Source organism: Crotalus tigris, unplaced genomic scaffold (assembly GCF_016545835.1).
Source record: "Crotalus tigris isolate CLP2741 ecotype Arizona unplaced genomic scaffold, ASM1654583v1 scf7180000024319.607755, whole genome shotgun sequence".
NCBI lineage: Eukaryota > Metazoa > Chordata > Lepidosauria > Squamata > Viperidae > Crotalus > Crotalus tigris.
The window spans coordinates 468,140-607,755 of NW_024100491.1; the positions used below are offsets into that span (position 1 = coordinate 468,140).

Below are 139,616 nucleotides of genomic sequence, written 5' to 3' on the forward strand. Positions count from 1 at the left end.
CCAAGGCTCGATGTTAATGCTTTATTCTACTGCAACCGGGGAAGTCGGAAGTCAATCTCTTTTTTTCTTTTTCCTCCCTTTCCCTTCCTTTCTTCTCCCTTTTCCCACCCGATTGTGTCCTACTATTTGCTTTGTATTTTACTTTACATCTTAATAAAATGTTAATTAAAAAAAACTAAATAGGGGCTCAATGGTTCCCCACTGATTTTGCTTGTTAAGAGGGTCACACAAATTGATCATATGACTCTGGGACACTACAACCATCCTAAATATGAGCCAGTTAGTTGCCAAGCATCCAAATTTTGATCGCTTGACATGGGGATGCTGCAACAGTTATGAGTGTGAAAAACAGTCATAAATCACTTTTTCAGAGCTGCTGTTACTTTGAACTATCACTAAACAAATGGTTGTAAATCAAGGACTAACTGTACCAATAATTTAATTTTAAGATTCTAAGTGCACCCATTAATAAAATAAAGTTGAAAACTCCTGAGAAAACTATTTCAAATTCTTGGGAAAATAATAATTTCTTTAGCACTGAAAATGATATCATAGATACATAAATGGAAACAGTCCACATCTATACTGATACTAATTTATTATAGATGTTGCTATATTTGAGGTGATGACAGCACATCAAAAACTGGTTAAACCTCTCTGACTACAGAAGACAAGGAAGGACAATATGTACCCTAAAAAATTATACCTATGTGAAATGTATCTTTACTTATGTAAGTTTAATGTGTCTTTCTTGTTCATTCTTCAGTAGAAGTATCATTCTCTATGTTAATCTTTATTGTGCAGAAGCAGCATTTCCTCAGAAATCAAATCGAAAACTTCTTATATAGTAGTTTAAAAGTGTGATATTTGGACATACACACTCTACTGTTAGTATGAAAGTATTCTGTGTTATGATATGAATGTCCAGAGTAATTGCTTAAGTATTGCTAGAAACATTATCAAAATATTCTCCCCTCCTAGGTCTCTGTCATATTTGCTTGGTTGTTTAAAGCATTTATATTTAATTTTTGCTTTCTGGTATCTGATAGTATGAGTGCTAGTTTGATATAGTGGTTAGACTAAGACCAGGAGACCGTATGTTTTAGGCATAAAACCAGCTGGATGACCTTGGGCCAGTCACATTCTCTCAGCACTAAGAAGGAGGCAATGCAAACCACTTCTGAAAAAGAATTTATCAAGAAAGCTGCAAGAACTTGTCCAGGCAATTTCTGAGAATTGTACATGATTGAATAGAAGAAAAAAAAATCTGACATTGAAAGTTCTGTGATCCATGGCATCAGATATATTCATGAACTGAATGTACTATACTTACAAGCACTCCTCAAGTTATGACCACTCATTCACCAACCATTTGAAGTTATGATGCTGCTGATGAATGGTACTTATGATGAGTCCTTAAAAGTTCTGGTTGTCTTGGTACCCCAAGCCATGTGATTACAATTTAGGAACTTGGCAACTGACTTGCACTTATAATGGTTGTTCACAGCATTTCATGGTCATGTGATTGCCATTTGAAAACTTCCTTGCCAGCTTCCAACAAACAAAGACAATAGGGAAGGACACAAGTTGCACCTATAAATCATTCCCAGTTTCCTGCACATTCTCCTGCATTCCAGAGCACTTACCAGCGCTCAGCCTCTCACAAGGGTGTGGTAGCAACCCTCCCTCCAGCACACCTATCCAAGACCTGGATGCAGCAATCATTTACCTACCTGCCAGTCTGTTTGAGATCCACCTGGGACATAAGACTTCTTCCTGTCTTCCCCATTGACTTTGTTTGTGAGAAGCTGGCAGGAAATTGCAAGGAAATCCTTGCTTAACAATAGCATTGACATTATTAAATGATGCAATCACATGTTGCAGACACATTGCTTACTGATTGAAAATCTGATTCCAACCACTGTCGTTAAGTGAGGACAAGTTGTATTTGAAACCAAAATAATTCAAGTGTTTTATGTTGCAGCAGTCTGGAGGATGTGAGCAGTTTTTCTCCCATTTAGAAGAATCCCTGCTTCTTCTTAAGTAAGTATTATAAGAGGAAAGGGCCTTAGACAATTTTTTTATCTCCCACATAGGCACTCCTGGGATAGTTTGGCAAATTGTCAAATACACACTGTGTGAAATGAAGACATAGACTGGGGTATGTGCAAAAGATATATTTGTTTTCCTTTAGTATAAATTGGGGCAGGACAAGGGCAATGATTTTTACTTTTTGTTTTGAGTTTCAAGATGACTGTGAATCTTCTTCAAACCACATTTGAAGCATTGGGAAGTGGAAAAAGCAGTAGTATGGAAATGCCCTGATATTCTTGGTGATACTAAAGCAGAAGCATTTCAGTAGTCTTCTAACGTTGGCAATAGGCATCCCAGCCTTTTGGAAAATTGATAAATCTGATATGAGAGGGGAAGGGGGATGTTGTGAGTACTCAAAATGATTGCCAAAGAGGTCTTGCCTATTCACAAAATAGCAAAAATTTCTTCCATAATAGATGTACTAACTTTTATTGTAACCAGACTTTGGCTGCACTCAGGTGACCCATCAATGGAATAAAACATACAGAACATTTTAACTCCAGATTTTTGCAGGCCTGATTCAGTTACCCTAGGATGTGTCCACTTAAAATCACAAAATTAAGAGAAATAAAATTGATGTTGCTCTTCTCTAGTACTTCAAAAATGGTCCATATTAAAGCAACATCTTCATTCTTTTTTTTTTCTGGACAGATGGGACACATTTACAGAATAAAGCCCCCAAATTAGCATGCTTATTGTCTTTGAAAGTATGCCAGCCTATATGGAATCCAAAGCATACTTGGAAAATAAAGTAACTGCCAAACATAGTGATATTTCCTTTTTCCTCATATTTCACTGCTTTTCTATCTCTCATCAGATTTTTTGCAACTATAGGTAGCTCTCAACATGACTATTCATTTAAAAATGATTCAAAGTTACAATAAGAAAAAAAGATTTATGACCTATCATTGCACTTAAAACAACACATCACCCTCATGATCACAATTGCAATTTGAGACCTTGGCAACCAGCTCACCTTTATGAATCGTTTGTCCACAGTCAAACGATTGCCATCTGGGATCTGCCCAGCCAGTTTTAGCAAAAAAAAAGTTAATTGGGAAGGCTGGATTTACTTAATGACCATGTGATTTGCTGTATGACCACCTTAAAAGTGGTAGGGAAATCTGATCCATTCATATGATGATTTGACATATGACTACGCTGACTTACGACAGATAATTCTGATCTCAATTGTGGTTATAGGTTGAGGAGTAGCTGTATAGTAAATTACTGGATTAGGTTTTATCACTTAAACAAACAATAACACAACACCAATTATATTCATATGACTGTTATGTTGTATTTATCGCAGGCCTTTTTTCTTTTTGTGCTCATAAGCGAATAGTCTCTAAGGAAGTTCATGTCTATCAGATACAAATCTCTCTTTCCCCAGGCTTAAATTTTTAGTGAAAGATTTTCTTTTCTTCTCTGGCCTAATAAGGAAATATGGGGGAGGAAGCCAATCTTTTATTCACAAAATCAAATCTGGAATAGTAGGCAACTAAAATGATTCTATTTCCTTCCACCTGAATATTAAAGCAGTGATGGGAACTCAGAGATTCTGTCAAAAAAAAAAAAAAAAAAACTGTTACCAACCCAGCCACCAGGACCAACTAAAACAGTGGTTCTCAACCTTTTTAATGCCGCCACCCCCAACCGGTCATACGTTGAGGACTACCCAACCAGTCATAAGTCGAGGACTTTCCCTGCCTGGGAGCGCCGCCCATGCGTGGCCCCCTGCGCCGGCCGAGGCATAGCTGGCAAGCAGCAGAGACGGTGCAGGCCAACCACCGGCTGGGCCACCAGCTGGCCCAGCCCAAGGGAGGTAAGGCACCCGCTGGGCCCCACGCGTGCCAGCAACCCTCCCTGCACCCGCCGGCCTCTCACCTCCCACCCCTGGCCCTCTTTTACTTACATTTTTAGTAGTTGCTCAGCAGGGAGAGGTGGAAACTTCCAGACAGCTCGCCTTCGCTGCAGACAACTTGCAGCACCATTTGCAGAATGGGACTTTTGGAGGGTTCAGCAGGGCAGAGACAGCCTGGACAATTCCTATTGGCTTTTGAAAGCCAATAGAATTAGACTCTATTCAAGAGAGTCTATTCTATTATATTCTATTATGCAAAAGGGAGTAGCACAGATAAGGAAAAGGGGGGGAAATGGCAGACTGTGTTGTTTGGCGACCCCCGTGAAATGGTCGTTCGACCCAAAATGGGGTCCCGACCCACAGGTTGAGAACCACTGAACTAAAAGAAAGGTTGGGAGTGCTATCAACTTTGGGTGTTCCTCAGGTGCTTAAGCCTAGTATTCATAGTGTCATATACTTAAATGTATATAAGCCTAGTATTCATAGTGTCATATACTTAAATGTAGTCTAGATTCACATTTTGCACAAAATCATGCTTGTTTCTTTTTAGTTGCATTTGTGATCTAAGATACCATAGTTTAGTATTTAGTTCATTATGTGACACCGGACTAAAGGGCTTATTTTTACAGAAAAAGCTATTTTCTTAAACAATATTTCTTTTCCCTGAGTTTTCCAGTATTTTGGAGATTTCCAACCAATCTGTGATCATGGCTGTTTCTCTTCCCCAGCCTCTTCCCTTTTCCATCTCCAGCAGAGAGAGGTAGAGGAGTATGCCTCTGCATAGTATGTGATCCTAAGCCATGCTTCATTCAAGGAGCTGTCCATTCTGTTTTAAGGAAAGTCTTTTCTTCTCATGAGGATGGGAGTTTATTGCCCAGCATGAGATGCTGGCAGGCAGGGGACATTCACAACAATAATCATAACATCTAAGCCAGATAACAAATAGGATTTTAAATATTGTGTTTTTTCTTTTACAAACAAATGCACATGCCGCTTAAGTAATTGTTTATTAAAAATTGTGCGGAATTGTTTTTAATGTAATCTCATTTGTTCATTTTTCAGCTTTTTCTTTTCCCATGGGCTTTCTCAATTGTCAGCAAGATATATGGGCACTTACAATATTTTCTTCTTACCCATCATTCCTTTTTCTGTTTACCCCACTGACTGATTTTGAAGCAAGCCACAACCTCCTTTGCGTAGGGAGCCATTTGGCTTTTTTCAAATGATTCTACATTTCTGAGGTGGTGTGTAATGATCAACTGTAATTTTATGGGTTTCATCCAAATTGGGCTTGCTTCCGCTTCCCTTGTTTCTTATGGTTTTGAAAGTGACGTACAGTACACTCTATCCTCACTATTGTACTGTAGGTAAACCAGACTCTTCCATTGCCACTTTAAAAAAAAACGTATACAGAAGAATGCTAGCATTAGGACCTGCGCGGAGTCTTTGAATCAAGAGGTCTCTTGATTCATTCAATCTCTCTTAGACATTCACACACATACACACAAACTGCAACAAGAGGAGGAAAGTCGGCCAAAAGGGCTTTAAACATTTCAAAGTTTCCATTTGCAGAAGCAATGGGGAAACGTGGCAGGCCAAGAAAAGAACTCAAATGTGAAGGTGATGCTGGGGAAGCTGTTCTAGGGCAGCAGCAACTGCCAGTGATAGATAATATGTCCAGGTGCCCGTTCAGTGATATTTTCAACACCAGCAGTGAGGACTCCATGGAGAAGATCAACACTTTCCTACAGAATGTGCAGATTTTGCTGGAAGCAGCCAGCTACCTGGAGCAAATCGAGAAAGAAAACAAAAGTAAGTGGAGTTTTGATTTTCATTGGCTCCTTCTGCTGCTTCTTTACACGCAAACATATATTAAAACTAGGCATGTACAACAACAGAAAATAAAGAAAATGTTTATGAAGATGCAACAAGACAGAGCTGAACCTGCCAGATGAGACTGTTTCAATTTTTTAACCCTTTCCTAAGTCCAGTGGAATTTATGTGTGTCCCAAGGGATTTCATTAGAAAATATTCTTAGTTTGTTTTTGTTTGGTTTTCTTAGAAAAAAACAAAAACATCACCACCACATATTAGTTATGAAGTGATCCAGAACAATGCTGGCATATTAGAAGTATATTTTGATGTATGGATATGTGTGTTTGTGAAGTGTCGTGTCCCTATAAAAGGCTCTTAATGTGTCAAAAGCGGGGGCGGGGGTGTCGAAAACTGACCAAACTAGGAGATGGGGGAGGGGAGGCCATGCAAAACAAACTTTATGACCGTAGACTAACAGAAAACACTTTCAGGATTTTAGAAGGAATGGGAGGAAAAAGCCTTGTTTATCATTTTCAACTCTCGTTTCCTTCTCCTCCCCCCTCCCTGCAAACCCAAGAGATTGTGATTCTCTTCTCCTTAAAGAAAACCTCGCCGAGTATTCTGTGAAAAGAACAAAAGGGGAAATAAAAATAAACACACACACACGCACATCCCCCCCTTGTGGAAAAGGATTTCCCAACATCCCTCCCCCTTCTTGCTAATGTTGCCGTCAGCAAAAAAGAATAATCCGTACAGAAACGCTCGTTTGCAGCGTCTTTTGAGCAGCCTCCCGGATAGAACAATAACAAGCCAGGAACTATTTTAACCAGCAGGGCTGGTGTTTGATCTAGTTTAACAACAGCGAAGGTCAGGAGGAAGAAAAGGAAAGCAAGCATTGCATCGCGTCAACCCCTGCAGTGGAAAGGGGGGGGGGAGGAGAGAACCTAACTCTCCTTTGGCTTTGAGTATATTATTTGTATGTGTCAACCTCTTCCTCCCCCCCCCCGCGCGATTCTTTGCCTTACAAATCGGCCGTACAAATATGGGTGTCCCCCCCCCCGCTGTCACCCCCTCTCCGGAGTGTAAATTTCCACTGCAGTTCAACTAGCTTAGCCTTTGTTGACCGCCCTATCTTTCTCCCCTTGCTCTTCCCCATCTTTTTCATGAATAAGTGGATATATGGGTATTGTTTCCGGGAGGACTGGGTAATGCGAAGACTTCACAAAGCCTTCCCCCCCCACCTCCTCCTTCCACTTTTGCAATGGCTAATGCTCGCTGTCATCAATGGGAGTGTTTTTAACCAGCGCCTTTGGCTTTCTGGTCAATCCGGTTCTTTCCGCGGCACCCTGACTTTAGGATTGAGGTGCAGGGCCTTGGCTTCCGTGCAACGCCATCGCTCAAGGAAGACGGGCTGCCAAGTTAATGGAGGTATCCGTCCGCCCACCCTCCCCTCCCTTGGGAAGTCACGTAGGCAAAGAGCAAACTAGCCAGGTAGCCAAGCCAAGGGGGCGGAGAGGTGGCGTCCAGTAGTCCTCTAGCAACTCGGCCGAAGTGGCACTAATCAGTTTATACTGGCCATCTCTTTTCATTAGAACTGGAGATGGTGCGGGTAGAACTAGGTCAGCTTTGCCTCCGTTGTTTTCTCCGCTCCCCGAAGACAGACGTGCACAAAAGCATCTCTCCCCCCCACCAGGAGAGCTTAGTTGGAGTTTTAGGCGTTTTCCCTTTTTTCTGACTTCGCCAAGCTGCCCCGTTTTGCTGCTGCGGAAAACAAAGAGACAGAAAAACAAACGTGCGCGCGGTGTTCGCGATCCCTCACTTCAAGCCAAGCCACAAAACTACGGCACAGCTCCTTCCCTACTTTAGGTAGGAAACTCAGCCCCTAATTATTTGAACACAGGTTGCGAGGCGGGTGATGGGTGAACTCAGTAGTAACTGTTTCCAAGAACATGTGTTTTGTTACTTCCAGGTGTTAAATGTTTAAAAATCAGAATATTCAAGACACTGGTCTCCTCCGTAGCCATTTATCTGAATTCACTAATTGTCCCCTACAGAAATATTTCTACCCTATAGAAATCTATATCCTGATGAACGCCAATGTCATTTAGGATCTGTAATTTTGGGGTGCTCATTTGAATAAAATGGGAGCGAGGATGTGCCCAGTCTTGGTTTCAGCAATAGCATCTCGGTGGAAAACACAACTCCGTTGGGCTGCTAACGTGTGTCTTTCAATGTCCGTGACTCTTCTCCCGATCGAGGAACAACACTCGCGGATTCTGCATGTTTTGCAAATCAGCAGGCCGATATTGCTCCCCCTCTGTGCATTTCAGCGTTGCAGTGACTTAGGTTGAGGGCAACCCACGCGTTTGAATTTTCCTTAAAACTTTTTTTTCCGTGGGAGCGGCCAGTGCAAGTCTTTTTAAAAACGTAAACAAGACATGCACATTTAACAGCCTCTCGAAATCCCAACCCCCACATCCTTCTTAAAGTTCCACCGAAGCAAAAACAAACGACGCTGCCTCGGCTGCACTCTGATCCGCCTGGCTAGCTTACAGTATAATCAGTCTCAGCTCCTCCTCCTTTTTAGAACCACATGGTTTCCACATGGAGACAAACTCCTCTCTTTCTATTGGCCCTACTCTAACTTGGGGGGCGTGGTTATTTCAAGCCATTCCGCCAATGGGCCGCTCTCTTATCCCTATGATGTCACGCGTTGCTGAGCCTGAAGATCAATGGGAGGAGTCTGGAATGGAGCGGAGTGTCCTTGTTGGGAGTTGTGGTCAGATGATGTCATAGTTTCAGGCTTAAAGCGACAATGTTCTGCTTTGCACTCATAGCTTTTCCAAGTTGGAGATTCACAATAACAATAAGGGCCTGAACGGGTTCCACGAATTCCGATCCTTTCTTGCATGGGCAGCAATATGGGCAGTGGCAGATTCGTACGAGATTGCAAAACGAGGGATTAAGCGTCTTTCATTTAGCCTGTATCGGCGACGTTGTTCCTAAAATGTTTGCCCGATACGTGTTTATGCCTATACAGGAAGAGGCATTTGTGCTTTGTTAGGGAATATAAGTTATTTATGTTTGAAATGTGTGGGGTGTTGTTGTTTTCCTTTTGTATTTACTTTTCCTGAAGCAGGATTTATATCCTTCAAGTTATATTATCAGAAACGAATATGGCTCGCTAAAAGTTTCCAGGATGCTTGCAGTCTTACAGTACGCTTTTCTTTTAATTTACTGCAATGTCAAGGGCTTACGAGTCCAGGCCAATATTGTAACTGCTAGTATGGAAAAGACAGGCTAACTTGCAGTCGCCTCTTGTTTACCAGTTGCACGTTTAGTATCGTTTTTCCTATACCGAATGAAAACAGGGTAGACCTGGAGTTTTAAGGGAAACCTGCAACTCTTTTATGTTGCTTATTGTTTGCTTTAGTGTAAATTGGATTACCGGGCATGCAGCTGTTTGTTGGGTATTACATCTCTGTTAACAGCAAAACCTTTCATTTGAGCAAAATTCTGTGCAAAAAAGGCAAGAGGGAAAAAATAGCAATATCAGTCTATTATTCTGTTACTTGCTTTCAAGCACCTAAGCTTATAAACCCCAAATGTAACAATTACAGGCATAATCACAGCTTCATAAAACCATTTGACAATCAGTTTAATATTAAACATTTGTGCCGATTGAAATTGTATTTCACTTTTTTCTTGTGTGTTTTAAATAAAGCAATTTCATTTGCAACATAGTTCTACTTAGTATAACTTTAATTTTTCTAAGAGCTTCTGTGTTTGTATATCCAAAGAGATGGGTGAAGGAGATTTCTATATTCAGCAAAGAAAAAGGCTATATCGGCTACAGTAAAAATCAGGAAAAATGTCTCTGGATTCATTAAGGAAAAATAATATTTTTAATTGTGCAAAAATGATTTGTTTCGTAGGATCTATGTAAGAATAATTATTTTCTCTTGACATCACTAATCAGTATGCCCAAAGCTATCTATAAAAGCTTTTAGTTGCTCATTTGGGAGGTTATAAAGAGAATCATAACATGTTTTTAACAATGATTTCTAAATATGTGACACAGGCTACTGCAACTGTGTACGTGATGCACCAGGACTACACTTCAAATTTTGGGACATCCATGATTGGTTAAGAGAGGTGAATTTTAGCAATTGAATTTCCAGTTGTTCTGGGAGAGGGGGGGCAGCAGATTGGAAAGACTGATTGAAAATAATGCAGCAAATGACTTCATGAACTTTATGGTATTACAGCTCTAAAATTGCCTAATTTATTATTAACATTAATACTGTAATTGGCTTTCCATACCATTGACAATATTGCATTTTTTCTGATATATACTGATAAACTCATTAATAAGGTATTTTATATATTAAAGTGTACATGTGTGTAATGAAACAACATAATGCACTACTATTAAATTTTGTACTCCATTCCTGCAATTACAATGAGTTGTAAAATATCAAACATTTAAAACATGGTTTTATAAGTGCTACTTGGCTCTTCTATTAAAATATATAAATGAAAAGTATTTGAGTTCTTCTTAAATACTGATTTTGCAAACTGGCATGATACAAGTTTTGTAATAAATGTTAAACTGTTGATTTTTTAAAATCATTGTCAAAATCTCAATTTGTAGCTTGAGGCATTTGTAGCTATGACATCGAATGACTTTTCTTTAAAAGTTGTTCTTTTTGAAGTCTGAGGAAAAAGACAGAAGAATGAGGAAAAAAACACAGGGTAACAATAATTAGGTGGCACTAGCAAATGAATGCCCCATAAAAATGGAAGGAATGAAACAGCAAACCCACATTAAATTTCTACTATGGAAATGCTACAAATGAACAAAACCCAAAACAATTGTGAAATTAATCATCCCTTTAACAAATGCTTAAAAATGAGAAAAACTACTATATAAAAACTTGGTTATCAATATGGTTCTGCAATGATTTTGAATTTAAGATAGAGTGTTCAGAATATGGGTAGGTATGCACAAAGCAATCTGTATTCAATTCTTTCAAATCCTTCCCCAGGATTATGCTGCAGCTGTCTGACTGAAGCTGCAGTGTAGCCTCAACATTCTGTGGAAAAACACTGCTTTTTCTGTGGGATTTTGTGTGAGAATTCCTGCATGCTATGAAACTTTTTTTTATCTTAGAACATGAAATGTTTGCAGAGCCATATTCACTTCATGTAGAAATCTGCTACATGAATATAAAGTTTTAACGTCCTCCTCTTTGAAAGCGTGACAGGTGAAATGGCCCTGAGGAAAGAATTGCAAAGGATTGTTTCTGAAGAGTGCTCAGCTACTGGCAGGGATGTCCACAGGAGTCAACATGGAGGCCATGACCAAATGATCCAAGCCCCAGCCCTTTTTTACATGTATCCAGTGAGTACATGAAAGAGGAGATGATTCAGTTGTTCAGTCCAGTCCAAAATGCCACCATTTTGATGCTCTTTACTTTCCCTCCTGATTTCTTGGTAATTGACATAAAAACTATTATAAACTTCATGACTTTTATTTTTATGAAAATGCATTGCGTGGATTCAACTTTTTGCAGAAAACAGGGATGTTTTAATATTACTCAGTTTGCAGCCATCAAATTTTTTCTGGGCCACTAGCAATTTTTATACAGTTTAGAGGTTTGTACAAAGAATGGCATTGTTTATCTTCAAGTAGAAGCATTTCACTAATAAAGAGATTGTCCAGAAGGGATAACAAAATGATTTGTGGCTTCGATTACAGTGCTAGCCATGAAGGGTAACCTTACTTGCTTTTTTCATATGCCATTGATATATAAAGAATTTCTTATTTACAAGACAATAATAACAAGTTTATTCGGAATAAAAGAGATGCTCTTGCTTGTAAACCTTTGAATTTTAGCACCTGGATAACTAGGAAGGAAACTTGCTATTATCCCCAATGCATCAGGAAAAGAATTAACATTTAGTTAATGTACTTTATTGTTTATATATGCTTTGATATTGTTGAATTAAAATAGAAGATTGTAGCTTAAGTTCTTTCTTCTTTTCTTAATTCATAGGCTAAAATTTTGTAGTTTTTGTTGAAGTTGATTGTAGCGTAGCCTAAAAGCAAAGAAACTGGGTGGTAATAGTAATTATTTGTTTATTTACTTATTTGTTTATTTATTTAGGAGGCAGAGCTAGCAGGAGCAAAATTATTAAATTACTGGAAATTGTATGTCAATCTGAAATTGCATCTGGTATGGAATAAACCTGATGCTTGCAAGGGTGTGATGCATTCTTTGAACTATTTTGAAGAATAAAATAGTATTCTGTAGGGAATGAAAATACTTGATTAGATCATATCTGTGATAATCATTGGCAGCAAGTCCATTGTAATGTTTTTTCAAATTATGCTTTATATCTTATGTTTCATTTTCTTCCTCTATAATCCCAATAGCCTGCCAAGTAATGTTTTTGGATATTGCTGAGGAACAAAAATGTGGATGAGGTATCCAAAGGAAAAAGTATTAGTTAAAATTATATTTGATCGGTAATTATTGCTGAATTTGGAAGTGAAATATTGTTTACTTATGCTAACCTATAAGAATTTCAGTAGAGTTAATGCTCTTTGTGCTGCCACTAACAGTAGCTTTGGAAGATCCCTCAAAGAACTTTCCCAGGATTTCTTTCTAGGCTTTTGATTTGCTTTCTCTGAGAAGCTATGGAACATCACAAGCTACAGTTGTATAAACAAAGAAATTAATATAGGCTAACCTGTGGATTGTGAAGTAGCAAGTTTGCATAACACTAGATGGCACTAATTGAGTTTTCTGTATCTCTTTGCTGCTGTCTAGGACAGTGGTTCTCAACCTTTTTAATGCTACGACCCCAACCGGTCGTAAGTCGAGGACTACTCAACTGGTGCAGCACCGTTTGCAGAATGGGAATTTTGGCGGGCTCAGCAGGGCAGAGACAGCCTGGACAATTCCTATTGGCTTTTGAAAGCCAATAGAATTAGACTCTATTCAAGAGAGTCTATTCTATTGGCTTTCAAAAGCCAATAGAATAAAAGGGAGTAGCACAGCTAAGGAAAAGGGGGAAAAAAATGGCGGACTGCGTTGTTTGGTGACCCCCGTGAAATGGTCGTTCGACCCCAAATGGGGTCCCGACCCACAGGTTGAGAACCACTGGTCTAGGAGTTGTCTGGCTGTTTGCAGTCCAGATTTGATAGTGCCAGAAATCTCACTCAGTTAGCTTTACTATTAAATTGACATGGATAGGATTTCAATATAAATAAACCTATTGACTTACTACTATATATTATTATTATATCAGATTGAGTATAACCACTGAATAGTTTCTCAGAATTGTTGGAGATTCTGGTGAGATTTTTGGGGTTGGATGTTGGATTGTCATTGCTAATCATGAGCTCTAATAAAGTGATATTCCCTGTAGAATGACCTTCCCTGGGTCAATAGCCTTCTAGCTCTATTGCACTACAATTCTTATTCTCGCCAACCAACATCTATCATATGCTGTCTATCAGGTTAGATCCATGTAATCTGAATCCATATCTTTTGGATGAAACTCCTATGGGAATATTTATTATTATAAAGTGAGATACTGAAGTGCAGGCAGGCAAAAAAAAAATCTTAAGACTTCTGTGACTACATTAAATAAGAATTATTCAGAAAACTAATTAAGAGTGATATCATGTGGTCTGATCAGTTTTGGAAATATAATAGCAATAAGAACTTATTTTAAAGGATAATGTCATTCTCTTTCATAAACCTTTTATGATTTATAGAGAAAATCTTTTATGTATTCCTATGAAATCCTAGAACCAAATGACCTACCATATCATGATGAAACATGCCTATGCAAAAATCTTTAAACCACTAAGTAATATGACTTAATTTGGGTTCCATTGACTTTATGCATAAGGTGCTTCCAGACAGCTAGTAGAACTATCAATCAAAAGCTACATGTAACTGTTTTTTAACTAAATACAGTACTGCACTTTGGAAAGAAAAACAATGGAGAGGTTGATGTGAAAAGACAGATTAAGTGGAGTGTGCCTCAGGATCCTTTTTACAAGTCAATGAATAAGGCTGAATGATTATGTGAAAGCTCCATCTAGAACAGGGGTGTCAAACGGTTTCATCATACCAAAGCTATGCCCACCCCATTGCCAGCAATGCAAAGAGTCGCGATACGTCGTGGCACGTCACATGATATGGCGAGTTTGACACCTGTGATTATGGAATTATGGAACCTCATATTATGGAACCTCATATTATGGAACCTCATAAAAATAATGTTCAAATTTACCAAGATTGTGTAAAAATAATCACATTTTGTTTACTTAGGATTCTGTCTTAACAATAATTGTGGAAATAGATCTGAATGTACCTTTGAGTAGTCTTCGCTTCTGGTGACTTACAAGTGCCCACTACATTTTTGGAAGTGGCTACCATTGCCTTTTTCCAAGGGCTGAGACAGAGTGACTACACCAAATTATTCAGCTGGCTTCATGCCTAATGCAGGACTGGAAGTCATGACTTTGTAGTTTCTAGCCCAGTACTGTAACTACTCACCCTCTTACATATAACTCCCTTATGACCCTGTAATCCCTTAATTTGGGATAGAGTTGGGGCGACTAGTTGGAGATGAGCATTTGCTGGCTGGAAGGGTATATAAAAGCTCGTATATATAAACTTTGAAAATTATTAGCAAGAAATGTTTTGGATCTCAAGCAAATGCTACATATTACCTCTCTGCTATTCATTTAAACTGCTCCAGGTTTTTTCTAGTTTTGAGATAAACCTGAAAAACCACTGTTTTAAAGATTATATTAATTTTAATGAATGGATAGTTTTAACCAGTAGCACTTTTTAAAAGGCTCCTATGGAAATCTGAAAAAAGTCAGAGTGCTCTAATAGAAAGAAGCTGCTATGTTGTACATCTACAAGTCTGAAGCACTTCTGAGTTATTTTCATATGTGCTTAATATGGATGTGTGTTTACTTATTTATTTCAGGAATAAAAATTATGTTGCTTTACAATGATTCTTGTTGAAACAATATAACACTGTTTTCTTGCTAAGTTAAAAACTGAACATAGGAGGCTCTGTTTGGTATCTGCAAAATACTTTCTGTATTCAATTATAAAATATTACAAAGTACTCAATTCGGCTTTTCATTCTGACCAGTTTGCACATCATTTTCTTCCAACTTTTTGTATTTGTCTGTTTTTCAATTAAAATTCAGTTTGCCTAGCAATTTTAGTTTCAATTAAAATTCATTTTCCCTACACATGGGGATACATTTATTTTTTTGTAAATTCTATTTTTTTCTAGTTTAAAGTATGATTCTATTAGTGATTTGAAGGATATTCATATATTATTTGTTTTTAGGACCAAAAATAATCACATCACAGGACCTGTTCATTCCAGTATTATATATACATACATATATTTGAGAAAAGGGAATGTTTTAGACATAGGCTTCATTCCATAGGATGTATCCTATAAGGCTCTAAAACAGAATTAATTATTTATGCTGTCTGTAACAGTAATAAAGATTTGATCTGAAGTAACCATTATTTCACATTAAAACTCTTATCCAATGTGTAATTTTAATTAAATTTGATGGAATTTAAGTTTCAAGCAAACATGTTTTCAGTGGCAAACTTACTTTAATTTCTATAAGATGATTTGATTATAAATTGTATTTTAAAAGTTTCTTGAAATAATTGCAGAGGTAAAACAAAACAGGCTTGTAGAACCTGTTATATGATGGATTTATTATGGCAGATTATAATAATTAAAATGCAGTTTTGTGGTACCTTTGTCACTTGACAACTTAAAACCGTGCAAATGGAGCAACAAATCGTTTTCAGTGAAACTTGTTTCCGAGTAGTTTATGCAATTAATGGTTTGAAGCTTAACAAATCCCAAAACTAATTATTTAGAGGGGAAGGCGCAAGACAAGCTGTCCATTTATCCTGGAGTTCTGTTTATTTTATTATTAGATCAACCTTCATGGGTTATTTTACGTAAACAAGGAAGGGATTTCCCCATCTTATATCCGTGTTCATAGCCACACCGAGGGAAGGGCTGCGTAAGCTTTCTTCTGTCCGGGCAACATGTGTAACGTGGAAAAAACGAAGCTTCCCATAATGCAAACGTGCACACGCGCCGCACTTGCATGGAGAGGAAGCCGAGAACTACATTTCCCAAATGGCATTGGGGCTGAAAGTCTCATGTGCGTCCCCTCCCCCTCCATGATTTCTAAGCGGAGGTAAACAAACTGTGAAAGAGGCAGGGACGTACAATATCTGCTGCAGAAGGCGGAGAAAGCGATAGATCTTTGGGGAGAGGGCTTGCACGATGGATGCAGGGGCAGCATCGAGATAGAGGAGGCGAAAAGTGTGGGTCCACGGAGGAAAAGGGCAATAGGGGGCAGAATGCAGGACTAGATTTAGAAGAGGTTAGAGGACAGAATAAATGTTTGGGGCACTGAGAAAAGGGTATGAAGCTGGGTCGGGCGCAGTGCTAGAGATTTAAAGGAGAAGAAGACGAATAGCCAAGACCAAAGGGGATACAGTCGGGACCAGGAGTTGTGGGAAAGGTCTGTGTTAGTGCCTAGAGGTAAAGGAAAGAGATCTTTTTGAAGTAGGATGTGGCCATGAGTCAGGGTAACTGCTGCAGTAGTTGTTCAATTCTTCTTTACGCCTCACTGATTAACTTCGTAGAAGCAGGACGAGAGGCACCCTTTCTCCAAGTTACTCGTTTCCTACCTTATTCTTTTTCTCTATTGGAAAAATCAGAGAACTAAGGTCTATTTCACCCATAGTGCCAGGGCAAGGCAGCAAAGTCCCCTTCACAATTGTTCGGGGGAAAGGTCTCATCCATCCCAAGGGCTATGGAGCGTGTAGAGATGATCAACATCCAGCGCCTTTTGGAGGCAGCCGAATACCTGGATCGCAGAGACCAAGGTAACACTTTTTGAGGAAGGGGCAGGAATTGAGGTGGCCCACCTTCCTGGAAATAGGTCCAATTTAACTTGTTTTGAAAGAAGCAGTTGCTTGGGGAGAGGGGAAAAAACAGGGCCAAAGAGATTCACATGTAATAGATGGAGAAATGTGAGCAGAGTGGCATGTGCTCTGGATTTGATCAAGAAGTTTTGATACAGACATTAAAGTTGTCTTGGAAATACTTTGGAGAACCGATTTGGGGTAGTGCTTAATGTAACTAGTATACAAACTGGGAGACTAACTTCTAGTGCTGCCTTGGGCATGAAATTTTTTTGTCACTTTGCTGACTTTGGGCCATTCACTCTTTCTCAGCCTTAGAAAGAAGGCAATGGGAAACCACTTCTGAAAAAGAGAGAAAACTGCATGCAGTCGCCAGGACTGACTGAAAGGGATTTGGACTCTAAGCTAATCAGCCTTATATGAACAGGTGCATTGCCTGTGGTTTTTATGTCTGAGTGTTCTCACATTTGTTTAAAGCTGAGAGTGTTCCCTGAGAAGTTATTCAGGGCTCTGCTGGTGTTGTCTTTGGAAAATACTGTTTCTTACTCACTGTTCCTTCTGTTTCCATTTGATCATAATTTATGCAGAGTGTGAACATGGGTATGCCTCAGCCTTCCCTTCCATGACAAGTCTTGGGCTGCAGGACCCAAAGCCACTGCAGAGACTGAGCCGGTCACGAAAGCATAGCAGCGGAGGCAACAGCACAGGCACCACAAACAGGTAACAGTCTGAAAGTCACTTGAAAAGGGGAGGTTGTTAGAATATATAGGCACAATATTTCATGCATCCATCAGAGAGAATAGATTATATTTTATTTTTCCCTTTTGCTGGAGTTCCCCTTTCTTCATTATCTTGCTTCCCCAGCCCTTGATGATCTGCAAGTTTGTGGCTTTTAATAGAGGAATTGACCAGTGTGGTATTGTGTTAGCTGCCTCTTTAAATCTTACAGAACCAGCTTGTTAGATGAGTAAGTAATGCCTTGTTCCTGCAGGTTCCCCATACTCATTTTATGTAACTTGCATCATCATTGAAAGCTTTCCCGAGTAGCTGATTTTACTCTAGAGAGACTAATATTAATCTAGGGGAAAATCCTTTGCATTTTTATTCTGAAATGTATCCCACTGTATTCAGTGGAGGTATGGGGATTCCCCACCCCTTTGTTCAGGTATGTATGCTAAGTCTGTAGTTTATAAATATTTTCACGTAGCAAAAAGAGACTTGGAGTTTTAGATCAAGTCATATTCGCTTGAACACCATTTGAAGATGTTGTTTTACAATGTATTTTTTTTGTGCAGACTTTTTCATTTTTGGCATAATTTATAATCTGATGGATTATGAAACCTCACATTGAATAGTGTATTAGTCTGATAATAGAATCTTCTTTTCTATCCCTCATGTGGCATGTTCTATGTATGTAATAATATCAGGTTAACAAACCAATTGATGGAAAGTATGAGCAAAATAATTGCAATAAAATAGAGTTGTGTTCCAGGAGAGAAATATATTTTGTAGATTTGCAGACTGTTTTATGCCAAAAGCTCACCTACTTGATTACAGCAACAATATTTTCCAAAGATATAATCTTTCTAGTGCTCTCGATGATATATGAGCCATTTTAATCAAATATGACTCCACCTTCTGAACAAAAGGCACTTGTTTACTTATTTAAATGTAATTTAGAGAATTTACTAAAAATCATTGTTGCATAAACACAATAATATTAAAACTAAATGATGCCTTCAAAATTAGTCATCTCTAATACTGCAGTGCCATACTTGTAATATCTGTAGTGATGACATTTTAACTGCATGCCATGTCAAATGAAACAAAAACAAAAAGTCACACAGCTTCATGTACTTCCACAGATAGGGTTTTACTCTTTTCTTTTTTTGTGTGCATGTCTTACAGTGACTGTTTTAATGTTATTGTAACAATAAACAAGTATTGTAAATAAACAAATGTGGATAGAAGAAGCAACATTTGAAATTCCATCTATAAAGCCAATTAATTTTTATTTATTTATTAAAACATTTTTATACTGGCTATATCACCAGACTCAAGGTAGTGTGCAAAAGCAAAATATCATTAAAACATATAGAGCCTGACACAATATAATGTGACATCCCCCCAAAAAGAACATATAGAAATATGTAAAAGCATGTAACAATAATAATGGCAGCCAAGTCGCCACTCATCAAACCTTTTCCTGCCTTGTGAAATGTAGAGAAGGAGACCAGGCCTCTTTAGCCCAGGAGCTATACTGTTTTAAAATCATTAGGGCTGTTATAGAGAAAGTCATCTTTCTGCTCCACAACTTTTGTACCTCCCTTGCAGGGAGGCAGGAGTTTAAGGAGGCCCTGACATAACAGGCTGAATCATTTGGGAAAAGAAGGACCCTGATATAGTTCAAAGCCATTCTGTAAAAGGTCTTACAGGTAAAAAGTAGCATTATTGGAAGTCTATTGGTAACCAGTGTAGCCTCAAAAGTTGGTATTATGTTGTAATAGTAAGTTTCATTTGCCACTAGCTTGCTTGTTGCATTCTGAACCACTGGTAATTTCTGAGTTGTCTTCAAAAGCTACCCCATCTAGAGCTTACTGCATAGTCATGCCATGTGATCATGCTAGCATGGGTTACTTCTGTCAGCGCTTCCTGGTCTCTTTTACAACCAGAGTTACAACTAGTGCATCAGCTTAGGCTGAGTGAAGCTTTAAATAAATACTCCTATTAATTGGATAGTATAACTGCTACATTATTTATTTTGTGTAAATGTATATAAATAGTATTCATTCTTTAGTCAAAAAGTCTCACAGGGGAGTTTATGTGGATCAGTATTACATATGTAACAGTTCTGATATTTAAGTGTTTTAAAAGCAAGACACAAAGAAGCATATATAGAGCAAACGAAAGAAAAACTGGGACTGTTCTCAAAAATGCTTATAACAATCACCCAAGAGAAATATTTCAGGTAACTTGGTAGAATTGCTATCCTTGGCACAACTTTGGTTTGTACCTTAGCAGGAAATAAAATTTTACAGAGTCCATTTATAACAGATGTGTGTTCCTGCCATTCATGATGACCCATGAAAGTCTTCTTTCTGTATATTTTTCCACTGTCTGGTCTGCTGGTGCTAGGTTTATTGGTGAGACAATACGTGGTCTGTACATTTTGGTTGCAAAATATATGCTTCAAAGAATTTGATATACAATTGTGTTAATTTTGACTAAGTTTAGAATAAAAGTAACAGAACCCAGTGGGAACAGCTGAATTCTGGGACTAGAGGCACTAACCCATATTTATTTTTTATTTTATTTTAAAAAAATTATCCCTCAATAGCAGCAGCTTTTAATTATATGTAATAATACACTATTATAGTAAATAGAAGCAAACAATAAAACAATTAAAAGAATCAACAACTAAAACAGTGGTGATAAACTTGTTAAAGTATCACAAAACAACCAAGGAAAATTCAGAACTTCATAAAGTCATTTAGATATGACAAGAATATATTTTATCATTTCTGTTAAATCTTGTTTTTTTGATAGGGAAGACAACAACAAATGGTGAAATAATAATTTGCAGTTCTGGAATTAAAAGCTATAGTTACCTTATTTGCTCTTTTCCTGTTTGGCTTACTTACTATGACGACATGAGTTGAGAAGGGAGAATTTTTTTCAGAAATTCTTTTGTCTTTCTATCATAATTTGCACATTGCTGAGGGCAGTTGAAATTTACTATTCTTATTTTGATTTTTTTTATCCTAAATCACCAAGTAGTTTCCCACTAGCTAGTCTCTGATACTAAAACTGAATACAGTATACATAGGGGCCAGTTTTTGAAGTGATATAAAATAGGCAGGGGGCATACAAGATCTTTTTAGCTAGTTAGAGTAAAGCACCATAATCTCCTTTTCTTGCTCAATTTTTAATGGCTTCAATTGGATTTATATGGAGTAAAGGCTGGTAGATTGCAGTCTCAGTAGCTCTTCCATAGCCAAAGAATTGTTGCATCGCAGGAAATAAAAAAACTCCACATGTATGCAAACTGATGCTTTTCCAATGTATAATCAGGGTTAATAAAATTTAAATGGGCTGTTGTGTAATCCAACAATTTAACTGGGTTCAGAAAAGGACACAACAAATTGAGGATAAGAACACTGACAGCTATTAGAAGAAACAGGAGGTACAACCTCATGCCCAGATATATGCAAAAAATGGAAGCATGCAACTCAGAGTGAATTGCACTCGGCAAATCTGGGATAGTTGTAAAGTTCCTTCAAAACTTTGCAATAATGAAGTGCTAAATCAATGTAGCATTACAATATTTGAAGTAATAATTTTGACTAATCATGTTCTAAATGTATTTTGTTTTATTTTTTTTTCTAATAATTTATAGTGGTTGAATCCATAGATGTTTTTCAAGAATGGCAAAAAAAAAGTCTGGATAATGAATTGAAGGGTTTTTGTATGGGGGGGGGTATATGCATGTGTGTATGTCTTAATTCTTAATGTTACTGTTTCTAATATTCAAAGCACCTTGAAATTTTAGTTTTAGTTCTTTTATTTATGCATTTCTTATTTGCCTTTCAAAATCATAGTCTTAAAGCAAATGACAATATAAAATTGTAACATTTAGAAATTATAACTATACCTTAAAATGTATAATATTTAACAATAAACAAATAAAAAATAAAACCATAGAATCTATTCAATTAAAAACCAAAAAGAATAAATATGCGTATATAAAAATAAGTCCACTTTTAACTAATAGCATTTCTTTTGAATTTAAGATTAATGATAATTTCAAACACGGTTCCCTCTCTAATTGGTGGACCAATAAGTAGATCCTTTAGTTGGTCTGGGAGAGGTAGTTGGTCTGCGGAAGAGGAAATAGAAGTAGAAAAGGAAGAGCTGCTAGTGATATAGGAGGAGTTAAAAACAAAGAAGGCAAAGAGCCATTAATAACAAAAAAGGTTTTCCACCTCTTAGCAGAGGGAGAGAAAGGCAAGTTCTTTCATTACTCCTTTCCTCCCAGCAAAAGGGGTCAAAATTGCTCTAATGGCACCAAAAATTGGAGTGATTTTCTCTTCTTTGTGGTGGTGAGGATGCATGCTTATGGCTCTCTTTTCTGCCTGAAAAAAGGGTCAAAACTATATTTGGTTGCCGTTAGTGAAAATAGAGCAATTTTGAGTATGAGGGAGGTATTTGTACACGGGGTGCATGAGATAGGGATGTGTGTGTGTGTGTGTGTGTGTGTGTGGAGAGAGAGAGAGAGAGAGAGAGAGAGAGGGAGAGAGAGAGAGATTGGCAGCCATTTTGTGCTCAAGTCTTTCACATTTCATCAAAATCTAGATATGCCCATAAATCTGAACGTTGAATGCCCTGGATTTCAATGTAAACATCAGCTTTGAATTCCAGATTGCTTTTGGGGATTAAAGGTAATTTGGGAAAGGGACAACTTCTCCTTTATTATCTAGCAAGGCTGTGACACCTTTTGCCAGCCCAGGACTAGCAAATATTTTTAAAGAATAGAGGTGGAAATGATACTTATAATGTTAAATATACCTACGTAGATGTAGCATTGTAAAGTAGAACATTTAATCCTGTTAACTGATTTCATTCCTTACCCGGATGTAAGATCTACTGAAATCAGAAAAAAATTATTATTATATATTAGAATGTTAGAAATGATGTCCTTTACAAAAATAAATACAATATATTACATGTATAACCAATTTTATTATAACATACAACATATTAAGAGGGACATTAAGACAGTAAATGGCTCTGCTATAGAAAGCAGACTCAGAATATGACTACACCCAAGATTAGAGCTGATATATTACTGCAAATACATATCAGAATATGGAAAGACTTGTATGAATATGTATGACAAAGATTGCTGAGGAATAAGTGTGGTTGCATGATTTCAAAGACAAGTTCTATCAACATGGAGGAGGAACATTATTACACTGACAAATATAATTGGCCTCTGAGGCTATTCTACTTTCCCAAATAATATCCCCAAATTGATGTATTAGATATTTTGTTGTTGTTACTCATAGTGAAGATTTCTATGTCTGGTATTTATAAATTCCATTTGTTTCCAGGCATATAAAATGGGTACTTGACAAACTGTTATCAAGCTTAATAAGTAGCAATAGGCCAAAATGTCATGAAATGTACTTGCCTTTAAAAATTTTTTGATGTTTCTTATGAGCAAGGTATGGATTTTTTTATTAGACAGTAAGTATTGATGTAAAAGAAGATACTTATCTTTATTGCAACCCCCCCAAACAAATTAATGCTTCTTGCTCCAGTTCATCTGCCGTAATAGTAATCAATGGCTGAAATATAGGCCTGGAATGGTGGTAAGTAGAACTTACTCAAATACATTTACTTGCATATTTGAAATAGAACTTAATGGAAATTTTGGTGGCACAGTAGTTTCAAAAGTTCTACTTCCTTTTGTTGGAAAGAGGCTAGAGACACCTGGCATATAAATTTAATACATTATTATAGTTCGTTGCAGTCAGCCAGATGTTTAGACTGGAATTGGCATTTTTATCCACCTATTGAGTCCTTCCCAAGAACCTGGGATATGCAGATATTGTTAAGTATCGTCATAGGATGTAAGCTTTTCCAAATTAAACTACCTTTTGCAATTGACAGTGATTTTGTCAAGTGTTGGTCCAGATGTTGTTAATAATCATGAAATGTTTAAAAATCCAGATCAAATCAGAAATACCCTTTTGGTGATGAGTCTTTCTTAATCTTTGTTCTGTGGAATAAGGTGTTCCATGAAGTTTAATAGTGTTCTACGAATTTGGTCCAAGAGAAGTTTTACTCTGGGGCTTAGATCCATTTAGTGGGCTAAGAAATAGCTTATCTATGAATGAAGAGGAGGTGTTGTTTTCATTCAACATATCTTAGCTTTATGATTTTCTTTAATAAATCTCATTCTGGATATTGATGAAATGTGCCATTGAATTCAAATTAATTCATCTAAGTTGTATAATCAGCGTCTTGTATCTAAGAGAGAATAAATACCATTATTGATACATATATTTTGTTTCAATAATTATTTTGTTACTTTTTCCTCATAAAAGAAAAGCATAGCTGTTTTTTTTTTTAAAAAGTTTAAAGTTTTAGCACTTGATTTTTTGGTAACCCTTTGATTTCATCAAGTTCTTGAAACATGTTGAGAACTCTTTTCTTAGCCTGGTATTAGTAAAACAACAACAACAACAACTCCAGAGTTTAAATAAATAGCTGTCTGACTTAATTTCCCTGCAATAAACAGATAATATGTCCTTTCTACTTGCCACTTACCACTTCTAGGTATAAATCAGAGAAGCCTTTTTCGCAGTTGATGACATTGCAAATATATTTTGCATTTTTTTGAACATAGGTAATTTGTACCTCTAAAAAGCAAAATATGGATGACTACATGGACATCTCTGCAGTTATGCTCAACACTTGATGCAGTCCTTTCTCACTCAGCATGCCATTTGTTCATTACAAGTGGATTGTTCTATATCAGAACACAAAGATAGTTATTGGTTTTAAGTTGTAAACAACCCTCTGATGTCAGATGTAGTGTAAGTTACAGATAATTCTGCTCAGGATTGTTCCTGAATATAAAAATGTCCACTGACCCTTACTGTTTCTGCTGGTTTAGACTTATGCTAAATTAAGGGCGGTATCAGCTTCTTAAATCTTTACACTTACACAGTTTGCAACCCACAAACTATATGGATAATGTGTGGAGTTTACAAATATTCAGGGAGTTTGGTTCTGAGCCCTAAACGTGCCAAATTAAAGCTACCTTTTTCTATTTCAATTTTTATTCCAGATACCTGTGACAAAGAGAAACATTTAAATGGGCAATATTTTTCATAGAACTAGACTGCTTGAGCTACTAACTTCTGTATGTATATTTTTCTTTCCGTTGGCCAAAAAATAGGAATGATATATATTTTAGAGATATATTTTGGCTCCTTTAGCTTGTTTTCTAATCCAAGTGAAAACCAGCTTTAAGTGCTCAACTTTTGGTTGTTGTCTTACCAAACAGAATGAATATTTTGGTTGGGCAGCAAAAATTACTTGACCTTCCTGTTATTCCAATGCTGTGAGTTTAGTGACTGGTTTTAATCCAGGGAGTTTTGGAAAACAGTTCAGTATTGCTAACTTGCAGAAGATAATTTGATATATAATCCACCCTTGGGGGTGGGTAGAACAGATGCATTCATGCGCTATTGAAAATAAGGAACCCATCAAACATCATCTACCTGCTTACCCAAAAATTAGGTGACTAGTTTTTAGCCTCTACAATTTCACAGTTCTGTTGGGAAGGTAGAAAACTGAAAAAGGAATACCTTGTTTAAATAAGTGCCAGGTTAAGCAAGAATGGCAGGTTATGATGCAGTCTGTTGTAATGACCTCCATTGGAGGTTGGATAATTGCAGACAGCATAGCTTTTTTGAACATCTGTGGACAACCTGATAATTCCTATCAGGATACTCATACAAAACCAGCTGCAGTAACCACCCTTTATTATCACAAATAGACTGCTTCTGAGTCTTAGAATGTGAATGCTGCTATTGCTAGATTTCAAGACAGAAGTAGTAAGATGGCTAGGTTGACATTTTCTGTCTTATTTTTTCCATGGGAACTATCTATAATTGCTAAAATATTAGTATCCTTGTCTAATGGGGATATAGCCAAGTACTATATCCTTTCCTATATAGAAAGAATACTATACTAGAGCATATACTGTAGAAGGTATACTATACCAGATCATTAAAGCTGAAAAACCTAATTTGTAATGAAATAGGGAACCTTGTTATACCTAAGGAAAATCCAGAAATAAGGCATGACAAACAGAACTCTTTTGAACCCAGAAAGCTTTTATATAAAACTCAGGTGATATACAAAACAATGTACTGAATTCTAAATTTGTTGCTGCTATCCCTCATATTCAAACCTTTCCATTTGATACATATAGCTCACATAGTACTGTATATGTCAAGGCCTAAATATGTTTACATATGTCTTAGACCTTCAATCCCTCATTCTCATGATATTTTTCAGTGAGTTTTGCTCAGAGCTTTAAAAATGTATCTATTAGTATTATTTTAATATCCTCAGAACTATAACTGTCTGTATCAATAATGAAAATGAAATACAATACAGAAGCTCAAAGTTTGCTTTCAACCACTAGATCAGATGTGTTACATATCTGCTATTTGATTCTTTGCTTATTGCTGAGATACTTGAAGGTATTCTTTGCTCTCTTTTTTTAGGACTATCTTATAAATAATATCTTAGCTTGGGTTTGCCTTCCATTTCCTGACAAGAAGATCTCAGAAAGAGTCCTCTAAGCTATTGTGCTATAGAGATAAACTAGAAATTATTGGAAGTGCTTTTGAATATAAATATGTCCCTGGCATACGAGTAGAAGGATTTTTAACCACTAAAGATGAGGAATTTATAGAATTCTTTTTTATTTTTTTTATTTTTTAAATCAACAAAACAAGACAAAACAAAACATAACACAACACACATACACACACAGTGTGTGCTCCTCCTTTTTTTAACAGCAATTTCGTAACAGTAATCTATTATTTACATTTCCCCCCATTATTCTTCTTTAGATATATTTGTCCTTGTTGTCCCGTTGTTTCTTGTTTGCATTTTTCTTCCTTCATACTATACTTCATACTAAAAATAATAGGAATTTATATAATTCTTATTCTACCCAAAGCTTTCTTCTGTAGGTTCTTTTTCCTCATTTGAAGAGGTTCCTATAGAGAAGCTGCTGGGAAGTAAATGGCTGAAACAGTAAAAATTTTTAAACAAGAAAGAAAGGAATTAAAATCTCCCCAACTACTTTCTTTGCCACTCCAATTTTTAGATTAATTTCAGTTTTACCAGATTATCTGGAGCAGTTCAGTGAATTTCAGGATAATTAAGAAGATTCCCTATGACTTACAACCACTTGACAGAATTGTTTACTTATTCACCAAGCATTACTTTCCAAGCTTCTGTAGGAGTTAACTTTGATATTCATGAACCTGTGTCTCTAAAGGTCATTTTTCCATCCCTAGAAACAAACATATTTTATTTAAATAAGAAACTGGGTTAAATATATGTATTATTTACATTATCTTGCTTATGCTGAAAATCATAATGTTTCAATAATATGTTGTTAACAGAAATATAAGTTGACACAACTGTTCAAGAAATCCTAATAATTCTTATGACCAACTGAGTGATGTACTGCAGTCAGTCTATAGGGATATATTATACATATTGTGTTGCATTTTATTTGTGTCTGGTATTATATCTTCAGGATTTAGAATTCCAAACTTCCTAATTCTCTTTAAATTAGAGATTTCCAACCTTTTGGGCACCAGGGACCGGTTCTGTGGAGAGAGGTTTTTTCGTTGACCAGAGGGGGCGTGGTTTCATGTACGGTCTGCATTCCGCAGATGGGGCTTTGCTTGTTTGCATGGAACGGTTTCTGGCATGCTGCAGCCCAATGCAGGTCCACGGACTGGGGGTTGAGGACCCCTGCTTTAAATGACATTACTTCACTGAACCTAAGTATGGTGGTAGGACAAGAATTTTTCTGACATTGATAATTACTTCACATGTGCCAAGAATAAAACTTTATTCACCGTTCTGAGTGCTAAATATGGGAAGAGAGGAAAAGTTAAATTAATTTTAATTTCTTTGACAAATATTTTTCTGTCAACTATCTGATATGCAAAAATATTAAGCTGCTTGCCACTTTTAAAAGAGAAACCTTAGTAGAAGGAATATTGACCACTACTAAGCAAAATTACCTGTATTTTCAAAGCAAAATGAAATATATTTCTCTCCATTGAGGGATAGTTTTTAGTGCATAGTTGAATGATTGTAACAAGTTCAGTGCTTTGAATGTCATATTCACCAAAATGACAAAGTGTTAGTATGCTTGTGGGAACTATTGATATTTCTAGAATTATTAAAAATATATATTTAGCAAAAGAGGTTAGTGGGGTTATTCAAAAACTCAGACAGATAACTGATTGGACATGCTGGAAACTGACTCTCAGCATAACACATTTGTCATTCAATCGCAAAAAAAGATTCAGTTTAAATTATAAACAACCTACAGATTTCAGATAAAGGAACATCTTTTATTTCATTAGATCTATTGTACTCTTCAGCTAAGTCAACAACTGTCTTTCCATTAGCCAAAAAGTACTTTTAGGGGATCTAAGACACAACACTGTATATGTGATCTTGAGCACCTAAAAGAAAAGTAGGTTATAAATCTACCAGACAAAAATTGGACTAGTACTGGGCTGTAGCATGCTAGCAACCGGATCGCACAAACAAGCAAAGCCCCATCTGCGGAATGCAGGCAGCACACAAAACCACGCACTGTCCAGTCCAAAAACCTTTCTCCATGGACCTGGTCCCTAGTGTCCAAAAGGTTGGGAATCTCTGACATAGAACATAGTAATCTTTGGCTATAGCAGAACTTTGGATGTTGTTATTATTTATTTCATAGAGCAATCCATAGATTAATAGTTTACTTAAACTATATTTATTTTCTTACAGATAATTCCTGTTGATTCAGATATGCTTTTTTTGGTGCTGTCTAATGCTCCCAGCATATTCATTTGAATTCCATCTTTAACATGAAGCATGTTAGTATTACGCCCAAAGATTAGGAATCTTATTTTCAGGGAGTGGCTTACTTGAAAGATCTCTTTGATGGCTATTAAACAACTTACTTAACGAAGCTTTGCTTTTGAGTTTGTAGCTGCTTAGTATAAAACAGGAAGGAATTGTAATGACAACACTGAAGTTTGGTGTGGCTGGTGAAATGGAAACATTGATTGTCTGCTTGGAATATAATACAGTTTACAAGTGAATTATTGTTTTCTTGCACATTACAAGCTGGCACCCATGAGGGTGCTGGACTTCCATCTTCAACTGACATGGCCTATTATGAGAAGATTAGACCATCATTAGGTTAGAGATGGTGGGTGTAATTTCTTGAGAAGAAGAGACTATTCTGTTTAATGATTATTAATCAGACAACTTTGTAAGATTGTTGACTTCTAATTTTAGTTTTAGTTAGAAATGTATTATGAAGATGCATGAGACAAAAACAGCATATTTTCTGAGGAGAATACATTGGTTATCTTTTGAGTTACCAAGGAGAACACTACATGTATTTCAAAATGTTTTCTATTTTAAGGATTGTTCCTTGTAGTAGTCTGACAGGATATATTTAGCAGCTGCAGAAGTTTTTCTTTTTCACTCCTCCTACGTGGGAAAGTTCATACTATTTTATTTTATGTTAGTATGGTTTTAAATCACAGTATAAATTAATAAACTTCATGACAAGATGGCATCCCTCCTCATTTATGGCGTTTTGATGGAAGGAAGATAAGTAACAGAATCTCCCATATGTAAGAAGTAAAGGAGAGCCTGCTGTTCTAATTTTGTTCCCAGTGGTAGGCCGAACTTTGTTCTTTCAGCTCCAGCCTTGGTGACTGGTTTGATTATAATCTAGGAATTCAGTCCTTTGCCTAGAATTTGTAGCCCTTAATGGAATCTCTAGAAAGAGGAGATGTTTCCTGCAAGAATGAAGAGTAAATAAAATTATTAATACATAGTTGTGATTTATATATAGCTTGATTCCACTGCACATGGTTGTAATGCTGAAGATTTTTCTTGTCTTTAAATACTATCATTTGATGCATTATTCAAAAGAATTTCATTTAAATTTATCAGATATAAAAAAATCACTGCTTCAAAACATTTAAAAATCCAAATGCATAAAATGTACACATGCATGATAAAGAATACAATAAATGGTCATGCTTTATTAAGTTTACAGTGTTACTGTTGTTTCCTAGCAGTTGAACAAAATATGTGTAATATTGTGGTAATTAATGGGCCTCAAGAATTTTAGGTCAGAACTAGAACTAAATAGGAACGTTACTGTGACAGGCCAATAAATTGAGAAAGATATTTCTGAGATTGATCAGTCTAACTCAGGGGTAGGCAACCTTGGCTCTTTTATGACTCGTGGACTTCAACTGAGCCAGGAATTCTGGGAGTTGAAGTCCACGAGTCATAAAAGAGCCAAGGTTGCCTATCCCTGGACTAACCCAACAAAGAGAAATGCTCTTTTTCTCCTTGCTATTCCCTTGGTGACATAATATCTTGTCCCTTCTGCTTATATTTTTAAATTGCTGCTTGCTGTTGTGATGGACGGATAATTGTGTTTAAAATCTGATTTTTTCTCTTAGTAAGGAATATGTATATATATTTAAAGAATAAAATCAGAATATTAGTTATTCCACTTCAAAACCACAGTTTCTAAATTCCTCCATCTTACCCAAATTGCTTTGAAAGATGAGAATTACCTTCATGGTGAGATTAAAATAATTCTGACTAATTTTTGAAGTTTCTTTTTGGTTTTTTTTAAACTTCTCTTAGCATTCCTTCATCACTTTTTTTACTGCCGTTTTTAGAAGTTATTGATTCACAGAAAATTCTCATTGAGCCTGGAATTCTTCATTAACAGTATAGCTTTTTTAAAGCAGGAAAATATTTTTAATTCTAGTACTTTATAATTGATGCTTGGCAAATTCTACATACTTTACGTTATGTTGTTATACACTATGTTACTATAAAAAAGTAAAATCTGCAAATGTATTTGGAAACCTGCAGATTGCTTGCAAAGTTGAGTAAATCGGCTTAAACAAAATCATGATTTTTTAAATTTTTTTTCATGATCTATCAACATGATTACATATAGTAGTTAAATGTAAGAAAATACGTTGGATAATGAGAGGCTTTCTCATTTATTTGTATTTCTTTATTGTTTAATTATTTTAAACAGTATCATATTTATACAATGATTTGGACAGGACTGCTTCATACTAGAGAATAATAGTGACTGAAGCAATAAGCAAATTGTTATTGAGCTGAAGATAAATTGTAAAGCTTAGAATCTTGCAGTAAGATATACAGTTGTAAATATTAAACTACTTACAAGCAGTATGGTTGGCTTCGTTTTTGAATATGAATTGGGAATTAAAAACTGCTCAAGGTTTATGACAGCCATCATTCAATTTGGTCTTACCCAAATTGCTTTGAAAGATGAGAATTACCTGCTAATATATCTGCGTGACACTAGAATAAAGAAAGGTATTAATGAGAATGGGCTTATGAGTTAGACTAGAGGTATCTAATGATTTCTTTTTCTTGCTTTATCTTTCAGGTCTACGCACAATGAACTAGAAAAGAATCGGTAAGTCATTAATGAACAGATTTCATGAACTGCAAACCTCATTAATATTTTAATTGTTAAAACATCTAAGTCATCCTATGGTGGTTTCAGGATACTTAATCTAATGTTTGCTAGGTAGATTGGACTATGATTATCAACATTCACATGACCAACTGGTTAGGGAAGATGCAAATTATTGTTCCAAATACCTCCAAGTCAGTTATTGAAAAATATTGTTTTATAAGTTTTGGTAGCCTGAAAATGCTATATCCCACTACATGATTGTTTAAAATACAGACCTTAAAATGTTGAACTGGTATCCATCCTCCTTAAAATGCAAAGAAGTGACCTATTTTTAAAGCTAATCTGTATTCAGAGAAAATACTGTTTCTCTTTGTGCAAGCTGAAATCTGATTGAGTCAGTGTCCATACAGAAGGTTGCTAGGGTATCAGATTTCCAAATACTGGTACATATTAGCTAAAGAGCTTGTGTGTTTGTTTTTGTCTTGCATTCTCTTCTCTTCTGCCTCTCAAACCTGTCATAATATCTGCCTCACTGCAGAAAACTTTCATTGACCAATGGACTCTAGTTTCCTGCTGTTTTGAGAAACAGTATTCTGGTAACATGTTTTAGGACATCCTTGAGCCACACTGTCATAACACCTGCATTTTTGTTGCTTCACTAATTCTACCCTATGATTCATCACCTTTGCAACAGAATGGAAATATTGTTGGGAGAACAGGGAGTTAGTTCACACACATATCAGGTTAAAGCATTGCTTTCAGGATGCTATCATTGTATCAGAATCCTATTTATGCATTTATCTTCAAGACTGGAGAGGAGACAGTTTGGTTAAATCAATAGTCTCAGACTCATTACTGATTCTATGGAAAAGGAAATGAAGAACATAGAAGAACAGATTATTTGAATTTTATTTAGAAGAGAACACTGCAGGATTATCTTGATTTAGCATGGCAGATAAAGCCAGTCTGGAACAGGAGAAGTTACATATCTGCATTCAGTCAAAAGGCCAGAATCCCCATAGTGCTTTTGTTTGTTACTGATTTGCTGTTTGACAAAGTGTGTACTTTGTATATTTCCTGTATATGTTTACTTCCTTTTTGCAGTTCTGTGGGCTGGGTGAGCTGTTCTTTTAACTCAGCCTTAAGATTTATATTGTTTTAGGTCTAGTTGTGTATAATATTAGCGTGATTTTCAGAAGAAACAGAATTTTGGGAAAAATTGGGATACCTTTGAAAGGCAAAGAAGGCAAAGTACTATAAGGCTCTGTAAAAACAGGCGAAAGGAAATTATGGGTCAAAAATTACTGGTGACAAAAAGTGGGTCTTGAATAGAGAGCAAAAATGGTGCTAATGGTTGCCAGTGAGTAAAAAACATCACAAGAAAGACGTGAGTGAATACTCCATATCTGCACACTGATATCATGTGAAGAAATTCAGGAAATTGAAACAAGACTTTTTTGTGATTTAAGTGGTAGAATGTATTCATATTAGATATTAGAAAAATATGAGCAAGTAAGATTAGCAAAATGATCTTTAGCAAATGATCTAAGATAGCTTTCTCCAATCTAGTGCCCTCTTGATGTGTTGGATTTCACCGTATATAATTACCTACCAACATTACCATGAGCTATATTATAGGTAGTGTGCAGCACAATTCCTATCATGGGGAAGTTATTACATTGTAAAACAGCATGGGTGAAAAAAGAGAAGTGGCAGAAATAAATTATGTGGAGTGCAAAATTTGTAGCCCTTAATATTAGTGAAGCTGTCGTACTAGCACAGCTATAAAGCTACAAAGATTAGCATGATTCCATTCTGTGTTTTAACTATTGACTAGAGATGGGAAAAACTTTTAAGATCAACACTTTTTAGAGGAGCATCAGTTTTGATTTTGGCTATATTTCCTCCATGCCCCTCAATCAGTAGCTGATTTGAACATTTCTAAGCTATGGCTTGTTGTAACTATTGAAGTGTTAAACAAAGCAAAATGTTTCACATAATGTTAAATAATCAAAATGAAGGTTATATATTTTTTCTGCTCTATAGTATTTTGAGTATAGTGAATGTGTAAACTCAGACTAACTGGTTCACACATCAAGGTAAGGTGTAATAGTTTGCTGAGTAAATTATAATGCTGGGTTCGTAATTGGCTTCGAAATCAGATAATATGGTCTAGGCTGAGGAGTGAATTAGTATGTATATGTAGTAGAGCAAGAACAGTTGGAATGTTTTTCTTTGGTGTGGCCCCATTTCTCTTTGAATATTGAAATCATGTAAATAGGGATAACCTCTTCCTACATATTTCCAAACCCTTAAGTTGTCTCCTAACAAGTAGTTTATTAGCCATAAGTACGCTTTTGTTCTGTCCCCTTTCCCCTTTTTTCTGACGTTTCTTACAGAAATTTGTATGTTTGTTTATAGAACTCTCATTTGGAATTTCAGCTTCCTAATAATTTATTCGTGACTGCAGCTCGTCAAATTTGGATTCAAATGTCCTCTCTAAAATTTAGAATGATCTTTCCTCATCTCACATTTTATTTTTGTTGAATATCTCCTTCTCCATGCTCGGTTTATTCAAAGCTTTCAAAATGATAATCAATTCATTTGCTACGTTCTGCCCACTTTGATCGTAAGAGTAATGGCAAAAATGGTCAGTTTACTAATGCCTAAACTTAGAGCAAAGTTTACTGCATATTTTCTCAACCCATCTACCTTTTAACTTCAAGAATTTTCAGCAGTCTGTATATGTGGTAGAATAAGATCAGTTGCTTGGCTGGAAATTCTGGGAGTTGAATCTGGTGGAAGATGGTGGAAAGAATTTTGCTACTTCTAAAAAAGCTTTACTTTTATATATTAAATATTTTTAGAGGATACAATAAGATGTTACAGAAACTGGCAAAGACTCAGCACTTGTGCATCATTCCTCTGACACTTGTTGCAGTGGAATAAAGCATATAAGCAGTGACGTGTTGAGAGGGAGTGGCAGGTATCTAGTCTTTTTCCTTGGCCCATTCTCCATCCATTTCTGAGAATAACATTTTATAGATACTTCAGCTTACAAGCCAAATAATTAACATAGTTTCTTGAGAATCTATTGGTACATATTTACAGGTTCATTTAGTGACTGTTCAAAGTTACAACAGCATTAAAAAAGTGACTTATGATCATTTTTCACACTTATGACCATTGCTGCATTCTGATAGTCACATGATCAAAATTCAGATGCTTGGCAATTGACTCATATTTATGATGGTTGCAGTATCTCAGAGTCATGTGACCACTTTTTGCAAACTTCTGACAAACAAAGTCAATGGGGAAGCCAGATTCACTTAACAATTATGTTACTAATTTAACAACTGCAGTGATTCACAATAACTGGTAAGAAATGTCGTAAAATGGGGTAAAATTCACTTCAACAAATGTCTCAGTAACCAAAGCTTTGGGCTCAATTATGGTCTTAAATTGAGGACTATCTGTACACTACTGGAGGTATCTACCTCTGGACTCTTGAGAAAACAAAATGATTCCTTCATCAGGTTTTCATTGCTTTCCATCTGTAGCCTCTCTATGTCTGCAAATGTATCCAGACTTAATTATGACAAAAAAATGAACCTAATGGTCATTTTGGAGACAATTGCTTATTTGGGATTTTTTTTGGAGGGGGCGGGAAACTAGAAGTAGAAATGACATTTTTTGAGACTGTTTGTTATCCCCCTTATTGACATAGTCTGTGATTTTCAAATTGTCCATTAGAGTAGTTACTTGTCTGATGTGATATTTGAATTATATTAGAATTCATTTAGATCAAAAGAATGTAGTTTTCATAAAAAATAGGGAACTCAGATACAGTCTTTTTTAGATTTGTAATCTGAAAGTCTGTCCCCAGACCTGAGCTTGCTTCTGAATTAGGCCTTAGCTTTCTCATTTCTCAATTCTTTATTGCAGTGTAAACCCAGACAATTCATTTGTGTTCTGTGTTTATTTTGAGAAACTCACTGTACCTTTTCTCCCTCCATGGTCAAGTTTCTGTGTACTTTTCCTTCCAAGCATGGCTTTTCTCCCCCATGCATGCAAATATAGCATAGTGCTAATTAAAATCATATATATGTATGTATGTATGTATGTATATATATATGTTTTCTGAGGTTTTCGCGGGTGTTTGTATGTAGGTCTTTGGTTATTCGGGTTTTCTCCCGCGTCAAATTGGAAGTGTCTTGGTGACGTTCGACGAAGTCTCATTCGTCATCTTCAGGCTGGCGTTTTCGGTTTCATGCTCCTAGAAGCACGAAGCCGAAAACACCAGCCTGAAGATGACGAATGAGACTTCGTCGAATCGTCGCCAAGACACTTCCAATTTGACGCGGGAGAAAACCCGAATAACCAAAGATATGCGCGCACACACACACACACACACACACACACACATATATTGCAGTTACACAACAGATACTTTCGTACCTTTTAGACCAGAATTCCACAAATATAATAAGCCAATTTATTATACCTAGACTGAATAAAAATTGTAAATGTTTTTATATCAGGTTCTTATATTTAAAACATACTGAAGGTGTATTCATAGTTTTAAGTAAACCATTAACATTTCACAAATAAAATTATTACAATTGAAAAACTTGTAGAAGGTTCCCTCTAGCCCTTTTTCATGTGATCAAAACCTGTTTATCAATGCCTTCTAATTACATCATTTGCTTAATCACATGGTTGCCTTATTAAATAAAGGGAAGCAGTCATCATGCTTGACTTTAATCAAGGTCTTCTATCCCACAAACTATGTCTATATTTGCATCCCTATTGCTTGCTCTTTCTAATTGTCCAGTGTTGTCTGTTATCTATTGAGGAGATATGTTTTCCCAACTCCTCCTGTTAGTTAGCTGCTCTTACTAATGACAATAGGTTTTTGGTTTTTTGTTCTTTTTGCTTGTAGTTTTTTCTATTCACATGGTAATCCCTCTTTAGAAATCTACAATCATGGGAGGGGTACACTTAAAGTGTATATATGCTCAGTTTAATAAGATGAAACTGAAATTATGATGCTTAAGGAGAAAGTTATATTTTGTATGTCTGGAAACTTTAAAATATAGATTGAATTTAAAGACACCTGCATTCTATACTATTTACATTTCATGCACCATGAACTTATTCCTTGTCTTCTGAATAATTTTTTAAGCCAAACTGGTTAGAATAGTTCCTTACAACTCTCAAGATGATTTTGATAATCACAGAATCGGCATAGAGTTTCTCATGAAAAATAATATTCCTATAATATATAGGAAATAAAAAAATAAAATAATAGACATTCTCTTTGTAAAGAATTTCATCTTTGAAAACAAGATGCTATTGTTAATATTGATCTTTTAAAACTATTATGATTAAGGCTGTCCTTAAGGCCTTGACCAGAAAACCTTTACATTTTGATTATGAACAGCCATGATGGAATAGTATAAAGGTCCTATTTTGAGCATTTTAACAATGACTAGCCAGGTGCCTCTGAAAAGCCCGTGAGCTAGATATGTGTAAAAATGCACACTCTTGTTCAATTCCCCAGCAACAGGTCTAAAAGGAATATCCTTGAAGTATGATAGAAATAGTGTGGGAATCATTTTCCATGCTGCTGCAGCTTATTCTAAGAATATCACTAACCATAAAGAGCATTATTTCAAAAATATTCTTTTATGCTAAAGAGCTGCTAAATTAGCCTCACATACTTGTAGGACTTTTAAACATTATACAATATACTCCAATGATTCAGTGGGGGAGAAAGTCCATGTTGCTATGAGAAGATTTAAAGAATACCAAGCCAAATCATTATATTGATCTTCACTAACTAAACTTCATAAACCAAATCTTCATAAATGTATGTCTCTATGAAGAGCAGTACTAAAGAAAATAAATATTCTTCATTTGTTCAAATAATGTGTTGGTATTGTCATCATTGGATAAAGCATTGCTAGTGGCTGACATAATACTAAAATATAGTTTAAAATGCCTGGAACAGACTATAGAAATAACCACTTACACTTCTCTAGCCAGCCACAACACTGAAAGCAGTTCTCTTTGAATAATTAAAGTGAGTGGCAATTTTTTCAAGATTTATGTGACTGCTTAGAAGACTGTTCCCAATAGTCTACATGCCTACAGAACATCTCTTTTTAATGTTTTGCAGAACCCTATTAATTTAGCATTATATTTAAATCCTGTTCTGTGATAAATCATCTGTGATTAATAGAAACAAGCCAGTTTTAGAAACATGTTTTGAAATTGGCTGAGGTTCTCTAGTATATGCTAAGGTAGCATTTAGATCAGTGGTTCTCAACCTGTGGGTCGGGACCCCATTTGGGGTCGAACGACCATTTCACGGGGGTCGCCAATCCACGCTGTCCACCATTTTTTTCCCTTTTCCCTAGCTGTCCTACTCCCTCTTATTGGTGGCCACACCCACTTGGGGGTCACCACAACATGGGGAACTGTATTATGGGGTCATGGCATTAGAAAGGTTGAGAACCACTGATTTAGACTGACATGAATTCTCCTATGTCAGAGGGGAAAATTGTATTTGTGTCAGAAGAAGTTATCAACAAGTTTTTTTAAAAAAAGGCAACACTATCCAATTAATTGAGGCATCTTGAATTAAATAATATGTGAATTGTTTTCATCCAGGTATTATTCAGTCAATGACCAAAATCATGGAAGTAGAGTATTTTGAAATTGATTATTTACTATAGCATTGTTCATAATATTAACATTTTACCAAAGATTGAGAAACAAAATTACATGATTCTTTTAATCTTCTGTGCTACGCCACAACTCTTTCACACTCTACTAACTCTTCTTTGGCTTAAAAGTATAAACTTTATTTGAGATATAAGTTTATCGCTTTGAAGAAAATTTTCCCCATGCCTTTTTAACTGGCTGTTCATTCACTATCTACCATTCATTCATGGACAGACAGTTTGAATAACTTCTATCTGTTCCTTTTTTATGATTTCATCATAAAAAAAACTTGATTTATTTGGGTCAAACTAAATATGACAGTTTCCATACCTAAAAATTAAGCTTTCCTAATGATGTTCGAAAGTCATTTTCAAAGAAATTGAATAAAAATATTTAAGGATATAGGGGTGATGTCTTTATAAAAAGATAGGATATTAATCAGATTGTGATGGTGATGTGATACAAACAAATGTACACAAATAACGGTGATTTATTTTTTGAATTAGTACTGTATAGCTTTTATTGAATACTATGTGTTGTTGTTGTTTTTTAAAAAAATCTGGCTAAAAAGTTAGATCTTCAGAATTCACTGCATCTCCCTCTTTGCATTTAGAATATATTATCATCCATTGTTTAAAGAATTCATGTTCTTTCTGAGAGATCAGGTTTTTGTATTCAGTTAAATATCTAAGTTGCAGTCAACTTATTTTTCTGCATAAACTCTCAGATTGTAAAAATCTAGTCGCAGTGTTAATATAACTAGATTGATGAAATAATTATTTTGGATAAAATATAATATCCCATGATTAGACTTTCTTCTCAGCTCTTGTTCTCTGTCCCTCATTTGTTCCAACCCTCCAGAGAAAATTTGTAAGATGGAGAATGCAGAGGACTATGTCAAAAGTTTAACATGTCATTATGAAATATGTTGTAATGCTGTAATTTTAAAAAAGGGGAGAGATTGAGGTGTAATTCCCCAAGATAAAGTGCATCTGTAACCATTGTATTCACAATGGAGAATCTGTGCATGTTTAACGATGTTTGAAATAAATCTTGTAATTGCTTTGCATCTACTTAAAACTTGTATATTCTCTTAAAGCATGTATTAGTGTGCATGTTCTTGCATTCAAATGTCATGTTGAAAATGTTGACAATGCATTTTTTATTCTTTTTCCTCACAAGTTGAATTTTGTCATTGCCCATGGCAAGGTAAAGAGTGCAGTGAGCCAGCTATTTGGTAACAGGAAATTATAGATTAATAGTAAGGCCTTAATATTCAGGGGAGTTTTACTTTCATACTGCAGACGTTCAGTCCCTCTAAGCAATATGAATATATTTTCTCCCATTCAGAAATGTGCAGGTTAATTTATTTGCAACATTAGGGGGGCTACATTCTGCACTTGTGTTTGATGATTTTAACAGTCAAATGATGCTGAATATATGCCTTATTGTTAGGACATCTGTAAATTAACCATATTCTATCATCAAAATGATGGTGCTAATAGGATTAATTAACACTTTTTCTGGTGAAAAGGCAGAACAAGAAAGAACATCCTTCTCATCCCTTGGAGGAAACCCCTTTCTGTCTTTGACTTTCTCTTGTCTAGACATTCAGTGGTTTCCAGTCAATTCCAGTTTCCAAAGGTAAATTATAAAAACAAAGAATGAGGGAAAAAATAAGGAATTTTTTTTTCTGGAACCTTCTATCCATGAGACATTGAAGATTCTGAAGTGATTTTTCCTGCTCATGGAGAAATTTACATCCTAGCCCCAAACTTCTTGACTGCCATCAGTGAGAGGACATGGGGTTTACAGATAGCAAATGAGTCCTAAAGGCAGCCTTCTGTTGCTAACTTCAGTAGTTTTTGATAAATGCAGAATACAGGATAAAAAAAATCTAAAAAAATAAATAAATTCTTGCACTGTTCCTACCAAGTTTTAGTCTCAATCTATTTTGAGAGCTTTAGATTAGGAAAAGCTGTGTAAATCTCTGACTGTCTTTCTCCTTTCAGCCAGGGGCAATTCTTACTAAGATTCTAACTTGGAGATCCTACACAATATAACAGATTTCTTTTATAAAATGCTATAAAAGTGACAAAAAAGTGAAGCCTGCTGGCCCAGATAGGATTTGTGACTGCATTACATTTCCCTCATTGAAAGTAACACTGGATAATATAAAATATTTGTATGGATTTTTGTCTGTTTTATAAGCTCATGCTATTGACTGATATGTATATCCTGAGTTTTAAAGGCCCGGAAATATTTGAAGACTTGAAAATATTTGGGGAGACTATAAACTGTAACTATATGGATGCTAAATTTCATGCCACTTTCATGTTTTCCTGTTTGGAGCTTTCCTTTCATACTTAAGTATTTGGACATTTTTACCACTTCTCCAAAGCTTAAGTGTAGTGCATAAGGATGTTTTGGTGAGATGGTAGTGAATCAGAGTGTAAATTCCTGAAGAAACAGTCTGTTACTTTTGTTCACAAAAGGAAAAGCTTTTAATAGAAGCTATTTTGAGCCAGTCTAAGGAAGGAAATGGAGGAAATCAAAACTATTTTTGAGAGAGATTATCTATAAAAGCTTGTTATATTAATAGAACTTTCTCTCCTGTTGATTCAGAATATATTCTGATATCTTATTCAATGTGGATTTTTGTTTCTTTGAGATGTTTTTCTTTCTTTTTGAAATAAAAGTTTTCTTCAAGTAAAAATGTTTAGGCAGAATTGGTATTCTCTTTTGGATTATGTAGAATTTGTCTAACCATAACTGATATAAGAAAGTTAAATAGCGTTGGATCTGGTTAGTTCTTTGATAGGACTTCACTAGGAAATACAAAAAAATGTAAAAAAAAAAAACACCAGAAGGCAATGGAAATTTTTAGAAATATAATTTCCGAAGGACTAAATAGTGTTCTTTAAGGAAAGAGCAAAGCCAACGAATGAAACCTGATGTTATTTAAGCAACAGGATTTGAACTTCATTTGGAAAGAAAAGGCTTTACCTTCTTTACTTCATATAATTTTGTTTCTAAAGTTTATGGTTTTAATGGATTTATGTGGTTTTCATGTTTTAATTCCTGATTGAGAGCTGGTATAAGATAGCTAGTTACATACATATTTTAAATGAAATAATGTTACAAAATATACGTTATGAGATCCAAAGTGTGGCTAGAGCTGCTGAAAAACATTTTTAACACACTTTATAAATATATCAGATATGAATAAGTACCTTATTCCTTAGAAGGTACCGTACTTAGGCAGGCAGATGACTTCTTCAGTGCTTGACACATGTGTGGAAAAAAGAGCCAAATCATTTTGAAACTTACGTATCATAAGAATCATTTTTGGAAGTATTTCCAAATGAGGGTAGTCAAACATCATATGATATATTCTTTATAATTGGCCTTGATCAGTACTTTTGCTACAGTATTTTATCTGAAATTATAGAGAAGATTTCAAAAGTGTTGCTATGTAGAAAACATTGTGATAATCCAAGTTAAATGTAACTTCACAAAAAATACTTTTTAAGAATAAGTCCGATATTAAATGATAAAGATAGGCTTTTATTGTAAGATGTGTGCCCAAAGGTCAAGTCTGGCAAAGCTAGGAATGGTTCATCAATTACAACTCAGCAAAAGATTCCTGACCAGAGTTGAATTATAAGTGGGAGAACTTTATATGAATCGGGTATACTCATAGAGTAATTTGCCTTCTATCAGAAAGTTACATCAGGAAGAGGACATTTCCAATCCATACAGAAGTGAAATTTACCATGTATCCTTTGGCAAGTCAATGTCTTTTCATCATCTGTTCTTCAAATTTGTTTTAAAGCTTAAAAAAGTAGAAACCAGAGATAACACCTTAATTGATTTAGGGAAAAAGTGGAACATAAACAGCCTGTTTATGAAAAGTAGGTGAATATAATACATATGTACATATAATAAATCGCACATGGCCACTCACTTTAAGAAGCAAAACTCTGGGTGGCTCAAAACAGCACTACAAAACCAAAACAAATATAAAACCAATTAAATAAATAAAACCTTGATATGGCAACCCTTCTCCTCTGCTGCAGTTGACACCACCATCCTCAGCCTCCAACCTTACCCTATCTCAGTCCTCAGCCTGGGGAACAATCATCTCTTTGTAACCTTCTGGAAGGTTAAAAGGAGAGTAGCATGCTCCTGTATCTCAAGGGGAAGTGGTTCTACATGGGGGCTTCACTGAAAAAGGTGTGCTTCCTAGATCTCATTAGAGGGGAGAATTGAAAGGACCTGGAGCATACCTAGTCTAGTTGGTGGAATGGACAAATGCCCTCAGTCCCACAAGTAACCTATTCTTATGCTACATGGGGCTTTAAAGGTAATAACTAGCACCTTGAAATGCAATCTGGAAAAGAAACTGGGAACCAATACAGCTTGCTCAACAGAGGTATAACACGGGAAACCAACTTGTAACTTCGAGTGATGTTCAAGGGCAACCATATATAGTTAGCATTGCAAAATGCCAGGTTTACATAAGGCAGTAAACCACAATGTGGTTTAAAACAAACCACATGTTCAGTTTGTTCAGTTCAGTGTTATGAAAACCCAGTCCCTCTGGTTATTCTGTTAGCCATTGGCATTGTGACTTAATAATATACAAGCTTATTCCTTAGATTTCAGTAAGGCATTTGATAAAGTAGACCACAATCTACTCCTTGGTAAGCTAGAAAAAGGTGGAATAGACAACATCACCACCAGATAGATCTGTAGCAGGCTGGCAAACCGTACTCAGTGAGTAGTCCTCAATGGCACCACATCCACATGAAGAGAAGTAAGCAGCAGGTTACCACAAGGTTCCGTTTTAGGCTCAGTACTCTTCAATATCTTCATAAATGACTTAGATGAGGGAATTGAAGGAGAACTCTTCAAATTTGCGGATAACACCAAACTGACAGGAGTAGCCAACACCCCAGAAGACAAACTCAGGATCCAAAAAGATCTTGACAAACTTGAACAATGGGCCCTATCCCATTCAATGTGGAGAAAAGCAAAGTTTTACATTTATGCAGGAAAAATCAAAAGTACAAGTACAGATTGGGCAAGATTTGTCTCAAAAACAGTAACTATGAGAGGGACCTTGGAGTCCTAGTGGACAATCACTTGACTATGAGCCAGCAGTGTGCAGCAGCAACCAAAAAAGCTAATATAATCCTGGGTTGTATAAACAGAGGCATAAAGATCCCATGAAGTATTAGTACCGTTTTATAAAACTCTAGTAAGACCACACCTGAAATACTGCAGCCAATTTTGGTCACCATACCACAAAAAAGATGTTGAGAGTTTGAAAAAAAATCAGAGAAGAACAACCAAGATGATCAAAGGCCTGGAGACTAAAACATATGAAGAACGGCTGTGGGACTTGGATTTGGCTAGTCTAAGAAAAGAAGAAATAGGGGAGATGTGGTAGCAGTATTCCAGTATTTGAGGGGCTGCCACAAAGAAGACGGTGTCACATTATTTTTCAAAGCACCAGAAGGAAGGATGAGAAACAATGATTGGAAACTGATCAAAGAGAGAAGCAACCTGGAATTAAGGAGAAACTTCCTGACAGTGAGGACAATTCATAAATGACTTAGATGAGGGAATTGAAGGAGAACTCTTCAAATTTGCAGATAACACCAAACTGACAGGAGTAGCCAACACCCCAGAAGACAAACTCAGGATCCAAAAAGATCTTGACAAACTTGAACAATGGGCCCTATCCCATTCAATGTGGAGAAAAGCAAAGTTTTACATTTATGCAGGAAAAATCAAAAGTACAAGTACAGATTGGGCAAGATTTGGCTGTGGAACAGCTTGCCTTCAGAAATCGTGGACGCCTCATCACTGGAGATTTTTAAGAAGAGACTAGACAGTTACTTGTCTAGGATGGTATAGGTTTTCCTGCTTGAGCAGGGGGCTGGACTAGAAGACCTCCAAGGTTCTATTCTATTCTATTCTATTCTATTCCATATTTGTAAAAGTGAATTGCTGGGAAAAAATTGCATAGAATCAAAACCTAACAAAATAATCCTACTCCAAATAAGTTTTTGTGAAAACTGCTGGCTGCATTCTGGCTAAATGATGAGAAAGTCCAAAACACTGTTCTCGGGAAATGATTGCAAGTATGCAGCCCTTCCCAAGGCAAACAACTTTGTTCCCTTAAAGCAGATCTAAAGAACAATTTGTCCCTTAGGATATTCTGGGTCACAAGACCCTTTTAGGAATTGTATAGCAGATCTGTTCCCTCATTGACCTGTTCTTAACTTTTGTTAGCTGAAAGAATCATGATATCGGTTTGCATAAATAACCATATCAGTTGTAACTAAACTAAAAAAAAGTGTGATTTTGATGGGTTATATCCCTTCCCCCATTCTTCTGAGCAAGAAGCCTTAAAGGTTGGGGGGTGGGGAAGAGAGAGATAAAGTTTGAGCCAAAAGAGACATCTATAAAAGAACATGTTGATGGAAATTTATGGCAAATTCAGTGGATTTTTAAAATCTTCATTTATAGGCTGTGTTGCATTAACAAAAACACTCCCTGTACTCGAACTAGACATTTTTAAGTAAGATTTTTTAATTTTATATATTTTTTTTAAAAAAGGAACACTTTGTTAATAGCAATGCTACTGCAGTATCCAAAAATGTGTTTCCAAACTTTAGAACTCCATATATTAGATAGGCAAAGAATTCACAAAATATTCCTATATATTGTACATCTATATAAAAAGAAGTTATTTTGTCACATACAGCCTTTATCACCACTGCAGTGGAACACTGGAAAGCCTTTTCCTATATAAAAAAGTAGCTACCAAAGGACAATTTGGTCTTTTTATAAGACAAGACTACATTAGCTATTGCCATCCATTAAATCAGCTTGCATAATCTACATTGCAGTAACCCACAAAAGAGAGAAGTCACTTCACAGAAATATATCTGAGATACATGCAGCTTTAGTAAGTAAATCAAGCTATATAGTACAGGTAGGCCTATGTATACATCATCAGCGTACAATGCACTAAAGTGGAAGTGTCTTTCTATCTCAGCCAGCTGTCATTCTGGGTACACATATCTGTTTTCTAACACTTTTGCAGACCCCATTAATCTGGTTTTGCTCACTACACTGTACACCAAGATATTTTTGTAAAAATTGGTCTTCCTATTGTTGAGTGGTCTTTCCTTCCTTGCTTTGGCATAAAGTTGCAAAAAAGTGCTAAACAATAAGCATCAATTATCTCCCAGGGCTATTATTGACCTTGTTGTGTGTGAATTTAGATCATGGTATCATTCAAGCCAGTTTGGTGTGGTGGTTAAAGTGCCAGGCTAGAACCCAGGAGACCATTAGTTCTAGTTCTGCTTTAGGCACAAAGCCAGCTGGATGACCTTGTGCCAGTCACCTTTTCTCAGCCCTAGGAAGCAGGTAGTGGCAAACTACTTCCAGAAAACCTTGCCAAGAAAACTGCAGCGACTTATCCAGACAGTTGCCAGGAGTTAACACTGATTCAAAGGGACCACATTTCTGAAAGAATGCAAAATAATAATAATAAAAAAAAATTGGCAGATATCCCAGCTCTTTCACTGTACATAGCCCAGTTTGCAGTACTCATGACATTCTACAGCAAGAAAATACAGGCTCTAGCCATCCTCAGCAGTTCTTTCCATTTCTGGTTTTTATTACTTAGCAAAATCTTGGAATTTTGTCCTTTTTCTGCTAGAGAGCAGATTGCCCAATAGGAAACAGCATTAAAACAGCAGCCGGTTGTGGGGGAGGGGGGAGAAGAATGCAGTTGTCTTTTGGGTTAGAAAAGCAAACCTTAGTCAAGTCATGTGATGGCTTCACAAGATGTTGTGAAAGGGAGCCCCCAGATATGTTTTTGCAGTCTCTGTAAACATGCAGATTTTAAGCAGATGATGTTATTCATATAGTCACAAAATATTATCTTGAATTGGCTTGGCTGCTTATAGCAGCTGTAAGTTCTTTTAAAAGTGCTTCCCTACCCTATGTTTTTGTGTGTGTGTGAAATTTGTAATGCTGTTTTTTGAAAATGTTTTTGTATGGGGACAGGAAGGGAGCTGATTTTGTTATGCAATGGATATACAAGATTTTCTTTCTCTTTTCTCTCTGTATATAAATAAAAATGCATTGCTTCTAGTTTAAGGATTGATTGGAACAGAAAAGGTTGGGTTCCCCCCCCCAGGATGTTCCCCCCACTTTCTTTTTTAAGGGTAAGAACTTTCTGCAATATTCAACCACAACCACATAGTATTATTGTGAACATTATATTTATGCTTGACAAATCTATGTGGTTGGTCTAGATTCTGTAGAGAATGTTAAGGAGAATCCAGAATCAGGTTGAATACATGGCTTTTATTTTATTTATTTTTTGATATTTAGAACTTTGTAGTAAATACTGGGATTAATATTGTTGTTGTTGTTGTTGTTAATTGCGAAGTCGTGTCCGACCCATCGCGACCCCATGGACAACATTCCTCCAGGTCTTCCTGTCCTCTACCATCTTCTGGAGTCTATTTAAATTCACACCTACTGCTTCAGTGACTCCATCCAGCCATCTCATTCTCTGTCGTCCCCTTCTTCTATTGCCCTCAATCTTTCCCAGCATTAGGCTCTTCTCCAGTGAATCCTTCCTTCTCATTAGGTGGCCAAAGTACTTGAGTTTCAACTTCAGGATCTGGCCTTCTAAAGAGCAGTCGGGGTTGATCTCTTCTAGGACTGACCTGTTTGAACGCTTTGCAGTCCAAGGGACTCGCAGGAGTCTTCTCCAGCACCATAGTTCAAAGGCCTCAATTCTTTTGCGCTCCGCCTTTCTTATGGTCCAACTTTCACAGCCATACAAACCCCATGGACAGTACTAAAAGGGATTAATATACTGCCTTGAAATTTTGTATTGACTGGTATGTGTGCAACTGATCCCTAATTTAAGTCTCTTGTTTTTATATGTACAGTGATTAGGTTAGGCTGCATATGGGTATATTTAAATTAATAGGTTTTGTATAATATATTAGCTAATAGAAAAAATGAAGCTTGTAAACTTACTTGAAATTTTTTCTGAATTTTAAAAAAAGAAGCTAGTTGATTTAAAACCTTATTTCTCCATCTCTCTCTCTCTTTTGATTCACTAATAATAATTATCAAATGCATATAAAAAGAGGATAAAAGCCTAATAATAATAATTACAAAATACAGAGACCCACAAATAGAAATAGAATGATTGTGGCAAAAGAAAGCAAAGGTAGTACCAATAGTAATAGGCACCTTGGGTGCATTCTCCAAACAACTAGAGCATCATCAGCATTGACAAATTCACCACTAGTCAATTGCAAAAGGCGGTTTTATTTGGAACAGTTTAATATCCTGTGGCAATACCTGTAACACCATCAAGCATCCACATCTGCCTATCTCAGATCCTTGGGAAGGACTCGATAGGTAGGCAAAAATGCCAATCCAGTATGAAAGTCTGGTTGACTATGCGATGTACCATAATATACATTCTGCATTGATACATTTAGCACCATCAAAAAACATCTGCCTATCTCAGGTTCTTGGGAAGGACTCAATAGGTGGATTAAAATGCCAAATCCTGTCTAAACATCTGGCTAACTATGCGATGAACCACAATAATAATGGCAAAACAGGAAGTGGAATGCCAAATACCTCATACTATATCTTAGGAATTGAAATTATTACACATCTGCAAAAAAAAGGTTTTGCCACTTTTCAGCAGAATGCACATCAAGGGTTAAATACTTTACATCAGTTACCTCTTTGGATCAATTTTTTCAAATATCTAATTCGTTATGTTTCCAATATATGAAATTATTTACACATGTAATTTGCATCCATGCAAGATTACCTTAATTATTCCTTAGACAGTGAGTGGTCTGGCACATTGTATGGATCTGGATTCATATATATATGTAGCAAGTTTTAAATGTCAAGTCTGCTTAGTTTCCATTCCAAACTCAGACCAGTTCAATTAAATAAAAATATATATATTGATTTTTTGCTGCAGAAGTGCTGAAAAATATTACAGTGTTATTGGGGAAAGGTACTATTATATTATAATAATAATAATAAAGTTGGAAGGGACCTTGGAGGTCATCTAGTCCAACCCCCCTGCTCAGGCAGGAAACCCTATACCATTTTGGACAAATGGCTGTCCAGTCTCTTCTTAAAAACTTCCAGTGTTGGAGCATTCACCGCTTCTGGAGGCAGGTTGTTCCACTGGTTAATTGTTCTAACTGTTAGGAAGTTTCTCCTTAGTTCTAGTTTGAGATAAACTTCTTAAAACTACAACTGTGAGATAAAACATTATGGAAATGGTTTCACACAACAACAAAAACTAAATGCCTTCTGGCAGCATCGGTATAAGGATACTTTTTTAATCACTTGTGTGGGGAACTGTAATGCAATGTAACCGTCATTATAAAGGCATGAGAGAAGTACCTGACATTTTTGCATCAACAGCAGTCACCAGTAGGAATTTAGGGGGCCATAATTGAGAGAAGAGAGGGAAAAGATTCATGTTTTGGTTGGTTCTTGTAAATTACAGCTGCTTATGAGCTGCTTTAATAAAGAAACATTTAGACAGACAGTCCTAATGTAGAAATTGGTTGTAATTTGTATCCAGTAATATTTTGTTCTGAATACTTTCAGAGGAATCACTGAATTGTCCCTTTTATTTTATTTTGGATCTATATGAGATCTCCACAATATTAATAAACCATTGGTTCGGGCAGAATTTCTGTCGTCAGTATGCCTCGAAGAAGAAACTGCATCTTGCTGTAGGTACACAAGCTACAGTAGGAGACTGAAGCAATGCAGTAAGTGTTCATAAAAATAGGCTTTCTCCCAGAGCATTATATAATCAGAGGGAGTGATGTCACTTGTAACTGTGGAGAGTATCTCTGAAATTGCAGGTTTCTGCAGATGGGCAACTGCTTGCCAAATGTGAGGAGGAGGCTTCTCTGAATTTGTGATAAACTGCAGTGTGGAGTTTTACGCTTTAAAGGAAGGAGATAACACAGACTGGCAGAGAGAACAATGCCTTTTCAACACACAAGCACACACAGAATCTCTTTGTACAAGGAAAATTTTAAAAGGGCATCCATGTTAATCTAACTGAGGGTTTCACTGGCAGTAGATTTTCTTCAACCTTCCAATCAAAATGAATCTCACAAAATTGTTTGTTTTGTAGAATTAACAAAATCGAATAGCTAGTTTTCCTTGGTATATAGTTATCCTGTTACGCTGTCTTACCTCCTCCATTTTAAATGGATCTTCTGGTAAGTTAAATCTTTCTTCTTATGCAAGAAGATCTTTGTGGCTTCTAGAAATATCCTACATGGAAATGTAGAAATTGTGAATTCCAGACACTGACACTTTACATTTGGAGTTGAATTTGACCCATATAATTTCTTATCTTATCAGAACACAGTTCAATCATTACTGAGGGATGTGAAGTGCTTCCTCTTGAAAAAGCAGTCTGGCCTGTCGATTTGAAGGAAATTCTGATCAGTGTGATCAGAGGATCAATGACAAACAAATCATTGGAGGAAATGAGAACCCTGTTACTTTTCATTAAGATATTTAGGAAAAGAGAGGAAGTAAGTTTACTTTTCCTTCTCATAGCAGGTCACTAGGAAGAAGAAGGCCTCATCACGTCACCTTTCCTCTCAAAAAACATGCTTAGAGAAGCTTAGAGGGAGATCATAGAATTATAGAAATAGAAGGGAACGCAGAGGCCATCTAATCCAATCTGTTGAGTGTTGTTGTTGTTAGTTGCGAAGTCGTGTCCGACCCATCGCGACCCCATGGACAACGTTCCTCCAGGCCTTCCTGTCCTCTATCATCTTCTGGAGTCCATTTAAGCTCACGCCTACTGCTTCAGTGACTCCATCCAGCCACCTCATTCTCTGTCGAACCCTTACTAAAGCATTTTAAACACCTTGATTGTTCAGATAAAATGAAGGAGGGCGCTTTGTAAGATATCTTGAGCTTCTGAAAAAGGCTAGAATATAAATAAAATAAAAACAATATATATTTATTGGAATAACTCAGGCTTATCAAGTGTAAAATATCTTACCCAAGTGTCAAAATTGAAATTTAGATCCTTGCACAAGAATCCTCTTGGCACGTGGAATACTTGATGGAGAGGTTGAACATGGTGGCAAACTGGTTGAACTGGAGTATTATTTGTAGCCACTATGGAAACAGAAGCTGAGGTTTTTCTGAATAATAGGAAGACATTTCGGACCACCAGTGATGGTTCTTTTTATTTCACATTTCTGAACCACCCATCTCCCTTGAAGAGGGACTCTGCTTCCTTGAAAAACAGTTGCCTCCATTTGTAAAGGTTTCCATGTTAACAAGCTCTACCAAGTGATGGTCTGATGGTGTTTTGATTGAAAGGATTATTGTATTTATTTTCTTTTCTCATACTTCAATAGATGATCAGAAGATTTTAAAGATACTAGGGATTTATTTTGGGTTGAATAGACCATTGTAAGAAATGGTAGGTCCCAAATTCACATTATCCAGTTAGAAGGAATCCACCCAACTATTGCTCAGACTTTGGAAAAGAGAATACAAGTACAGTAGACACAATCGGCAAAGAAAGACAGAATATGTGCATGGTGGGGTTGATATCATCTTAGAAAAAGTTTACAAATCAAGTTAGTAAGATAATATGCAAATGTTAATGGTACAATATTAGTAGCAATGGAACAGATCCCACCTGTGATAGGATCAGTCAAGTATTTAATTTTCTAAAGGAGGTTTTGGAAAGATCACCAGTATTTTTAAGTACCAGGCAGTTGCACTGAGTAGTAATTTGGATAATGGGGATAAAGTATGTTTGACTCCTTATTCCCATCTGGAAGGCAGTATTGCTAAACTCAGCACTTATTTGTGATTTCTTTCGTGTACTGTGGACTGGATATCATCTGCAGTAGTGTGATGCTTTTGAATATGTGGCTTCCTCTTCTATTACATTTTTGGCACTTAATTTTTCTCATGCCTGTCATATTTCATGTTCAGAACTAGGCTTCTGTTATTGGAACCCAGTTATGTATATTTCTTCTTGTCAGGATTATCCTGCACCCAGGATATAGATAAGACCTTAGATCTCAAGAAAACATTATTTTTCCATGATTTTTTATTCTCGGATCTCTGTGAAAGTCGTATAATTCTCCCCATTTTTCTTCCAGGATCAGCACTGCATTATTGGGATTTTTACCCTTCTGTATTCTGTGTGAAACCATTTTTATTATGCACTGGATTGAATGCTAAATATTGCTTTTGGTAGGAATAAAAACACTTTACCTCTTATCTTAGTGGGATGTTATGTTTTGGTGATTTATTTATTTTATTTCTATATTCTATTTAGAAACCACCCCTCAGAGAGCGACTTTGGGTGGTGTACAAATAAATATAAAAACATAGAAGCCATATATAAATATTATAAAAAACAGTTAAAAACAACAATAAAACAATTGGGGTGTTTTGTTGAAAATGTTATTTCCTAACATTATTAAGAAGTACCAAGAGTAACATATAAATTAATAGGTGATGAAATCTGTTAAACCAGAGTTCCCCAACCATTCTGGCTTTGTGGACCAGTGGGGAGAGGGGATGGTTCCATATGAGTCGAAGGCAAGTGTACGCAGCTCCATTTGCATGAGCGTTGGGCACATGGGGCTGCCACTCACGCAAATGGAGCGTGTGTGTATGCCCACTGCTCACACAAGTGGGGATGCACACATATGCACATGCTCACTCGCCACTTCCACGGCCCAGTTCAGAATGGTTCAAGGCCTGATAGTGGGCCATGACCCATTGGTTGGGGACCTCTATGTTAAATTACCAAAGGTTGCAATTTATATAAGTAAAAAGAAACATAGGCAATTTTCGTATGTCATGTCAGACCATTTTTCTATCTAATTCTGTATTTCCTATGTTCACTAGCAATGTCTGTCCAGGTTGTCAGAAGATGCAAAGACTTTTTACATGTGGATGCTATGATTTATAGCTTTGAAGCAGAATTCATGAATTCCATTTAGTATATAAATCTGGTTGTCCTTCACTAGACATTTTATACTTATGAAGAACATATATAATGTTCCATATAAAATACATTAATGTTGGGATTTCCTCCTTCAAAATATTGTTAAATGCTGTACATTGATGCCTGTACTAATAATTTATACCTCTTGATCTAAATATATATTAATGCTTTTATCATAGGGCTCATGTGATGCATCTCTGAATTTATAGCTATAGCATTAGCATCTAGACTTATATACTGTCCATAGTGCTTTACAGCACTCTCTGGGTGGTTTACAATGTCAGCATATTGCTCATAATCTGGCTCCTCATTTTACCAACCTCAGAAGGATGGAAAGCTGAGTCAACTGTAAGCCCATCAGGATTGAACTCTAGGCTGTGTGCAGAATTTGCCTGTGATACTGCATTCTAACCACTGGGACACCAGGGCTTCTCTGATGATGCATATTGAGGTTGGCAAAGCTTTAGTTTAAATAGTTGTAGGTTAATTGTAGAAAATAATACTGCTAAGTGCTTTTTACTTTTGTTTTTTTTCTTTTCAAAAGTTTTTGAAATGGCACATGATATTGAGTTGGGATATAAGAAAACAAAGATTGGTGAGCAAGGAGCTTCTTTCAAGTAGTCTGTTATTAACAATTCAGACGAAACTGCTGAAACATGATAATGTTTAAAGGATAGGAATTCTTGTTGAGATTGTAGGTATCAATATATAGTTATATAGAGTCCTTTGTAATTATTTGCAAATTATTGTTGTGTAACTTCAAATTGAAATGAGATATTCAGTTCGGTCCATATTTCTGTGGTCTTTCTTTTGTAAATTAATTACGTGATTAATTAATATTCCCCTGAAGGGAATATTTGCATTTTCAGGTAATATAAAATTGAGTGGTCAATTAAAATTGATAGAAATAAACTTCAAAATGATCATTTTAGTTAGAGAACTGGGCTAAAAACAGGAAGACATTCAGTAGAAACCAATGCACATTTCTTCACTGAGAAAAAACAACAACAACTGGAAGTTTAAAATATGGGATATTTATCTGGCAATATTATATGTGAAAAAGCCTTTAAAAAGCATTTAATCTAAATATGAGCCAGCAATGTGATGTGAATATTTGAGAGCATCAATTGAAGTATCATTTCCAAATCATGCAAACCAATCATGTTGTTTTTTTCTGTATTGGTCAAATCCCACTTGAAGAATCAGTGTACAATTCTTCATATTGATTAAAAAAGAAAGAAAAGTGGAACAGATTCAAAAAAGAGAAACATGGATGATCAGATAGAAACTAATTGTTAGGAGGAGAAACCGAGGGTGTTAACACAGAAAATCCAGAGTCTGATTTGATCCTCCTGGAATGCAAAACATGGAATGATTATTTTAGGAAAGTAGATTCCAATTAAATGTTAGGGAAATCTACCTAAAGAAAAGGAGTTGGATGATGGGACCTGTCATCAGGAGAGTAGTAACTTCTCCTTTATTGGACATTGAAGTGGAAGTTGGACATTTATCTGTCAGGATACTGTAATGCGGATTTCTGTGTTGAATAAGGATCCTTATCCATTATGTTGGCTTACAACTATATGATTTATTGAGGTCACTATTTTTCAGATCAATTTAAATGTGTTACATGAGAAGAGGCTTTCTTCTCAGCAATATGGATTAAAGGCCTGAATCTCTTCAGTTCAAAAAAATAATCAAGTATTGGTTTTAATAGAATTTTCCTTTTTTTAAAAAAAATTACATTTAAAAATTATACAAAAATATTCCTGAGCATCCAATGAAAAGTCCCCAAATCCACAAAAAGATATATGATAATCAATGTGGTGGTCTTTAATATGCCACAAAGTGTTGTTTGCCAAAGGTTTGAGGTTTTTTTAAATGACTAACAGCCTTTTTATAATAGAGGGACATTCAGAATGGAAATACTGATAAGCTGGTATCTCTTGTAATGTTGCTTTTTTTCTGACAGTCCACTGCCAAACCTCTGACCCTAAAACTCTTAATCATCCTTGCTTGTCAGTGGTATAATTACAATTCTTATCCCCTCTCCCATCTCTTCAGTTTATTAACAATAGCAGTTGTTAAATGCCACATGTAAGTGAAGGAGCCAGATTAATTTTTCAGCCTTCATTTGGGTGGATGGAGCTCTCATATTCCTCTCCTTTGTCTGTGAACAAGACCGATGAAGGCTTTTAGGAACATAAACAGAGACTGACATCATTTTGTGTTATCGATTTGAAAGATTCAGTTTCAGCTGTAGCTTGTGAATGAGTACTGGGGAGATTTCTTCAGAAGAAGGAAAGATGAAGGAAAGAATAGTGAAAACTTTACAGAGATCAGTGTGGAACACATGGATTAGGTGATACCAGAATGAATCCTAAGGATAACAGTCCACACTTGGGGGGAGCAGGAAGGAGCTATTTTTTCCTGTCTTTTCTTGCTTTTCCTCAGCATCTTTGAAATAGAAATTCAAGTAGAGAAGGATTCTTTAAGAGAAGGATCAAGCTTTTGCCCTTACTCTGAAGTACCATGCAGCTGGTTAAAAGTGTATTAAATGCTTTTATTAATTGTCAATAAAAAGCAAATCATCTCATTGAAATCAAAATGAATTTCAGTTTATATGTTCTCAATTCATTATGGAATCTCAGTGTTGCAGTATTGAGGAAGGGCATTATTTTAAGCTAAGGTTTTACATTATTTGCTTTTGAGAGATGTGTCAAATGTCAGATGGAGAGTGATTGTGTAACTGGTTTAAGAGAACATTTTATGACCAGCTCTTGTTGTGTGTCTTGATGCAGTAATTTGATTTGCATAGAAGGCTAAAGTCACATTATTTTGCAGTCTTCTTAACCAGATAGCCTTTTAGAAGCCATCACTGACTGAACCTTAGCTTCCCTATTTGCAATGTGAGCATTAAAGGAATGCTTGCTTTTCATATATAGGAAATTATGTAACATTAAACATCTGATTTTATATATTAAAATCCACTTTTATGAATTCCCAAATGTGCCTGCACTTGCTGGTGTGTGTGTGTGTGTGTGTGTGTGTGTGTGTGTGTGTGTGCGCGCACGCGTGCTTGCGTGTGTGTAAAGAACTCCTGAATTATGTAGTCACTTTCCTCCAAGGTTTTTGATCCGTCCTCTTTCCTGATTAAGTCTTCCCTATTATTTAAGTCCAGTCCAGAATAGCTAATTCTTTTGTACCTTTCTTCAACTTCTGAGTGTGAATGTTGCCTCTCCCTGAATAAGAAATTTGTGAGCAGGATATGTCAGGAATGTCCTGAAGTGAATACAGAGCCCACAGTTGGAATTATTCAGGTTTTCCATCTTTATGTTTTCATACCTGTTTGCATTTTGGAAACATCACTTACAATTTCTATTAGTTGGGTGATCAGTAATAGAACCTATCACAATATTGTTTATTTTAATGAAAATGATTTAAACAATATTACAACATTCGTTCTTAGGTTTCTGTACAGGTATGTGTATTTTTAAACACATTGTAGAACTCCTCCCTTTTTATTGCTTATTTTCCTTTAAAACAAACAGTATTGTTCAGTTGCTGTATTGTAATCATGGGAGGCTTATTCTACCAAATTTCAGTTTTCTTACTCTTTTATTAAATGTATATGTTGCCTTTCTTTAGTGGCCCAAAGCAGCTTAAAGCAACCCATTGCTTCATCCTCAATTTTTTGGTTTTTATGATAGTAATCCTGTGAGATAAGTTAGGCTGAGACACACTGAATTATATTTGTAAAGTTGTATTTCCCTTCCTATACTAAGAGTTCAAACTCACTTTATTTTCTGTATAAAGAATATATAATGCGTTAGACTTCTGATCTAAAATTGCATTTTGGATTTTCTGATATGGATATGCTGAAGTGTTCATTTCTGCTGAGTTATCATCAGGACCTGATTCAATGTGTCAGCTGATGATCAAAGCAAAGAAATTACTAGTGAAAATTAATTCTGAAAGATGGGCATCTGACACACATAATTAACATAATTTATATGCACAGGGAAAAGCCAAGCTGCAGTAAATGTATGCCTTTTACTCACTGAATGATAATATTAACATACAATATTCAGACGCCTTATTATTTCTAATAGGAAGTATCTTGTACTGGTTCTCTAAAACAGTAACTGGATGTTGCAAGTTAGTGAGAGGATTTAGGGAAAATAGGGATGATATTTATTTTTCTGACTGGCCTAAAGTCACTTTTAAAAAATTCTTGCATGTTTAGGTTTCTTTACTACTGTAGCCAGAATTAAAGTTAGAAATAATAAAAATTCTCCAACAGCTTTATATAATGGCCATCTCTTGTTTAACCAACACAAGTAATCACATTTTCAATGAAAGAGGATGTTCCTTTGATTCAGGATAGTAGTTGTAGAAGCTGGCAAGTTAATATTCTCCAAATATATGGGCAAATCTGTTGCCTTATTTGTATGGATGTCTCTTATTAATTTTCTTAGTGTAGAGCAATGTATTTTATGGATGGTTCTTCTACAACATGCAAGAATTCTCCATCTTCTATATTTATGTGTGGAAACACAAGATTCTAGTTTCTGTACCTTTGCCTCTCATACCAAATTATATGAACCAATTAAATGACAAATCATCTTGTCCTCTAACTAACATATAAAAACTGGAGTTGCCAATTCAGAGGCACATTACCAACTCCGAATAATTACCAACTCCGAATATGGGGGCACAAGGATGCAGCTGAGCATGAATCAGTTGGGCAGCTGGAATTTTGGAAATGTGTGTGGAGGAGATTGCTAGCAGCAGGGCTTTTTTTCTCATAGAACACCCATAATGGAGTTCCGGCACTTTTTTGGATGGAACCTTGTAGGGCAGGCAAGGCGGGTTGTATGATGTGTGTGAGTTCCGGCACTTTTTTTTTTTTTTTTAGAAAAAAAAGCACTGGCTAGCAGTCATACTAATGTTTTCATTGAGAATGGTAAATTGGGTAGTTGCATAGATCTATGCATGGAATAGCCTAAATAAATAAGACAGAAGCCAAATAATTTAACAATTGTTTTGCAGTTATCTTGCTGAAATGTTTTAATCACATCGCAGCACTTTTTCTATAAGGTTAGAAATGAAGAAAGCATAAAAAAAATGCAGCAACTTTGCTCAAATTTGATAATCTCCAGATCCATTGATCAAAGTGGGAATTCTAGTCCAACTCATTCTGGGGAATGCCACTTTAGAAAAAGTGGGTTGTGTTAAAAATGTAGAGTGGCAAGTTGCTGCAGTCTTCCCTTTCTTTGTTAAAGTAATCATGAGGAGTTCAAGCAAAGTACGTGGGTGAAAACAAAGAGGAACCGAGATTGTCAACCATTTTAATTTCCACTGCAAAATAAAAAGAAAGGAATGCATTGTAGGCATTTATTTATTTTTCTTTGAGCATTGTAGTGTCCACTGGAGTAACATGGAACTATCAGAATTTGCCAGTTAAGATGAATGATATTAAATTTCAGTGGTGAAATAATTCAATATGCTACAAATTTTTTTTCCAAATACCTGTCAGAGTCACCAGCTATGCTTATTAGAACACCGACCTCAAAGTGTTCCCACATTTTACACTAGAAGCCAATGCGATATTATTTAGGAAGCTATTTGAAGGAGGCAAGTTTCAGTTCACAATGTATCTCTGCACTTTTTCCTCCCAGACGAGCCCATCTCCGCCTATGTCTAGAACGCTTAAAAGTTCTGATACCATTAGGACCTGACTGCACCAGACACACAACCCTTGGATTGCTTAACAAAGCCAAAGCACACATTAAGGTAAGAGGAGCATCAGTTTCCATTTATAATAATATTTCGGTTACCCCACTAGCCATAATTGCAGGTAAGATTATCATCTTCCTCAGAGAGTTCACATCATGACGTTGGTATAATACCTTTAAAAGCATGTCCCAGCATTTTTGTGGCACTATTTTTCTCAGTAAATTTGCAGAATTTGTTTGCTCCCTAAGGCAGTCTGGTATAGAAATTATAGAAATCTGAAGTCTGGTGTAGAAATCATTGACTTAACGTTCAGCATATAATTGCTTAAATACCATCTTTTAAACATCACAAATCATTTAAAAATCCTGAATACCACAGTTCTACAAAATACAATTAAAAAATGTTAAAAGAAATTTATATTGTATCATTGGTACTATCAATTGTCATTGGGCTTCATCTAACAAAGTGTTTTCTGTGAAGTTCAATATTGCTTGTTGAGATAGTATAGATAGACTCTTGGGCATACCTATGTTTGAATACCCAAATAGTATGGCACATCTATCAAGATAATTTCCAAGTTAAATGAAGTTTTATTTCTGTTTCCATCCTAAACTGTATTCAGGCATCTGACAAATACATACTAGGATATGAAGTGTTATGTTTATCATTGATGTTATGCATGACTTTATAATCATAGATTATTTTTTATATTTTTAAATACAAAAGATATGATGGCAATAGCATTATTCAGAAACTATTAATCCCAGATATATTGTATATACCAGTACCATTGTGAAACAATAATAAAAGCAAAATGCTAAGTATGTAGCTGAAATCATATAAAACATACTATGCAAGAGTTATATCGTGCCTTAAACGACTTCCTGAAAATATTATTGACTACCAACCATGTTTAACCATCTTTCTTCAACCTACTAATGTTACTGTCCACAGTTTAATTAGAGGGCATGAACTTAGGAAAGGCCATGCTGAAGAGTGTTCCAGATTTTAGGTTATACTTACTAGTGAAGCATCAAGTGAGATAATCTAAACCACATGGAGCAGCAACCAGAGTCAGTTATTCAGAACAGACCATTCTCTGCACAGCTCTATGTGCCACTGAGCAGACCACATACATCAGGAAGAAAATATTAATGACCTAGAGCAATCAGCAAGTGTTAATTATTCAAATCTACATGTTCTCTTTGCATTCTATTTACAATATATGGGAACTGCATTTGGAAAATAAATATAGGACCTAATAACAAACAAACAAAAAAAAGAAATTTATTTAAAAAGAGCACTGCAGGTGCCCTGGTTACAGTCTTTCTGACCCTTCCCTGATGTGTGGTGTTTTTTTTTTAAGAGTAGTGCCAGGCACACAGGGATCAGGATGTGCTTAAACACTGGAACAGCTCAAGCTTAGCAGGGAGGGAAACCCTGCTTACTTAAATGAATGGCATTAGCCTGAGATGACTTGGAGTTATGCAACTTGCTGGCCATCAAGAAACCCTGTGTATTGGTCTGGTAAGATTTCTCAGCTGTGATGAAAGGAGTCTGCAGTAGATTACATAAATGACTGGTCAAATGAGGAAATGCTTCAAGGAAATAGCTGATAAATTAAATAGTGAAGGTATACAGTGGGGCAAAAAAGTATTTAGTCAGCCACCAATTGTGCAAGTTCTCCCACTTAAAAAGATCAGAGAGGCCTGTAATTGTCATCATAGACCTCAACTATGAGAGACAAAATGAGAAAAGAAATCCAGACAATCACATTGTCTGATTTGGAAATAATTTATTTGCAAATTAGGGTGGAAAATACGTATGTGGTCAATATCAAAAGTTCATCTCAATACTTTGTTATATATCCTTTGTTGGCAATGACAGAGGTCAAACGTTTTCTGTAAGTCTTCACAAGGTTGGCACACACTGTTGCTGGTATGTTGGCCCATTCCTCCATGCAGATCTCCTCTAGAGCAGTGATATTTTGGGGCTGTTGCTGGGCAACACAGACTTTCAACTCCCTCCAAAGGTTTTCTATGGGGTTGAGATCTGGAGACTGGCTAGACCACTCCAGGACCTTGAAATGCTTCTTACAAAGCCACTCCTTCGTTGCCTGGGCGGTGTGTTTGGGATTATTGTCATGCTGAAAGACCCAGCCTCATCTTCATCTTTAATGCCCTTGCTGATGGAAGGAGGTTTGCACTCAAAATCTCACAATACATGGCCCCATTCATTCTTTCCTGTACATGGATCAGTCGTCCTGGTCCCTTTGCAGAGAAACAGCCCCAAAGCATGATGTTGCCACCCCCATGCTTCACAGTAGGTATGGTGTTCTTTGGATGCAACTCAGCATTCTCTCTCCTCCAAACATGACGAGTTGTGTTTCTACCAAACAGTTCTACTTTGGTTTCATCTGACCATAGGACATTCTCCCAGTCCTCTTCTCGATCATCCAAATGCTCTCTAGCAAACTTCAGACGGGCCCGGACATGTACTGGCTTAAGCAGGGGGACACGTGTGGCACTGCAGGATCTGAGTCCCTGGCGGCGTAGTGTGTTACTGATGGTTGCCTTTGTTACGTTGGTCCCAACTCTCTGCAGGTCATTCACTAGGTCCCCCCGTGTAGTTCTGGGATTTTTGCTCACCGTTCTTGTGATCATGTTGACCCCACGGGGTGAGCTCTTGCGTGGAGCCCCAGATCGAGGGAGATTATCAGTGGTCTTGTATGTCTTCCATTTTCTAATTATTGCTCCCACAGTTGATTTCTTCACACCAAGCTGCTTGCCTATTGCAGATTCAGTCTTCCCAGCCTGGTGCATGTCTACAGTTTTGTTTCTGGTGTCCTTCGACAGCTCTTTTGTCTTCACCATAGTGGAGTTTGGAGTGTGACTGTTTGAAGTTGTGGACAGGTGTCTTTTATACTGATAACAAGTTCAAACAGGTGCCATTAATACAAGTAATGAGTGGAGGACAGAGGAGCCTCTTAAAGAAGAAGTTACAGGTCTGTGAGAGCCAGAAATCTTGCTTGTTTGTAGGTGATCACATACTTATTTTCCACCATAATTTGCAAATAAATTCTTTCCACATCAGACAATGTGGTTGTCTGGATTTGTTTTCTCATTTTGTCTCTCATAGTTGAGGTCTACCTATGATGACAATTACAGGCCTCTCTCATCTTTTTAAGTGGGAGAACTTGCACAATTGGTGGCTGACTAAATACTTTTTTGCCCCACTGTATACACTTCACTTGTGATGCTTTTTCCTATTAAATTATCTGAATGGAGACTGGGCAGTGATGGAAAGAACTACTCATGCTCTACCTGATCCTCTCCTTTTCATTACTCTAAGATTGGACTGAGAAGCAAACTGATTATTTTTGTAGGGTTGACACTACTTTTCCTTACTTGCAAGGATGCCATTTAAGGGCATATATCTGACACATAATTACACAGCAGCACATATGTGATATATCATTCATATTCTTCATCGCTAATCCTCCAACTTTGCCAAAAACATATTTCCAATTTTCTCTGTAGTCATAAACAACACCAAATTACCTTCTGACAAAGCTCTCAAAATAAGATCTGAAGAGAATATTAGTAAATAAAATGGGGAACGTGCAGGGGAAATCCAGACAATGAAAAACAATCTTTTATCATGGCAGAAACTTGAAGAAGCCGACAGGAGAAGCCAGCATCAGCTTGAGAACCTGGAAAGAGAGCAAAGGTTCCTAAAGCGACGATTGGAGCAGTTGCAAAGCCCTCAGGACATAGAGCGAATACGAATGGACAGCACTGGATCAACCATGTCCTCAGATCGCTCTGATTCAGAGCGAGGTCAGTATTTGATCCCTCCATATGTTGGTTAAAGACACAAAATGTTCACTTCTCTTTGCTCTGTACAATTTCTTTGCCTCAACCAATGGGTAATCATAATTTCATTCAGATTGCAAGATGAATGAGACACGACTTGAGTGAGTCTTGTCTGGAAGCCTACGTCATTTAGGAGTCCTTAATATCCCTATTCAATTTAGCAGATCTTAAAAGCTGTTAATTTTGGTCTCTATCTAAAATATATTTGATTTTTTTTTTTTTTGCCCATTTGGGTTGAATTCATACAAGTATCAGCAACTTCCAGGTCTACAAGATACCTACTTAAAATAATTTAGTCTTATGTAAAGTACTTCATAAGTACAAAGACTCTTTCTGTATCTGTTTAAAAATGTATATGGTAGACCTGCAACTATCTGACCAAGTAGTTACACTCTGGAACATTATTACTTGGTTAATTGTCATTTGTACTCATTCCCTCTGTTTAATTCTCCAAATTTGCCAAGATATAAATTCAATTTTCTTGAGAGTTAAAAACAGCACTAATGATATTCTAGCAGAGCTTTCAAATTAATATGTAGTAGAAACTTATTTGGATATTGTTTATTTTCCCATGATACTATCATGATTTTTTGATAGGAAAGGCATCAATGCTAAGACATCACAAGATTATTTGCACATCATCCAGAAACAGCTTTCACTAGAATGATGAGACTGATATAAATACAATTATCTTTAGCTCTACTTAGGCATTTGAATGAAACAGTGCTAATGATAAACATTGCATCCATCAGAAGTTATTCAAATCAATGGCATATTCTCAAGATGTTCATGCAAATAGGCAAATGTCTTTAGGAAAAAAACCTTTATGTGTGGCTACTGAATTCTGTACTGGCTAAAAAAATGGTAGTACAGGACTCTGGTCTACATGAAACAAACTAATCATAATTCTATAGGCAAAGATTTTCCCCTACTATGAATATGCCGAGAGGATTAACTTTAGGGTGAAGAGAGAACTTACTTTGAAGTTTTCTTTCTTTTTCTGAATAGGGCTAGAGGCTTCTCTTAGCTTAACAATTATAGATTGGGATTCTTGCTTTATGAAATTAAGATAATAAAGGACCTTGTTTTCAGGCATTATACTCAGACTAATATAATAGGGAAGGGAGAGGTCAACAACTATCTGGGATGATATCCCTCTTAGAATATTTGATTTTAACATTAATTCATTGACACGTGTTTCTCAGAAAGACAGGTTGCTGCTTCTTCTTAGATGAATGTGCGATTCAAGAATTAAATGCATAGTAGTAGGTATTTCCCCTTGAGGTTTTTGTTATCCTGAGAGTGTTGAGGCACCATGCTGGATAAACCAAAAGAATGTGGGTTGGTTTTTTTTTTTAACACGGCATACATTTGGGCTTCCCTGGGTCCAAATGCCACTGTATTTTTGCAGATTTTTTCAAGGCCATCTGCCCTAGCCACCTTAAAAACGTGTTTGTTTTTTTTTTAAAAAAATCTGCTCAGAAAGTATTTCTAATTACTTTGAGCAGCTGATAAACTGATACTTGGGTCTTTAGCCATTCTTCTCTCTTGGCCTAAAATACATAGATCCAGAATATCTTTGAGAGACCTAGACAACACTGCAACAATAGAGGCTAAAGCTTTACTAGAATAGAAAACTCAATTAATCAAGAGAATTTAGGTAACACTACCCTTCTTGTTTCACAAACGATCCATGCTATCCTTCTATGATCTTCTGTTATTTTGCATTACTTCTTCAAATTCTTAATGTGAAACTTTAAAACTTCAAATATGCAAAGAAGTTTTATTCTATGAATAGCACATCTATCTTGATGTACAGTACTGCTCCTTAATGTAGACTGAGAAATCTGTTTGGGGTGAGTGGATAAGAGAAAAGTCTATTCATGTATAGAATATTGATTAATATTTATCAGTTTAATCCAGGGCACTGTGACCAGATATAAATATTAAACTAGCAATCAAACGATAGTTGGCTATTAATACAAATTTGTAAAAAATAAGTGCTGTCCAATTTCTTTAATTCTTTCAAAATTCTTATCAATATCACAAAGCACTTTTCTCTCTTTTGCTCATTGTTTTTGCAAAGATCTCATCATACAACTTTACAATAACTCCTGAGGATGTGGCTGGAATGAACCTAGATTCTTCAAGCTTGGATGGTCTTAAATAAACTTACTTTGATACTAACTTGAGACTCTTTTTTTTTCCCCAGAAGAAATTGAAGTGGATGTGGAAAGCACAGAGTTCTCCCATGGAGATGTGGATGATATCAGCACAACCAGTACAAGTGACATTGATGATCACAGCAGCTTGCAGAGCATTGGGAGCGATGAGGGTTACTCCAGCGCTAGTGTCAAGCTCTCCTTCACTTCCTAGAGCCTGGTGCTAGAGCAGAGCAACTGGTTTCTTTGGGGCAACTGAGTTTCATATGGCAGAGCTCTTAAGATACAGTATTTTTCTTACCCAACCCACCCTTCAACAGCTAAGCTTGGACAGACACAACTTTAGAATAGCTCCATGTGTCCATGGAAGAGTGGGAACCTAGCAAGGGAACCAATTAATCTTTATTTGACCATAATCCAAAATTTTTGACTTAGTGCTAAACTTCAGTTAATTTCAAATCCAGGACACCATTCCAGTTACATATAGCTGGACTGAGATTTTCCCATCAGCAATGGATACCTGAATTGAAAGATGGATTGGATGGGAAACTTGGCTGTTCAGGTGCTTGCATTTTAATTTGTCACAGTTGTGGTTTTTTTCCTTCCCATGTTCAAAATTAACAAACTTGTTATAAGACCCTTGTGGTGCTAATAATAAATAATATAAAGTATGTCCAATATCTATGATAATCTAACATATCTGGGATGGCTATATGTTGGTCCCAAATGATGGGATAAAGTAGCCACGGTAATATAGTTCATTGGATGAACCACTTCCAATGCATTTGCACAATACTTTGAAGTTATTTTTTTTAAGCTCCTTTTTAAAATTCTTTAAATTCCATCAAAGAATTTTTTTCCCCTTTAATATAACTAAGCAGTTAAATAGATTTCCTGTAGCCTCACCAGCAAAAGTTAGTCCAGTCAGCATCTTTTATTAACTGGATATCTCCAGCCGTCTTTGATCATTATTATCTGAGAAATGTAATAATAGCAAGATGCTCTGCTTATATCTTATGAGAGGTGCTGCAAATCTGAAAGCACTTCCCATTCAGCTCAGTGTTTCAGCTGGACATGGTTTCAGGGCAAGAAACTTGGGCTGTATGATTTTTACCACTAGATTATTGAGTTGTAGCAGGCCACCACAGGTGCAACCGTGCTCTGGATTCAATGGCTGAGCTAGAATGATTCTCCTGATACAGAGAGTGAGACCAGCCTGTAAAACAAGTGATGAAGTGCAGAAAAGACACAAGTCTCCATTCTGAGCCACAGTTACCTATTTTTTTCTTTTGCAAATTATTTTGATAAACATTTGTAAACGTTTGGATGAGAAAACCTATACGTGACAATGTATTTCTAGATCTCCTAGGCATGATCCTGCAAATCTCTTTTATAATTAACACCAATTGAAAGGGACTTGTTTTTCTGCTGCCATGCACAAGATGAACAGGGACTCTTCTTGGTTTTATGGCTCTACCTTTTGGATTCCCTTTGCAGACTTTGGCACCTGGATTTCTAATATAATCTTGGGTCCATAGCTAAGAAGCATCTCGACGTAGCAATTTGCTAGGTTGATTCCAATTTCTCCTGAGCAGAAACTGTTGTTGTTTTGCAGTTAAAGAATAAGATTGTATCCAATGTTTTTATCATTGTTTTTATTTTGAACTTTCTAACCTGCACTTTGAGGTCTCTGCTTCTCTTTTAGCTTTTTAACCACAGAGATACTTATTACTGTTCCTTTACCAAGTTTAAACTTTATTCTTTATTTTGAGACTTCATTTATGACACTTATTTGAGGATTTGGTTTGGGGGGTGGTGGTAGTAATTTGCCTGTTCCCCCAATTACTAAGGGAAAAACATGAAAAGTAAAAAAAAATGCTTTATAAACTCATAACTTATTGCTGATTATAATTACTGGTTGTTAATTTCAGTCCTGTAGATCTTTTAATTTTATTGTTTAGATAGGACTGGGTGACAAAAATAAAACAAAATAACCTCATTTAGCAGTACAGTGGAATTGTGTTTAAATGTTAGCATATGTTTCTGCTTAATAGTAGCACTTTAATACCATTAAACATTTCTGTATCTGAAATACATTTGTTCTGCCATGTTGGTCACTCATGAGACTCATGTTGTTTGTGCCTGGAAAAAACAATCCTCCATTAGCCATGTGATTAGATACCCCCAATGACTTCTCCTGTAGATCTTGTCTCAGTACTGTTATGTTGTGTGATTTAACCCCAATGTGTTAGGCATTTGCCCCAGAACTATTATTATATTGTATAACCTACCACTTTAGGACCTGTGACATGTATTAGAGACATCATGCTGCCAGGTTTTATAGTGTGTTCATAGCTGGGGTTTTAATTCTTATGTTCATTAAAATCTGGTTGCAGTTACACATCTCTCTCCCCTATGGAATTAAAACTAAGTACCACCAGTTTATATGGTAACCTCTCCCTCTAGTGGCTGAAATAGGAATGGTTAGTTTTAGATAATGAGAGTAAAAATTTCAATAAGAACTTTTTATAATTCTGAGGCCTATTAATATGGCTAGTGTTTTAGTGCAATTTGGTGGGAGTGCAAGAATGAACACTGAAAACTCAAATGAGCTGTCAATCCTAATCTATGATTTCTTATCCCAGCAAAATAAACTTGTTTCTGTGAATTCAGATGCAGAAACTTACTTAAAAGAGTATATTTTCTCTAAGCAAAAAGGCCTGACTTCAAATTTTAAATGCTGTCTTCACTAGTCCACTGGGTCAGTGTGTTAGAACTAGAAAGGCAGGGCTGGATAATCACTTCTAATACACTATCAATACAGGAGACAGGCAAGAACCTGATTGGAGAAACCTGATATAGTGGCTTGCATGAGAAAATAATTTCAAGAAGAAAGGCTGAAGCAACAGCCTTGACTTAAAGTCTGGAAAGTTTGCTTTAAAGAATGCACAGCTTCTAGCTTAAATTAGGATCATGTGAAAATGATTCTGCACCAATTCCCAATAAAGTATGTTTAGTCTTAATTCAAAACCATTTAATCATTCACCTTATGTCATAATCTTCTTTGGTGTATTTGACTTGGTAAATAAGAAACTATAATCAGGATAGACATCTCTGGAGATAATACTCTTTCTGTTTTACCAAGTGGAAAAAAGTATTACATCATTTATTGAGTAGGGTGTACTGCAGCCAGCCTGTCATAATCTATTGAGAGGACATACTATATAATTTTCATAAATGTGAAACCATGTCCTTCATTATCCTTTTGCATTTTGGGATGTTATACTTGTTCCTTATCTTCAATTCACAACCTCATATTTTTTTTTCCCACCATACAAAAATTGGATTCTGGTTTGGAATATAAGCCTATGCAAGTTTACTTAGAGGTAAATCCCGCTATGTTCCATGGGACTTACTCCCATTTGTATCTGCATCAAATTAAGCCTTAGATTCAGACATGAGGTTGTATACACTTTTGCATTTAAAATGCAGGGTAATTTTTTTATATAATGGGAGTGGTTGTATCGGCATCCAAGCAGGGCAGTCTGAGGCAAAACCTATTTTTCTGCTTTGGAAAATCTCTTCTGAAGGTGGCATTAGCTTTGGAGAAAAAAAAAATGCCGCCAGTTCAAGATCATCTATGCATCTTGATGTTAGCCACCTCAAAAGGCTAAATAGAAATGCTATTCTCTTACATGTTATGCTTTTATAATAAGCAGTTCAGACAGCCATCCTAGTATGATCTGAAAAAGTCACATTTACCGATACATCATTCCAGATCTGTGCCCTTATCTTCTACTTGGCAATACTGTGTGTATGAGAAGAATGATTCTGTATTTTAATGGGAAAAAAAAAGATGCACGAGGGCATTTATACTTGTTACATTAAAAAAAAACAGGATTCCTATAAAGTTATTAAATTTTCACTTATGGCAAGTAAAATTGTTGTCCTTATGGCTTATACTGCTTCAGGCTGAGATGTTTTGTATTTCCTAGCTCTACTAAATGAAAATTTCCAAGACTGAAACAGAATTTATATACATTTTACTTAAATATGTATATTGGATGTTTTTAATGGATTATTTAGAGAGGTGTCCGCTGTATCTAAATTTACATCATTTGTGTCTATTTATGTGAATGGTATAATTTGCAGTAAAACTTCAATTATATTAGATAAATTATAGACTCCAAATGAAAAAATTGTCTGTTACTTCAAAAATGAGTCAAAGGAAGGGCTTACTATGTAATGAAGGCTATTGGGTACTTTTTCCTCTGTGGTATCTTGGATCAAACTAGCGGCTAAATTTAACTTTTAAAAAAGTTTTGAATGCTAAATTCCAGCATATTGTAACTTGTTTTACCAACTAGTTTAATTATTTAAAAGTCCTGATTTTTAGAAGCCTGAAACCTGCCTGGTTACTTTATTTTTTTCTCTTTAGTTTCCTTGTACAGAAGAGCTGGGGAATTCAGTTATATCCATATACCAATTTGGTTGGGCATATGCCAAAAAAGAAGAAATAGGGCTGTATACTTATGTGAAATAAAAGCAGGCAAGTAAGGAAGTAAAAGCTTCAGAAAGCAGAAACATTTGGTATATGTTAATCACGTCAAGACTTTTTACTGTTTCCCAGAAAAGATAAGACCCAGTCTTATTTATTTATTTATTTGCCTCCAAAAGAGACACCAGGTCTTATTTTCCGGGGTGTGTGTGTGTGTGTGTCTTTTCCACTCACTGACAGCCCCGCGCAGCTGCCGAAGGAGCAGCTTCATTCTGCAGCTCAGAATGGAGCTTGGGACTGCATTTTGCAGTCAGGCCTTTCTGGGAAGCCTGTGATTCAATCCATAGCTCGGTTCTCAGTTGCAGAGGCCTGACTGCAAAATGCAGGCATGGCTGCAGAAGATGCCGAAGAAGTGGAGGAGAGGCCTGGCTGCCAGGTTAGTGATGTGGTGCACATGGGGCAGCTCCACACTCCCACCCCAGCTTGATTTTTAGGTGTGTGCCTTGCCCTAAAACTAGGGCTTATTTGGGGGGGTAGGGCTTATATTAGGCCCACCCCCAAAAATCAAGCTAGGGCTTATTTTCAGGGTAGATCATACTTTCAGGGAAGCACAGTAGGAGTGTATTAAACAGAGAACTGGAAGCAATAGTTAAAGTCACTTTTTATTCAGACATATCCATTCTGTTTGTCTATCTCACCCTGCACAGGTAGTTTTTACATTAAGACTTTTTAATGACCAAGCAAAGTTATGCTGGCATTGAAAAAAGTGACTTACACCTAGTCCCCACTTACCACTGCAGTGTTCATGTGATCAAAATTTGGGCACTTGGCAACCAGCACGTATGTACAACAGCTATACCATCCTTTCCAGGGGGTTCCAGCAAGCAAAATCAAAAAGGAAGACGTATTTGCTTAATAACCAGTTCTGTTCCCAATTGGGATCTTAAGTGAGGACTACCTATTCTACATCAGTTGGTAAATGTAATATCCCTGGTATCCAAATTATGAAAAAATAATTTGGAAGCGTTTATTTCCTTGTGTGCACTAGTTGACATTTCCTTACCAAAAAAAAAGGAATACTGAAAAACTTATCAGCATTACAGGCTTTTTTTTCCTTTGCAGCTGTTTTACTATGAATCTTGAATTATTTGTACTATTTAGCTGGTCAAATTAGAAAACATATAAAGAATGTTTGGCATGTGCTAAAAGTTTTTTTTTAAGGGATTCTAAAGATCCCTTAAAAGTTGTGCACATCTTTTCAAAAATAGCAAAGACACAAATACAGTATTCTGAAGTAGTCCTAGATAATACCAGTTGGAAGTACCTCACTTTATTATGTAAATGCTTCCTTGTGCTTCAGATATTGGTATCATCTTTCGTATTCTTCCCTATCCTGCAGTAACATGTAGTACAAATACAGTGTTTTGTTTTGAAATGTACTTCTAGGAATGTAACACTGCAAACAGTAACTCTTGTCAGCAAAAGAAGCAGGAGTTTGTATCTCAGGGCCAGTTCTCATTAGCACTGGACAAAGTAACTAAAAATACACTGATCAATTTTTCAAGATATGAGCCAATGGTTCTGCTTTTAGAAGCTTTCAAAAATAATAATTACTATTCTGTGTTATGCCAAAGGTTGAATTTATTAACAACTGAAGAAATAATCTAGCAGGATTTTTAGTGGTTATTGCTGTGAGTCTATATGGCATTCACTGATCAGCTCACTCAATCTGTACTTTATTTAGGGTATCTATAAATGTTGAAACAATAAGGCAAATAAAGACCAACAGGGAAGACCCTATGACTACAAATAACTTGAACATCATTAGCTCTAACCATTGTATTTATACTTTATTTCTAGCAGCAAAAGAAACTTAAAAGATCAAATACAATGCTCCCTAAAAAATGTAATCATAGAACAAAATTATTAAACCCCCTTGAAGGAGCTTCATTAGGCTACTTCCTATTTAAGTACACATAGCAAACAACTGAAGAAGATGAAAGCCAATTCACTAATCCAACACTACCAATTTCAGTTATTTATTAAGGGAGAGTATACAAAGCTGCAATTGGTCATGATGAGAGGGATATATGCAGACATTTTTTCTTCATAGTAACTTGCTGTTTTAAATTGCTTATTAAGCTCCATTTGGAATACATTTCAAGTGAATGCAAGCTAGCATCTTGTATAAAATGTTTACCTATTACAGTAAATATGTAATTCAAATAAATAGCAAGATAGTTACTTTTACAGACAAAACTACTCTGGCAGTGCTGACAGTGCTTTTATTGAAATTAGTTGGTGCACAATACTGCACTTACTGAGTGACATGTTACTTGCATTAAATTGCTTTTTAAAATCACAATTGCTAGAAATTACTTCCCATGTATTCTTTTCCTCAACCACACCATGTAGATCTTGGGTTTGTAAAGATTATTCTTACTAAACTGAAGTATGTAAACACTGCTTGTGATGATCAAATCTACTCAGAGCAAAGGATATAATTCTAGTTTGATATTTTAGTTGGAAAACACTAACATATTTTCTTGATTCCTAGCAAAAAAAGAAGCTTTTACTGTTTTGCTACTTAAAAGAAACAAGCTAATGAAATTGCATTGTAATCTTACTATGATTTAAGTGTGCAGCTATGAATGACAGAAAGTAAATACAGTTCAGGATCTTAAATCTAATGCACTCATTTTATCTTCTATCACGTTAGCCAGTATCTAATGCAAAAATTAGGGTTGTGCCACTATGTTACTCAGATATTTATCGGGAGAAAAAAAATCAGGATTTTTTCCCATTTTTAATAAATTATGGAATTCTTTTGCAATCTTTAAAAGGGGAAATCACATGGTGCTATGATTCTACATAGTACTATGATATTGCACTAGTCTAAGAATGCAATTCCAATCCTAAGCAAATGTATCCTGAATGAATACTGTACATTTTGACTACATATGGACTTCAGTGCAAGCTCACTTTTAAGGTGTCTTCTGTCACCTTTTCAATTCCTTTGAATTTGCCTGAACTATGGCAGTTATATTTTGATTCTGTAGCCAACTGGTACTTTTTGAGGATTTGAAAGCTACAAAACATCCCAATAAATCTCTAATATGCAGATTGACCAGTATAAAACAATACCGAAATGCTGATTGCATCTCTCTATCTGTAATGGTGCAGGGATGGTGCTGACAACATTGTTGCATTTTCATCATTGTAAACATAACTCTTTTGTTTGTGGCCATCTATTTTAACTTGTTTAAATATATAAATAAATTTTATGACATTTTATTTCAAGTAAGTTTGTTATTTTTCTACTTTCTGGTATCACTTATGTTAACAGAAGTTCCCAAAACACAATCAACATCTTAACTCCAATGCTCACATGCTTTGAGAATTACAACCCAGCATTTCACATGGGTGCAGCAGCATCTATGCTGGACACTCCTGGCCAAGTTTTTTTTCCCCAGTATTCTCATGATGAATCACAAGTTGCTTTTGAAATGGTTTACAAGATGTAACAGAATTTTATACAGTGAGGGGGGAAATTATTTGATCCCCTGCTGATTTTGTATGTTTGCCCACTGACAAAGAAATGATCAGTCTATGATTTTAATGGTAAGTTTATTTTAACAGTGAGTGACAGAATTAACAAATCCAGAAAAACGCATTTCAAAAGTTATAAATTGACTTACATTTTAATGAGTGAAATAAGTATTTGATCCCCTATCAATCAGCAAAGTTTCTGGCTCCCAGGTATCTTGTATACAGGTAACAAGCTAAGATTAGGAGCACTCTTTTAAGGGAGTGCTCCTAATTTCAGCTTGTTACCCATATAAAAGACACCTGTCCACAGAAGCAATCAATCAGATTCCAAACTCACCACCATGGCCAAGACCAAAGAGCTGACAAGGATGTCAGGGACAAGATTGTAGACCTACACAAGACTGGAATGGGCTACAAGACTATTGTCAAGCAGCTTGGTGAGAAAGTGACAACAGTTGGTGCGGTTATTCGCAAATGGAAGAAACACAAAATAACTGTCAATCTCCCTCAGTCTGGGGTTCTGTGAAAGATCTCACCTCATGGAGTTTCAATGATCATGAGAATGGTGAGGAATCAGCCCAGAACTACATGGAGGATCTTGTCAACGATCTCTAGGCAGCTGGGACCATAGTCATCAAGAAAACAGTTGGTAATACCCAATACTATGAAGGACTGAAATCCTGCAGCGCCTGCAAGATCCCCCTGCTCAAGAAAGCACATGTATAGGCCCATCTGAAGTTTGCCAATGAACATCTGAATGATTCAGAGAACTGGGTGAAAGTGTTGTAGTCAGATGAGACCAAAATCGAGCTCTTTGGCATCAACTCAACTCGCCGTGTTTGGAGGAGGAATGCTGCCTATGACCCCAAGAACACCATCCCCACCGTCAAACATGGAGGTGGAGACATGCTTTGCGGGTGTTTTTCTGCTAAGGGAACAGGACTTCACCACATCAAAGGGACGATGGACAAGGTCATGTAACATTAAATCTTGGGTGAGAACCTCCTTACCTCAGCCAGGGCATTGAAAATGGATCGTGGATGGGTATTCCAGCATGTCAATGACCCAAAACACATGGCCAAGGCAACAAAGGAATGGCTCAAGAAGCACATTAAGGTCCTGGAATGGCCTAGCCAGTCTCTAGACCGTAATCCCATAGAAAATCTGTGGAAGGAGCTGAAGGTTCGAGCTGCCAAACGTCAGCCTCAAAACCTTAATGACTTGAAGAGGATCTGCAAAGAGTAGGACAAAATTCCTCCTGAGATGTATGCAAATCTGGTGGCCAACTACAAGAAACGTCTGACCTTTGTGATTGCCAACAAGGGTTTTGCCACCGAGTACGAAGTCATGTTTTGTGAAGGGGTCAAATACTTATTTCACTCATTAAAATGCAAATCAATTTATAACTTTTTTGAAATGAGTTTTTCTGGATTTTTTTTGTCGTTATTCTGTCTCTCACTGTTAAAATAAACCTACCATTAAAATCATAAACTGATCATTTCTTTGTCAGTGGGCAAACATACCAAATCAGCAGGGGATTAAATAATTTTTTCCCTCGCTGTAAAGAAGCAATAGTTCAAGACCTATCTGGATATAATGTTAGCTGTATTTGTTCTTTACCTACAATTCTAGCTTTACGCATTTCATAAGCTATTTTTCCCAAATAAAGAAGCTATTTATCCATAAAATATTATAACACAAAGTTTGCAACTATGTTGTTCAGTCAGTACCCAATTGCTCAAAATAAAGTCATATGTCCAGGATATATCATACCTTTATAAGAACATTTTCCTCATAAATGATAAAACAAGCACATTTCTATCTGGATTACCCCTTTCCCCTACTCTTTAGTAATGGTATATCAACTTATATCAAATCATTTTAACAAGGTTTTGGGGACATAGCAAACAAATTTTAAACACTTTATTTTAATAAAAGTTACATACAAAACTGAGATCAACACAGTAATAAAAATTACTTTGCCTTTTTGTTGACGGGAAGAATCTATAGGTGGATTATAATCTACTAGTTATGGGTTTAAATGCTGATAAAGTGGCAGACTTTCACTAGTGTGTATCAACAAGTATTGATGTTACCTGATTTTAATTCAGAAAACAAATTACAAAAGGGAACTACAATGTAACAGACATAAGCAATGGCATTCAGATTAATGAGCAAGAATTACTTCTGAATTATTTAGAAGGAGTAATAACTAAATTCACTCTTGTTCATTAACACCATATTTTACAAAAATATTTATTTACACTGTATACAGGGCTATACATTAACTTTTTCTCTCAAACACATTTGCAAGATTAAAAGATGCCATTGCTACCCTAAGTATTATACATAGCGAAGGGAAGCAATTTCATCCAGAAGATACAAGAATGCCAGAACATTTACACGTGGTTTTCCAAATAAAATCAAGAACGTTCAGCTAAAGTAATACAGTTGAATTATGGCATTATTGGGATAGAACACCATCTATACTTAAATATAGCTGGATCAACTGTAAAACTGAGTAAGCACTAAATGACTTTTTGCAGTATGTTCGTTAAATAACTGCATCATAATAAGCCATTACATTTTCAGTGAAAATAACTACTTCCAAGTGTATAATTCATATCTCCCAGTTTTAAAGTGCTAGTCCATCCTTGAAAATTACTGAGAAAAACTTATACAGATCATAGCTAAATTCTTATTAACTTTAATTTCTATAAACACACTTTCCAGTTTGCCAGTGTTAAGTATGTTTTTTCTGAAAAGATTCTCTGCCTTTTTCCAGACTTACAAAATTTGGTATTTAGAAACGCAGTACAAATCATCCAGTTCCTAATATTTTTTAACTCCACAGAGAAAACTCACTCTGATTCATGAGTTTTTAACTATAACAAAATGTTTTGAATGGTTCTAAGCTACTCCATACAAAATAGTAAGATCTCATATGTAGTTAGGGTGGAGGAATCTCCAAGTTCTTGTACCGGGTTTGGAGTGACTTGCGACGTTATGATACATTTTGATACTTTCTAAGTCTCACATGTCTGAATCCATCTATCTTTAACTAGCTAAAGCAATGGATATAGAATCATACAGCACTAATGAAAGGATGTGAGATTTGGGACCAATTCCTCATCTTGAGGAAAGTCATTGTTAAGCATGAAATCTGTCTAGTTATCTTTACCAAGATTGTAGCTCTAGGTTTCTGCTCTTTCAGATAAAAAACACTTCCTATCAGCACATTCCAGTCTATATTCAATCAGAGTAAAATCCCAATAAATATCTCAATTGAATTATTTCTGAACAAATAAAGAACACCTAATAATGCTCTTGTAGGAATGTAATACGACTGTTAGATATCAAAAAGAGCAAAATATGGGATAATTATTTTATTACATCCTTGTTTGCTTGGTAGTATTTTCAGTATGTGGCTGAATAAAGACACTATATCAGACTGAAGGCTTCAAAATATTGCAAAGGGTATTTCTTCAACATTCAAAGTTGTGCATATCTATACAAAATTTTAGAACAATAACGGGGTCATCTGAATATCTGTAATAATTAAGGCTTGTACCAGCAAAAGCCAAGTGATGGCAACACCATTTTCATTACGCACCAATTGTTTACTGTTAGAAAAATATAACAATAAAAAGATAAATGTAAAGCCCTGCAAATATGACAATTTCCCCCTTAATTACTGGGGCATCAAATGTCTAACATTATACTTCGATGTATCTTGGTATTGTGTCATAGGTTTGTCTGCAATTCCACAGGTCCCAACTCCAACCTTTCCTGTAACACTCTCAGGAGAAGCAAAGATACTCCGCTTTACCTGTGGAACAAATTAAAAATACAATTTGAATTACTTTGAAAATGCAACAAATAATAAATTACTATATCAATAATGTGGTTTATCAGTGATTAAATATTCTGAATCATATAAATTTTATCTATTTGGCTTATTTCTATACAAAGAGATTGATTAAATTATACTTCACTGGGCCATACAAAACTGAACAATCTGAGATACACAAAACATTAAGATTTACAACAACAGCATAAAAGCTTGTTGTACAAAGTTTGTGCAAAACATTTCAAATTCAAAACATTCTGAGAACAGATTGCTTTATTTTGGAAATATTCTGTACTCAAATAACAAGGTTCAAATTCAAACTATAGAACTATTCTGAGAACCAAATGACTCTGGGATGATCAATATACCTATTTTAGTCTAGAACTACTAGAATTCAAAATATTGCCCTAAAGTTTTATACCGTGCATGCTTAACTTTTCTATTAGTTTATCTTGTAAAATTACAAACTGTTAAAAAGGTGAAAAATACTATTATGAAATCCCTCATATTTTTTCTGGAAAGATTTTCAGGAAATGGTTTGCCAGAATGGCTGGCCCAAAGTCATCTAGTTGGCCCTTTGTGCCTGAGCACTAGGAGTCAAGGTCTCCTAGTTTCCAGCCTAGTGGCTTAACCATCACAGCAAACTAGTTATCATATCTCTATACCTCCAATACACTAATATGCATGTCATACGCACCTGGCCTTTTTTATTTTTTGAATATGCTCTATTGTTGAACTGCTGCCATTTGACTTTCTGATCTTCTCGTTCCTGCTCTAGTTCTTTGATACGCTGGGCCTTTTTCAAAGCTTTCTTCTTTTTATATTCTCGTTGTTGAGCAATCATTTCTTTTCTAGAAAGTAAAATGTCACTGAAGATTACTTATGTAGTTCATAACCTAGTTACCTAGACTAATTTGTTATAAATTCACTTTTATTCTCAGAACATGTAGACAAAAGCAAGGATACACTGATTAAGAGAGTCTCACCTTGTACTAGGTGAATGTAAAGATAAACTCTCAGTACAATGGGCTTCAGCTGTCCTCGCCTATTTCATTCTCCAGCTGCTGAGTGCTGTCATTCCTTCTGTAAAGCAATCTGTGCACTGCAAGTTTCAATAAAGCACAGCAATCCCACTTTTATATACTACGAACAAAGCTCTTTTAGAAGTCAGCTGAAACTAGCTAGCTTGCTTCTTGCAAACGGAACTCTAGAATTAACTCAAAAGTTGTTCCAAGATAAAATTTTTCACAAATTTTGTATAGAAAATACTTAATGTTGATTGAGCATTACAGGATTAATTTTATTCATCAAATTCATATTAAAAAATTCAGTCATAGAGCAAACACAAGTATTACAGATAACAGTATAATATGTTATACTTCAATCTTTCCAAACCTGGAATAAATTCCATTATCCTCAGGCAGAATCAGATTACGGAAGGCTGACTTAAAACAGTCAACATAATCCTGTGGTGCTGCATAGTCACAGTACCAGTTCAGCACTAGGATTAATGAAGTCATTTTCAATAGACCAATGGACTTTCAGTTAGGTAGCAAATTTCATATCTTAAATATGTAATAGGAAATCAGCAACTGAGGAACTAGACTCCAAATTTCAGATGTCTTTATTGCTACAAAAATACCTTAAGTATTTTGGTATAAACAATGAGGTAGGTATAGATTTTGTCATAAATACAATGAAAACCTATAGAATGGCAGCCAAAAACCTCAGAAGGAATGAGACTGTCTCCTTTTGTCCTAAAACCAAAGTCTACTTTTTTTCGTCAGATCAATGGTAATTACTAGACATGTGAAATGAATACAATAAGTAATTCAAGGCTGAATGGACATTCATAAAAGACCCTGCTTAAGTCAGACCAAAGCAGAAGATGCCTGTCTAGATTTAGCAAAGATTTAATGCAAAATGTATACCCTTCCCCGATTAACAGAAAAAAAATCACGAATGGCTGAAACTTCTTTACATCTCTACAGAACGGCATGTGATTTGTTCACTATTACATATATTCACAGAAAAAAATGAAAACTAACACATTTTAGAGAAACATGTAGAAAAGTTATTATAGGTAGGTTCCTTAAATTCTGATTTATTTTATTTTAGAAAAATGATTCTAATAATAGCAACTATTTGATTAAATTCTATTTATGTTAGGGTATTTGATAAAAAAGAAATCTTTACCAAAGGAAGGCAGTGGCAGTGATGGTGGTGACAATAAGGCTTTTTTCTTCCCAATTCATAACCATATTCTTGACAAAGCCAGTGGATTCCTATCATTTCCATTTCACTCTCTCTCTCTCTCCCTTCCTTATATATTACAAAGACATGGAACCAATGCAGCCCTTTTTGCAGTTCTAGGAACAAATAATTCACAAACTTCCCTTTCACTTGAAGGCGATCCATGGGGATTCTTCTTTGCCTAATGCAGTCATAAATTCAGCCCAAATTATCCTGCTTAATTATTCAAGACTCAGCAGTATTCCACATATATAGCCTGAGCACATACATTGGTTTGGATTTTTTTTTTAAAAAAAATGTATCTTCAACAGAACATTCTTATCTATATGTAATCTCTGAATGAGAAAACCCATCAACAATTTTTCAATTACAGAACTTTTTTTTAGAGTGATACCACATATTAAACAATAGAAACAATTTCCATCACTTACTTGGACATAGGCTTGTTGCCATTATCTTCCTTTGTTTTTCTTCCCTCTTCCACAGGCTTCAAATTGAGTAGAGGCGTGACTTCAGCATTACCATATCCTGCAAACGTGACTGCAGCTGTACCATTCTCTTCATCTATCTCTTCAATTTCAGCTTCATAACACCTGTAAAGATATCATGGCTGTAAGCATGTGAGTAAAGGTTTAAGACTCAACCCTGCAAAACTTAAACATGCAATGATTACATTTCAATATATTTCTACTTAACAGTGGGTTGGGATTGATAATGAAATTCTGAGATTATTTTATGGCATTCATTTACATTTACTTTCTCAGCATGAGTAACTTATGTTGATCTATAGCCACTAACTTAAAAGTAAACTCTATTGAATTAAATAAGATTTACTTCTGAGCAGATATGTATATGATTGCACTGTTAAACTCTAAATTAACAACTGACCCAATGACATAGCTTCTTAAAAATAAACAAAGAATGACCAATATTCAAAGAGCATATTTAAGAAAATATGAAAAATATTGTAATCTATTAAAGTGGCAATAATATAGATTACAAAGGTGATTATCCAGTTTTTTTAAGTCACATCACTTAAGACTCAAAATAATCTAATATAATCATAAATTAAAATATGTATATATTCTATGAATGCACAATTCACCCTCTGAACTACATACTGATTCCCTAATTTATTTATATACTATATTATTTAATAAATAACTCAAGGTGGCAAATATTCCTTCCTCTTCACAATAGCTTTGTGACGTGAATTGAATTGAGTTAGTGACTGGTCCAAAATCACCTGGACAGTTATCATGCCTAAGACAGCCTCCTGGGTTTCTAGTCTGGTGCCCTAACCACTAGATTAAACTGGCTGTAATACCAATTTTGCTGCTCTCAGGAGTACATGAAGATTGTACAGTGTAATTGGTTTTAGTTAAGGTAGCAGAAATTCTCCTGGCCAAAATGGACTCTTTAGCTTCCAAAAATTCAGGTACTCACTTCAGCCCCAGAAAAATCTTGGTTGCTCCCAAATCAAGTCATTCTCCTCTTTTGAATTTCACAAAGCTAAAGGCACCAATTTTTCTCTACTATTCCACTAAGCCACCCCAAAAAGGTCTAAACAATTTAGTTCAACACACTACGGTGACACTTGACATTCCACTCTCTGCAGCTTTTGGAAACTGCAAATGCTGTTTATGATTCAGTGGCCATAAGGAAACTCAACAATGAAACTGTGCTTAGCATCAAGTATCTAAGTAACAAAAATGGAAACCAACATATAATAGAATTTTTATTGAAAGAAAAAAAATTGCTTTGGATAGCAAGATGGGTAGCATATATATTTAATAAATAAAATGAATAAAACAACAATTTCCTTCAGATGGAATATTTCCATATGCTACTAAAAAGGCAGCTCATTAACATTAGGGTTAAGCTCAGGAATCAAAGCTTGTTTATTGCTACTCCTTCCTAAGGTGAGTCTATTACTGTGAAAAGAATACTCTCCAGCTGCAGTATTCCCTAATTATTTTGGAGGAAAGAAATACTGCTGTCAGAGATTGGGTTTGATTTTCAAGTATGTCTGCTCCCTACAATATAAGTAGCCCTCAACTTATGACCACAAATTGAGACCAGAATTTTCCTTGTTAAGCAAGGCAATTGTTAAATGAGTCACACCCAATTTTAAAACTTTTTGACAGTTAAGCAAATCGCTGTAGTTGTTAAGTGAATCATGTGATTGTTAAGCATGTTAAGCAAATTGGACTTCCGCCACTCACGTTGTTTGTTAGAGGAAAGGGTGCAGGTGGGGGGAATCACAGGATCTCGAGATGCTGCAACTCTTGCATGATTCTGAGTTACTGCAAGTGTGATATGTTGGCTGCCATGCACCCAAAGTTTGATCGTGTCTCTATGGGATGCTATATCAGTTGTAAGGATGAGAATGGATTGTAAGTCACTGTTTTCAGTGCCATTGTAATTTTGAATGGTCATAAATGAATGATTGTAAGTCTAGGACTACCTGTATCAGTTTTGGGAGTCGCAGAAGGACTGAGCCCTTATTAATGGCTCCAAAGCAACAACGGCAGAAGACATGTACCTACTTTTCCACCAAGTAACAGTCTTCTATATGATTGTAACAGTAACCAAAGTAATCTGCCATTTCTGAGTCCAATCCTATCACTTTTTAAAAATATGTTTGTTATAAAGAAAGAAAGATTGTATGGACAGATTCTTCTTTTGCTTCTTCCCTTCTGATATGTATTATTCTTTGGTCAGGGCTCCATTTTTTTCTCCAAATAATATTCTTAGCATTTTCCTTTCAATTACTGAGGAAAAGCATTATCATTCCATTTTGATTATTGTATTCCAAATTTTAAAAGTTATTAGGGATCGTACTAATAGAGACTATAGACTAAGCAAAATTGGAATTTACCAATACTATATATTCCCAAACAACGTATTTGTTTAAGATATATATTTATACCTGCACTCCCTTTAACTAGCCACCCTCATCTTGGTACTCTCCATACTTTGGTGATTATGCTAGTTGGCTGATGACAAAATATAATTTAAAAGATACCAGGACTGACTACCGTAGGTTACAATTTTTTTTTTTGCCAAGGTGGTATTTACCATGATGGTGATGGAGAGAATATAAACCAAAGGGAAATATCTTACCATGAAATTGTATTAATTCATGTAACTGTACAGAAGTTTGTTTTCTACACTTACTGTCCATCTTCACTCCAAATTGCCATACATCTGTCTCCAACTTTCCAAGTGTGACTGGGGAGGGCAGACGCAGAACTATCAGAATTTGCAAGAGTTTCTGAAGGTTGTGTTGAAAGGAGGTCTTTAGTTAATTCTATAACTTCCTGGTGGGAGAAAAAAAAGGAAGAATTTAAACATTCTGTCTCCCCATCCCCACAACTTTTGAAAAGTATTTACCAACTGCAGCATATACAGTAACAGACGGAAAAGCACATGAAAACTTTATGTATAGTACAATATTTCAAAGTCAGTCCCTAAAAGGTGCTCCGAAGTCAATGAGATGGCAAATCTAGCACTTCTCTGCAGCCTTAAAAGTGGCTGCATCTCTTCACTAGGGAAGTACGGTCGACCTGCCAACTGCTGCATGACTCCCTTAACAACTACCTTTCCTAATCCTAGGAAAAGACTTGCTTATTTTAATGAAATGCACTCATTTCTCTGCAGACTTTTAAGTAACTATAGAATTTAATCTGAAATATCACATAGACTAGCCTTTTCTGAATATCTATTTTCTTAGTAAATATTTATATTCATATCATATATGAACAATTACATATAATATTTCATTCTGTATTCATATCATTATAGTTCAGCTAACATAATAGAAGCAGAAAGAATTACTGTGGCATAAAAATATTCTGGGTTGATTTTTTACATTTTTTATTAAAAATAATTACTGGCACAAAACATGTATGTATTCTAGGAAGTCACAAAGTACAATTTTAATATATGCAAAGAATACATCAATAAAATAGGTAAAAGAACTGGAATTTCCGGATTTTGTGCTAAAGCAGGGATAACCAAACTTTTAAATGCAAGATTTTGAAAACATCTGTAAATTTTCAAATGAACACAATCTCTACAAGATGAATTATGATACCAACCATGTTATCCACAGTATTTTGGACTGTATAACTCTGTATAAATCAACTTTTAGTAAACCACAACAATAAAAAATGGAAACTTCAAAACATAGGAGCTGCCTAAATTAGTACACCACTATTACGTTAAATATATGTAAGGGTTTATAATTCACATAACAAAAGTTTTAAAACATAGTTTAAATAGAACATCTATAAAAATCTATTGTACCTGCATTTTTATCATATTATCATAATCTACTGAAGGTACATAACATAACCTTTTTACAACTAGTGGAGTCCAGCTGTATTGGGGCTACCTATCTACACCAGTGTTTCTTAAAGTATGGGTTGCAACGCAGAGGCTGTGAATGGCCTACTGCAGTTGGTTTTTTTTTTTTTAAAAAAAAGAAGGAATGACCAGCCTGAAAACCCAAGGCTTCTGTGCAAAACTTGGATCTATTACAGGAGTGGGGGAGGTATTTACAAGAATCAATCTAAAGGAAAATGTTAAGGTTGGACTTATCTCACTGTCACTGGGTTGGGAGAGAATATACAACAAAATGTATAACTTATTTTCAGTTTCTGAAAATTGAAACATTAATAAAAGCACTGTAACAGAACTGATTTAAGACAATAAAAAACTCTTTCTTCCGTTTCCAATTTTTTGAGTTAGACTGTCTGCCTTCAAAAGGAAACCCAACTTTTACCAATTATGAAAAAAACAAGTCATCTTTCTCATCAAAAATAAGGTTTTAAATTTTATTGGGTCCTTCTGCTTATTTCCAATGCAATGGTTTCACTTGAAGTTGTTTTATTTGATGTATGGGTTAAACTGTAATGATTAAAAGTGGCATATTTTGCCAAGCCTTAACTCCAATGAAATTATTAGTTTTATTTCAGCAGGGTCATAGAGATTCCCGTTATTATTTTAGAGAGTGAAGAATATCACAGGATTTGTGTACCTTTTTCCTAGAAGATAACAATTTGGGGAAAGCTATAGTGCATGAAAAAAATTAAAAGTCAAATAGCCATTTCTTGAAATATTGACCAAATCTTACCCAATAAAAAAATAGATTGTGATGCAAAAATGGATACAAGCAGAAAAAATACACACTTCAGAGAAAAATATCTAAATAATTTTGTCTTCACTATTAGTCATCTTTTAAAAAATTTTCTCTATTACGACTATCACCCTGTTGTGTTTTTATGCACGCTGAAATTGAGCTTTAATTAATTCAAATGTTAGTCACTCCTTTGAATTACAAGCTACAGAGCATTTTTTTAAAAAAATTGTAAAAAACTCACAAAACTTATGTGGTTTCAGAATCCTACCATTTGAATATATTTCCCTCAGTGAACATATCACACATTAAACAGTCCCTGCTTAACTGATTCCTATAGGATAGTATAACTGAGGATATTTTAACACTCAAGATGTTATGGAAAATGACTCGTTAAAAATAGATCAGAAAGATGGCAAAATGTATTTTCAATATGCTCTTACACAGAAGAAAATTACTTTAGAATGATACCTTATATAATGTATATATACTAAACCAAACTTCAGAATATTTTTATTTATAACCATACTTATGCAACTACAGACTGATGCCTTTAAGCAGATGATAGCCCTAGTTCTTCTGAAGCTAATTTAATCCTCAGGAAAAAATTTATTAATATTTACATAATGATTAATTTACTACTTTATACTTAATTAAGCCTTAATCTTATTTTATAGCTCATTCTGATTAAGATATTATTATAACGAACATAAGAAGTTCCTGTTAGTTTGGACCCCTGGACCATCTAGTCCAGCAGTTTGTTCTCATAGTGGCTAACCAACTTCACAAAGACTCCATAGTCTCCTAGCAGATGGTCTTCAGAAGCAGTCAAACACAATTCTGCAGAACTCTTCACTATATAGGAAACATTCAATTAGCAAATTTATTTCTTCTCAGTTCTCACCTGCAAATCTTTCTTGAGTTTTAATAAATCTTCATTATCTCCATTTCCTGTCAAAGCAGCTTCAACTTGCTGTAACTGAGCTTTATAACTAGCTAATTGTTTTGCCAGGTCTTCTGACATCTACAAAAAGAAAAAGAAGCTATAATATAAACCAAATCAATTGTACGTACAATTTAATGGCCAGATTATTCATTTATTAAGAATTTTATTTCAAGCCTCTTGTTCTTCTGTATTTCAGATTGTAAGATAAAATGAAATGTAGATTATCAGGCTGAATACTATAAATCTTCATAGATAGCAAGATGCAAACATGACCCAAGTAATCCTGAAAGAGTAATTTAAATTAATATTATTGTATGGTTATTTATACATTATCTCAGTATGTTGATATCTGAACTACAACTGGACATGATTAAAACATTTTTTTTCTTTTTGGTCTTAAATATACATTTATTTTAGTCTAATCTCAATCTCCATTTTCAAAAATAATCTTTGAAAAGACTGTTAATACTTTTCTAGTCATAAAAATAAACTTAACATTTTGGGCATATTCTTTGTATTACTTCATCAAGCTATATTAAAAGCAAACCAAACAACTTTAGACATTTTAAGCAACAATATAAAATATCCGTAAAGTTAAGGGGCAACAACAGAAACTGGATAACCAATTAAAGCAATAAAATATAATTGTCCTGAGTAGCTTCTTAAAGTTCAAGAAGACCTATACCTAGTGGATCTTACACTGTACTTTCAAAAATATGTTTCATGTAAACCAACAGAGAAAATATAAAAAAAATATGATCACAAGCAGGAGAAATGAAAACTGCCACACTAAAATTATTTTGAAAAACTACCCAGCAGTCGTATTATCTCACAGCTGAAGTTTATAAAGGCAGTCCCATATAAATTGCATTAATAAAAATATAAGGCCTCTTTATAATCTTTACTATCAATGTTTTGGTTTATGATCTGTTAATGTTATATCAAATTTTTAAAAGGTGCAGAATTGTCATTGTTAATATATGACTTGCCCATCTTTCATTTAAACCAAATCAATATAGGCCAATATTAAAAATCCTAATAGAAATAAAATAGTTCTATTAGCACTATATTGATGCTCAAAAGTTTGATATACAAACTTTTCTTTAAAAAAATAAATAACATTTAATAGAAAAAATATAGGTAAAGCAGACATTTGTTTCAGGAGGTATTATAAAAATCCATCTGTAGATTAATTAGACTTAAGTTTCATATAAGGAGTTAGATTTGACAATTTAGTATGCTACAAGAGATTAACTCTTTTAATTCTGGTAATAACCACAAAAACAAAACCTATCTTTCTGCTACCAATTTGTAGGTCTGTAAAAAGCCTTTTACATACACAAAACATATCCTGCCTAGAAATCAAAACAGTGCTGCTTGATAGGTTACTATCTGTATTATTAATAGAAACTTGCACAAAGGGGAACAATGAAGTAGAATATTGAGCAGGATGTACTTTCAATAACACAAGTTACAACATAATATTCTCCAAATGTTTTACACTACACTTATCAGAATTCCCCAGAAATATGGCCAGATTTCCCAGAAATATGAAGTTAAGTGCTATTAAAGATTTACATAGAAATAAAAATAATTTGAAGTAATGGTAAGAAAACAAAAAAATGTGTGAAAAGTAGGTTAAGTAAAGAAAAAAGGAAATATATATAAATAAGTAACTTCCAATATTCTTTGCAGCAGTTATTAACATTTTATTTTTCCTACCTCTATAAGGTTACATCGTACTTCCTTTTTTTCCATATTCAACCCTTTGAAATCAGGAAATCACCATTTTGAACAAAAAGTCCAAAAGAATTTATTGTCTCACCTCTGATCAAACAGATCAATTTTGCCATTTCTGTTAATTCCATTACCTTGACAATCCATTTCTCCACTCTAGGTAATTTCAGTATTTTTCCAACTTTGAGCATAATCTTGCTGAAGTTACCAGGTTAAAAAAAAAAGTTTCCCATAAGTCTTTTCTAATTGGCTATCCATAAAGTTCTGGTTTCATTTGAATGTTAATCTTTAATATTCCTTGCATGGTTATTTGTATTTGTATCCAATATTTTTGCTGTTTTACAACTCCACTGTACATAGTAAAATGACATGTTTTTGTTAGTTGAAAATACCTTTATCTATATAATTTTTCTAGGGTCATAATGATAGGTTTTATAGCAGTTATAATTCAAAACCTTTGGAGAAATAAAGCTACCTATCCCAAGTTTAGATAGACACTGGATTGTTTGCTTTCGTTATTAAAAATAGTGAATAGTAATTTGTCAAAGATAAAGTAAGATATTCTAAATATACAATACTGGAGCTTTTTAATTTCCCCACTCTTCCCATGTTAAATTTCTAGCAAGTATTTCAGATGGAGGAAACTCTTGCATTTTGTGCAATCCACAGAAACCTTACTTCCCAAGCCTAGATGTGGGGAACCTTTGTCTTCTTGATGTTTCTGACAAGATAAAAAAGTTGGCATTCCTTCTCTAGGAATATTTCGTTTTCAAGAAAATCTTCTACTAGCATGTAGGTAATAGATGAGATTGAGACACCTGTTTTGAAAAATACTGCCCACTTTGAAAACAATAAAACCCAGTAGCAATTCAAATTCATCAATCTTTTATAAGATAACACAAAAATGTCACAATCCCTTCTTGCAACCCGGAAACACCTTCTGACACGAATGTAGTAGTAGTCCTTATGACAAACAAGGATCAAATACAGAAATAATTAGAAATAGAAAATCAATAAAAACCAAGCTGAAATATTATTTACTGATAAAGAGAGAGCACAATTAATCGTATCAGCATCTAAAGTGCTATTACACAAAGTGTAATAGTAATCATTTAAAAGGATACACCTGTGGGGGGAAAACTATACAATTATTATTTACATGAATTTGGCCTGATAGCAAGCCTACCTGTTATTTTCTGAAACACATCAACCTGCCCTTATCTGCTAGATTACTGCTACTTTTTTCTGGGAAGAGGCCAAAAAAATAATGCACCAGTTCTAAACTTTAATCTTATTCCATAGAAAACAAACGTGACACCCCACCCCTTGTGTATTAAAGGCCCTTCATTATTTCTCTAGTACAGCCAGTTACAAATTTCTGTAACAAAGCAGAAAACCAGGAGCTGTGATAACAAAGACTTCACCGAGAACAGAGTGTAAGAAAGAAGAAAAACAAGCGCAAGGGGGGAAACCAAAAGCATCTTTCAGAGAATTAAGGAAGCCGCGGAGGAACTGCTAATATGGGGAAAGGGATTAAGGACAGAGAAAAGACATCTATTTTCCATCAACCTAAAAACCAAGCCAGGGCCCGAAGCTTCTGACCCTGGATATTATTACTCCTGGGCTAAACTGAGGGCTAGCCGTCACGGAACGGAGACCAACGGGTAGGCCTAGGCAGAAGAGAGAATGCGCCAAGCCCCGAAGAAGCATACGGGGAGAAGGGAAGGCCTGCAAACTGGGGAAGAACAAAGACGGCTCCCGCTCTCAGAGAGAAGAACCGGAGCCAGTCCTTCCCTCACCCCGCTCCCTTTGCGCCAAAACTGGCGAAGCAGAGCGAGAAAAGAGCAGGCCTCTCACCTTGGTTTCGCACACAGAGGGCTTCTCTCACTCCCGGAAGGCCTCACGAAAACTGCGCGCGCTGTCTTCCTGCGGCTCCTAGCGACCACGCATACAAACCGGAGGACGGAAGCGAACGCTCGCGAGAGCAGCGGGCGAAGAAACCGGCGTTCAACGGAACTTGAGTCACCTGACTCGGCGGAAGTGCAAAAGGGCTCCTCTTCCGCCCCGTCACAATGTATTGCGGGGATTCAGTCGCCGTTTGTTGAATCTTTCATGTGAGGGTGGCGAGCGCACAAAGAAGCAACTAGCGCAGGGGTAGGCAATCTTGGCTCTTTGATGACTCGTGGACTTCAACTCCCAGAAGGCTCAGGAATTCTGGGAGTTGAAGTCCACGAGTCATAAAAGAGCCAAGGTTGCCTACTCCCGATTACTAGCGCGATGTGCAAAATAAAAGCACGCCGGCATCTATTCTTTGCAGTATTTTTAGATACATTCTAAAAATTGATAAAAATAAATAGAAAAGTAATGGGAGGCAAAAGGAGAGACAGGATCATTCATTTACAATGCCTTGGTAAGGCCACACTTGGACTACTGCATTCAGTTTTGGTCACCACGATGTAAAAAAAGATGCTGAGACTCTAGAAAGTGTACAGAGAAGAGCAACAAAGATGATTGGGGGGGCTGGTGGCTAAAACATAAGGAACGGTTGCTGGACTTGGGTATGTCTAGTGAAGAGAAGGACGAGGGGGGACATGATAGTGTTCCAATATCTCAGGGGCTGCCACAAAGAAGAGGAGTCAAGCTATTCTCCAAAGCACCTGAAGGCAGAACAAGAAGCAACGGATGGAAACTAATTAAGGAGAGAAGCAGCCTAGAACTAAGGAGAAACTTCCTGACATAACAATTAGCCAATGGAAAAACCTGCCTCCAGAAGTGGTGAATGCTCCAACACTGGAAGTTTTCAAAAAGAGATTGGACAGCCATTTGTCTGAAATGGTATAGGGTTCCTGCCTGAGCAGGGGGTTGGACTCAATGACCTCCAAGGTCCCTTCCAACTTTATTATTATTATTATTATTATTATTATTATTATTATTATTATTATTATTATTATTATTATTATTATTATTATTATTATTTTTCTGTTGATATGTCACATTTGCGTCCAGTCGGACTATAAATTTAATAAATTATTATCTGGCGTTGATGTGCTGCAAGCTTTGTTGGTTGAATTAAATTGCTGCGAAATTTAATATTGTCAAAGATCAGTCTACCATTGAAAAAAACAAAGGGTATTTTAATGTTATTCTAAATATATTGCATTGATTTGAAATACAGAAGGATTAATACATGAAACAAGAAAAATAGCTTGTAGTAGATTGGATGATCTTCCAGGGTGGATTGTTGTAAGGGGACACCAGCTTCTTCTAGAGCTACCATCCATCTTCCACAGGATGCCTTCTCTGGCATCGTCTCCTAACCCAACTGTGTGACAGAAGTAGGCTCTCACACTCTGTACTGCTTTTATTGTAATAAAAAGTCAAAGCTGAAAGGGAAATACCTATTATAGTATTACTTCCTGGTCATTTGATACAGACGCAGATGACTGAGGAAATCAACTTCCTTCTCTGGAGATACACAAAATCAAACTTAATTTTAAATAAAGGAAGTTAAAAGTATAAAAATAAATGTTTAACTTGAACTATTGAAGTGAAAATATTCAGTGCTGATGAATAGGAATTATAGAGCTGTTTAAGGTGAATAGCAATTTTATTAAAGAAGAAAAATGCAACAAGGCAAAGTAGTACTCAAAGTAGATCATAGAAGGTCTTGTCTATTCTAGGTAGAATTTCTCCGTCTCCATCTGTAAAAAGGTAAGAATTTCTTATTATTATTACTCTCACCATCATCACAAGAAATTAACAAGAACATATGCCAACATTTGTAGGGGTGACATGCACACGCAGCAAACTGCCGTGTTTTGCACCCCGACAAACCTCATAATTCTATAACCTTTTGATACTCTTTGTTCCAGTGAAGCAGCCAAAAGGTCATCCCCTTTTGACTTAATGCCTCACCTAACAAAACAGATAATATGCTTAACTTCCTTCCTATCTTTTCCTGTCTTTGTTAGTTCCTTCTTCTTTGATCTTCCTGTGTTTGTTCTTTACCTAGTCTTTGACCATATAATATGTTACTAGAAAATAGTTGGAATTTTCCAATGAAGAAACCTTTGTCAGCATCTAATGGTTAAGCTTGTGTATGTAAAAAGAATGTAAAAAGCAATAAACACAGAGAGGTTGTCAAGCTGTGGAAAGCTGTGTCAAGCAGCTCAGCAGCAGCTTCAAACCTCTGCTCAAGACATGCCTGTGACTGTTTTCTAGCGTCTTACATCTGGCGCCCTGAACAGGGACACCCCCTCCCGAGGGAAGCAACAACCAACATACTTGCAGTCATCTGGAATAGACCCCTTGGTGCACCTTCTCGTCCTCCGGGATTTCTCAAACTGTAAGTATGGGTTGTGCTCTATCTCACCATCAGCAAAAGCATGTAAGAGAGTTAAGGTTTCTCTTACACAAGTCAGGCATGACGATGCCTGATAAGGAGATTAGGAAGGTAGTGAGTGAGATAGGGAAAAACTGTCCTTGGTATCCTGAAAGGGGGACGCTCCGCTTAAGGATTGGGAAAGAATAGGCAACACCTTTCATCAAGAGCCCTGAGCCTCAGTTGATGTTTTGCATTGTTGGCATCAATGTCGCCATGCAGTGGAAAAATATGGGGCTGATGCAGTACAATTAAGTTCTACTCCCTCTCCAGATTCTGATCATGAAAAGGTTTCAGTTCCATCAGCTCCTATATCTTCCACGATGGATGTGACACCTTCAGAGCAAAAGAATTCTAGATCTTATGTTTCCATTCGCCATGTATTAGAAGATCAAATGGCAAAAGGGGAGGGAGATATGCAAGAAATAGCAGATATGCTCTCAGTTTGCCCTGTACATTTGACTGGACAGGTAGCTCCAAATGGAGCCCCAGTGATTGAATATTGACCACTTTCCTATGCAATCTTAACAGAATTGCGTAAGGGTATAAGAGATACTGGGCTAGGAAGCACTTATGTACAAGGTATGTTAGAAGCAACAATGAGGAATCATGTTTTGGTACCAGAAGATTGGAAAACAACAATTTGTATGTTATTAACGCTAGCTCAGTATGTGGTATGGGATATTGAGTTTAGACATCAGTGTACATTAAGAGCTGCAACTTCTGGAGGTGCTTACCTCCCAGAGCAGTTATATAGCTCTGGTGCTTACACTCCAGTGAATGCACAAATTGTTTTGCCTACAGCTACTCTTCAAATATCCTCTGAATGTGCTTACAAAGCTTTTGGAAAAGTTCCTGTAGCTGAGAAACCATCTCAAGCATTTTCAAATATTCGTCAACAGGCAAATGAACCATATGCAGATTTTATTAATCGTCTGCAAGATGCCTTGAGATGACAAATTGATAATCCTGATGCTCAAGCTGAATTGCTCATGAAATTGACTAAAGAAAATGCCACCACTGAATGTAAACGGGCCATCATTGGATTGGGAGCTCAACCAGATATGGCAGAAATGATTAAAGCATGTCAGGATATAGGAATTTCTTCTTTTCAAACTAATCTCTTAGCTGCAGCTCTTATAAAAGTTCAGAAACCTCAGGGGAAATGTTATAATTGTGGTAAAATTGGACACTTTAAACAGGAATGCAGAATTCCTGGGGGAGGAATGTCTGCCTCCTGACCATTTAAAAATATTGCTGGGAGGGCGTCCAAAAACAAAATGCCCCAAGTGTAATAAGGGATTTCATTGGGCTAATGAATGCCAGTCGGGAAAATTCAAAGCGGGCCGGTTTCTGGCCCCAGTCCAAACAGAGACCCCCTCAGTAATTCAATCAATAATAATACCTCTGCTGCCACTAGAGGGAGTGCTGGGATAGATTTATATTATCCAACAAGAAGTGTGTTTCAAATTTCCAGGAGAAGTAAAAGTAGTCCCATCACAACATTCTGGACCTCTCCCTTCTGGATATGCAACCCCCACCACAACGATCTGAACTTGTGGCTGCTATTCTTGTTTTTCACACTTTTGCTCAAAAACCATTTAATCTCATTTCCGACTCTCTACCTGTCTTATACCTGTGTGTGTCCCAGCGTCAGTTTTAAAAAATTATACTGGTTTAAGCAATTTTCTATCAGACAATGAATTTCATTATGCAACTACGTCAAACTGGGGTCCTGCCTTTTATATGTTATCCCTTGATGCTATTGTTTTGCACCCACCAATTGTAGCTGTGCCTACAAATCTTACTTGTGCAAAAATTGTCAATTGTGCTACTTCACCTAAAAAATCTCATTGTATACATGTCAGTCAAGGAATTTTAAGTTGTACCTCCTTTCAAGAGGTATCCTTTAATTATGCACATATATGGTTACAAAAGGAATGGTTCTTTACCTGCAGGAAAGAGACATTTAATTACATTCCTGCCAATGTAAGTACGACACACTGTTGCCTTAGTAGACTCACTACGTTTTTGCCAACAAGAACAGAACTCAACATATCCAGTTCAAAACGTCATAGAAGATCAGTAGCCCTGGATGATACTTGTGATTCTTCTAGAACCCTCCTCAATGAAGCAGAGTATACTGCCTTAGCCATTTCATTAGTAGGGGTACCAGCACTTGCTGTTAGAGCTCATGTAAATTTAAATGCTCTTGCATGTAATTTAGCAAAAACCATAAATGTGACCTCCCTAGCTTTATCTGCCATTAATCAAGAGCTAATAGAACTTCGTAAAGCTATTTTACAAAATCATGCTGCAATTGATTATCTGTTGCTCTGGCAACATTTGGGATGTGAAGAGCTCAAAGGAATGTGTTGTTTCAATCTTTCTGATCAATCTGGCATTATTCAAAAGCAAATTAATGTTTTACATAACTTGGCTTCTGATTTAAAAATTGATACCTTAGGAAATTGGTGGAGTGCTCTATGGTCATGGCTTCCCATTGGCCTTTTCGGAAAGATTATTCAATATTTCATTATAAAAGTTGCTTTCCTTATCAGCTGTTGTTTAATTCAATGTCTTTTCTCTTTACTTAATAAGATGTCTTGCAGTTTTCCATACTAAACTAAGACCCACTAACTACTCCAGCTTAGGGTAATGTCCTCACTAATAAAATAGAAAAGAGTGAGATGTAGGGGTGACATGCACGCGCAGCAAACTGCCATGTTTTGCACCCCCACAAACCTCATAATTCTATAACCTTTTGATACCCTTTGTCCCAGGGAAGCAGCCAAAAGGTCATCCCCTTTTGACTTAATGCCTCACTTACCGAAACAGATAATATTCTTCCTATCTTTTCCCGCCTTTGTTAGTTCCTTCTTCTTTGATCTTCCTGTGTTTGTTCTTTACCTAGTCTATGACCATATAATATGTTACTAGAAAATAGTTGGAATTTTCCAATGAAGAAACCTTTGTCAGCATCTAATGGTTAAGCTTGTGTATGTAAAAAGAATATTAAAAGCAATAAACACAGAGAGGTTGTCAAGCTGTGAAAAGCTGTGTCAAGCAGCTCAGCAGCAGCTTCAAATCTCTGCTCAAGACATGCCTGTGGCTGTTTTCTAGCGTCTTACAAACATTCACATTAAAAATTCAGTTTCCTAACTTACACAAATTCTCTCCCTTAGGATGATGTCCGTTTTGAAATCTGCTTGAGAGGATGTATATTGGGAATGTCACAGTTTCGCCAAATGGCAAGGAAATTACATTTCCAAAACAGATTCACTGAGTGTCTCTAAAGTTAACAGGACATAAAAGAATTGAAGTGAGAAACCCTGATCTTACAGATCAAATTCCATGAATAGAATGTATGCAGAGAAATGAAGATATATATTTAATTACAAGAAAATGAATAAATGGTATCCTTGAATTGAGGTTATTACACATCTATGAGGGAGATAAAGCTAAGCTGGTTAATAAAGAATTTATACATTACTCTTGGCCACCAAAGCTTTAATAAGACCATAAGGAAACTTTTAGGCAATTTAACAATTGAAAAATAGCATTCAAAGGTATGGTCTAAAGCTATGATTGAAAAAAATAATAGGTAGAATTTGAAATATAAGAAAAAATCCTAAATGCTGTAAAAATGTTAAAAACTTGTAAAACTATAGGAAAAAAATGTTAAAATATGAATGTAGTTTACTTAGAGTACCTGTGTGACTTTTTAACTTATGCATGACGACTGTTTCTAATGCTGAATATTGAAGAAAGTATTATTCTCTTAGAGAAAATAGCATGAATAGATGCGATAACTGATGTGCACTTGAGAGAGTGGCAGAATTCTGATGAAAGAATAGAACTGTTAATGAGTAAATCTGAGGGTATACTGTTGCTTTATGATGAACAGGATATACAAACCAGATCTTTGCTCTTCAACATGTCATTGAGAAAAGTATAGATGTGAAAGTTTATTGTATCTTTGATTTAGAGCAGTGGTTCTCAACCTGTGGGTCGGGACCCCATTTGGGGTTGAATGACCATTTCACGGGGGTCGCCAAACCACGCTATCCGCCATTTTTTTCCCTTTTCCCTAGCTGTCCTACTCCCTCTTATTGGTGGCCACATCCACTTGGGGGTCACCACAACATGGGGAACTGTATTATGGGGTCACGGCATTAGAAAGGTTGAGAACCACTGATTTAGAGGAAGTATATTATAAAGTGAATAGGTTCGATTATCCTCTTGTATCAAATAGGTTTGGTTACAAGTTGGTGCTGAATGCATTATAAGTAGTACTTTATGGGAGTAAACATGCATGAGAATAAATAGAATACTTAGTGAATGATTCACCATTGATGGAAGATTAAGCTAAGGAAATGTAATGTCCTGTTGGTTTTTTAACATATTTATGATAAATATACAAGGAATTAGTGTGATGAGATGTATTGGCTAAATATATACTGATGTTTACAGATTATGTTGGTGACTGGAACTGAACAATTTGCAACAAATGTGCAACAATTGCAAACACTGAATGATACACTGAGAAGTATGGGTCTGAAAATTAATGTATCAAAGACCAAAGTAATTATGTGTTATGGTAAATTGAATTATGTAATATTTATACATAAATGGTGAAAAAGTGGAGCAAATAGATGAATATCTTTACCACTGGAATATGTTTATTAAAGCTGGGAAAATGGATGAAAAATGGCCAATGTAGTTGACCATGGGAATGTGATAGGCATGATATACATTGACTTCAGCAAAACTTTCAACCAAGTCTTCCCTGAGATCCAAGTGAAGAAGATGATAGCATAGCCCAGCCTAGATTTTTTCATCAGATAGATACAAAACTGATTGAACAAAGGTACATCATGGAACTGAATGAACATGGAAGGAGTGTCAGGGAATATACTGGAAACGTCTGTTTTTAGACCTGCTGTTTTCATATTTCATAACATTTTAGATGAGAGGTTAGAAAACATGAGTGAAAAGTTAAAAATGTGATTATTAGATCTGCAGTTTACTAGAAAGAGAAGGAGGCACAAGCAACCTAGTGAATAATATCAAGATTTGGGTGGATCTTAACAAGCAGGAAGAATGGGAAGAAATCAGAACAAATTCCTGTACTGTATCTATCAAGGATTGGGCTAGATGATTTAAAAGAAATTCAGCTTCTACATTCTACGGTTTAATGAACATTTGTTCAGAGCACTAGATGGCACCTGTGCTGCATTTTTTAAAAGAAAAAAAAACCCCTTACCTCAACTTTTGACAGTTTTTCTGTACCTGTGTTTGTGGGTTGTTTTTTTTTTTTTTTTTAGTAGATCTATGGGTGTGATTTTTAATGTATTCTTTCAGTACATTAAATAAAATAACAATGGAAACCAGCAGATTTGGAAGGAAGGTATATATCCCATATTCCTATTATCAATACTTTCAGACATTTGTTTCTAAAACACTGATAGTGATAATGCAGAGAATCTACTGAATGTGTTGTAATAAAAGTTGTTTGAGCAAGAAAAAAAAGAAATTGTGGTATAGTAACTCTTTACTAAATTGTTGAGCTGTTGAGCTCAGAAAACCAAATTGTCCTGACTATTTTAAAAATTTTAAACTTGTGACCCAGCCACACAAACAATTCAAATGCAAGCAGCCAAAGGTTCACTTTTCTGACGGATAAGCAGATATTATCTCTCCATGCCTGTCATATGGCAAAATAATGCATTCATGGCTTGCACTAAGTCAGAAAATAGTAGATTTGGTTTTGACTTAATATGATCTGTCAATTCTGGCTAAAGGTTTAATCCATTGTCACTGACCAATTCAAAAAAGGAAAACTTTGCTGCCGCCGCTGCCGTCCCCCCCAAAATTCTGGGACAGCAAATGAAAATCATAATAAAACTAAATAATTATAAACTTGATATGATTATAATATGCATTTTACAAATACTAAAGCAAAACTGGACTAATTGATTAATGACATTACTAGGTGGAAATAGGCACCTTTGTAATATAAATTAAATATAAAAATATAAAATGGTTGCTAATTTTTTTTACAAAGCAGGAATGAGAGCATCTACTTTCATCACTAGTAATGCTGATGAAAAAGAGTGTAGATTTTACCCTTAGACACTCATATCAAAAGTAGATTTTCACTCTATTCAGTTGCTAAACTAATGTGTGACTGTGTACAGTACCATATGAATTTGAATTTCCTTTTTCTATAAAAGTGAGCACCCAGATATGCTGGACTATAGTCACATAATCTTTTAGCCACCATGGCCAAAAGGAGGATGGGCAAAATTCTCTTAAAGATTATTTTAAGCAATCAAGAGAACTGGGGAATCCTAGAAGGTACGAAACAAGAAAAGTAATTCATGTAATATATAAACAGGAAATTAGTTTTTTTCTAGACTACAGTTGGTTGAAGAAAGTTGGCAGTGTAGAGAAAATTTTAAGGGAAATTACTTAAACAAGATGTTCTGGACGGAGGTGACAATTACTAGCAAACAAAGACAAGCTGATCTCCTTTATCAGCTTATAGTGCATAGTATCCTTTTTTTTGTGAGATGCTCTTTTATTCAAAGAGATGTTCAATAAGAAACCTCTTTTAGAGACAAAAGTTACTCTGCCATCATGGTTTACAAACCACAACAGTTTGTATTATGTTCTAAGCAAAACCAACATTTTGATGCTGGGTTTAAATGTTTCATGTGGCTGTCCTAATGACCATACAGCTTTTGGTCATATTAATAATCAACCTGCTGATTCAAAGTGGATGCTCCCTTCATTTTACCCACCCACTCCCAATGTTATTTATCACTTATCATAACCCTCAAGTTATAACTTATTGTGCTTGCATATTCTGAACCACAAACTAGCCAATCACATTTCAACTTAATAATTTTTGCGAAGTATTACAACAGTTTTTGAAAATATGATTACTACACAGAAATGAATTAACTGAATGTAAGTTAGAATGTAAGGTAAGAGGATTCATGTAAATGAATTCAAAGTAATAAATCACATTCCAGGAAAGTGATTGAGGTATATTTGGTCTATCCCACAGTCCTGGCAAAGTCTGGTCTAATTAGTTTGATTAATATATTATAGTAGATGAAAATGTGGTAGCTCTTCTGGATTTCAGTATCTTATGCAAACCCATAGAACTAATTTAAAACATTTGAGACCACAGCCATGAGATGATAGGCTTGCAGTTGAGAGGTACATTAGAATTTGTAACTGAATTATTTCTAAGCAAAAAAAATAAAAAATCTCAAAAATAGCATATTAAAGAAAAAGCAGTGGTGGGATTCAAATATGTGAACAACCGGTTCTCGGAAGTCTGGATCTGGGCAACAAAAAATTAGCTACCGGTTCTGCCAAAGTGGTGCGAACCGGCTGAATCCCACCACTGAGAAAAAGCAAGTAGAAAATCCTCTTTCATGACAAAATTTCATTATGTGAATAGTGTTTTTCTTTGTTTTTATGGAAATAGAATATAGAACCAGGCTTATTCGTTTTGGTATACCTGTAATACTCTGATTGTTTCTTCTTAGAACCTCAGTCTGTATTTAAGCTGGCTTCATATACATTTGCTGTGCCATCTGGTTATAAGCCACAAATTATGACTTACAACAATGACTACATTTACATCGTACATAAAACAACAGCAATAAACCATGTTATGACTTTGCACAATTTGTGAAACTTTACCACAATTAGCCCAAATAAATTAAGCATCTTTATTGGGAATTTTGGGTGAAATAATTACATGATGAATATATTTAAATATATTCATTAATTGTTACATATTGGTCAGGGGAACTGACCCTTATTTTGTGACATAATCTCAACCAACTGCATCCTAGCCAGGAATGCTATAGTAGACTGTCCATGTAATCCTGCATGTTTGATGAACTTTCCCTATGGAAAATATCACAAGACAGAGAATATCCTGAATGTGTTAGTGATTTGTATATATTTCCTAATTGGTGGAATGTGAGTAAAAGTCTGTAAGATAGGTTTTAGACAATTAAAGATTCTAGATTACATAGAACAGCATGAATATGCTTCAAAAAATGGCCTGTGATTGTACTGTGATTTTGTAGTCAAAATATGCCCAAAAATGTCAGCACTGTCCTTACTATTAGCAGAAAGTGGTGCCTGTTTCTCTGCATGAAATTCTTAATTGACCCAACCTATGATAGGTGGCAGATACCAATATCTGTGGGCCCAACTATTGTCAACTATGGCATAGAAATACAATGACTGACTGACTGACTGACTGAATGAATGAATGAATGAATGAATGAATGACAAAACTTAAAGGGCATCTAAATGAAGGTGGTCTGGTCTTGAGGAATACACTCAGCAATACAATGATAACATATAGAAATTAAGGTGTGAGTTAAATTATGAATGAAAATATATGTCAAATAATTGGCACTAACTAATGTTGATTCATATGAAAGTAAGAATTCATAGGTTGGCAATTAAATCTTAAACACCAGTGCAATGAGAATATACTGTCTATGTCACAGTATATATGTATGTTGTAGCAATGAGATTGGTTATATACAATAAAACTAAACAGGTAGAAAACTCCTTACAAATTGTAGGCTTCTGATATGTTATTTGTTTATTTTGTTTCCAATAAGAAAAATATCAGAAAATTAAAAATAAAACTTGGTTAAAAAAAATCAGGAGTATACATATACACAACAGCCAGTTTAATGTAATGGTTCAGGCATCAAGCTAGAAGCTGTGAGTTCTAGTCCTCTTAGGCACAAAGCAAGCTGGGTGATCTTGGCCAGTCCCTTTCTCCCAGTCTTAGAAAATAGGCAATGGCAAGTATTTCTGAAAATCTTGACAAGAAACCTGCAATTTCCCAGAGTCAAGGCTAACTTGAAGGCACACATATACATACATTAAGGTGAAAATATTCTTCATTCTACTCTGTGGTATAGTTATTGATCAAAAGAGACTATTCTACCTTAGTTTTTAATACAGTAATACTGCCTATCTGGTTATATGACTAATAAAAGAGTTTCTTCTTCCCACAAAGCTACTGATGACCAATTTGTACAGCTAAAAGGAACAAAGATCAGAACAAAGATAATACATTCATCTGAAAGAAGCCACTCCCAGGAATGAGTCAGAGTATGTGATATTTAACAATAAACATGAGAGAATGGGCAGAGTTTTTTCTAAAGCAACGGAGCAGAAGAAAAATGGAGTTATTTTGTATTTACTGTAGCAGTTTTTGCCACCTTATATAAACATTCTCTTTTTGTGTGTATGCAGTATTTTTTTCTATAAACACTAGATTTTTATTAACAAAATACACTTTAAAAACCCATTGGCTCTTCTATCTTTTATTATTGTTCAATATGTTTATGAAGCTTACTGAAATCAATCACAGATATGAATCCTGGAAAAAAATTGGATTTTGTGAGTTGATAACTGAAAGTCAGTGCTAAACATTGTTTGAATTTAAACAATTGTGGAAAACATAAAATTCTTTCATGCAGTTCAGTAAATATTTGTGGGAAAACAAGTTGAGAACAAAATATTGATAGGGATGGCATTATAATAGCCTTTTCCATTCTAGATATTTTTATATACATACATTACACATATACATTTTAGAGAGCCATAAAAATACACTAAGAATGAATTTGCACCCTTGGAAAAAAAGGAACGTCTCAATTGGCCTTAATATTCCTTTATTTTTCTAACACTATTACTAACCCTGTGAGATTGCAAAAATTAATGACCATCACGGGTCATTCAGACTTAAGCTAATGTTCCCAATAAACTTGCTCAATTATAAGATCAGCATCTGACATCTAAGAGTAGATGGCCTCCTTTTTTTGACCTCCCAAATAGGACCTTTTTATGTATTGGTAAAAACTATCCATCCAACCACCAGTTTTCCTGATACCAGCTCTAAAATGTTATAAATGCCAAGTTAAAGCATTTTTCCATTGATGTTTTAGGGCATTATTATATTACACAATTTTCAATTTCAGATAGCACAATGTTTGAACCATTTTGATGTGGTTCTGAAGGTCACCATCTTCTAGTTTCAGTTATTAAGTTGAAGTCAAGCTAAACATCTAAAACCAAGGGGAAAAAATAGTTTTCTAATATACTTGAATACTTGGCTAAATGATGTAATCCTATTGTGCTTTCATTTCTTCATCAACCTTATTTGACTGATCTGTGAAAAACCAACTAAGAGTTTTAGGGACAATGGTTTGAATCTTTTTGCTGAATCATTCTGTGGTCCATATACTGATTCTCTGTATGGAGGACTAGCTGGGAATATTGTGGTTTGCTGATTGGGATCTAAAATAGCAGTAAGCTTGAAACAGTTTGTTTTGTCCCACTGTGGCATTCATCATCTGTGTCAATAGATAAGCTGTTTTCTTCCACTGGCCTATTGGTTTCCATAGTGCAATCCACTCTATATGATCCATGTGCAAAGAGTACATTTCTATGCAATCTCCAGGCAGTTTATTGGCATACCCTGGATTAATATAGCTCAAGGGTCTGGGAGCTACATGACCCCTAATCATTTTGACTTCAGAAGCATATAATTTTTCAGCAAGATCAGGTAAAACTCAGTCCAGAAGAAATTGAGGGTATTACAGCTATGACTAATTCAGTGCACAGTGACTCACCCAGGGATGCGTCATCAGAAACCTCCCAGACCAACTAGCATTTTAGTTAAGACACTATTTTTAAAAAATCTCAATCTGATTAAATGCCAGAATTTATTTCCCTCCTGGGAGTTGCATGAAATAGAAGGTTTCATGCATATATATCTACATATCAGGTTCTATTTCCTCAGTTCACCACTGTTCCCATTTTTTACTCTCAAGTCTGAATGTCGTAAACGCCGATGTGCATATTTTTAATATACAGATGGTAAAATCTCACATTTTGCTCAAGTGGTTTAGAAAATGTTTGAAGCTCAGAAAATCCTTATATAATAAAGACTTTGAATCTGGCAATAAATACTGAATACTGTAGATACCTCTCAAACAGGCTCAATGCTAATTATAACAACAATAGCAAAAAAAAAAAAAATGGCTATCCTTTTCCTGCAGGGACATTCCCCCCCCCCCCCAAGCTGCTGAATTCTTTGGCAGGAATGATTCTCTGAAGTGGAGATGATTGTTGGGATATCAGTTTGGGGTCTGGTGGATGGGGAGAGATTTGTTCATCTTTTCTCTACCTCTTATACCTCAGGGAGTCTGGGGGGCAGAAGGTAGTCTGAGTCTCTTTTTCTTTTATGTCTTTTTAATTACTACATTGCATAAGCTTAAAGAATACAAAAGAATAAACAGAAAATGATAAAATGATACAAATGATAAAATTAAAAATCAAAGATAATTTAAAATGTTGTGAAGGGGAATTTTGGTGGGAGAAAACGCTTTTTAAGGGGAGAAATCCACATCAGAGGTCTACTACATCCATTGCAGTTGGGAAAAGGCATATATTGGAACTACAAAGCATAGTATCAATATTCAAATAAAGAACATGAAAGGAATTATTGCTAAGACAACCCAAAAAATCAGCAATAATACATCATGCACTATTTCATATCGGACACATGGTCCAATTCAAAAGCAAACAAGTATTGCCAATCACATCAAACTATCTGTGCAATTACATACTGTTATGTCCCGAGCCTTTGCAAACGGCTCGGGCGTTTGCAGGCAGTCCCGGGCAGGTGCAAAGCTGCCCGGGACCAGACAGGCTGTCGCCAGCGCCGTGCGCATGCGCGGGTGCTGGCGCGGGAAAAGTAACCCATTTACCCGGGAGTTGCCTATATAAGAGGCTGCGAGGCGTTTGGGCGAGGCTGAAGCCATCTTCCTGTAAGCTGAACGCTGAATAAAAGAAACTGAGAACTCCAGCTGCTTCTCGTGTCTGTTTTCCCGCCAAGGACGCAACACTGGCGACGAAGGTGGGATGCCTTGCACTACCTGGAAAGGAAGAAGTGTAAGCTTACCCAAGGAGTCCTGAGCGGCGGAAGAGGAACGGCGTCGACTCGGCAGCTGCCCGCCAATCCGGTGCGCATTCGGGGGTAGGCTGGCTGATAGACCCGTCTCCTGAAGATCCGAAGATGGCGAAAATCGGAAGGCTTTCGGAATTCGACGTCTCACATCCAGAGCGGTGGGAGTCCTACGTATCCAGAATGGAGAACTACTTCAAGGCAAATCAAGTGAGGGAAGATAGCTTGAAGGCGGCCACCCTGCTTTGCGTTTGCGGCCAAGACGCCTTCGAAATCGCAGAAAATCTTGTAGCACCTGTTCCAGTAGAGTCTGTAAGCTACGCAGACCTGAAGAAGCTGCTGAAAGAGCACTTCCACCCCAAGGTGTCCGTTATCTCATGGCGCCACACCTTCGAGCAGAGGGATCAACGGTCCGGTGAAACAGCCAAGGAATACATCGCCGCGCTACGGAAGGCCGCCAAGCCCTGCGAGTTCAAGGACCTCGAGGAACGACTGAGGGACCGATTCGTGTGCGGGCTAAGGCATCGAGAGCTACAACAGAGACTTTTTGCCAAGGAAGAATTATCCTTCCAAGACGCCTTAAGGGAAGTCACCGCAGAAGAAGCAGCAGGCGGCGCCATCAAAAACATGCGGCCGATCAGAAACAGTGCAGAGGGTGCGTCCGTGCACCAGGAAGACGTCCGACGAAACTCCGAGGAGGATCCGGACGAGGAAGTCGACCGTCTACACCCCGCGAAGGAAGAGAACCAGAAGGGAAGCTCTTCGGCTCTGCTCAAGTGCATCGGCTGTGGAGGTCGCCACAGGAGAACCGACTGCAAGTTCCGCTCCGCTACCTGCCGGGCATGCGGCAAACAAGGGCATATTGCAGCTGTGTGTCTGAGCCGACGAAAGGCACAACCCCAAGAAGAACGCCTGAAAGGTACCAGATTCCCCAGCCAGAATAGGGTAGGGTTTTGCGCTTCGCGAAGAAGCATCTGTAGAACAGGCACACACAAGCCCATGAAGAAAAAGCTGTCACTCAACGTGAAGCTACAAGGGGTTCCATTATCTATGGAACTAGACACAGGGTCTGCCCTGTCCATCATTTCATTGCATACATTTAGGAAGATTTGTTCCAGTAGTGGGTCTAAGGCCAAGTTAAGGCCTTCTGATATTGTATTAACAGATTTTCAGAACTCAAGAGTGTGTGTTAAGGGGGAGGCCACCCTTAACGTGCAATACAAGAGCTTTGAAGGTCCACTAGACTTATTAGTAGTAGGGGGTGAACGAACGAGTCTCATAGGACTCGATTGGTTTGAGGCCCTGGGGATACACGTCACAGGACTCAACAGCTTACAAACACTCGACCTACAGGAAGTCTGCAAAGAATTTGCAGATGTTTTCAGCCCCCAGCTGGGCACATTCAAAGGACCACCTGTGTCCTTAAAGCTAGACCCCACTGTCACTCCCATTAGGATTAAAGCAAGAAGGGTCCCTTTTGCTTTAAAAAGTAAGATTGACACTGAACTAGACAAACTAATCCAACAGGGAATCCTAGAACCTGTTGATTCCAGCCCGTGGGAGACCCCCATTGTCACGCCTCTAAAGGCAAATGGGGACATTCGCATTTGTGCTGATTACAAATGCACACTCAATAAGGCATTGCAGCAACATGCCTATCCTGTTCCTGTGGTCAGTCACATCCTGGCCTCTCTCAAGGGGGGGCGTGTTTTTGCAAAGCTTGACCTAGCTCAAGCATATCAACAGCTGCCTGTTGATGATGATGCTGCCATAGCTCAGACCATTGTGACCCACAGGGGAGCCTTTAAAGTAAAAAGGCTACAGTTTGGAGTAAATGTCGCTCCTGGGATTTTCCAAAGCGTAATGGAAAACACACTACGAGGTATACCAGGGGTCTGCCCCTACTTTGACGATGTCTTGATTGCAGGAGACTCCTGGGTCTTTTCCAGGGGGGGAGGGGGACCCTTTGGAGCAAAGGGAAGGGCACGAGCTGCTGCCCATCTCCACTGAGGGAGCCACAAACGGCCCATCCCAGGGTTCCGCGAGAGCTCCGAACAGGAATTCATGAGCTTACCTAACTACCAGGCATCCACGCCTACTCCAGCCAGGGAGTCACCCCGGGGGCATACTCACTTTCCACACACATCACACAGCACTCCAGCAACGGAGGACACCCGGGGGCATCCCAACAAATCATTCCCCGCAAGAGAACTGGCACACAAGTCCCAAGGTTGGCCTGACCTTACCCCAAATCCTACATGGGGTCAAACATACACAGAGTTAGTCGAGGAACCAAGTCCCGACTACAACAACCCTAGCACAAATCAGGGAACACCTGAGTTTTGGGAAAGTACTGAAAACCACACGAGCCCGAACACAGAATGGGGTTCAGGGAATGGACAGCCTCCTGACAGGTCTTGGACTGACATAGGAGGTTCTACAGAGACGCCCAGCAGCGGCTATCACTTCAAGGGGCCTGAGGGTCTACAGCTAGGTAGGTCAACCAGGTCACAAAGTAACAGAATCCCTGGCCTGACGAGCCCGGTGGGCAAGCAAGCAGGCCAGGCATCGGGGCACAGTCCTTGGAAGACACCAGGACACAATAGAGAGAACAGGCTCACGCCTCCCTCCAGTCAGGGGACTTATGCCAGTAATCCACAGCTAAGAAGGCCACAGAGAGCAAAGAAATCTCCCAAGTACCTAGAAGACTACATAACATTGCTGGCAAGGCAAAGGCCAGTAAACAGTGGGAGCACTGGGGAGCAAAATGTCATATAAAATAAATGTTGTATGTTGGTAGTAGTTTTAGCCCGGGGGAAAGGGGTGTTATGTCCCGATCCTTTGCAAACGGCTCGGGCGTTTGCAGGCAGTCCCGGGCAGGTGCAAAGCTGCCCGGGACCAGACAGGCTGTCGCCAGCGCCGTGCGCATGCGCGGGTGCTGGCGCGGGAAAAGTAACCCATTTACCCGGGAGTTGCCTATATAAGAGGCTGCGAGGCGTTTGGGCGAGGCTGAAGCTGAAGCCATCTTCCTGTAAGCTGAACGCTGAATAAAAGAAACTGAGAACTCCAGCTGCTTCTCGTGTCTGTTTTCCCGCCAAGGACGCAACACATACAGGGTCCACAAACACTTCAATAACTTCAACAGGAAGGAGGAGAATTTGAAAATCAACAAAGCTTGGATTCCAGCTTTATGTCATAACAAGAGTAAACAGCTGCCCTTGAACACATCTAATGAAAGGAATCTGAGTAATTGGATCCACAGTCAAAGATGGTCAAAGGCTTAGATTGTGTAGATCATTATAAATACAATTCAACATAGATCGAATCCTTATTATCTGATCTGTTTTTCAGCTGACTTCTCTCTGTAATTTCATATAAATTATAAACAGCAATAAGGATAACTTAAAATCTGAAAGACACAATAGATAAATAATCATGGCACTGAATAGAAATCTTCCAAGCCCACCTTCTTTGTTAGGTTTCTTTAGTACAGACTTCAAAAATGATTTGACAGACATACTTTGGATCTCATGTGTGAAGAGCATTTTCCTGCCATAAATTAAAGCACCTGCTGTTTTTCTAGTTTTATCATGAGACCAAAATAGGAAAACTATGCTTCAAGGGCCAGATTTCATCCTAATAAGTGTAGTCCAGAATCTTCCTGTCTAAAAACATGGTAACAGGCATTGATAGGCAGTTTTACGATTGCTATGGAAGGTACAAATCCTGAGCACCTTCTGACAGATTAAGTTTCATGTAACTAGAACTCTGCAGAAACACATTTTTAAAAAAATCATGCTCTTGGTATACTCAAGCAAAAGTGGAAACATATTCCTGTGCAACATCTACATATCCTTGCGGAATGTCATTAAAATGGCTTATCTTATGGGGGAGCTATTTATCCATGAGAAGGTCCTATGTATCTGAATGACTACCCAAAGACCTGAGGCTGATGGCCTGATTTTTTCCCCCCAAAACAGCCACAAAATAGGTAAGGAGAAATCCATAGGAAACACTTAGGGTAATCAGTTGCTCTCATGGGTAGATTTGCAGTGCATTCATATATACAATTTACTTAGGGGTCCCCTTTAGTCTTCTTTCCAATAAATGAAAATGCAACATTTAATGTAATATTTCCCCATAAACCTATGGATTAAAAACAGCGGCCCCAAATTTTCTTTTGGGCACCAGGGACCAGTTCCATGGAGAGAGGTTTTTCCGCAGACCGGACTGGGTGTGGTTTTGCATGCTGCCTTCATCCTGCAGATGGGGCTTTACTTGTTTGTGCAGCCCAGTTTCTGGCATGCCACAACTTGGTGCCAGTCCATGAACCAGGGGTTGGACACCCTTGGATTAGAACATTCTCATGCAGTTGGGAAACACTGTCATTCAAGAATAGGGAGCCTGTGGTCCAGATACAGTTAGACTACAAATCTCATTTCCCTTCATCATTTGTCACGTTGCCTTGAATTAAAAGAATAGCTGCCCAACAATACTTAGATTCTGGATGTACCAAAACTATATATAGTTGATTTGATATTGTTTTAGCATGTTGTGTGAATGAAGCAATTGTGGCTTGTTATGATTTATAAAACACAATTGATGCATATCTGCTGATTGTCTATTCCAGGAGTAGGCAACCTTGGCTCCTTTATGACTCATGGACTTCAACTACCAGAATTCCTGAGCCAGCCAGCTCAGGAATTCTGGGAGTTGAAGTCCACGAGTCATAAAAGAGCCAAGGTTGCCTACCCCTGGTCTATTCAATAAACTGGTCTATTCAATAAACTATATTTAACAAAATCATAATTTAATGAAATGTTTGAATGCAATCAAATCTTCCCATCCCCAAAGCATTTTTTTTGTTTTAGAAATTGATTTTTAAACAATCTTTAAAATGCCAATAATTTCTGGAACAGTGAGCAGTCAAACTGATAACAGCTTTTTATATGTGTTGTAATTAAATTCATAGCTGCACTTTAAAGTGACATACTGCTATCTCACTCACACCCAAATGGAAATATATTGGAAATACATCCCATTTAATCTTAAACAGAAAGATAGTAAAATCATTTTTGTAGATGATATTACTTTATTGGGTCAGTGCATCAACATTAAATAACAGGGGGCAGAGTCTCTTAATATTTGCTGAAGACATGTTCTCTGGAATAGTCTCAAAGACAAGCTGGTGAAGTCAGAAATATGGAAAACTCTAGTTTCTCTCACAGTCAGCTAGAACTTCTTTTCATTTAATTATTTATTTGTTAAATTTGCCACTATCTTGCCTTGGAGCTACTCTTGGTGGCTTAGAATAATAAAAAGGAAGAAAAATGAAAAGGCATGTAAACAGAAGTAAAATAATAGAACAATAAAGTAAAGAAGGACAGAGGAACACAACAAGAATAAATGCATCACTATGATAATAAAAAAAGATGGATGGATGGAGAGCAGAGAACAGAGGGAAGGAGAGAGGTTGAGTCTGCCATCAATAGCAGCCACCTCCAGCTATCTTTATTAAAATTTAGTAATAGTAATAGTAGTAAAGTTGGAAGGGACCTTGGAGGTCATCTAGTCCAACCCCCTGCTCAGGCAGGAAACCCTACACCATTTTGGACAAATGGCTGTCCAGTCTCTTCTTAAAAACTTCCAGTGTTGGAGCATTTACTGCTTCTGGAGGCAAGCTGTTCCACTGATTCATTGTTCTCACTGTCAGGAAGTTTCTCCTTAGTTCTAGGTTGCTTCTCTCCTTGATTAGTTTCCACCCGTTGCTTCTTTTCCTGCCTTCAGGTGCTTTGGAAAATAGCTTAATTCCCTCTTCTTTATGGCAGCCCCTGAGATATTGGAATACTGCTATCATGTCCCTCCTTGTCCTTCTCTTCGTTAAACTAGACATACCCAATTCTAGCAACCGTTCCTTATATGTTTTAGCCTCCAGTCCCCTAATCATCTTTGTTGCTCTTCTCTGTACTCTTTCTAGAGTCTCAATATCTTTTTTACATCGTGGTGACCAAAACTGGATGCAGTATTCCAAGTGTGGCCTTACCAAGGCATTAAAGAGTGGTATTAATACTTCACGTGATCTTGATTCTATCCCTCTGTTAATACAGCCTAGCACAATGTAGGCCTTTTTGGCAGCTGCAGCACACTGCTGGCTCATATTTAGGTGATTGTCTACTAGGACTCCGAGGTCCCTCTCACAGTTACTACTATTGAGCATGGTGCCACCTATGCTGTACTTGTGCAGTTGGTTTTTCTTGCCTAAATGTAGAACCTTGCTTTTTTCACCATTGAATGTCATTTTGTTAGTTAGTGCCCAGTGTTCAAGTCTGTCCAGATCCTTCTGTATCTGAAGCCTGTCTTCTGGAGTGTTGGCTATTCCTGCCAGCTTGGTGTCGTCTGCAAATTTGATGAGTTCCCCATCTATCCCTTCATCCAAATCGTTGATGAAGATGTTGAAGAGTACTGGGCCCAGAACAGAGCCCTGGGGCACCCTACTACACACTTCCCTCCATATAGATGCAGTTCCATTGAGGACCGCTCACTGAGTACGGCCGGTCAGCCAGCTACGGATCCATCTGGTGGTGATTCTGTCTACCCCACATTTTTCTATCTTATCAAGTAGTAGGTTGTGATCTACTTTATCAAATGCCTTACTGAAGTCCAAGTAAATTATGTCCACAGCTTTCCTCTGATCCACTAATTTTGTCACTTGGTCAAAGAATGCAATAAGATTTGTCTGGCATGATCTATTTTTGACAAACCCATGTTGGCTTTTAGTAATGACTTTGTTTGCCTCTAGGTGTTCGTTGATTCGTTGTTTGATTATCTTTTCCAGGATCTTCCCAAGTATTGAGATCAGGCTGATAGGTCTGTAATTTCCTGGATCCATTTTTTTTTCCTTTTTTGAAGATGGGAACTACATCAGCTCTTTTCCAGTCCTCTGGTAGTTCCCCTGTGTTCCAGGATCTTTGAAAAATATAGTTCAGTGGCTCCGATATCACATCTGCCAGTTCCTTGAGAACTCTGGGGTGTAATCCATCTGGTCCTGGTGATTTGAACTCATCTAGGCTGGACAGGTGCTCACTTACCATTTTCTTGCCTATCTTAACTTGTGTTTCTATTTTGTTTTTTATGGCACTATTTTTGATAGGTTGGTCTGTTTTTTCTCTTTGTGTAAAGACAGATGCAAAAAACGAGTTAAATAGTTCTGCTTTCTCCCTGTTGCTTGTCACCTTCTTGCCACTTCCACCCACTAATGGACCAATCATTTCCTTAACTTTTTTCTTGTTTTTTACATGTTGAAAGAAGCCTTAGTTCATTTTGAGCCCTGGCTTTCTTCACTTCATCTTTGCAGGCTCGGGCTATTTGCTGATATTCTGACTTAGTTATGTTCCCCTCTTTCCACTTTCTATACTTGTCCTTTTTATCTTTCAGTTTGTCAGAGAGTTCTTTATTCAGCCATGCTGGTTTCTTTTGAGAGCTGTTGTTTTTCCTCTTTGTTGGTATTGTGCTAGCCTGTGCTTTTATTATCTCATTTTTCAAAATTTCCCAAGCTTCTTGAGTTGTTTTCCCCTTGAGGATTCTCATCCATGGAATCCTTCCCAAGCCCTCTCTAAGTTTATTGAAATTAGCTCTCTTGAAGTCCAAGACTCTAGTTTGACTGTGTTCTATTGCTTGTGTTTCTATAATGTTGAATTCTAATATTGCATGATCACTTCCTCCCAGGGTTCCTATGGCTTCAACACCTTCTATCATTTCATCTCTGTTAGTGAGAATTAGATCCAAAATGGCTAATCCCCTAGTTCCCTTCTCTACTTTTTGGGAGACAAAGTTGTCTGCTAGGTTTGCCAGGAACCTGTTTGATCTTCCACTTGGTGCGGAGTTTGTCTCCCAGTTGATGTCAGGGTAATTAAAGCCCCCCATTACTATTGTGATGTGCTTCCTACATACCTTAGTTAGCTGACTAGCAAAAAGTTCATTTATTTCCTCTGGTTGGGTAGTCTGTAGTATACATCTATGGCAATGTCATTTCCCCCCCCCCCTTTTATATTGACCCAAATGCATTCAAGACAGTTTTTATCATTGTTGTGCTCTATTTCTGTGGAGATGTAGTTATTTCTTATATAGAGAGCAACTCCACCTCCTCTTTTATTTGGTCTGTTTCTTTTATATAATTTAAATCCCTCTAGCTGTGTGTTCCATGTGTGGGTTTCATCCCACCATGTTTCCGTAAACCTGTATGAAACTTACCTGCATGCAGCCACTTACCCTTCCAGACAAAGATTGTTCTCTTTGCTCACTTGATCAAATGCTTGATAGTCCTCCAGCCTTTTCTTTATTTAGTGTTCAGCCAAGAAATTAAAGTGTTCCAAGTGGTTACAGTGGATATCAGTTCACAGTGTAAAATAAGCAATCATAAGCCATAGTACCACAGACCTCACCAGGTCACAAAATCAGAGTGTTCTGATCCCAACAGGAAAGATTGTCTGCCAACTCTAATATTAAAGATTAATGTAACTCTCCATTTGATTGTATTCACCTTGAGCAAGTCTAGGCCTTGACATTTATTGAAAGCCTATACAATTTGAAACAAACTATATGACTGCTCTTGAAATAAATAAAGCTCATCACTTTGATTTTTCTTGAATTTTAAAATCAACACCTTCTTCCTCCTTTCCTTTTCTGAAAATTAAGCTATTTTTGTGCATACACATCACTTTAAAGCTACAACCTTTTTTCCCCACTCATCTGAAAGTTAAAGAACATTAAAGACATTGCGAAGTTTAATTCAAAGCACACCAGACACACACCTCTCCAGTCTCCCAGCAAATGATGAAAACATTAACATAGTGGCCAAACCCTATTCTGAGCTTTCTGATGGTAAATAAAACTATATTAAAAAAATAAACTTTAAACTCCTGTGTGCAAAGATTTAATTACAGGTTTAATGAGCAGAGCAGAAACATGCCTTCTAACAAATGAAGACATGTGTGAAGCACATTGGAAGCCTATTACATGTCTGAGCAAGTCCACATCAAATACTTTAAGCATACAAAAAAATATGTCCCACAAAGAAAGTTCAGTTATATGTCTGGGAATATCCAGAATAACTATTCTAGGCATAGCAGAGCTTACTCTGCAAAAGTAAACATCCCTCACATACTGTGCTATAGGGGCATTGAAAAGACACTCTGGTCAGGACCATGAGCTTTTTTTTCTTCAAGCAACAAGAGGGCTAATTTGTTTGATATAAAATTGAACCCCAAATCCTTCTAAATGAAGGGACAGCAGGAAAAAGACATTCTGCACTCCTAAACGTGCAGGATGGAGCTACTAATATTATTATTGCATGTTTTGCAACACAACAAATATAGTAAGCATAAAGATTAAGAAAAATAATACTTGAGGTTACTCCTAAAGCCAACATTCTTGTTTTATTTTGTGCTATTTTTAGTAACTGAAGTCTCAAGACACATGTCATAGATTCTGAAAGGTGGTTTCATAAAAATCTTTCTTTTTTGATTGATGGGTTATCTACATGACCCATCTATAAGAAGACCAATGTGAAATATATTAAAAGCTCCAGGCCCAAGGCTCCTTGAAGCAGGATAAACATTTTGAGCAAGCTGGAACAATTTTTCATGCAGAACAATGTCAGGAGAATTTTGTTCAAGTGGCAATCTCTGTATGTTGCACACCCATTCACTTTCAGTACCAAACATTGTGGCTAAATTGCTTGTTAGTCTGAAAAAAATGATAGATAAAACTGTTACTCCTGTCAAAAAGTTCTTAAGATTCACTGCCTGAATTGTATAACAAAATTTAATTATAATAAAATATGTTTTATTTGTTTCACTAGCCCTGTTTAACATGCCAGATTTTAAAACTAGGTTGAAAGCATATTACAGAACAAGGAGGGTATGTTGTAGGGCAGAGATCCCCAACTCCCGGTCTGTGGACCAGTAACCAGGTGGCACAAACAAGCAAAGCCCCATCCATGAGATGCAGGCAGCACACAAAACCACACCCCCTCCGCTCCACGGAAAAACCTTTCTCCACAGAACTGGTCCCTGGTGCCCAAAAGGTTGGGGACCTCTGTTGTAGGGTAGTGAGTTCCCCATTCACCATTGTTAACAACAAAGACGGGAAGTTGGGAAGTTAAAGAAGTTGGGAAGTTAAGCAACTGTGCCAGTAGCCAGATCCTAAGGGAAAGCAAAATGTCATCTGGTCAATTTCAATGGAGAGAATTTCAATATTTTACAGGTCAAGCTATTTACTAATCAAGAAATCATTATTAGAGCCAGAGCTCTCCACCACATATAGTATTTTCACAGGAAATATAGTTCGTTTCACAAATGCATGTCTTTGAAGAACATCTTGCTATAACCATCAAAGTTTTGTTTTATAGAGAGGAAGTCAGGACATCAACAAGAATAACTGCTGTCTGTATTATTGCATAACAATTCTGTTCTTTAATAAAGAATCAAAAACATCAAGGACTTCTGTGAACACATAATTTATGTGAAATCTTTGACTTTGATGACATGGAACTAATGACATCCAACTCACCTAATATCCTTATTCAGTCATTTTCTATAAGTGTTAAACAGCTAGTGTATCAAAGTGGATCCCCAAGGGACCCCACAAAAGAGCTGCCATGGAGCCAAAAATAGTGGTATCTGCTGGAGACATGGAAGAATTTTGCCTTCTACTTCAACTCTTGACAGTTAGATTAATAGAATATCATAGATGTGTCAAAAGGCTATAGGAACTCCAGGAATTTCACCCCACCTGTCTTTCTTATAGAGTGGGTTTTGCAGGATAACCAAAACAGTTTGGTATGAAAATCCAATTTGAAACTTGACCATAGAATAACTTCTAGGAACATATAAAGTTGCTTGGTCTTCTCAAGTCCTATAAAGGAAATCTTTGTCATAAGATGGCACTCTGCTTTGGATGCCTTCTTTAGAAAAATTGCACTATTGCCATCATTCAAAGCAAGGGAGACCATCCCAAGCAGTGAGAAATCGCTGTCTGAATCTATCTATCAATCTACTTCTGTTTGGTCTTAATAACCAATTTGATCAATCTTATTTATATAGTGGACAAGACACATGCAAGCATGATTTCCACATCTTCAGATGTCCCAAAGTAAAATTTGACCAAGGGCCCTCCCCACACCTCTCCAGGTCCTGCTCCAAATATGTCAAATTCCATATGGATATGAGCAACTTTCTTCTCAAGTGTGTAGCAAATACTTTAGGTCACTGCCCAGAAACCTTTCATCATTAAGAATGTCTGGAAAGCAACATCTTGAGAATGAAAAGTCTTTTTGGTTTCCGTCACTGACACAGAAGAGGCATAACCCAGTTCTTTCCTGTGCATGAGCATATTCACTTTTAATTCTAGTTATCTTGTCTTGCCTATCATATTTCCTGCCTGGACAACTCTAAAGAAGTGACCTTCCTTCAGTAATTTAAATCAACTCACTGGCAGCAACAATAACCATGCTCCATTATTCTGGTAAGATTTTATAATTGATATCATTAAGAACAATATCAGTAATGTTATCATGAATCTTGCAATACAGATAATCCTTGGCTTACAACAACATTGAGCCTGAAATGTTTGTTGCTAAGCAAGACAGTTGTTAAAAGAGTTTTGCCCCATTTTATGATCTTTCTTGCCACACTTGTTAAGTGAATCACTGTTCTGACTGATGATCCCAATGAAGTAAGCACAGCTGAGACATTCCAATCTCTAATGCAAAACTTTATTGAGCACACCATATCAGCATTGATGAATAGAAAACTAGCTCTGGCTAAATTGGCACCAAATCAGTATATTAAAAGTAAGAAACTCTCTCCCCCCTCCCCTACAGTGCAGGTCACATTACCCAATTAAGCTTTGACAATTATTATGAGGAACAATCTTTGGTTCTCAACAAACAAAATCTTGAATGACCTGGGTTCTCAGGCTTAGCAGCTCCGCACCTGCAATACACATTCCATTCTTCCCCCCTCCCCCCTGGGGCTGTAGGCAAGCCAAGAAACAGAAATAGCCAAAGCAGCATGAAGTTTCTTCGAGCTTGACAGTAGATAAGTTAGTTCACAATTATTAAGTGAATCTGACTTCCCCATTGACTTTGCTTGTCAAAAGGTTGCAAAAGTTGATCACATCACCCTGCATTTTGATCATCTGACCATGGGGATTGCTGTAATGGTCATAAGTGTGAAAAACGATCATGTCACTTTATTCAGTGCCATTGTAACTTCAAATGGCCACTAAATCAATGGATGTAAGGTGAGGACTATCTGTATAGGACAAAATAAAAATACCCCTACAACTAAATAAATAACAGTGAAATAATGTTATACTTTTTAAAGGTAAAATTATGATGCTGTGTTAAGATGTAAATAATTATGTAGAAGCAGATACAAAACACTCTAGTATATTATACCATGCTGTTTTGACTTTGATCTGACAATTGCCCCTTTGGAGTAACAAAAATAACATATAACATCAGATAAACAACAGTAATTTTATTGAGTTGTGAGTCATTCTTGTAGCTGTTTTTTTTAATGTAGGCTCCAATATTGTAGTGAAATATTGATGAGAAAAATACAATATGAAACATATCTTGCAGATTCTATGAGCTGTTAAAAGAAAAATACTTCTGATTACATGCATTATTTTCTCTCTCTTAAATATACTCCAAGTACCATGAATTTCCTTGTCTTCCCATCATCACCATCTTTCTTCACCATTCTTAGTTTAAGTATCTCCTACACAATGTTTCTCTGGCTAATTAAAGTTTATAGCAGAAGGAGCCAGTGTGGGCTGAAAGCATTGATAAAGGGATGACTAATAAAGTAATTGGCATGTGATTAATGTGTGGGTTGCCAGGCATAGATTAGTACTCATTGAATCTCTTCATTTTTATCTCTGCTCTGTATTCAAATAATCCTCTGTTAATAATTCTGAGGTCTACTTTCCTCTCTCTTTGTGTTGGAACAAACAAAACAAAGGAACCTAAATTTTTAAAATCTGTGATTGAGCTCCAGGTGGAAAAAATCAAATGAACCTTAGAAATTACTTTATTTTTTCACACTTAGTGGATGAGGAATTTAGAAAGATGGGAAATTATAGTGATGGCACAAAGATATTTACCGTCAAACTAGGCACCAGTTCTCCCCACTCTCCTTGGTCTTGGGACTTCAACTTCCAGAATTACAAAAATCTGCTTAATAACCATGAAGAGTTGTTAGATCCATTTATGGAAGATGACAGGCAATGTGTCCAAGTTCCTTTCCATTTTCAGCTGAGAAACACTTGAAAACTATAAGTCTAAAATAGCTTACAAACGTTTAGAAAAAGAGAAACTCCACTGCCTACCAAAAGTAAAAAAAAAAAAAAAAAGTAAGGAAAAAGAAAATCCCAGTCTATTTCTGATGTAATTCCATCCATTTTATGTTACTGTGCCTAGTTTGGCCCTTGGCTGTCTAAAAAGTCTCTATGTACATATACTAAAAAATGACTTTGTCGTCTCTTAGGGAATTGGGCAAAAACTGGAAACATAGCTTAAAATCCATATCTAACCAGGAAGCCAGTTTAGATATGCTGGATCATTCATATTTTGCAAAAATGATGTAAAAAATAACATAGGAGGAGTAGGAAGAGAAAACTATGTAAGCTGCCTTAAGTTGTTTGGAGGAAAGATGCATTATAAATATAGAATAGCAAATAAATAATGATACATTCATAGTTATGCTCAATGTGTTCAAAGTTTCTTACTCCACCTTATTCCCTTTCAGTTATTTTCTATAAAGTATTGTGACTATAACCTATTCATGCAATGATCTTTGTTGGTCAAAGCAGAAAATATAAATAAACTTTAAAAGTTCCCAGTATGAATCACATCTCAGAGCTTTCAAACTTAATAAACAGCATGTTAAATAGTGACAGCAACTTTTTTGTTATTCTATTATCTGCCTTCAGGGCACATGAGCGTGGAAGAAGCTCTGAGTAAGCTTGCTTTACTGACCTAAAAGATTTGCAAATACTCATGGTTTCATTATAGACAAATAGTGGAGAGGTGGAAGATAGATCGTAATGTGGGTTTGCTTAGAGAAGATGAGAATTTGTTAAAACAAATAAAAGATCAAAGACGAACTCATATTAAGAGAATTTATGGGGTGTTAGTAGAACTGGATTCAGAAACAGAATTAATTAAAGAATGTATGGTTAAATGGGCACAAAATTTTGATGAACCGGTTTTATTAGATACCTGGGAAATTATTTGGGTGAGGAATGTTAAATTTACACAAGCCCAAAATTTAAGGGAAAATTTTTACAAAATGTTTTATAGATGGCACTTTGATCCACAAAAAAATGTCTCGTATGTATCCTGATTTGCAGCCTAAATGTTGGAGATGTGGATGTTTGGATGCTACTTATTATCATATCTGGTGGTCATGTAAAAATATAAAAGCTTTTTGGATTAAGATATGGTGGAATATCCAAAGAATTTTTAGAAGAAGGGTAAAATTTACCCCACAATTGTTTTTGTTAGGTAATGTTTCTGATTGTGATAGTAAAGAGACTATATTGATGTTAAATTTAATTACAGCGGCTAGGTTGTTAGTAGGGCAATGTTGGGAGAAGGAATCTTTGCCTACTTTGCAAGAGTGGCTTCTTAAAGTTTCTTATTTGGCGGAAATGGCAAAGATTTCGGCTTTCTTGAAAGATCAATCGCAAGAGAAGTATTTTTTGGTATGGAAAAAATGGATAGATCTCATACAATATAAGTTGGATATAAAAATATTACTTAGTTTTTGAATAATTTATATTTAAAATTTAAGATATTTTATAGACATTTTTTTTAATTTTCTTTTTATTTTTCTTCTTATTTGATTTCTTCTTTTTCTGTCTCTTTTTTCCTTCCTTCTTGTATTTTTTCTTTATATATATATATATTGTCAACTATTTTATAATTTGTTTAATTAATGTATTTAGATTTGCTTATGGTTTATATGTGTCTTAAGATTTTTTTAAAATTTTTTAAATTAAGCCTGTATTCAGCTCTGGGAAGGTCGGGGGAGGGGAGGGGAGGGTTGGGAGGGTTCGGGGAAGGGAATTGTTTTGTAAAATTTAAAAATTTTCAATAAAAAAAAAGATTTGCAAACATAGTATATGTATCTGTGTATGTGACTGGGAAAGTGAGGAAGAATCAAATGATTTTTTCCGTTTGTTATTTATGTGTCCTTAAATCTGGTTCATTGTCATCCAATCAATTGGTTCAAATAGTACCACTGAAGAGTCCCACCTAAAAGCCACTGGAGTGTGTGGATATGATGGTAATCTTAATCTTAAAATGATACAAACTAAGGAGAAAACAAATAAGAAACTCTAGACTTCAGTATTGAATGGTATGGGTTTTTAGCATGGTCAGCCTAATGGAAAGAGACTGCTTACAATTCAAACAAGAACTTGGTGGTTCTTGAAGACTCTGGGCTACAAAAATCAAGATGACCATCTGATGGCAGCAAAGAGTTCCCTGTATCACTGTTGCAATTATCTAATTTTTTGAAAAATTTCCCATCCCTAAAAAAGATATGACTGCCTTGAAACAACATCCCTGCTCACATGTACTGCAAAGCAGTTTCTTTTTAGAATTGAATCGGGTATTTTTTACAGGTGAACAAAACTACTAGGATTGTGGAAACTTTGGCCATAATTCAAAAGAAGCACATTGTACATCATATGAGCACACTTTTCAGCTATTCATTAAAGCAGAGCCTCTTTTTTTAAATCCACTTAGGCTGGAAAAAAGAGGTAATTCTATTTTAAGAAGTCAATTTACTAGAGTGAAAATGATTTACAAAGCAGCTGCATCTTTCTTTGAAGCTTATGTCAAAAGCTGAAAATGGTGCTGCTTTAATGAATAGTTAAGAAGTACTCCTGCTTATGCAATATCTCAATCACATCTGACATGCACATCTGACATGTGCACTGCCATTGAAACTACATTTTCCCCTCTCCATGCATTTTTGCCTCAAGTACTTTTCTTCCAGTCTAGAACACCTACATTCACACATCATACTAAAATATAACATGCTTTGTTTTAGTTTTGTGTGTTATGTCAACTCAGCACTGCACTTTATAACAGTCGTAATTATGTATTAGCCCATGCACCATTCATCGCATGGTGATTAGTACAATGTGTGGAAGGATCCAATCTGGGTCAGTCACAGGGACCAGTTCAACTTTGGGAATCCTTCACAACACATGAGGCATCCACTTCTCAACAACTAAAAGTATAATGTGTGTATGGCTAGGCTTAGAGGAATGCTTCAAGTAATGAACACAGGGAGTTAATAATAGAGAGGAAACTTGATTTGTGCCCATTTTTCCCAGAAGAGATTGAAATTGAGTAAAAGAACAAATGCTTTGTGTTCAAGAGTCTAGGTTTAATCATTTGTACTTTTAGAGTGGACTGTGTTAGAACTATGCATAAAGAGTTTAGAATATCATGCATTATTATGAGTGCAGCAAACATTTGAATGCCACATAACTGGGTCTCTGAACAGAAATTTTCAGCAAAGCCTAAGCAATATATATAATATTTTATTAGCAACAGGAAAATGTTATCTTTATTAAAACTATTGGGAAAGAAGTTTTATTTTTTTTCTTTATAATAATAATAATAATAATAATAATAAAGTTGGAAGGGACCTTGGAGATCATCTAGTCCAACCCCCTATTCAGGCAGGAAACCCTATACCATTTTGGACAAATGGCTGTCCAGTTTCTTCTTAAAAACTTCCAGTGTTGGAGCATTCACCGCTTCTGGAGGCAGGTTGTTCCCTCCTTCAAAACCCCATCTTTTGAAGATCAGTATGTCACCCCATTGCTAAGAACAGTAAGGAAACAGTGACTCTCCCAACATTGGAGTCAAAGGAATTTGGGCAGAGGAGATAAGAATAACCTCAGTGATGTTGATTGTGGGGGGGAGTTTGTGTGTAGGTAACACCAGAAACACTGGTGTAAGATTTGCATCTTCCCTCAAGCAGAATGAAAAATTAGTCTGAAGAAAATCTGCCTCTTGAACCATTACTATCCCAATCAACATCTGCTCATTCCTGCAATAGCAAATAAAGCACACTATTTTTATTTTAGTACATTTGTTAGTTAATAACCTTGTCCATTGTCATTTTATGTCTTAACATGCTGTCTCCTTTACTTAGTTTTTTAAATTTTCATTGTTCCTATCTTATGCCACTTTCAAACTTAAGAGTGGTGGAAAATGAAGCATCTCTTCATCAAATTGAAGAAAGATGATCTCATAGAAACTGAGATATAACAAAGAGGACAGGCTAATCTAATGATGAAACATTAGACTAATCAGCATTGAAAAAGAGGGTCACTTCCTAGGTCTAACATTTACATGCAAATGATTTGTGCCTCTGGATAATGCTACATGTAATTCAAGCAGTGAATTTAAGACCCATTAAATTCAATAAGTCTACTGTTTGAACTATGACTCAATCTGACTGCAAATCATTATTTTAGTAGAAATTAGCTTAAGGAAAAATAACTATTGCAGATCAGCATGATAGTATGACATCTCTAATAGGATTACCGATATTGAGTAGGAAAAATAGTTCCTTGATAATGATGGTATGCACAGATATCTTCAGATTGCTGGATTTTTTTTATAATTGAGGAGATACAGGATATCTTTCAATGAAAAGTTCGAATTCTTACAGAAAGGTTAAATGATTGATCATCTAATGAGATTTTAACAGATAGCAAAATGTTTGCATCATTATCACAAAACCTAAGCGATACATGCACTTTGTTCATCATACAACACATTGCTACACTCATTCAATTACAAAAAACCAAGTCATTCTTCACTCCTCAGCAATTGCATCAGTTGCTCCCTCCGCTAAATGGTGGGGTCTTATTTTGGACAAGTGATTTATTGATGACAATGTTCTCTCATCTTCTGATTCACTTCTGATATGAGTTTGTTCTGTACTGAACCAAAGTTACCACAGGAAAAATATTTTTCTTTGGAATTCAAAATATATGATTTTCTTTTTTATATCTATATCATTTATGAAACTTTTGCTTATTGGCACTGCATCTAGACCAGCGGTTCTCAACTTGTGAGTCGCGACACTTTTGGGGGTCGAACGACCCTTTCACAGGGGTTGCCTAAGACCATCGGAAAAGACATATTTCCGATGGTCTTAGTAACCGAGACACCACTCTGCATCCGTCTCCGCATGGCCTCCTCCGCCATTTGCAGAGAGAGAGAGAGACAGAGAGGCACTTTCACTTCCCTTCTCTCTCTCTCTCTCTCAGGCGGATTTACCTCCTGCAGAGCTCCTGATTGGTCCTGTGCCCGGGTGCCCCACCCCGTGGGAGAAGCATGGCCAGGGCCTCGTGGCCTTGGAACTGCCCAGGGAAGCCCTGGGATCCCTGCTGGGAGTGGCCCATTGAAGGCTCCCCTGAGTGGGCTAGCCCTCCTGTAAGCCGTGACCCAAGGGAGACCAGCCCCTGCGATCCCCAGCCAGCCCGACCATTGGACCCACTGGCCAGGAAGATGTGCCGGAGTCCAGGCTGCCGGGAAGGAAGAAGGAGATTCAGCAAAGGTAGGAGAGGAGAGCTGCCTCCTGGGGCCCAGCGCCGGTGGCGGCTTCCTTGCCATCCCCTTCCTCCTCCCCTTCTTCCTCCTGCAGCCCCCAAGACGGCTTAGGCAGGCGCCGGGACAAAAAAGGTTCCTGGGAGGGAGCAGCCAGGCTGGCAGAGGGGCTGGCAGGGGCCACGTGGCACCAGCCCCCACCACGGCTCCTTCAGATGGGCAGAGGGCGAGGCCAGGCAGTGCAGAGTCCCAGCTGGGGTGGCGGCAGCTGTTTTCTCACCCTTCTCCTCTCCTTCCTCCAGATGCCCCCAAGGCAGCTTGGGCAGGCACCGGGGCAAGAGGGGTGCCTGGGGGGGAGCAGCCAGGCTGGAGGAGGGGCTGGCAGGCCATGCAGCACCAGCCCCCACCGTGGCTCCATCGGATGGGTGGAGGGTGAGGCTGGGCAGAGCGGAGTCCCGGCTTGGGTGGCAGCGGTGGTTTTCTTGCCCTTCTCCTCTCCTTCTTCCTCCTGCTGTCCCCAAGGCAGTTCGGGCAGGCGCTGGGAGGAAGAGGGGTGCCTGTGGGGGAGCAGCTGGGCTGGTGGAGGGGCTGGCGGGCTGCGCAGCTCCAGCTCCCACTGCAGCTCCATCAATGGATGGAGGATGAGGCCGGACAGCGCGAAGCCCCAGTGGGAGCGGCGGCCAGGCCGGGGGCAGTGGGGACCCCCGACGATGCTGCCGTAAGAGAGAGAGAGAAAGAGAGAAAGGAAAGAGAGAGAAAGAGGAAAAGAGAGAGGAAGGAGAGAGAGAGAGAGAGAGGAAAGAGAGAAAGAGAAAGGAAGAAACAGAGAAAGAGAAAGAGAGAAAGAGAGAGGAAAGAGAAAGAGTAAGAGAGAAAAAGAGAGGAAAGAGAGAAAGAGAGAGAGAAAGAGAGGAAAGAGAGAAATGGGGAGAGGAAGGAGAAAAAGAGGAAAGAGGGAAAGAGAGGAAAGAGGGAGAGAGAGAAGAGAGAGAGGAAAGAGAAAGAGAAGAGAGAGAGGAAAGAGAAACAGAAAAAGAAAGAGGAAAGAGATAAAGAGAAAGAGGGAGGAAAGAAAGAGAGAAAGAGAAAGAGGAAAGAGAGAGAAGAGAGAGAGGAAAGAGAAAGAGAAAGAGAGAAAGATAGAGAGAGGAAAGAGAGAAAGAGGGAGAGGAATGGCGCTTCTCTAACCAGGCTGGGTGGAGCCGGCAGAGCGGCCTTCATGCCCTCCTCCCTGGCCAGCTGGACGGGGCATTGGGAGTCACCACAATATGAGGAATTGTATTAAAGGGTCGCGGCATTAGGAAGGTTGAGAGCCACTGATCTAGACTAAACTCATTGCATTCAAGAAAGAAAGCTTGTTGTAAACACCAACAAGAAAGATGCTCAATACTGTATTTTAAATGAAGTTAATCAAAAGTTTTTAATCTTACCAATTGGCTTTGTCCCTCAGAGTTTTCAGCCTTGTTTCATGGCCTGGCAAAATAAGGAGGAAAGTCTATTCCTGTCCTTTGTAATCAGAGGCATTGTTGATATAACATTCTCATCCTTTTTTGATATCAGTAAATTTTCTTTACTAGACAAATATGTAGTCTATTCCTGAAAATTCCAGCAATGGAGTATCCACAATTCCAGGAGGCAAGCTATTCCATTAATTAATTGTTCACACTGTCAGAAAATTTCTCTTAATTTTAGGCTGGATCTCTCTTTAACACACACCCATTAATTCTTGTCCTACTCTCTGTTGCTTTGGAGAATAAATCAATTCCCTCTTCTCTGTGACAGCCCCTCAACTACAAGAAGACGGCTATCATATCAGCCCAATCCTTCTCCTTGATAGGCTAGAGTTATCTAGCTCCGTCAACCATTCTGAACACAGAAAATGGTACAATAAACAAATGCAACTGTAAAAGGGAGTTACTGATACGAAGAAATCCAATAGGACAAAAAATATTTGTAACAGCCAGATATTTAAAGAGGCAAGGCTGTATCATTTTCTACCACTGAATTAGGAAATGACAACGCATCCCAATATTCTGCCCCAAAATCTTCAATAAACATTTCCAATCAGGGCAATGTTACGTGATGTTTGCAAGTGAAGTCTCAGATTTGGAAATATCCTACAAAGATCACAAACAACAGGGAGCAACACTGATGTTTACAATGTGACTGGATTAAAGGTGCAAGGATATCTGGCTGATGATGTCACCAGTAGAATTTAATCCTTTAAAAGGTTTATCAAATGGTAGAACTATACACTAAAGCAAACTTGATACTGGTTATTGACATTTTGGGAATCAGTGGAATCAAATGGACCAAAATGGATAATTTCATATCAGAAGAACTTTAGAACTTCTTTTGCAGACAAGAAATTAACAGAAGAAATGGAGTAGCCATATTATTACCAAAATAACTATCAATTTTTGGATGACCCAAGGTTATGCTTAAATTACAGATGAATAAAAAATGGAAGTGGAACAGTCCTATGACAACTTGCTGAAATAATGCAAAAATATATAGTAATTATAGGAAACTAAAATACAAATGTTGACAGTGGAATGTTATAGAAGTAGGAACAATAGGGAAATTTAGCATTGTATGTATAAACTAAGAGATTTCTGCCAAGAAAATGCAAGGTTTATGGCAAATGTCTTCTTCCAATAACCTAAAAGAACACTCTACACAGAAACATCACACTGAAATCAGATTGACTATTTAAGCAAAGATGGAGAAGTTTTATTCAATCAGTGAAGCATTGCTTGGATCTCAAATTCCTTGCAAAAGTACAATTAAAACTAAATAAATAATGAAATCAACAGAATACAAGCTAGTAATATTCCCTATGAATATGTGAAGATAGTAATGAAAAGATCTAATAGATTAGACAGAGTGCCTAATTAACTATGGACTAAAATAGAAGATACCATTTAAGACAAAGCAAATAAAATAATCCTAAAATGCAAAAAGCAGAGGAAGATAAAATGACAGTGCTGATATTGAAAAGTCAAAGAAAAACAAAAAGCAAAAAACAAAAGAGATGTAAATCTACCCAACTAACTCTGAGTTCCAAAGAATAGCAGGAAGAGAAAGGAGCTGTACTTAAATAAGCTTTGCAAAAAATTGATAAAAAGACCTTAATACAAGAGGTCTATTTAAGAACAGTATGGTAATCAGCAGAAATGTTAATGCAAGACTTCCGGTTTGCTGCCGCGGCCGCCGCAGCTATTGGAAGATGAACTCCATCTTCCATGTCCGATTTCGCACTGATCGGGGACCCTGGAAAGGGTCGACGGTCGCCTTGTAGGGGCAACAAGGAAGGAGGGGACCTCCGCTTGATTGCGGGAGGGCAGTAGCCCTTCCGCTCAATCCAGGGCAGCCCTCCAAACCAGCAGATGAAAGACCAGCCATAGAAATATGACCCGTCACTAGGCTGCAGATAGCCGAAGTCAAACTTACCACCAGGCACCTATAAAGCAGCACGAATGAGATTGGGTGAGATCTGAACCTCTTTTCAATCCTAACTATTTTTTCCACCTATATAAGCTGCCCAAAATATTTCCCCCACCCTCTTAAAACAGTGGTGACTGACTATCCAGGGGAGTTTAAAATGCTGAAAGAATAACCTGATTTTAACTGGATTTCTATCTTTCTAAAATGAGTTTAAAATGCTGAAAGAATAACCTGATTCCAACTGGATTTCTATCTTTCTAAAATTTGAGGAGTAAAAGATTTCTTATTCTTATTGAAGATTTGGGTTTTTATTTACAAAAAAGAAGTTAAATTGGAAAAGGGATTATAAAAATTTTGCACTTAAAAAAAAATCTTAAATGGTATGGGTGACATCTTGTGGCTGAACCTGATATTATAACTTGTTATTGTCTAAGAGACTTGGCTTGAGCCCAGACTATAGGTAAGACTTTTGCAACCTTGGCAGATATCAGCTGTGAGAAGCCCAACTGTGTTCTATACTCAGTGACAAAATTATTTTCATTCTCTGATTGTAAAGTTTTTAATTTAACACATCACTAAGAGAACATGGATGAAGATCAGGAACAGATTCTCTTTATGTTGAAAGCAATTCATGAAACTATTCTTACAGCTACTGATGAAATAAGAAGCTACAGAAAAGAACAAGATGACAACCTAGATATACGAACCCAAACTTTGATTACAACTAAAGAATCAGCTATCCAGAATATAATAGAAGAAGTGGAACAATCAAATACTATGATAGACGATTCAACTAATCAACAAACACAGTTAATGGAAAACCCAGAAAAGAGACTGACAACACTAAAAATGGAAAAGACTTTCTATATAAAGAAGAAAACCTGAGGATCAAGAAGAAGAACAGACCGAAGGGAAGATAAACATTTCAGGTAACTACGTGGAGATGGAAAAATAGAGAGACGATTTGTTAATCCTTCCCAAAAAATGGTGACTGGATGGCCTTTTTTATCTCAAACAATATATATAACAACAGAGGGAGATCTATTCGATGACTTAAAAGCATGGATATGGAAGGCAAATTGGCAAAGAAAGAAAGCTAGAATAAGGCTGAAAAAATTGGGGTTTTGACTTATTAGTGAGGATTAAAATAGAATTTACTCAAATAGACAAGATGTGTACTTTGAATACTAGATTTTGTTATGAACTGAGATAAAGAAAACTTTTGCCATTTAAAACTTGGAAGTATAAATATTAAAAGTTAAATTTGAATACTGATTTGTTTATAAAGGTTGAATGTAAAAGTAATTAAGATATATATAAGCTAAAATCTATTGATAAATGTAATAAATGTTTTTACTTAGCTGACATAAGAAGAACTGTACTAGCAAATATGAAATAGTAGACATTAAGAGAAAAAGAGACAACGTATTTGATGTTGAAACAAGAGAAATTCTGGTTACTAAATTTAAGACATTTGGAAATTATTAGAAAATAAGAATGTTATACTATATTATTAATTAGATGATGTAGAATGGTGAGAAATAGAATATATTCAAATAGGTAAGACATGTATCCAGAATATTAGACTTTGTGATGAATTGTGATAAAGGGAACTCTGGTTACTTAAAACTTGGAAATTATAAATATTAAATGTTAAATTTAAATATTAATGGGAAACTAAAAATTGGGAAAAATTAATTAGGACATTGATTGTCTATAAAGACCGAATGTCGTAAGATAAGATAAGATAAGATAAGGTAAGGTAAGGTAAGGTAAGGTAAGGTAAGGTAAGGTAAGGTGAGAAATGAGAGATGAGAGGCAAGATGAGGTAAGGTAAGGTAAGATAAGGAAAGGAAAGGAAAGGCGAGATAAGACAAGGTGAGACAAGACAAGAAAATATAAGAATAAGACAAGGTAAAACAAGACAAGACAAGATAAGATGTAACAAAGAAAAAAGGATGTGTAGCGTCCTAGACTATAGAACTATAGAAGCAGCATTTATATGCTATATCCTGGATAGAAGGAAATAAACTATGGGGAATAATAATAATAATAATAATAATAATAATAATAATAATAATAATAATAAAATCTGGGCAATCAATTCTGATCCCCTTTAAATCAAATATCTACCATTATCTAACCCATTTTCTACCATGAGTCAATCTCCATTTGACCTATTAAAAAGAAACACCTAGGGACAGTCTTTTCACTACAGGTAGAGATATAGCCTTTTTTCGCTTATAGGAGAATACCCCAAACTGGTACCAACCCCACTGTCCTAAGTGTGACCGAGTCTCTTGCCAGTTTTCCCAGGGCATTGTCTAGGTCAGTGAAATGAAGACCCTAAGTTTCATCCAATCTTGTAATAACCCATTGTGATGTGATTAGTCAACTGGCACAAATCACCAAGGTATCACAGGGCTGGGTTAAGTTTCTATAACTGGCTAGAAGAAAATCCTCTGTGGATCATCTGTCATAGGCAGCAAAGCAGTGGTGACATGTAGCAAATTTTAAAGGTCCACTTCATTGATATTCTATTCTATTTTTTGCTGTTGTTATAGTTACCCCTCTGCTTTGGGAGGAATGAACATTTGGGTGCGTGTCTCCTACTCATTGATTCTTGACCCTTCGTTATGTTGTCTGCTTCCCACCCATGAACTGTAAACTACAGGAGATGATATTGATATGTGGGATCAGTGGACTAGGTTGATCCTTCACTGAGAACAGCTTGTGAATACAATGGATTACACAGAGGTACATTTAATGTTATTCTTAATAGCAAGCTGGAGTGATAAGTGCAGGAGAATGTATAGCAAACAGAATATTTTTTTAAAAAAGAACAGTACCAGTGTGCACAACAGAATCCCATGTTTTGCAGAAAAGAATATACTCTAATTGCTCCCACTCGTTTCAAGTTAGTAGCAGGCTAGTCATAGCCTCATACACTGATAGGGATAGGATTTTTTTTGAACCTTTGCATTCTACAGAAATAGGCAGCATTGTCTGTTGGAGGAGATCCAGAACCTGTGGTCTAGAACCTAGATGGTTTTTGTAGATGAGAACTATCAGAGACTAGACAAAGAGATGGGTGCAGGAGGGTTGAATGCTTCCTCAAGGGAGGTAGTGACACTGTCAGCCTTGAAAGATGTAGTGGTGGCATATCTGTCTCAAAAGGCCATGCCTCTATACAGCAAACAGTAAGTTATTGGATTGTTCAACCTCCTCTTTTGGGAAATGTTGGTTGAGGAAATGATGAAGCATTAACTGCCAATGGTCCTGAATGATAAGATTCGGATTATCATGTGAGACAGAAAATACAGTCATTCTTATGATATAAGAGTTTTGAGCTAGCCCACTTCAGGGAAGAGTGATTTTTAGCACACTCTCGCAACATCCTACTCCAGTAGGTAGGACTTGACAAGCTCCTAAATTACTGAACAGAGACCCAGTCACTTTCTCCCACATAGAAGGAAAAACCATAAACTTTGAATTGGCCATTTAGGTTCTTGAGCCTAATCTGTTACTCAGTTCAAAAATTCAGATTAAAGAATCCCTGCCTAGCCTTTGTCTGAACACACTTGGGAAAGGAAACCCACCACTTCTTTGATTAATGGAAAGCCAATGGCTCACAGCCCTATTTCTCAACTTTGGCAAATTTAAGATGTATGGACTTCAACTCCCAGAATTCCACCACCTAGGATGTTGACTTCAGGAATTATGGGAGTTGAAGTCCACACATCTAAAAATTTCCAAGGTTGAAAAAACTGTCCCAAAATAACCTAGAATTTGGGAGGGGGGAATCCTTCCAAAGCAAAGGATTCCCCCCCAAATGCTTATCCAAGATTGTTTCAGATTCTAAGAAACAGTAGTACAAGGCTGAAAAAAATGCTAAATTCTGCAGTGCAGTACTACCACAGGCAGATTATAACACAGAAGCCCTCAAAGGTAATTGCTCAACAGGCAGATTATATGCAAGATTCAGAGAGCTGTGGGTGGGTGTTAAAAATCAAGGCAGAAACAGCACAAAATTGAATAGGCTGAAAGAAACTTCAGAAATAAATCGGTCCCTTTCCTCATAGGAAACTGGGTTTTGTCATCTGGACTTCTTTAAATTATCCCCACCCCCCAGTGTCTTCCAACCCTCTGGAATTTCCAGTTGAAAACAATGGCTTCCTTTAGAGAAAGTCCAAGCAGTTACCCCTTTAGAAATGTGTGATTGAATAGTTAGGCATAATTGGACACTTTGAGCAGAAATAGTTCCTTTCTGAACTGTGAAACCTACTATGAAGCAACAAAGCTTCCTTGTCCAAATTCATGGTTCTTAATCAGGAATTGCTTTGTGTTTTGGCAATACAAAGATGGGGAAAGTAGGAAAAATCTGCTTATAACAGTTTTGCCCAATTTGATGTTCTATTGATATAATGGACTACAACATCTCATTACACAATACCATTTTCTGTGTGGCATGGGAATAAGACTTCTAATCCAATATACTGGTTTGTTGATGAAAGAAAAAAGTAGACTTCAGACATGTAGCTGCTTTGTTTCTATTATCAAAGATGATAATATTATTCACATGTTTATATAGCCCATATACTGCATGAATGCTGATATATAAAAGTAACAAAAATATTTTTGTTAGGACTCCAGGAACGCTATTGCAAGAGGGCAGTTGCTCAGTATAGGCATCTAATTAAAATACATCCTCCCCCCCAAAAGAATGAATAGCCATCTCCAGTTAAATATATACAGTAAAAGGGAGCTCTCAATCTCTCTAGTATTATCTAACAATTGCTGTTAGCATTCATCCACAATCTTTCACCCTATAAGATAAGAAAATTATTCCTCATCTTGCTCTCTCAGAATAAAGCAAACACTTCATATATTTGTGTCTATGGTCATGAAAATTAGAATTCTAAGATTTAAGTAACCAAAATTTGCCAGTCCCTATACTACATTGCATAGTACACATACAAAAGCATATTGTATGCATATTAGAGTCCAAACTACTAATTTCAAAATTAAACAGACTTTTAAGGGATATGAAGTAACAGGAGGAGAATAACTACTATGTTCTTTGCTGAGAAGATCAATTCTCAACCTGCAACGATTCATAATTGAAATCTATAATAAGGTTATAGTAGCATAACTATTTTGAATATGGGATAGCAGATTATGCATTTTTTTCATTTGATAGTTTTTGTATGATTACTGTATGACAGTGTGGTTTCTTTACAAGTGAGATCATTTATGAGAAATGTCTCAACTGTTTCCTGAAAAAAACTACAGGAAGACTTAACTCATTCAGTCACTGAAGGGACACTTATCACTTCTAATGTTTGAATTTAATATTTTTTTTATCTTGCCATTGTTTATGGTGTAGAATAACGTGTGGCCTATTCAGCAAACTATAGTTTACAGTAATACTTTGTGTGAATAAAGCTTTTATCTGAAAAATTATTAGTAAAAAAATCTTGTCAAGTTTGCCCCAAACTGCAGCAACCAGATACAACAGCCAATCATCATGCAGTCAGTTTTCTAGGACAAAACCTTCTGACTCAGATACTATAACTAAAGCTGCTTTCATACTTAGGATTCTTAATAATGTTAATAAAAATGCATTGTGGACTTGTGCTGCCATTTCTTTTTTTATTGATTTTAGGGGTAAGAAAATATAAGAAGGTAACCAATGAAAGACATGATTTTCTGGCATAATGTATAAAAACAATGTAGTCTGCAAGCACTCTAAAAGTAGTGTTGAAATAAAAATGATGAAGTAGGTTGAGCATATTCAAGGGATGTACAGAAATGAGGAGAAGGATGCCACTGTCAATTAGAGTTAAAAGATAAATTCTTCCCTTTATTTAGAAAGCTAATGTGTCAGGTGCTTAGAAGCAGGACCATATGTTATGTTGCAGGCAAGAAGATTTACTGCTATGTACAAGAATCTAGTCAACTAATGTTCAATGTTAAATTGGCAGTAGATAAGGGTCAAAGGGAATTCAAGAAGGGTTGGATTTAGAATGTTAGTGGGAATGTAATCACTCCAAGCTTATGACTCACTTAACTCTGCTCTCCCCCTAAGCTCTGCCTGTTGTTCTCCTAAATAACCATTTCTGAGTAACTGAGTGGGAGCCTTATCGGGTAATACAGTACTGAAAGGATAATTCACATTTTTTCAGGATTATTATTATCTCCAATAATGCAACTGGTTAGATGTAGTCTACGCAGCACTGAAATAACCAGCTGGAATTTTTGTACAAAAAATAGCACTATGGTCATAATTGAAAGAGAAGCATTATATCAATTCTACCAAATAAAAGCTCTCAAATAATTACTTCATCCCATATTGTAGTGTAGTGGGGCTGGCTGAAAGGCTTTGCAGGAGCCTGCCCAGGGAGAGGGAAGTTCGGACAACTGTTGCTGATTTTGGGCGCGGTGGGCATGGATCGGGTGGAAGGAAAAAAGAAGAAGAAAGAAAGGGGGTGGGGTGGTTGCTGTTGCTGTTGTCGGAGAGAGACCAGGTGAAGTTGAAGAGGAATTTGAGGTTTTAGCTGATCCCTTTCTGTGAAGGAGAGGGAAGGAGAGAGTGAGAGAGAGTGAGAAGGTGGAATTTTACTGCTTTCTTTTTCAGGGGGGGATATCCTGAGCAGAGGCAAGAGAGAGCGGGAGGAGAGAGAAAGTTGCTGGGGTTGCTAAATTCAGATTTTAACAATCAAGGAAAGGGGGGAGGGGGTTTGACACCGACAAGACCTGAGACTGTGAACAACGACAGAAAAGAAGGAGAGGCTGGTCGTTACTGCTTTGGAGACTGGCAGCCATCCGAACTTGGATTATTGTTACTTGTGCAAGTTATAGATATTGTGGGGAGTTGCCCTTGCGGGGTGAGCTATTACTGCAGAATGCTGATTACCTTTGTTCATGTTCCTATCGCTGCCTGGAGCCAGGGTTTTCCCCACCCCACTTGTTTCCAAATGGTCGCTGTGAAATCATTGAGTATTGCTGCTATGACTGCCTGAGGCTGTTAAACACTGTCACACATTGACTATCGGGGCTAGGGGCTGGTCATCTTTGTTCCTGAAAGCCCCCCCTCCTTTGACGACGAGAGTCTGCCACCTCCTCACTTCGTGTGAGCTTCTGCTAGAAAAGACACTTTACTAACACCTTGAGAGCACAGCTGCAGAGCGCAATGAAGGGGAGCAAGGCTGGGAGGGCCTGGGCTTTGGCGGCCTCTGAGGAGGTAATGCTACAGTAGCAAATCTAAGAATTTCTTGTAAATGACAGAAATTTTTGTCATCCATTCAATTTTCCGATGTAAATCAACCATTTATCTATTACTCACACTACATGTGTTTTCTTCCTACTCCATTTTAAGTATATAGCATTAATATAATAGTTTGGTGTGTGTTTTGTGAGATGAACGATAACATATAACATATATTAGAATCTCAAAACTTGAAACATGACTAAATAGTGACTTTTCACAAGGCTGGCCTTATTACCAGCTATTGCTAAAGAAATGAAATTCAGCTATGATACACAGAGAGTTAAAAATGAATCATTTGAAGAAAAACAGCACTGAAAATAGATTCTGAAAAGCCTGCATTTTATGACACTGAGCTGTTTCTCTCCCACACAAGCATATAATACAAGGCCCATTCAGTGCTATTCATTCCAAGTGTAAAGGTGAGATGAAACTTACAGAAGATCTTCATTTTTTAAACTCTAGACTGAAATATGCAATCTTAAGTAACTCACATGTTTAGATAATTAGCACTTTTTACCCACTATTTAACGTTTATTTTTGCCAAGGTAATCCCATTCCCCACCAATGACAACTTCCAAACTTGTTCCTTCTTAGTCATAATAGCAAATTTTTTAGATGACTCATGCTAGCATTATAGATGCTTTAAAAATGAAGATTAGTTATCAAAAACATATTATCTCTTGAAAAAACCCATGTTTTAAAATCAGAACTACAGTATTCACCACAGTCTTCTACTTTGTCCCTCTGCATCCAAGACTAATCTAGATACACATATTTTTGTAAATAGGCAATATCAATAAGTATCAAGGTCTATTTGAGTTAAGATAGACAGGAACAAGAATTTATCATGACTTTGGAGACTGAGAAAGTCTTTTATTAATGATATCCACTAACATAAATGTTTACTCTGTAAATTGTACAGAATGTTGTAATGTTTATTCATTTAGATCGCACCTTTTTATATCTTTTGATTCTTTTCCTTTTCTGTTTTTTCTCTAAAATATCCAGTAATATACATGCATGCATATGTATGCATACAACATATAATAAATTACAAAATCAGGATTGAACTGGGGAGCATGAAAAGAGGATGAGAATACCATGAATCAGCCTAAATGATCCATGCATCAAATCCAGCCTATTCAGAGAGATGTGTATTTAGATCCTCCTTTTCCTCAGCATCACATGAAGCCTATGAACTGTTGCCAATAGAATTTCCTGGTGTGTGTGTGTGTGTGTGTGTGTGTGTGTGTGTGTGTGTGTGTGTGTGTATTAACCCTATAGAAGAACAGGTTGAAGTGGTCTAAAAAGTTCACAGGAAAAGAAACTGTGGTTGGAATTGGAGAGTTGCCAATCTCTTTGGAGTCTACTCTAGATCATGAGTAGATTGGAAATTCCTGGTCAATTACCTTGCCTATATGTTTTCAATATTCACATTCTTACTATAGTACCAGGTTGTGTATTGTGCAGCAAAAATTCTTATCTGGCAAAGGGTAAGCCACATTGTTTTCAGCAGAATTTATCACATAGTGCATTTTTAGGAGTTGCTCTTATTTTCAGTTATATTTTTAAAATATCTTTAAACAGGTGTCCAGAAGAACATTTTCAAAAAGCCACAAGTTTGGGTTTATGAAACTGCTGAGTTGTATTTCCCATTTTTCTTTCCCAACCAGTCTATTTATGAAAAGATTTTACCATGTTTACGCCATCTCTCAATTTCCCAAAAGAGTCAATAGTGCCTTAGGTCTTCATCCCACCCCAGTATTATCTAACACTTAATGTCATCTCCTAGAAATGATTGATACAATTGCCAACTGGGGAATTGGCTTGAGGCAAGGGATGGATCATGGAAAATGCAAAAATAAGAGAAATAAAAATAAGATAAGTCTCTTTTTTAAATTGGGATTGTTTGGGGGGGGGGTTGGTTTTTTTCCCCCCCATCACAGTTGTTCTCTTTCCCTCTCTGGTATTGTTTTCTATCACTTTCCTCCTCCTCATGCAGTAAGCTGCTAGAGAGGGCAAATTGCTCATGCTGCAGTTTAAATTTATTACTTTCAAAACAGTTTTAAATTAGGCCATGAAGCACATAAATTAAGCTGAAAGACATACAGTATGCTATGTTAGAGACTCAAGTTCTCCATTCGTTTTACTGAAATCCACTTAAATAGTATTGGCAGGTGTTTATTTGAAACTTGTTCATGTAAAATCTGTTGTAAACTACTTCTATTTTTATTGTATTAGTAATTCTTGTCTGTGCTCAACTGAAAAAAGGACTATTGAATCTGAAGTTGACTCCTGGAAAGATTCTAGAGCAGATGAAGAGGAGATCAATTTTGTAAACATTTTGAAATAAAATGTGGCAGTTAGTAGAAGCCAGCATGGATTAGTCGACAAAAAGGTTTTCCAGATTTATAAAGTCCCAAGGCTTCATACAGAAGTTACATACTGTAAGTTAGGAAAGAAGGCTGAACTAGGAGTTCTCATACTGGAAAAGCCAGAGTCAATCTCTCTTTTCCCATTAACGCCAACTGGAACTGACCATCTTTGAAAGAACAGAATCAATGTAAGCTATCTCCAGTTTTGCAGATGGTTTACAAAAATAATATGGTTGATTGTATTGACAACCACTTAAAGGTGTAACCCAGAAGAGCTATGCTGTCTCCATCTAGGTCCCTTCATAGGTCAACCATAAGAGCGATCAAGGCAATTTGTGACTGATACCCAGGCCTGACATCAACCTGACAGGAATCTAGATAATTTGTTTTGTAGAGCATTTGTAACTAGTGTATGAAATGATTTTATCCAGAATCTTATCCAAAAAAAGGAAAAGTTGGGAATGGGGCAGAAGTTAACTAATATTGCTGGAACTAGGAAATTCATTCAGAATTCAAAACCTCCTTCCTATAACTCCCAGTCTCTTTCCTGGAAGCTTGAATGAGCCAGGAAGGACAGTTATCCAACCCTTAAGCAACAGAATTATATTTAAAGAGAACTTTGTCCATCTCCTTAGTGTCCATAGGCTCAGATGAACTCCATGTGACCTCATAAGATGCCACCCTGGGCAATTAATCAGAAACTGCACAAGAGGTACTAAGCTCTGAATGAATATCAATGGTTCTATTTTTAAATACATTGTAAAAAGGTCATTCCCCAGGAAGATTTTTTTTCTGTTAAACAGGGCCACCAGAAGGCATTCCAAAGATGCTGTAAGGGCAAAAAATGTATAGTTGCTTCATTATTCTCATTCTTATTGGAATGGTCTCCTATTCATGCTTATGTTTGTGCGGTCATGGCCCCATCAGATTCCAGTTTGGAGGAACTGGAGGAGGAGGAGGAGTTGAAACCATGACCTTCCGATGGGGATAGCACATCTCCCCTGGAATGTTTGGAGAGGCCATGGGCTGAGGATGATGTTGTCCCAGGCCCCTCAGACTTTGGGGGAGGTGGTCAACCAGATGGGGAACTGCCTGCCCTCACAGACATGGGGAAGATTGGCTGCAGAAAGGCAGAAAATCCCCTCTGATGAGAAATAGCAGCCCACCTATTTGATCTGAGGAGGTCTGCGAGGCTGCTCAGGAGCAGGTTGCCCCGCCCCTCCTCACAAGGAACACCTGGCTTGAGTTGATTTAAGCGAAGGCCAGGGGAGATTGTTGGGAACAATTGTTTGCTTTGGCATGCACTCTCCTGCCCTTGGAAAAACAGCCTTGACTCGTGTTTCTGCCTGTGCCTTGTCTTGTACTTTTGCCTTGTGGACTTGCCTTTGACTTGTGGACTTGCCTTGTCCTGTGGACTTGCCTTGCCCTCTGGACCTTGACTTTGGACCTTGTCCCGTGAGCTTGCACCTTGTCTTTGGACTTCCTCTCTGTCTTTGTGAATCAGTTTTGTTGCTTACTGGCTTTTGTTTATAGGATTGGGTGGCTGCCTTCAGGGAAGTTTGGGGTGGAGCCTTGCTGGCCATTGTACGGATGTTTGTTGTGCAATTTAACAGAACAATAAAGGATTCTATTGCAGCCTGCCTCTGCCTAGGTGACCTGGGTTATAACATGTGTCCAGATTTACCACTGTAAGTATGATCTTATGTCCTGACAGAATTTAAAGCTTTTTTTTTTTTTTTTAAAATAAGTCAAGCCTGAATATAAGACAACAAGAATCACTGAAAAATGTTGGGATTTGAAGGCTTTACTGTTTCACTTTAAAATTTCTGATGTTTATATTCAATCAACAATGGGCTAAAAATATCCAGCATGATTATTTGCTCAGTGTCATATCAGATGACTAATGCTTACTGTGACCTGTTAATCTATGTAATTTCCCCACTATAACAGTCACGTCCCTGACATAGCTGTGGCCCACTGTTCATCCTCACAGGAGGAGATAAAAAGAATGTGTTTCTTCTATACAAATGATAAGACAAAAATCTTTAGATTTGCAGTTTTTACTCACTTTTTCCAACATTTCCATAACTTGCTCATCAAGAACACACTTAAGCAAAAAATGTCCAGATATTGTAATTATCTTTTTTTAAAATCCCAGATAGTAGATTGTTTATTTCTAAAGCATCACATGCTTCATGTCCATCTTACAGCATAATATTAGAGATATTGCCAGTAAAGGTCTGCTGTGATCTACTTATAAAAAATCCCCAATACTGTTGAATCCATTAAAAAAAGGGAAGAACAGCCTTATTGCATTAGTCCATAGAATCCTTTATTATCTGTCACATGTGACTAACCAAATGCATACTGGAAGTTATTAAACACAGACATATAGGTGATAACATTGTTAAACTATTTCTGACAGCTGCTAGTAATTAAAGCATGTTGGCTATAAATCATTAGCCACTAATACTTATGTTCTTCATTAATTGGTCTAGCTCTCTTTAAGCCATCTCAAATATATGATATGAAATTTTGTAGTTTTACTGGACAATGTGTAAAAATATCTGATAAAGAGCAGAATATATACAAACAAAATAATGTGCAACCAAAGTAAAGTGTGAAGAGTACCAAGAAAGATAGATATTGTATCCTTTATCTATATCATCTATCTATGCTCTGCATTCATGGACCATACCTATTGGCCTGGTTTCTACAAGACATTCAACATGGTTACTGAATTAGCCCATTTTGTAGGTTTGCATTTTGTAATGAATAAGCTAAGCCAATTTGATGGGTTTCCACAACCTACCCAAGATTATAACTAAACAAGTTGAGGATGTTATGTACATACAATTAGCTAAATCATAACTCAAACAACTAGTTTTAAATGAGCCATTAAATGTTTTGTAAAACAAGTCCTTCTCTTTCTATTAACATTTTGCAATGAAAGAAGGCCTATTGAATAGAGTAGTACTTACTTTTAAGTATATACATCTAGTCAGTCACTGAAATTTGTACAAATTTAATTCTGGAATAGTAGCAGTTTCAAATTGCTCAATTTTTTTTCATTCTATAAAGAATGACCTTTATCTTGTCCATTCCAACTTATTATTTTCCTTTGAAGGACTAGTTGGTTAAAAACAATGAATCATGCCAACCAATTTATTACATTTTTATATTGTCCAGTAAGAACATTTTCAGTTAAATGCCTGGTGAAATATGTGTTGAAGATACAAAGAAAATGCAATTTTCTAGTATGGCTGTGAAAGAAATCAGAAAAATCAATGAGCTACTTTGAAAGTACCTAAAGCTACCACTCTAACTAGAAAAGGATTTATAGTACAATCAAAATTAAGTTTACATAGAAATATGTCTGCAATTTACCTGCACTGTCAAGAAGTCAGGTTACATATTATTTTCCAGGCCTTTAATTGGTTTAAAAAAGGTATGTGAATTTATTGATAATGCTGCAGTCTCTAGCAGTACCCACTCTCTTCAGTTTTTTCAATTTCCCTTGACACACACAAGTTTAACATACATGGTTGCAATTATTATATTAAGATATATTTAAGAACACTAGTTAATTGTTCAGTTTCTATGGACAACTAGATTATTTCAAAGGTTAAGGTTCTTAAGGTTCTTAAGATTATAAAACCATGCCAAATTCTATCCTGATTTTATAAATTTATAAGTTATCCAAATTCAGCTAGTAAGAAATGTTAAATATGACTCAGAAATCAGAAATAATCCAAAGCACGGAGGAAACTTGTGATGCTATCAAAAGAGACTCAGCCAGATGATAAACTGGGCTGTTTGCTGGTCTGATATTGTTGCAAAAGAAGAGCAGCCACCAGCCTCACCCTTCACATCTTTAGCAATAGTTTTGCACAGCTGGGTCTTCCCATGGATATTGTTATATTCTTCCAGCTGGCCAATGACAAGGAATTAAAAGTTGCCTGCAGCAGCCTTCAATTTTCCCACCTATCACTTTAATCAGTATTTGCTTTTAATTTTTTTCCCAAAAAATGGTTAAAATAAAAACAGCAACCATCTATGTTACAGAAGAAGCGAGTGGGTGAGTAGATGACAAGGTCCTAGAGCACCTCGGCTATAGGAGGAAGAAGGAAATATTCTTAGAAGAAAGATGAAGTAGGAATCATAGAAAATGACTTACCTTGCCCAGTAGCTCTAGAAGAAATGGAAAAAAAAATGTCTTCACAAATATCCTCTGAAACAAAAGTTAAGCTAATCTACTATAGATTCCTGAAACTCACTTAATCATTTAACTATGACAATCATTTGGACAATCATTTAAATATGAGCCAGCAGTGTGCTGCAACTGCCAAAAAAGCCAACACAGTGCTAGGCTGCATTAACAGAGGGATAGAATCAAGATCATGCAAAGTATTAATACCACTCTACAATGCCTTGGTAAGACCCCTGGAATACTGCATCAGTTTTGTCACCATGATTATAAAAAAGATGTTTGAGACTCTAGAAGGACGTACAGAGAAGAGCACAAAGAGAGACTGGAGGCGACAAACTATAAGGAACGGTTCTGGGAATTGGGTATGTCGAGTGAGGGGGAGAGATGATAGCATGGGGACATGAGGGGGAACATTGATAGCAGGTCCAATATCTCAGGGGCTGCCACAAAGAAGAGGGTAGTCCAAGCTATTCTCCAAAGCGGCATAAGGCAGGACAAGAAGCAATGGCTGGAAATAATCAGGAGAGGAAGCAACCTAGAACGAAGGAGAAACTTCCTGACAGTGAGAACAATGTAACCAGGGAACAAACCGCCTCCAGAAGCGAGTTGAATGCTCAAACAGTGGAGTTTTTAAGAAGAAAACTGGACAGCCATTGTCCGAATGAGTATAGGGTTAAACTGCCGAGCAGGGGGGTTGGACTGATTGACCTCCAAGGTCCCTTCCAATATTATTATTATTATTATTATTATTACTATTATTATTATTATTATTATTATTATTATTATTATTATTATTATTATTATTATTATTATTATTATTATTATTATCTTCATCATCAACATCAGGACACAGGGGACCAGCACTGATCTTTGAGTGGCCCATATGAAAAGGACCCAAGATACAAATGAGTACCGGTATCTTAGGTATAAAAGTGATTAAGTTCTCCTGTGTGGTAGCAGAAGGAAGAACAATAGTTCACAACCAAACTGTACACCAAATGTTATATGTACATTTTTAAAACATAGAAATGAATTAAATATTTTCAATGTTTTTTCAGGATGAGAACCACACTTTATTTTCAAGAAATATGATAGTAGCAAGACTCAGAAATGTAGGCGTGGCTAGGACAAAAAAATGGGCAAGATTCCAGGAAAACATACCATTAACTCCCTGAAAATCTGAAGCATTGTGCCCCCCCAAAAAATCTGAATATCTTTAAAAGATATTAAAACTAATGTTAGCAGCACAATGAATCATTTATTGCTGAACTTCAGTGGTAATCTAAATTTTAGCAAGAATTAAGGAAGAGGTTCAGGAATCATGGAAGATTATTGGGGGGAGGGATGGGTATGACCTGTGGACCATGGGCTATACAATAAATGTGTTAGGCCAAATACCAAGAAAGATATAAAGAGTTTCTTTAAGCAGTTTCCTTTATTGTTACGCAACTATAGACAAAAATCCTGCCTGACTAAAGCAAACTATGTACATCATTAAAGATACAGTTTGATAGCTTCTAGGGAGGAACTGCTTGACCC

General features: G+C 36.6%; 2 protein-coding genes across 6 annotated transcripts; one reads left to right on the forward strand and one right to left on the reverse strand.

Moving 5' to 3' along the window:
* Positions 1 to 5,393: 5,393 nt before the first annotated feature.
* On the forward strand, positions 5,394 to 67,915 carry MXI1 (MAX interactor 1, dimerization protein). Of its 3 annotated transcripts, none has more exons than XM_039325174.1 (6): positions 5,394 to 5,770; positions 17,379 to 17,511; positions 31,088 to 31,117; positions 57,641 to 57,755; positions 61,366 to 61,537; positions 63,786 to 67,915. In XM_039325174.1, the coding sequence occupies exons 1-6, from the start codon at positions 5,536 to 5,538 to the stop codon at positions 63,947 to 63,949; spliced, it is 849 nt and encodes a 282-aa protein (XP_039181108.1). In that variant the 5' UTR covers positions 5,394 to 5,535; the 3' UTR covers positions 63,950 to 67,915. The 3 variants fall into 3 exon arrangements, with proteins under 3 accessions (XP_039181108.1, XP_039181109.1, XP_039181110.1); XM_039325175.1 differs by having other exon boundaries at positions 63,789 to 67,915; XM_039325176.1 differs by lacking the exon at positions 5,394 to 5,770 and adding an exon at positions 15,721 to 16,752.
* Positions 67,916 to 73,690: 5,775 nt separating this feature from the next.
* Positions 73,691 to 87,720, reverse strand: SMNDC1 (survival motor neuron domain containing 1). Of its 3 annotated transcripts, none has more exons than XM_039325182.1 (6): positions 87,569 to 87,720; positions 83,933 to 84,052; positions 81,066 to 81,208; positions 78,317 to 78,478; positions 76,330 to 76,483; positions 73,691 to 75,611 (listed from the first exon to the last, which is right to left on the reverse strand). In XM_039325182.1, the coding sequence occupies exons 2-6, from the start codon at positions 84,050 to 84,052 to the stop codon at positions 75,474 to 75,476; spliced, it is 717 nt and encodes a 238-aa protein (XP_039181116.1). In that variant the 5' UTR covers positions 87,569 to 87,720; the 3' UTR covers positions 73,691 to 75,473. The 3 variants fall into 3 exon arrangements, with proteins under 3 accessions (XP_039181116.1, XP_039181114.1, XP_039181117.1); XM_039325180.1 differs by lacking the exon at positions 87,569 to 87,720 and adding an exon at positions 85,846 to 87,549; XM_039325183.1 differs by lacking the exon at positions 87,569 to 87,720 and adding an exon at positions 85,800 to 85,824.
* Between the last annotated feature and the right edge of the window lie 51,896 nt (positions 87,721 to 139,616).

Coding starts and splice junctions, on each gene's coding strand:
- MXI1 (XM_039325174.1), top strand. CDS start 5,536: ATGGGGAAACGTGGCAGGCCAAGAAAAGAACTCAAATGTGAAGGTGAT. Junction 17,512..31,087: donor AGCACAGGCACCACAAACAG/GTAACAGTCTGA, acceptor TTTATCTTTCAG/GTCTACGCACAATGAACTAG. Junction 61,538..63,785: donor TCGCTCTGATTCAGAGCGAG/GTCAGTATTTGA, acceptor TTTTTTCCCCAG/AAGAAATTGAAGTGGATGTG.
- SMNDC1 (XM_039325180.1), bottom strand. CDS start 85,902: ATGCTCAAAGTTGGAAAAATACTGAAATTACCTAGAGTGGAGAAATGG. Junction 81,209..83,932: donor AACTCAAGAAAGATTTGCAG/GTGAGAACTGAG, acceptor TTCTCCCACCAG/GAAGTTATAGAATTAACTAA. Junction 75,612..76,329: donor CAAAAAATAAAAAAGGCCAG/GTGCGTATGACA, acceptor TTTGTTCCACAG/GTAAAGCGGAGTATCTTTGC.